The sequence below is a fragment of the Phasianus colchicus genome, chromosome 10 (genome assembly GCF_987193195.1).
Source record: "Phasianus colchicus chromosome 10, bPhaCol1.hap1.1, whole genome shotgun sequence".
In the NCBI taxonomy this organism is placed as follows: domain Eukaryota; kingdom Metazoa; phylum Chordata; class Aves; order Galliformes; family Phasianidae; genus Phasianus; species Phasianus colchicus.
In genome coordinates, this window is record NC_143445.1 from 2,739,121 (window position 1) to 2,883,299 (window position 144,179).

At 42.1% G+C, this 144,179-nt stretch overlaps 2 long non-coding RNA genes across 2 annotated transcripts; one reads left to right on the top strand and one right to left on the bottom strand.

Annotated features, from left to right (window-relative positions):
• Positions 1 to 22,746: 22,746 nt before the first annotated feature.
• On the bottom strand, positions 22,747 to 101,389 carry LOC149916518 (uncharacterized). The gene is made up of 6 exons (XR_016469530.1): positions 101,301 to 101,389; positions 63,044 to 63,272; positions 60,891 to 61,790; positions 57,310 to 57,545; positions 45,185 to 45,280; positions 22,747 to 22,958 (listed from the first exon to the last, which is right to left on the bottom strand). It is a non-coding gene; the product is annotated as an uncharacterized LOC149916518 (long non-coding RNA).
• Positions 101,390 to 101,444: 55 nt separating this feature from the next.
• LOC149916519 (uncharacterized) lies at positions 101,445 to 103,748 on the top strand. Its single transcript, XR_016469529.1, has 2 exons — positions 101,445 to 101,548; positions 103,457 to 103,748. It is a non-coding gene; the product is annotated as an uncharacterized LOC149916519 (long non-coding RNA).
• The last annotated feature ends 40,431 nt before the right edge of the window (positions 103,749 to 144,179 follow it).

Here is a 144,179-nt window from a genome sequence, read left to right on the forward strand (position 1 = left end):
TGCTGCAGCAGTTTGGGGTGTTAGGGACTGGTGAGTTCCCCACCTGGTGCAGTCCTTTCTCTGCACCCACTCCCCCTCACATTTTGAGCAGCAGTATTACAGTTTTGCCATCAATGCCATGGAGACACAATCCCATTTATACAAAGCACTCTCATCAGATGAGCTTGTATTAGCAAAGCATCTCTCATAGGTATTTGCACTAAGTCAGCATTACTGTAACTAGTCTAGACATAGGGGAGGCCTAAATCATGAAAATAATGCTGATCTCCACAGGCATCCATTGGGATTTAGGCATCCATCAAGCTGCTCTTTATTACAAACACAAACACAGCTCAAATACCAGTTCAGAAGGAGAGTACTGAGCAGCAACAAGCACTTGGCTCCCCCTCCTCAGAATATTACTGAGTCGTCGTTTGGAATGCAGCAGCAAATATTAAATTGTAACCATCAATATATTGAACTGACGAACTATACAGGGGGCTCATATTTTCAAAGCACCCAGTACTCACTGAACTATGTTTCCTATAAAATCTGAGCAGTTTCGGAAAAAAAAAACAAAACATCCTCTTATTAGCACCACCTCAATAGAGAGCTTCCTCTATGTCAAAATGAATCCTTTCCAAATCCCTCAGAGGGCAGGCAGAGCAGCTATGAGGGTCAGTATGTTAATTGTGAGATCCTGGAACTAAAAAAAACACAGAGCAAGTTTACTGGAAATGACCTGTTATCTGGGGGAAGTGAAAGCAGATCTCTCCTTTCACTTCCAAAAAACAACCAGGCAGCCAACAAGCATATCAAACAAGCAAAGAAAAAAACAACCTAACAGGCAACACACAAGACGATGCAATTTTAATATACTTTAGTGCACTTACAGCACCAACTGCTTTTCCAAATCAGTTAATTATTCATGCCAATTAAATATTTTATTAAATCATTATCATTAAGCAAAGAAAATGGAGAAACTGTGACAAATGGTGTTTACAAAAATTACATCATCTGTGTTGACAGTGAAGAAAAACCATTCATTTGTCCCTATCAACAGTTCCTGAACATTTGCAGGCTAAAAAGTTTTGTCTTGATCTCTTAAGTCTGGATCAGAGAATTTCATGGTCATTTTAAAGGGTGTATTTTGACTCATCTTACATTTGATATTAAAAATATAGATACATAGAGGATTCCTGAGTCTTTACTCAGGGCCCAATTTCCTCTACTTGCGATGGACAAAAGTGATCCTCAGTAAGAAAAAGCATTCAGAACCAGCTGGTGCCAGCAAGAAAGCCTGAAAGCAATGGACACAACTGATCTCAGAGGTTAATTTACAGCAAAATTGCTATTCTCTGTTTCTAACAGTAACATTATTCAGACAGCAACATGAATGCGGACAGTGATTTTAGAAGCTGCCATTCCCCATTACTTGACAAAAATGCAAACAACTGCTATAATGAGAGGTTTATTGATTTACCTAAGACAAAAATGCATCTTTCTCTAACCTGCTTTGGCGGGGGGGTTGGACTCGATGATCTCTGGAGGTCCCTTCCAACACAATTCTGTGATTCTGTGATTCTGTGAATCCATGAAAGTGTAGCTTCAACCTTTCCAACCAAGAGAATAAACTCCTTGAGACTCACCATTAATGGCTGCTTTTAATTCATAACTACCAACTTTCATTCATTCCAACCCAATCTTGTCTAAGGTGACACCCCAGAGAGTGGCACTCATCCATAAGCCTGAGAACAGCTCTCTGGGCTGCTGGAGCTGGAGAATGACCTACCAGGTCACAGGGGCACAGACAGATGGAAAAGGAACTCAAAGCTCTACCAGCTTGAGGACCCTACCAGTCCTTTGTAAGCTTCCCACTTATTCTTCTTAAATCATTCCCCTCACGCTTATTTAATCAGTTTTCTGTACAGGAGGAACACATTCGTTCCACACCATTCCTTACAAATGAAGAATACACACTAGCGTATAATTAAGATCTAATCGCTTAAAGACATAAAGCAGGAATTAATTTCATTGCCATGTGCATTTTAACAGCAGCAAGAGGCTCTGATTAACACCTGGGATTCCCTGTACTCAAAAAGGGCCACAAAAGCTTATATTACCCAGAAAAGCAGAACCAGATGGGAAGCGCATCCAGATTAAGTGATTTCAAGGAATGCTGGCACTGAGCTAAGAGCTAAGGGTAGATCTTTGAAATCCCAAATGCATGTCTTTTCCACAATACCATTTACTGCCTATCAACAGAAACCTTTTTTGAGCCAGAACAATGACAAAAAAAAAAACCTAAACCAAAAAAACCAACCTCCAACTACAAACTATGTATCAGCCTATAGCTGAGGTTCTGGAGGACAAACATAAGCTGCGATGTTGGTTCTTAAAATAAAATATTGATTATTCTTAAGGATTAACATCCTTCCTCTTTTCAGTTTACTTAACGCTAGACCAAACTATTAAAATGATTATGAAAACAATTACGTGGTTATAGAAATGGCTAATTAAATAAACATTAAAGCAATACCCAGTGTTTCATTACACTCATACAATTTCTCTCTGGAGACTTTTCCAACCCAAGCTGCTGTTTTACCAGAACTTCCTCAAGTTTTGGAAAGTGTAATACGTGGATGGTGGATGGTTGGACTGGATGATCTTATAGGTCTTTTCCAACCTTAGTGATTCTGTGATTCTGTGATTCAGCATGAATTCATGCCTCTGCAATATCCTCTTTACAAATCTCCATCTCTTCTGAGTTTGGATTCAGCCAAACTTTACAGGTCACCGGAAGGCTCAGGCTACCTAAGCACGTCATCTGCTTTTGTGACAGAAGACTGCAAGTCAAGCCATGGACGTTCTTCTCCCTGAGCCCTCTCCTAATAAGGTGAGCTAAGCAGACAGCTGATGGATGTGCATGCCTGAGGGGTTCCCAGAGGCCGTATCACACAGAAACACCTCAGCACTGCATAGGCCCTTGGCTGCTTCATCTGCTAAACAATGTGGTTGATTAGCAAATTTGGTCTTGCGACCACTTCATCGGTACTTTTCATTTTTAGTATCTTGTTCATCCACTCCAGAGCACTCTCAATCTGGTTCTGCCACGCTCATTCCCATTTATTTTCCTCCCTATAACAGTTCCACTGATTTCAACGAGGCTGTTTGCAGAATAAAATTTTATTCAGCGAAAAGGTGGTCAAAATATATCCAAACAGTTACAGAATATTTGTATGCCAGTACATTTTCATACAATTTCTTCCTGGGGAACACAAGCTTTGGGAGTTATGCTCACTGTAGGCACACTGGCTACCATTTGTTATCAGTTCCTGCTGTTTGTTACTGGACACATCTACTCCCAGCTACACAAATAGAATGCTGTATTATACTAGGCTATTAGAGAATAGGACTAGACCTTTAAAACATTTCAAATTCAACTAAAGCTTCCACTGGAGTCTTTCCTAAAAGCCTCTTTTCCATTAAATACATTTCAACCATAGAAGCAAGGGGAGGCCACCCACAACAACAGCAAAAATACATTAATTTAAGGAAAATCTCAAGATTAATGTTCAGCTCTATTTTCTACTATTTTTCTTTTTTCTTCCTTTTTTTTTTCTTTTTTTTTTTTTTCCCCACACAGACTTGCTGCAGAGTCCTTAGCTCTCCTTGTGGCACTCCCCAATGTGCACATCACGTGCAGAGCACCCTTAGGTGAAATAAAAGGCTCTTCCTTTCCTCAGATCCCGATCCATGCCTGAGCACAATTTGCTTATTTCATCAACGTTCTGTGCACTGCATCACTTTCTTGATTCTATATGCAAAGGTACAAAGGGGAAAGAAGCAGGATACATCCAGTTTGAGATGAATTACACCTATGCACTACCTTAACTACTCCCCTCCCTTATGATACTCATTTTCAACCCTGACTGATAAGAGTACGTTGAACTATTGGTGTGGTTTGGTAGAAGAACTTGAATGATTTTCACACTGCGAGTCTATGGCCCTATAAAGTCTTCCTGAAGTTTTTACAGTGTTTATTTGAATATTTAAAATGCAGCAATGGAGCGCTGTTTTGGAACTTTCCTACTTGACTTAGTGCTTGCTGTTTTATTTTGGGTACTATATTGCTGGTAGTTTTAATTTGCATAAATTTGCTTCACTAAAGAAATAAAGATGTATTTCAGCTGCAACAACCTGGAGTAAGAACCATTTTTCTCTTCCTTTTACCTTGTTCCCACTTAAAAATAAATAAATCTTGAGTTACGTGAAAACACAAGCAAGTAAAAAGACAAGTCGCTGGTAAGAAACAAGCCCCAGAAGCTCTTCAGTTAAAGACAGCGCTTCCCTTTTGTATGGAAGGTTAACCTGATTATCATTTCTACATCGAGTGTAATCAGTGATTAGATATTCTCAGTGTTTCTTAGACTACAATCACCTATAACTAAGAAGCTAATGATCATCTACGCCACACAGGTCTCATCTTTTTCATCTTCCTATCTCTTTATTAGCCTCGAGAATAAGGCACATACCAAGCTTGTATCTTCCTGAAGCAGCAGGACATGTAAAAAACAGATTTACTGAGTTTAGTGTTTATGGCCTGGAGTGAAATGAGCCCTCCATTAATAACACAAATTAAATCCTTCATAAGTTTAAGCATTATGGGTTTTACACATTTTTTAAATGCGTCTACACACTTAGCTCTTTTACTGCATACATCTTAACCTATTATTTCTCATACCACGGAAAACAACCTCGCAGTGGCACTTACTCTGCAGTCCCAATACTGTAGATTCTAAACCTCCAGACAAAAAGAACCCCCCCAAGTCCACAGGCAGCCACCCACAAGCAGTTCTGATACCAACTGCATGCAGTGGCAAATGGGCAAGAAGGGGCTGAAGCGCTGTCCTTCTAGGATTGTTGTAAGCAAGAATAACATTGCATCATCCTGAATAATCACCAAATTGCCCCCTTGGCTTGGTCACATGAACAGGTTTGAGCTAAAGGAATCCACATCCATCTTCCTGAACTCCTCCCATGCTCCCAGCACAACAAAAAAACAGTTAGCTCTAAGAAATTATACTATCCCTATATTCTGGTTGGAGACCTGTAACCAGCGGTGTTCCCCAGGGGTCGGTGCTGGGACCGGTCCTGTTCAACATCTCCATCAGTGACCTTGATGAGGGGATAGTGGCCACCCTCAGCAAGTTTGCTGATGATACGGAGTTGGGAGGATTGGCTGACACGCCCGAAGGCTGTGCTGCCATTCAGCGAGAGCTGGACAGGCTGCAGAGCTGGGCAGTAAGAAACCAGATGAGGTTTAACAAAAGCAAGCTTAGAGTCTTGCATCTGGGGAGGAATAATTGCATGCACCGGTACAGGTTGGGGGATGAGCTGCTGGAGAGGAGCTCTGCGGAGAGGGACCTGGGTGTCCTGGTGGACGACAGGTTGGCCATGAGCCAGCAGTGTGCCCTTGTGGCCAAAAAGGCCAATGGCATTCTGGGGTGCATTAAAAAGAGCGTGGCCAGCAGGTCGAGGGAGGTGATCCTCCCCCTCTACTCTGCCCTGGTAAGGCCTCATCTGGAGTACTGTGTCCAGTTCTGGGCTCCCCGGTACAAAAAAGACAGGGATCTCTTGGAAAGAGTCCAGCGGAGGGCCACAAAGATGGTGAAGGGCCTGGAGCATCTCTCCTATGAGGAAAGGCTGGGTGAGCTGGGTCTGTTTAGCCTTGAGAAGAGAAGACTGAGAGGGGACCTGATCCAGGTCTATAAATATCTAAGGTGTGGGGGGCAAAGTGGCGAGGCCAGACTGTTTTCAGCAGTGTGCGGAGACAGGACAAGGGGGAAATGGCCAAAAACTGCAGCATAGGAAGTTCCGCACCAATTTACACAAGAACTTCTTCAGGTGAGGTGACGGAGCACTGGAACAGGCTGCCCAGGGAGGTGGTGGAGTCTCCTTCTCTGGAGATATTCAAGACCTGCCTGGACGCCTACCTGTGTGACCTGGTGTAGGGATCCTGCTTTGGCAGGGGGTTGGACTCGGTGATCTCTGGAGGTCCCTTCCAACCCCTACGATTCTGTGATTCTGTGATTCAGGTAAATAGCCAGCTTAAAGACGTAAATAATTTACCCTAATACTTTTATTGTAGAGATTTTTTTTTTTCGGGTCTGAGAACATTATTTCAAACAAAGGCTGGAAAGATCCATCCACCTGGATGAATTTGATCTGTAACCAAAATGCATATTTAAATACAAACAGTGCAAACTCTGGGCTTGAACTCTGGCCCTGTGGCTGGACAAGCTTACCCATATTTCACATCTCCTGGTCTCCCTTTCAAAGGCTGGTCTCATCATTTGAGAGAGTTTATTTTCCCAAATCAGAGCTCTATAGGGAGAACAGCAGAGGAGAAATATCGTCTTTGCTGTAACAGTTTGCTGTGGTTGGTTCTTTCCAACACTAAATGTGCACCACAGAAGGAAGCAGGAGGTAAAACTGTGGCAAACCTAAACCCGCAATGCAGTAATACTATCAATTGTGTGTTTAAAAATGCAAGCAGTTAACACTTCTTGCTTTAAGACAAACATCACCCATCTCAGACAAAGCAGGAGAAGCAAGGAGCTCCCATATTTCTCCAGCCATCTTTACCTTCTTTCAATGGCTACAGTCACAAAAACCCTGAGGAGGTTGGATCTGTAGAGAAGATAGAGCTCAGCTCTGCTGCATTGCTCTTTTGTACTTTGCAAATGATTCATGCATTTGCAAGATGTGTTTACAGAAATGCTTAACTGTAAGCAAGTATTAAAGTATTGTGAAAAAGAAAATGGTAAATTCAAACTGAGGCAGCAATCCGAGGATTAATCCTGAGGCTTGGATAGAAACCCCGCTATGAAATTCAGCAGCTTTAATTTTAACCCAATGCTTTCTAAAGCATGAGAAACATCACCAGAGGATACAAACAGTACTGTCCTAATAGGGCAGTATTATTTAATGAGCCATGGATGGGGTGAACAAAGAACGAGGCAATAGAAAAGCCACCCCTCCAAGTGAAGCCACAAATAGAAGCTGAAGGTAGTCCAGAATTTCTTGGAGACAAACCATAACCAAAAGGTGTTGTTCAAATACAGTGACTACTTCACAGGTTTAGTCACTGCTCCATGCATTAGGCCATTGGGTACATTAACACCTCCCTCCCTCCTTTTTCTCACAATCAGCAACACTACTCTAAACAAAACAAAAAAATAAGCTGACAGCTCTATAAATATATTAATTGCAACAGCTCCTCCTCACGTAATTCTTTGCCGACGTTATTGACACTGCTCATTGTCTTCTCCATCTATCTATCCAGCTGTCTATTTGTCTATCCAGCTGTCTATCTCCAGCTATCAAAAAAGTTGTTTAATTAAACTGGTTGCAGCATAAAAATGAATCTGAAGAGCAGAAGCTAAAAGACAGCAGCTCTGCTGCTGTAGGTATTTGAGATGCCGTGCGATTCCCTGGTTTTGGGCACAGGTGTTACTGCTCTGCAGAATCCACTGAGTAATTTATTATTTAGTATGAAGTTAGCTTAGGGCCTATATGTAAGGATATAATATTTGAGATTGTGATCTTCTTCATTTAATGCAAATTAAAATTAAATAAAAAGGTGGCTCAGCGCATTCTTAACGCTTACATGTAATGATAAAGCACCCACAGAATTAAGCAAAGAGATCTATAGGGAAAAGTCTGGACAAAATAAATAAATAACCAGAGTTCTTATAAGCTCAGTCACTCAACAGCTAATTATCATTAATGATTCCTACAGAAGTACCTAAAGGCAAAGGGAACCCATTGCCATTCTACAGCACTTCAAGAATGCATTCACACTTCAGAACTCACCTGAAGGCCATGCAGCAGAGGAGCACATTGGCAATTCACAAGGCTGGCAGGCAGCCCCAGGACAACCCAGAGCTACGGGGGGTGACACAGCAAGCAGGATACAGATTTGCACAGTGGAATCCTCCTCTTACCATCTTTCAGCACCTGAACATGAGTGGGAACTCCTTGTTCTGACACAGTATTAATGCCATTATTCATTTTCTCTCCATTGCTCCAAATTCTGCATCTGTCACACCCTCCTCATCTGTACTTCTCATGAAGCAAAAAGGCCTTGGTGCTTCCCTCCTACTGTACATAACCTGTTTCTCACTTGCTAGTGCCTTCTCCAGCCCTAATGTATCCTTGAGATTAATTGTGAGCTCTTCCACTCTCTTCACATAATACTCTCAAGGACAGGCACACTGGTTTCTCAGTAGTTCCTAACCTTTTATTATTCTTTTGCATGCTGTATAACCATTCCGTTTTTATTTTCCTAACTACCCAAAATGACTTCAGAATCTCTTTCCTATGCAAAGTTAGCTAATTTCAGGTTGGACGTTCTTCTCTGAGAGAGTGGTCAGGAGCTGCCCCAGGAGGTGGTGGAATCACCATCCCTGGAGATGTTCAAGAATGTTTAAGGTATTTAGGCATTCTACTGAGGGGCATGGTTTACTGGGAAATATTGCTGATAGGGAAATATTCCTGATATTAACTGCAGGACGAGGGGAAACGGTTTGAAGTTGAGGGAGGGGAGATTTAGGTTGGAAATTCTTTACAGAGAGAGTGGTGAGGTGCTGGAACAGCTGCCCAGAGAGGCTGTGGATGCCCCGTCCATCCCTGGAGGTGTTCAAGGCCAGGTTGGATGGGGCCCTGGGCAGCCTGGTCTGGTATTAAATGTGGAGGTTGGTGGCCCTGCGTGTGGCAGGGGGGTTGGAGATTCATGATCCTTGAGGTCCCTTCCAACCCTGGCCATTCTGTGATTCTGTGATTCTGTTATAGGTGAACGGTTGGAATGGAGGTCTTTTCCAACCCTGGCGATTCTATGATTCTATGCCTGCTTTTCCCTTTGATATGCATTTATTTGTGTATATCAACACCAAGTTTCATCTGGCATCACGCTGTTCATTCACGGCATTTTCTGCAACTCTTTACGGAGTATCGGTGTCTGGAAAAACTCAAACTGTCTCCCCCAAAACTCAGCACTTTTTCCATGTCATTTATGAGTGCTGCAAGTCCGAGTTACACTACCAGTAGGGAAATCAAGTCACTGATGCCTAGAACTGTCCAGTTTTTAACCCATTTATTTACAGTGGATATCTTGATGACATTCACCTTTACTAGACTTTCATATCACCTGCCTTAATTGAAAAAAATAGCCCTTGCTTCACAAGCACGCTTTATTCATATCGCCACTTTTTGGCAGCACGTACACTTGTGAACAATTATTGTCATGGGTGAAGCACAGGAAGAGCAGTATTTCATCAAAAATCTCAAACAAGCACCTTGAGAACTCACTAAGAATTGCAACCTTCTTTCTTGAACCAGACTAGTTTCACAAAAACAGGGTCAAATATCCCACTAGTTTTATGTTTTTGTTGCTCTTTGTTTTTCATATTCTAATAAAAGATACATTAAAAAAATAAGTTTTGTTATGTCCATACATTAACTATATTACACATTTTATATGTCCACTCATTGTGGCCCAGACAAGACCAAAGGTTGGACACCCATAGGACAGAGCTTCAAACTTCCCTGAAATAAGGTTAAACTTAGAAAACGGAGCATATAATGAAGGCTGGATTTTGTGATGCTCTTGGTTCTGCAGCACAGCCTTTCTGTGAGATATTAAATTGGTGTTGAATTGACTGAGGTGTGTGACACAGTCCCAGCTTTTACACTACCATGCTTAGATTGCTTTGCATACCAGCACTGCATCTGCTGTGATTTACATAGCTCCAGCCCTGTCAGAACAAATGCACCCAAATCACATCCTCATTACAAAAGAACATTTTCCTCAATTCTCAGTCTCTCATCATAATAAGATACAGCCCGGATTAAGTCGCCAGACAGACTGGGCAACAAATGGCACAAGTCTTCCCTCATTAGTTATCAATTGCCCTAACATTTCACAAGGAAAATTTGTCACTGCCGGTGTCAGCATTTGTCACAGAAACAATTTAGCCTTCCCTTCTAAAAAAGCCAGTGTACAGCTTGTCTGGTTATCATTTACCTATAGAATTACAGTGTACTGTGCCATAACCTTCAGGAACTGTATAGGTTAATACCTGGCACTACAGAGCCAGCAGTGTACTTCAATCAATTCTTACTGCCTAAAGAAACAGATGTATACTTTCTTAATTAAGACAGGCATGGTTTAAATGGCCTGCAGAACTCTATTTTAAACAAGCACGTAAACAAACAAAAACCCCACGATCACAAAGCAAGGAAAACAAGAACCCAGAAGGCTCCAGCCATTCACTGAGTAACCGCCCAACAGCAAGCCCTAAAAATTGGATCTGAGCACAATTAATTGTGTTCAGGGTACAAGTATCACAGAATCACAGAATTGCCAGGGTTGGAAGGGACCTCAAGGATCATGAATCTCCAACCCCCCTGCCACATGCAGGGCCACCAACCTCCACATTTAATACCAGACCGGGCTGCCCAGGGCCCCATCCAACCTGGCCTTGAACACCTCCAGGGACGGGGCATCCACAGCCTCTCTGGGCAGCTGTTCCAGTACCTCACCACTCTCTCTGTAAAGAATTTCCCCCTGATGTCCAACCTAAATCTCCCCTCCCTCAACTTCAAACCATTTCCCCTTGTCCTACAGTTATCTATCCTTTCAAAGAGTTGATTCCCCTCCTGTTTGTAGGCTCCCTTTAGGTACTGAAGGCTGCAATGAGCTCACCCCGCAGCCTTCTTTTCTCCAGGCTGAACAAGCCCAGCTCCCTCAGCCTGTCCTCATAGGGGACGTGCTCCAGTCCCCCGATCATCTTCGTGGCCCTCCTCTGGACCCTCTCCAACAGCTCCCTGTCTTTCTTGTACTGGGGGCTCCAGACCTGGACGCAGTACTGCAGATGGGGCCTCACAAGAGCAGAGCAGAGGGGAACAATCACCTCCCTGTCCCTGCTAGGAGGACAAGTAGGAGGAACGACAGTAGTACGAAGAAATCAGCACACAGCTCAGATCAATCATTACTTCATTTACAGAGCTTGGTGCTCTCCGCATACCATGAGCCGAGTAGCAAGCGACTTCATTAAGCTCAAATGGACCTTTAGTAAAGCCACTATCTACAGAGCAGCTGCAGCCTGGTGGTCCTGGCACGTACACGTGTGTTGATTTTCAGATAAACCTCTTCAACTTCTGTTTGTCCTCACGCTTATTACATCCAGAAAGGAGAAAGTGCTGGATTCTCCAGGACATCTATTCCAATTTCTGTTGTGAACATCACGACGGACACCTTTTATTTTCCCCATCAACTCTTCACATTGTTCTGTCCTTGTGGAAAGCATATTCAATACCCCCACGCCTTCAGTAATTAAAAGACCCTATGTGAGCTTTAATGTATTTCTTATTCTATTTGTGGCCAATTGTTCTTAATCAGCATATGCCATTCACGGGATCAGAACAAGGGTGATTTGTAAATCACATTTTTCTTCCTGTTGAATCAAAGTTCAATTTGGCGATTCTCGTGAAGCCTTTAAACCACAACAGCCCTTAGCTTCTGCTTTTCACTCCCTGCATAAGGCTGAATGCTACCAGATTCATTAAAAACAAGCTGATGATTGCCCCCTGCTCCTGGTTCTTTGACACTCTGTACACACAGTAAGTTAACTTTAACATGACATTCCTCCTATTGTTCAAACAGCTCTATCTGCTGGGAATGTGCTAATTAGGCTCTGCAGGTCCAATTCACACCATAAACAGATGTCACAACAGCAAAATGAATTTACCAATTTGTTTTCAGTTCCTATTGTTCTCATCCTTCATCAACTTCCAACTTGCATTTTCATTTCAAACAAAACAGGTTTTCCAGCAGGAACAGCTATGCCTTACAGGGAGGAAAAATAGATCACCATCAAAAACTAACACAACCTACCCAAATCCAGGATCTCCAAAAAGTGGAGTTGCTCCTGCACTGAGCATTCACTTTTATGTCATTTCAAACCCTGTCTGAAACATTCCCATCTCCACTTCATCCATAATTACCAGTGTTTCAGCAGCTCAAAAGCATGAAGGTCACCTTCCTCCCATTTCCCAGTGGGAAAAACATCATTAAGGTTTACTGAAACACTCCAACTTCTGCAATACAGGAAGCACAGATTCCAGCTTAGAATTCACTGCCACATTCTCTGCCATCACTTTATTGATAACGAATGTTCGGGAAATACAGATGTAATGGCATTCAGTCAGGCATCCCCAAGGCTAACCACCACAAATAATACTCTTTTAAACATCAACTGCATTAATGGCTGCATGGGACGGTAATTTGATGAACTACCAAAAATAACTTCACTATCATTTCTTCAGTGCTCCAGAAATATAAACATTAAGTGCCTGAGCAAACTTAGCTACAAGATGAGCCAGCTGGGATGGGATGTCCAGCAGGTGGGATGTCCAGACAGCAGGGAGGGCCTGCGGAGGACGTGATTTTGGGGCAGGCCATGGGTGGTGTTTGTGCCATGTTTCTCCTCCAGCCGCATCCCAGAACCATGAAGGAAGAGCCCACCTTGCAGAGGTGACATCCTGAGGTTAGCCCAGGCTTTCCCACCACATCACCGGCTGAGGAGGCACCCACTCAATCTCTGACATTCATGCTGATCAAACACAGTAAGTTTCAGCCCAAGGAGGCTGCCTAGCCCCTTACAGAGCGAAAAAGGAGGTGCTCCCAACCTGAGAAGCCCATCTTGCACGCACCCCACTCTAAAAGCACCTCTGTCCTTCCTAAACCCTCACCTATTTAACAAGGAGCAGGCAGTGCTGGCAGCAGCAACGCTGCTCTTTGGTGAAGGCAGCCAGAAGTGGGCAGTGGGAGCAGCTCCTGTAAGCACCTGAGAAGATGAGCACCTCAGACTGCAGCGCCAAGGCTCATAGAAGTCCATGTGAAAAGGGCTTATGTTTGCACACACTGCAGAGAGCAGAGCTGGAGTGCAAAGGCTGAAAGGCAGCACCACAGGTCGTGACTGTGGGCGTCTACTGTAGTTCTCCTACAAATTCAGTAATGAATTCTGCTGGGGACCTAAGCTAAAACCTCAGAAAATGAGTTTTTGCAGTATCCTGCAAAAGCAATAAAAAGACAACTAGCATAATTCAGAAAAATATCTTGCAAGCAAATTAAGCACTCTAGCCTTCCTCCACTGTGCCTTTTATTGCTGTCTTAAATTAAAGAAATGGTGTCATACTTCAGAGTAGCACCTTTTCTGGTACTGCTTATCATTAACAAGCATATGCACAGCTTACTAAGGATTCCTCTGTTCTAGCCCACAGATCAAAATATTCCCTGAAAAACAAAACGTGTTGATGTGTTTTCCATCTTTATAATGTCAGAAAGAGTTTGTGTATTTCCCGCTTTCTATATTGCAGGCTCATCTCAACTGTTTCCTCAGGGACAAAAGTGAAAAGAAACAAAACACCCTTATTTCCTTAAAGCAATGTATGGGTTTGTACACGGATTAAAAGTATTCCACACTCCTACATGGGAACATGAAAAAAATATCGCCACCCATCTTTATAAAGGAATTCATATCAGCATGACGAATACTTGAATTTATACAGTTTACAAGCATAATCTTATTTCTGCATTTGCAGCTCTAGTTTTCCAAAGTGTTGAGACAGGGGAAGCCTGGCAGATAAACACAACAGCAGTGCTCACTTCCAGCACTTCAAATTTAACTGCAGTTTTGTAAGCACTTCAATAGACACTACTTTGTTGCACATATAAGTGGGTGAATTTCCACCATACACACTGAGGAAAGTAATGTCAGGACAGAAGCATGAACATCTGACTTTTTGAAACCCGTGTACATTTGTTAACAAAGCTGATTCCCAGCACTGCGGATAAATACGCTGACAGGGGGAGCAAGATGTGAGCAACACGTTTGAACTGGTAGAGAAAATAGGTGAGTCTGTGTTAAGTTCCTTCTGTCTGGAAAACTGAGACCTCCGCGAGCGTTCTGCTGAGCGCACTGTAGATCTGTCTACCTCTAAACAAAAAGCAAATAAATCCAGACCTTTCTCACAACCATGCTCGTAATTGTCTGCATTTAAATCTTCCTCCTCTATTGACTTCAAGTGTATACAAGTGTAATATATATAAAATGTAATAGATGCAAGTTTGTTGCCATAAACAGAAGTGCTTATGGGATTTAAGGTGAAATTTTAGAGTTCTTCGTAAGCACCAGGTTTAAAACTTCACCCCGTGGGGAAAAAAATCCATACTTTTATCACTGGCAGTGCCTTGTAGCCTTGCTGATATCCATCTCCTCCAGCTGAGACCTGATGCTTCCATGCCTTTCTTGTTTCTCGCTGAATTTGAGTGGAAGAAATTGAAATACAGTCCTCTGCTAGAAAATCTAACTGGGCTGCCAGCTCACTTCACAGACTAGAAATGCCTGCTAATAGGGCTGTTTGTTCGTTTGTTTTTGTGTTGGTTGTTGGTTTTGTTTTGTTTTGTTTTTTTTCCAGGTCATTCTATCCCAGAAGAATTTGCCCTATTTAGGCAGAAAAATAACGTATTAAGAATCAGAACTGAACTGTGATGTGACAGCATTTACTTCTCCATATGTTACAAATCTATGAGCGTTAAAAGCACAGCCACTAAATAATGATGGGATGGCAAAGAGAGGCCCCAGGACTGGCAGTTGCTACCCACTGCTACCTGCCTGTAGGACAGCTGCTGCTTAACCTTTTGGCTTTTTGTTCTCATCAACTTGGAAATTCCTAGCATTAAACAGCTCACTCTATCCTTTGTGAGTGTACAAAGGCTTGAGAGGAAGGCAATGGAATCTTTGCTGTGACCAAGTAGTGGTAGAACAGTGCTACTGAGAACAGAACCTGTCTGGAGCCATTGGAGTATTTAGTACTGTAAAATTAATGCTTTAATACAATGCAAATAATCCAATCAAGAAGTAAACCAAATTACAGAAGTTACATAATCAAACAACGGTTAGTGAAATGTGACTGGTTGAAATCCAATTTTATTTACTAAACACTGAGGATTTTAACATGAATAAGCTTCAATTACAATGAATTCGTACATTCAAGCTAAATTTGGAAAGACTCATAATGCATTTAATTGTCTAGCTGTCAGCTCATGGAAAATGAAGACAGTAATGTATGCCAATCATTCCTTTTAAATGAAGATTTAGTCAAGTGAGACAAAGCCCACTGATGTGACAAGCAAGCCATCTTCTCTCTTGGCTGATCCAAAACACTTGAGTTTACAATTGCTGTCTAACTTTAGGCTTAACTGCTTTGGTTGTCTCTCCTTTCCGGACACTTCAGAATAATAAATTCAAATGAGTTATCAACAACTTGCACTGCAAAAATTATCCTCACTTAAAAAAAACCAACAAGTATTGGAAAGGTGAACAGTGGCTTTCTGATTGGTGTCAGTCTATTTCAAGGGCCATCAGACTCTGGTTTCCCAGGCACAGCCTTGATCCGACAGCAGAACTATCATTCAGTTTGCTTAAATTGAGAAATGTGAACGGGTATCACAGAGCAGCGTATTGCCAGCAAATCAACAACTCTGGTAGCACCGCTGTACCACAGGTAACAAACTTTAACTCCCTTAAATGCAATGGTCTACCATATGCCACTCTGTGATTAATTGTCTCACATGCTTACAAATGTCACAACTCAACAGCTTGATGAGTATAGCCACTTTTGCAACTAATCTCTCCACTGCAAAGAAAAAGTCATGTAGTGTATGTACATGGATGGACATGCCAACCATATCAGTAAAGCTTCAAGTACTACATCTGCACATTCAGCTGAACACATTTCTAAGGGCTCTTACCATATGCTGCACGTGTATTTTCAAGTAGATAAGCCCAGACTGACAATGAAGGTCCTCAGAAAAATCACCAGCTAAATATTTCCCACCAAGGATTCAGTTCTAGAGCACAGATCTGCCTTGCCTGCTGCAGGGAACTCAGAACCAGCAGAATCATAGAATCATTGAATGGCCTGGGCTGAAAAGGACTGCAGTGATCATCTAGTTTCTGCAGTGTTCAGGTCGCCAACCACCAGACCAGGCTGCCCAGAGCCACATCCAGCCTGGGATCCCCCAGCAAGACCTCAGGAGGGCAGACCCCAGTGACTGATGAGCCCATAATATCACAAGTGAAAAATCAGGTTTGACCAAGAGCTGGCTCCGTGTCACTTCATTCTGATTCCCAAAGAAGGCACATTATCCTGTAATCACGCTGCATTTCTACTTTGTATAAGTTTTCATTTGAGGAGGTGTTAGGAACATAAATGTACATTATCAAGGCAACTCTGTGAAACACATACCTTAAGAGAGCATCACAGCAACACTGAACAAACTACAGCAGAAGTCTTGCTCAGAATCCTGCTCATGAACCTACTGCAAGCTGAGAAGCCTCAAATCCATCATTTACTGGATGTTCAATCAAGCAAGAGATGTAGGAAATGAACAGAAATCTTCCACTGGTAATACCATGCATTTCTTGCGAAGGATTAAATTCATCCCAGTAGCTCCCTAGTTCAACTGCTGAAGGGAAGACTTATTGCATTTTGAATCAGAGCCATTTATCTAGTATCCTATATCACCGAGAGAAGACAAGTTGAAAAAAGCAGTGAATATATCACAAAAATTTTGCTCATTGGAATTGTGGTTTTAGAAAAGGAAGCAGGGCAGCATACCTTCTACAAAAGTAAAATTTGAATTGCTGGCCATGCTGAGCTATAATGTACTACAGGCATGGAGCTGTATAAAGACAAGGCAGAAGCTGTGCATCTGTCACAAACAAGCATCTTACCATCTACTTCAGCTCCTTGTTACCACTGGGATAATGCAGTACTTTCTCCTATGAGTCTGTGTATGCATACGATACACTCATATTCATAACAATAAACTGGAAGAGAAAATTCTTCCCACGTTTATATAGCTTTGAACAGAAAATATACTGTCTGGTATGGGTCATGCTTGTGTACACACTCAGGCCTGAGCATGTACACTCATGGATAAGCATCCCAGAGAAACGAGATGATCAGTACAAGGGAGTGAAATAACACTTTATGAATGAAAAAAACAATCTGCAAAAACATGTCTTTGTGCTCTTAGCACCGTGATGGTTCCTTGGAGAGAACAAGTCAGGAGTTAAAATTTTACGCACTGTTTGCACTACATGCACAGCTAAAGCAACGGTTGCTTTGGTTCTGTATCCCATCTGTGTGTGTTACCAGGTCTCTGTAGAGCCTTTCAGAAATTAAGAATCACCTTTTACACTGAGCTTAAGGCTAGGCTTTCAAGCATAGGAAGTAGAGTTCAAGTTAAACCTGATGAAATTTCCTTGTCAAATGTGAGTCACTGAAAGTGAATGTGAGATGCCTCTCCCTTTCTCTCATCTTCCAATCACGCCTAAACAAACGTTGACAAAAGCTTCTCTCAATTTCTTTCAATTTGCAAGGAGATTGGAGAAATTCCTTTAGAAAGGAAGATGAACATGTACAACTCTGACTAAAGGCAAGGTGGGAAAACATCGATGAAGCCTATAAACAACAACAAAAAAAATTAGGCTGGCCCAAAGATATAACTGGAAGGGAGAAATGAAGATGGATAGCAAGCAAAGATTCTTGACACATCTGCTGTGTTCTTAGGGAAAGTACCACGACCTCTGTGCCTCACAACAGAATCCAGAATCAATAAAATGTGAGAGAACCATCTTATGTTGGCAAGGAAACAAAGTATGTGGTTTATCCCCTCAACTCCCAATGTCTATTTTTCTGAAGCACTGCACCAATACACGGAACTGATATTGTGCATGTTCACTTGAGGCTGCTGATGCACTGCTCAGTGCCTTCAGCACAAATTCTAACTTCCCCATGCTCATGAGCCAGCCAGAGAAATGTGACTGCTCCATCCATGTCAAAACTGGGAAACACAGAAACGGTCTGCTGCATAAAGGAGAGCATTGCACCATCACCTCTTGGTCACAGCTCAATTCACGACTGTAAGCTCATGACTTGAGAACTTTTTGCTAGAGATGACATGAAACAATATCTTGTTTTAAAGTGCAAGCTCCCCTTCCACCCACCCAACAGAACACAGTAATGGGCACGGTGCAGTAGGCATCCAGTGCTGGTACCAACGTAGGTAAAAGTTACCTAACAGCAGTACACACTGCACAGCTAGCAATGTGGGCCCTCTATACATCAAGTACAAACCTATACTAAGCCTTCACAGCCAACAGGCCCATTATCACTGTTAATTGTGCTAATAGATTTAATATACTGCTAGCAAGTCTAATTATTATAGAACTGGCCTCATGTTGATGCACTGACATATTTTAGCAGCTTTTCTTGTGTTTCTCAGCCTTATTGCCTGAGTCTGCATGATAACAATATCTCAGTAAAATACAGTAGTTAATACGAGGTGAAATTAACCCTGCTTTTTAATCAGAAGTATTATAGCAGCTCCTTGGACGAGAAACTGTAAGTTAAGTTTTCTCCATCAAAGTCTTATCTAAGGAACCATACATTGGCATGGAAGGTATGTCATTAAAGTAACCAAAAAAAAGAAGGCCCAGACTGAAATTCAGTCTTCAGCTAAATTCTTTGCTTACAAGATCATTAGCTACGTTTTTAATCTGTTGGTTCACACAGCTAATTCTGAACTTGCTGCCAAACATATCCTCTTTGTTGGCTCAGGATGAAGCAATAGCAACATTGGAAAGAATTTTATTTTAATATCTTGACAGAAAATTTAGAAACAATTCAATGCTGCCAGAGCGTCTCAACTCTGATTCTCCTTTAATAGTTAAAGGAACAGATTTGGTTTGAGAACTGAACTGAGCTGCATTAAGGCACCAAATTTAATAACTCAGAGCAATTAAATAATTTTCCTAATTTGTGTTTAATAAAATCTCAATTCTTTCTGATGAGCCTAATTTAAATGCTAACATTTGATTTACTGAAAAAAATATATAAATCTAGAAATATTGTAAAAAGTGAAACAGATATGTCAACCCAAAGGTCACCACTAATTAGTCTATTGAAAAAGCAATTTAACACCATTTACTGCCACCATGGCAAATATGACAGGTTTACAAATTAACACATTGAATGTTTAATATTAACATCCATGTTCTGTCAAGTCCTCCTGTGACAAATCGAAACATAGCTGAGATTGCTGTAGTTAATAAATAATCTTGGTTAATAAAAATGCTTTCTCCTGAAATTATGGCAGTGTGAACAGTATCTTAATTACAGCTGTTTCAGAGCCTCATCTATCAATCAGTGATGGTCAGCACTTCCACAGGCTCACGAACAGAAGAGCAATGACCCAGCAGTCATCCAACCATTGGATGGCCTTTATCTGACGTGTTGAGCCTAGACCCAATCTCAGACCTGGAAAGACAGTCAGCAAAGCTCAGGAATGCTCAGTTCACTTCACAAAATGTATAACGACCACAGCAATAAAGCACTATCAAATTTTGAAGTGTGACTTGCGAACTCAGGTGGGGGATAACATACTGCAAATGTTGGGAGGAACACAGCAGTCTTCCAAAATGTTTGGTAAGGAGCTGAAAGAAACCGGATACTGGAAGGCATAACTGTAATGTGAAGCTTTTGAACACTTACCTGTACACAGGATAAATGGTACCAACAGTCACTTCCTCCAACCACCATCAAACCCAAGTATATCAGTGGCGGTGTGCAATAATTTCTCAGTTTGAACTACTACTAGGAACACTTCACAACATATGAAGGAGTTAAGGGGTAGAAGGAGGCACCCGTGCAGTTACTCTGAAAATCCAAATTTATTCACATTGTTTTCTGCTCATACAAATTCTCTGGGAATCCACTGAAACTTTAAGGTTCACAGCGCATAGCACTGCAGTTACATGCAAATAAAGTGGTCTTTTTCAGTGTGGGATATAATAATTAATCAATGCCCTTTCTCTTGTGTTGCTGTGGCAAGCATTGTCTTAAGTCACATTTCCCAGTATTGTGATGCAATAGTCAGCAGAGACTTCAGGTACCATGCCCTAAAAGTTGGCAAATGGGAAGTAAGATCCCTCTGCCCCATTTCCCAGCTCTAATATAGGTTACTGGGTGTTGATCAGTGCCAGCAACTGTACTCTACTGGTAGTTCAAAAACTGCTGCTTTTCCAGTGCTAATCTTAAGAACTCCTCCATGGGATCAAGTACAGTTTCTAATAATAAAGATGATTAAAAGGGAGTCTTCTGCAGGAGCACAGAATGCAGCGACTGTCAACCTTGTAAGTTCTGAAAATCAGAATAGAATTGCCATGCAAACCAATACACAGCAAAAGCTCCTAAGCGTGAGGGCAATGCAGAAGGCAAAACCACTTCATTATCTGCTTGTCAAAACCAGAAACCAAGACAAAGAGACTGGAGAATTGAAGACAGAGTCATAGGGACACTGACCTCAGCAGGAGCCTGAATAGCAGGGAAGCATCAAGACTGCAGAGGACTAAGGATGGACATGCAAACTGCTTTACTTTTATTATCACCCAAGGAGGAAAAGTAAAATGAAGGCAGCTGAAAAATTGCAGTGTGCTCCAGCAGGGTAGTGAAGGTCAAACTCAGCAGGAGACAATGCATTCTAATGAATACTTCCTCAACTCCTGGAAGATTACATTCAGCACATCTTTAAATCCCCCCAATATATTCCACTGATCCTAAAAAGAATCTATTACACATGCAAACTGTAGAAATATATTATTTTGTTCTGGCAGAGCTTGTCAAGTACAAGTTTCTAAAGTAAGTCTTGTGACAGGTATCTAAAGGTATCTATAATCATGAAAAAAAACCATACATAACAGGAACCACCAATGCAAAGAAACAGAACTAGCGGTATTTCTGATGAGAATTTTTTTTAAATCTTCGAATTTGTTATGTCCACAGGCTGAAAATCTTCTGCTAATTATCAGATTTTCGCATTAAAAAGCTGACAAAGCTAGTAGAATGGAATAGATCCCTATGCCAGTAGAATAGAAAGCTCAGTGAACCTAAAATGGATGAAGCTTTGCACACTTTCTTTCCATACACAGCTTTAGACCAGTACAACATTCCCAGTGCATATCAAAGGACAAAACAAGGAACCTCAAGCTCAACTGCAATCATATCTACATTATATCTATTTCCCAGACACACTTTTAGTACACACACGCTGCACACTGATATAACAGAATATCAACAACAGCCAGCTATCTGAAATGGTTCTGAAGACGGCCAGGCTGAAGGAAGATGTGGCAAATAGGATGAAACCAAGGCACACCTTTAAGTGACAAATTGCTTCAAAGCCACCCACACTTCAGTACCTGAGTCATGTCTGCGGCCACGGTTGGTCAACTGCTTACATTACTTGCCTAACATCAGCTCTCAGTATCCTGCACTGCCTGACCCTGAGCAGCACCAGAGTTGCATTTGCATAGAATGAACAGTTAAGAGCTTAAAATAGTGCCATGGAACAAACATGGAATAAATCACGGGGGGCAGACACAAACAAAAACACCAATAACATAGAGATGTGAAAAAAAACAACCCAATACACTATTGATATTTATATTGCTATTGCCTTCTGCCCCATTTCACATGTTGTAGAATGATATGGTGGAGAGTGGGGTAGAGGGAGCAAGGAATGGGGTAGGTAAGGTTAAACCAGTAGCAACCAAGCTTAGTTTTCAACAAGACAGAACATCCTGGAAGGTTCCTTGGAGCTCCAGATATGGTTCTTGCAAAGTGCATCCTAATGTAAACCTTAATGTAATTGGATTTGTATCTACATCAGTTTGCATACTACCTCATGCTGCAAACTTAGTGGCACTGGAACCAACACATTTCTGAAGGACAGCATACACAAGTGAGGCTCACTACACAGCAGCGTTGTCCAATTTTGAAGAGTTTCCAAGTAATACATTAAGACTCAACCTTTTTCAGGATTTCCACTGTACAGACTTAGAACTCTACCATAGGGTCACAGTTTGTGAAGTTAAGCTGCTATGCCTATTAACATTCCAGGAGTTCCTTTTTCATGATTCTAGAACAGAGAGTGTAATCTTGTGCAGGGAAAGCCTCTTGTTATTGCAGCTGCTAGCTTTCCCCCATTTGAAATGCTGAGACATATTTTACTGTAGATATCACAGTTACAATATAGTGTTACAGCAGAGAATTTAAAGAACTTGTGAAACAAACATTTCTACTTCTTCAATGAAAGAGCAATAATTTCTGTGTTATGCGTCTGCCAATAAAATTGATGCCTTCCAAGGATGTGTCTGCAGAAGAGAAGACAGGAAAAATTAATGGAAGAGAACACACTGCAGGCACGGCAGCTGATAACTTCCTTTCACTAGAGAGAAAACAAACAAAAACAAATGCAAGTTCTATGCACAGCGTTCCTAGATGTTAATCTAGCCGTAAGATTTGCCTTAGGTACCCAAGTAACAGATAGACAGACAGAAGGAAAATGAGAGATAACAGTGTGGAGACATTCTCTTGTTTTTCCTTCTCTTTGCCCTGAATCTAGAGTGACTTACATGGAGGATAACTCGCTTCAATTCTCACTGGCAGACACCCGTATGCAAAGCATGATCTGCCATTTCAGCAAACTTTCGGCTATTTTAACATTTTCTTAAGTTAACATTTTCAACATCTTGAGTTAAAATTTTCATCATTCACTACAGACTGCCTTGAGGGTGGGACTACACTCAGAAGTGCTAAGAAACGAACCATTCTTCTCATATCAAATTGTTTTAATCTTCTGTTTTGTTTTTCTTAGTTTTTCTTCTTCAACACAGCACAGGTCTTCAGCTGATAGTTCTTGGTTTAAAAGCAGGCAGCCATGTCAGATAATTAGCAGAAGGTCTACCTGAGGGGTTTCCTGGGTAATTTGCAGCTTGACTGACCTATAAAAAAATTATTGGGTTATAATTCTGTGGCACCTAAAAGTAATGGGTGTTTGCTCAGTTCAGCACTATTTAATTACTTTTCCTTCAGTTCAAAGTAAAAAGGAAATCATTTATTCTTCAAAACATTTCAGGAGCTAATTTAAAATAATTGACTTCAAAAGAAAATATGAAGAAGAAAAATGTGAAATTTCCTGACATGTTAAAATGCAATAGCAGCAAAAAAAAAAATAAATAAATAAAAAAAAACAAAACAAACAACCAAACAACAAAAAAAAAACCACAACCCTTTTGTTTTATAGAAATAGAAATTTTCACCCTTATGTAGAGTACAAGCCCAGCCCTGTAGCAGCACTCACCATGGTTCAGGAAGCATCAATAATGGCATCAAATCTTTAAGGATTGGCAACTTGGTACCTAACATGGTAATTTGGGACCAAGTCATTCTCATTGGATTCTATTCTACGATTGTGAATGATCATAAAGGCAGATTCAAACTGGATTCTGATTCTGGAATTCAGAGTCTTCTTCTGATCACGTCTTCTACTAATGTGAGTTTACAGAAGAGTTTCTTAGTGGACAAGAAGCATAACTACAAATCCAGTGATACCAGGACTCCTGTGTATCCACACGAAGCTGTCTGTGCTCCCATCTTATTCTCCATGGTTCTGAAATGATTGAATGATCAAAATGTGTTGTCCACATGTGACTTCTTTTAAAAGCTGAAAGTGTTTGATTTGGAAGAAAGGTGGAACAGAACAAGAAAAAAAGTCAAGATGCTTAAGAGATTAATGTCTGTAAATGAGTAAATTTGCACAACGTAAACTTAGAGTTCTTAAGCTATGTAGTACTTTACTTCACAGCAAAGAAGTATTTTAGATGAAGTCCTTTAAGCCAATGTAAGGAGGTAAAGTAAAGGCAACCAATAGCCGAAATTCAGTAAATAAATAGATGCCTACCAGAGATCAGATCTGGCCTTTGCCAGCTATATTAAATTTGCAAATCTAACTCTAAATTTGAAATAGCTTACATACCCCAAGTTAACATCTTTGTGGTACGTGCTAGAGAAACAGGAACACTTTGTTATTCCAGCTGAACGACTGAGCTGAGATACACACCTCTGTCCAGACTCCATCTCCTAACACTTCGCTTTGCCCATGTGGTCAACTTCTCATGTTCTACAATTGAATGACCCAGTTTACCCCAAAAATATTGTCTCAAAGTGAATCTGTGAGTGAAACCAATCTGTGCAGAGATAATTTGCACGTTCCTTCACTGGAGGAGAAATGACATCGCAGCGCAACTTCTGGATTTCCCACCGCAGCACTGAAGTCAGAGTTTGTCAACAGGGTATAGAAAGATGCTTACTGAATACATTCAAAGAGAAAGTGAAGGGAAATGAATAGCTCACAGACACTCCTCAGGCAGAAAGAAGGTTAATTTGCAGACTGAAGGTATTCCTCAGCCTTGTGATCCAGTGTACTTAAATTAGTACAGATTTGTGAAAACAGGAATGCAAAACTTGAGAAGGCTGCAACCAGCAGCCCCATCTATTCTGGTAAAGGCTGAAGCCACCAGCGTACGTGGGAAACAAAACTGTACAAACACCAGATAGATTCCAGTGTTGAAAAGCATACTACATCTATATGGTTATTTCTGGATTCATCTCAAGACAAGCTGGAGGAACGTCCTCAGCCTTTGTGATGGCAGATCATTCCTATTTTGGAACACCTTCAGCAAGCTTCTTCCTTCTGACTCTTGCACCAAAGAAAAAGGGACTGTCATGAAGTGGTTAATAAAAGGAGCCCAGCCAGCCCGCAGCCCTGACCTCCTAGTGCTCCCTAAGCCATCAAGGCAGCCACAAGTGGGAAGTTCAGCTGGGACTGTGTAACACTTGAAACCTGTCAAGGAAAAAGCTCAGAGGCTAATTGATCTTCTTTTCTTCAGCAAACATTGCTGGCCATCAGAAAGGCAGTATGTAAATGGTTGCATACAGCATTAGTTCCTTAAATGCTCCAGTGCATTTTGAAGTACTGTCAAGTTTCTGGGTGTAGAACTATGGGTACATTTAGCCCGCTATCTGAAAAATCAAGAATTTCATTCATTGCCACTGATTCAATGACCCTACACACACATAATCAATGGCTAAACTGATAAATGAGGAGACTTCTTAAAAATCTATTTCTTGAGTGCTGGAACTAAATGTTTTATTCTTGACAGCTGTAATTTATAATTTAGTGACAAGAACATTTGTTCCAACTGTTCAGGCCTATTTTACATAGCAGAGAGGGAGCCCACAGCACTTCTTAAAAGCAGCCACCTCGTTTGGACTGGGAACTGCTTGATTTATTTAGCATATTGGGTTATTAGCTAACTCAAAACAATCAGAAGACACTGGTATTGTTCATAATTACAACACTCATTGTGGGAGTGAGAAGGCTGCTTTCTTTAAAGCTTCTGGAGCTGTAAAATGCCAGAAAAAGTAAAACAAACCAGTAGCTTTTAATACAAGGGCATAATTTTTTTCATGTGGTTAAGAGATTCCCTCCAGCTCACTGGGATGACTCTTGCCATTTGTGCTCCATGCCCGTGTTTTATCATTCAGTTCACACATTATTAGATCTGAATCTGATCCTCCTAGGTGTAATAATCAACATTTCTACAGTCTCTTATTTTCATCCCTAAGTACAACTAGCAAAATCGGAGCAAATTTTTCCTTGGAAAGCTTCATCCAAAAGCTGGATGGAGAAGGGTAATTTCTTATTTCCACTGAATGCTGTTTCTGAACACTCAAGAAATATTGTTTAGGATTATTTTATCCAAAATTTCCTACAATTCTTTTAGTTTTCCCAGCAGAAAACAGTCATTTGGACACAGTGCCAAAAATTTACCTTGTAATATAATATCAACTACGTGATCTATTAAATCTCATACATAATAACTATAAATTTACATTTCCACTAAAATAATCTAGTTTATGACCAACTAAAATGTTCTTTCAAACATTTGAAGGTATACGAACACTGTCCTTCTCACCCTTGCTCCTTCTCCTTTATCTTGGAAAACTAACGTTGAACTTCTCCAGAATAAAAACGATTGGAAAAGAATAATTAGCACTGATCTCTCTCTTAACGCCTGCATTTTTAAATCTGTTTCCTGCTAGCAAATTCAGTTACCTAACAGAATTGGCACATACCAAAATGGAACACACCTTCCTCCTTTACCTTCGGAAATCGCTGGTAAGAAATTATTTTGCTTAGGTAAGAAATATACCATGCAGAGACACAAATAAGCATTTTCAAGGCTACTAAAGATTTCTTTCTTCATTTTAAAGATCTATGTGGCACAAATTGGTTTTAAAAAAATATTCACACCGCATTGAAAAGAAGCCCATTTTTAATCATCGTGAGCTCAGAAAAAGCATGCAATTATTCCCAGTAGACCGTTTATTATATTTTTAACATTCCTTGCAGCTTCATCTGAAATAGATGGCATAGTAACAGGAGAACTGGAATAAATAGACCTAAGCTTGGATCTCATCTCCAGTGGATCAAGAGGAGGAACAACTTCTCTTGGTAGGGGTCTGGACTCCTCATCTACGCTTTAAGGTTCATAGGAGAAAATGGCACCAAAACTCAGCATTCTGATAAAATACCAATTTTCTTTTTACCTGAGGAATTCTTGAGTGTTTAGTATTAGTAGCAGTAGTATTAACCTTAAAGCACAAAGTTTAACATTTCTCAGTTTCTCTTTGTGAGTGTTTAGCCAGTACTTATTACCTCTGTGTATGTTAACGACACCTTCATGCTTAAGCAACTGATACGGGTCCAACGGGTTTCTGCAGCATTGGCAGCACACACAACTGGTTGCTGTTACACACAACTGTAACGTATGAGTACATTTCTTAGGTGTAACTGTGTAAGGTGCATTAAGACCAGACTTGTCAACTAACCAAAGGCATTTTTCAGCAAAGGGAACACCAGCAAGCTACTGAAGGATATGAGGATGAAAGTCCAGTTGCACACCTCTGTATCCTAAAGCCACCTACCTATATACCTATACCTGCATATGTGACACCAGGTACTCAGAAATGCAAAACCTTACAAGTTCTTTTTTTGAGATAAATAAAACTCAGCAATTCCTCAAATCATTTTCCATTGAATCGTTCTTTATGAGGAACACCATTCCCTTCAGATAAATACCATTTTCTGCCCCATTTTCATGCTCTCATTGCTCACTTAACCCATTTGGTCTGTACCTGCACCAGGCTCTCAGCTTTCATGTTTGGAAGTAACATGAAAAGACTCTTCAACGAAAAATTTCAAGACTTTTGGAGATGCTTCCTCTCCTCTATAATCATACACAAAGGGCCAGTATGTTCTTTGTCATTTCATCCTTTGTTGCTTGGAATGCAAAAAAAACAGCTTTTTGATAAAGGCTGGCAGTGACCCAGCTGTAGCTGTAGTTGTTTTAATGTTGTAAAAACATATGGGACTCTCACGCTTTTATCTTCTGGCTTCTGTAGTCTTTTCAAATTGCACACAACTTCCCGATTTCCAAAATCCTGCTGAAACCAAAACACAGCTCGCTGCAAACCCAAACCCAACACTCCCATCTCATTGCTCAGGGCTACGATTTCCTGCTCCTGTATCGCTCCCCAGCAGGATTGCACCCACTGGGTGCAGCTGCTCCACGGGGCTGCGGGATGCACTCAGACCTTTCCCCTCCTCTGTGTGCAGGGAGTGGCTCCGAAGGAACAACAGCAAAGATTTACCGTGAGGATCTCAACAGAAGCAGCTCGGGCAGGATAAGCAGCCGTTAATTCTCTTCTGCTTGGTTTCTGACCCCAAAATAGCAGCACAGATACATTGATGGGAGGCTGGCCCCGCTGCTAAAAGCTGCAGCAGTCGTGCAGGGGATGCAAAGGCTCACACAGGCTGGCACACTGCCCCCAACAGCAGCCAGACCCAGCAAGCTGGGGACAAATGTGAGACTGGGGCACACAAACAGCCACCCTTACTCTGCCCAGCCTCCTGCCAGCTAAATTTAACGGCCCTAGCTCTTGCTCTGAACTATGGATCCATTTTCACCTGCTCTCTCCACAGCGCAAAGCTTTATAGCCCTCTGTCACCAATTACCTCAGTGCCTCCCCCCCTCCTGCTGAAAAGCCATAGCCTTATTATTCCTTTATTATATGGCACTGATTTCAAGCTTTTAATCAGCCTTGCTGTCTCCTATGCACTTCATTTAATTTTAGTATGAGAGGAGCAGGGTGGGGAGAGGAGGAGCTGGAAGTTCAAGAGTATCCAGGAGGCAGGAATTCTACCTTAAAACTAGTGTCTGGAGAATGCAACTCCACTACAGATTTGCTCCCCACATTTACCCTAATAATTCTAATGTCTGACAAATCTGTCAGACCCTTCCTGAACACTCAGATGGCATTTCTATCATTCATCCAACATCTCACCCGAGGACCAGCTCATTAGCCCACCCATCACCATTCACTCTTCACCCAATTCATCTACACCGCATTTCGTTTGTATTTTACTGCCCACTCGCTCGGTTTCATTATGTTCTTATAAAATTCTTCAGTCATCATTAATAATTCAAAGTTATTCAGTACAGTAATGAATGACATCAAGAATTCAGACTCTTAACACATCATTTATGCATGTGCTGACCTCCGGAGGCCTCACAGCAGATACATCTGATAACTCATCAGTAACGCTCCAACATTTTGGGGGCCTGACATTTCCTTCCACAAGCCAGGCTAAGTCCTGCCCCTGCAAGAAGTTCATCCCTGTATCCGCCAATTTTGTTTTCAATTGGTTGACTACCAATTTTTCTGACAAATTCTTTTTCAAGAAGGGTTTGAGTGCGTCAGCTACCAAGTAGCAGCAGATGTAGATAACTCATTTGTAATTTCTGACCATCTACTAGCTCTAGAGATTTTTCTGGCAGGCTCCCCGACGCTGATGTTTTTTAATAGGTATCTTTTACTAGTTTTCATGCCTTCTTACAAGACGTCCTCTGTTTTTTCAGTCCATCTTATTATATTTATACATTTAACCTGCCAGATTCTATAATCCCTTTATATTTCCTCATTTGTATAAAGCTTGAGGCTCTTAGAGGACTTTTTTTTTTGCTTGCAGCAGCAATCATCACACTGCTATTAAGCGATGATGCTTTTCTGCCCCTTCTGAAGTGCTTCGCAGCAAGTGGGAAACATTTATTCTCTGCCTCCAGTACAGGAACCATGCCATCTGTAACTTTCAGCTTCCTTTTAACAAGCTGGCATGAGCTACTTCTCTATTTCCGCGTACCTCTTGAAGCTAAGCATGGCTGTGGTAGATTTATTTGGCCTCCTACAAGGATTCTGGAACCACTTACATTATTTCTGCTGCCCCAGAGTACTGCTTGGACTAACAGAGTGAACCAGGTTTGTACGCTGTTCAGCACTAAGTCAAAGGAAGGCTTCTTGCTCTGAGAAATCCTACATGTGTCACTGTGACAGGGCTAAAGCGAGGAGAGTTTTCACATAGCAACAGAGCAGCTCCAAATGCTGACACCGCAGGCAGCAGCTCCCTTAATGCACACAGCACAAACATCACTTCCCAACTCCTACAATCCAAGCAGTTCTCAGCTCTGCACACGTGTCCCACCCATCACCAACCAGCAGGAATGATTATATCAAGGTTGGAAAGTGCGAGCCAGGTTCTTCACCAAGACATGAAGAATCACATAAAACAGTTTAACGTGGCTTCTGTATGACCTTAGTTTTACTGAACTTAACGATTCGTGCCACGCTGAGATAGAAGTTAAGTGCAAAAGTAGATCTGTTGAACTCTCCAGGCATTGCTACCTTATTTCTGGGTGTGCCTCCATCTTCCTTCACAGCCTGCAGCCTTGCTGCATCACACAGCACAAGTGTTTGCAAGTCCGTACAAATAAAAGCCTGATTCCGTACTGACTTTCAAATGCCATTTCTATTTCTGTCTCTGCTATGTGACCTTGAGCAAGTCATCAGATCTCAGTGATTCATACGAACATCTCTGAAAAAGGGTACTGCAAAACTTTAATAACTGCAGATGATTATTATACACATAAATCCTCATCATCATTTTCATCTCTATTTTCATCACTTGCTATTTCACTTTCATTCCAGATATGAAACGGAAAGCTCAGTGGAAATATACAAAATAGACACAATTTCTATGGAAAAATACACTGACCACAGCTGCTGTACCTCCAAGTTCTCCTGCACATGGGTGCCTTCCATGCTGCTGCAAATAGACCACATCCACTACAGTGATGAGAGTGACGTGCATCTGTTGAGGCTGCAGATCATTATGCTCAGTGCAGCATTAGGTCATGCAAAATAAGGAAGACTGAAAAAATCTCTTTGTTACGAGCTCAAAACTCAATAGGCAATAATGGGAAGGGCAAGAACAGGCATGGAGGAAATAACAGTGATCTGGCCAATTCTGCTTCCTAGCTCCAGTAAGCTTCAGAGCACACAGCTTGTGAGACAGGCTGGCACCTTACCTTCTACTAAATTAACCTGCACCTTACAGTCTCTTAATTTGAGCTATAATACCCTACATTCCTTAGAAATAATAACCTGCAGTACAATCACTTCAGCTTCTTACTTTCCAGGTGACCATGGGAAGCACTGAAGCTCTTCTCCAGAGAGGTTTCTGTCTTCCAGGCAGTCAAGAAAATATTATGCTTCTAATTAGTGAAGCCGGTGCTAAGCTGTCAACACCAGGGTTTGCTGTAAACAAATGTAAATTCTGACATGCTTAGCCAAAGACATTGCCTAGCACTGAGGGAATTGGATTTTCTAGATAGCTCAGAGGCCACCACATTGTAAGGAAGAGCTGATGCTGAACCATCAGCTGTTGTTACAATGGGAACAGATCGCTTTGTAGCCTTACACTTAATGCCTTCCACATATCAGTAACGAAAAGCAGCACACTGAAAGCTGTTATGTTCCTGCTGAGCACCAGTGGCAGAGGGAGGGAAGGACAAGCAGGATGCTTTGCCCACCCAAACTCCTGTGCAGGAATTCTTGTGGTAATGTCCTATGTCCAACACACATTGCTCCAAAACCTGTCTGTTAGTACTGTGCACTAGCTCTAAACAGGCAGACTGACTCGGGTTCTGTTTTGAAGCTTCCCTGGCTGAACATGAAGGAGTTTTGGCCAACCCATTCACTGCTGCAATATTGCCCTTCTCCATTTGCTGGGAATGAGCAAGTCCAAACCAAAGTTTGCACTCCTGAGCCCTCGTGCTGTTTGGAAGGCAGTTCTCCCAGCACTCACTTCAATGATCTGTCCTGACTCTACATCCATGGCAGGAGATTAGAAGCAAGCATAAAATAACCTTTGGCAGAATATTTTGTGTGGTCACTAGGATTCTTTAAACACATTACAGGAAATGAGGAAAACATACCTCTTCTAGCATACTCAAACATTTATGGAGATTAAATATTTATGCACATACAGCCCCAGATCCTGCACTGTTTCCCAGACATGCTCAGAACATGTGCAAGTTCAGCAACATGTTTTTGTCAAGGTCTATGGTTTTATTCTGAATTTACCCATTCAGAATCAAGACGCCTTCTCCAGTATTTGTAATAAAGCTGACGAAATGCTTCGTATCCTGAAATATTGTAAGAAACAGTTTCTAGCTGAGATTAACGTCAACATCACCCGAGAGCCACCAGATGGTGCTGTTAATAGTATGTACCATCGTTCTGAACTGATCACAGAATGAAGTGAGATAAAACTACAGTTCTTACAATGCCGTTCCATTAACTCTGCGTTTATTAAAAACACCCAGAGCGCTTCTTTTTCATGGTGTGCTGTGCCTCTCTTGCTGTAAAGGAGAAAAAAAGTTGGTGTAGAGAGTAACACAGTCTGTGAAAGCAGAAACCTTTCCAGTTAAAGTTTCCAGGAGTTAGATCCTGTATCAGCGAGCTTTTAGGCATCTAGCCAGGGAAATGAAAGCACGATCTTGAGAGACGTTCCTACGCTCCTGATACATTATCTGAGTGTAGCAGAGGAGCTCCAGCCCAGCCCATGGGACTGCAGAGCAGCGCTGCCAGGCCAGGCGTACGGCTGCTCCATGTCTGCAGCCAGCAGCACAGCAACAAACGTGCTTCCAACTAATGGACTCCTTCAGGACAGCAGTCCCAGGCACCTTCATTCCAGCCAAACCCTAACGTTTATTTCGGGTTGTGTTTTTGTCGTTTCAGAAAAGAAAGCTGTGCGTTAACGTACAGCAGGTCCCAAAGGCTGGAATTCACTGGGCTGTCACCTGGCTATCTCAGTCTGGCTTCATTTCTACCTTTTTGCCCCTTGACTAACAAAATAACAGCTGTGAGTATTTCACAAAAAGCAACTGGTTCATCCCCCTGCTGTGTCTGCTTTATCAGATGACCACAAGCTGTGTGTGTGGACAGAAACAGCCCAGTGTTAGCAGCCCCTGTGCCAAGGAAACCTGAAGTGCACGAATACAACATAAACACAGGGCTGGGAAAGTGCCTTTGTTAGCATGCTAAGTTTGAAAACTATGGAGGAGATGTGATTACCTCAACTTTCAAACAGATTACATGAGATACAGAGCTATGCAGTAGTTTAGCCATAGAGCTATGCATTTATTGTGGTTATGAGAACCAGAGAGGCCAAGTTGGCTATTACCCCACGAATCTTTGACAGTTTACTCTACACCCTCTCTAACTGTGACAGTAAGCCTGAAAAAAGCTCACGACTGTATGTTCCAAAGCATGTATTTGGACTGAAATGTATGTTGCTCACCAACTGCAATGTGTTAGTGATTGCATGAGATGTTACGTGCTTCAATGAATCGCAGCCCTGGCTATTAACAGTTTTATAATGGTTCTGTGAATTAGCATTAAATTACAGTGAATGTTACAGAAGAGGTTCTAATATTTACATTGGTGCCTAATGAGTTCCCCATAATTAATGTAATTACACCGAACCACAGAAATTAATATTCAACCAATTATTTTAAAGAGCTATCCAGGCTACACTGAGACTGTTGGGAAGACGCCTTCCCAACAACAACAAAGAGGATTCCACACAAGCACAGGTCCCAGCTGTGCCACCAGTTATGCAGGGACGAATTTCACTGCAGGACTGAGGTCTGGATCCCCACCGAAGTTTCAGAGTAAATTAATTTACCAGTTCCTAAGCCTTCACACCACCATCCCTTTATGTTTCCTCTAGAAATACTCCAACACAAAGCAGAAAAGAAATTCCAAGCTCTACCTCAGGCACAACTTCCAACGTTCAAGAAACACAACTGAGATAAAACAGTAAGGCTGACCCAGCACAGGTACTTAAAGTGCTCTCAGTGATACCCAAGGATCCCATCAGTGGTGGAATACTCTAATTATAGTTCCAGACAGTTTGCTACGTAAGGCAGAAGGATTAATATAACACTTTTTGCCTGCGGGAATCTGCAACACCTCGATGTTCTCATTCCTGAAAGGCAGAGCTTAGGCAGAGTTTACAGAGATGTGCAAACCCTTAGAAAATCAGCTGTCTTTAAAATCCCCCTGGTGGCCCTTCAGCCATCGTTACTTTGAGTAGCCATAATCAAATATGAGCCTAAAGCCCTTTTCTCACAATATTTTGTATTTGGAGATGGCTGACCTAATTTTTTGTTTGTTTAGAAGCTGTTTTATCTTCAATCAGAAGACAGACCACTTTCTGTTCTTGCCTGCTATGTCCCATTTAAATAAATATGCACTGCATTGCTGTTTCATTTCGCTATAGCAAAGTGTAGACGAGGAATTCAGAGATACTGTTCTTCAGGGTAACTGATAGCTTTGGGGGCAAAAGGTTAGATATGCAAGTCTTACGTATTAAAGGATAATTAATCTTGCGTCCTCTGGAATGGCACTGTAAGAACTGTAGCTTTATCTCACTTCATTCTGTGATCTGTGTCTTCAGCCATTAGATCCAGTGCTGCTCCCACCAGAGAGCGACTTCACGTTTCAGTAACACTGGAGGCTACCAGCAGGAAGCATCTGTCTTCCTCCACATCCACGTTCCCCTCCCCAAATCGACTGTGAATTCCAGAGTAAACAACAAGCAAACAAACACTTGCCAGCCAGCTCACCCAGTATCACATTATGCTTTCAGCCTGCCTGACAGTGAAAGAGGTAGACGTGAAGGCTTCAAGCCAACATTCAAGGAGAAGGTCACAGATGGGAAGGTATTCATTTATACTTCTAATGAAGCACTTCTCCTGTTGTGCCAAAGCTAACTGCTACCTTTCTGAAAGGTACCTGCCTATTAAAACGTGGCTACAGTTGACTGTTCCTCCCTTTTCACATGGCTCCAGCACAGCTCTGCAGCACTGCTCAAAAGCACAAACACAAAAACCCAGAGAAAGGAGCACAGCAATTAATGATTTTCATCAAAGGAAAAGGGCCCTTTGCTACCCACCTCCTTTATACCTGCTATCAAGGATTCCCTGCTTGTGGCAGAGAGCCCATCAGGAGCTGGGCAAGTCCGAGAAAGAAGTGGCAAAAATCCCAATAGGTAGCTGTCTCTTTCCATTACCACTTCCCCTCTCAACTCCCCCAAAGCATCCAACCTCTCCTGGTTCTGACTCCTCTTACTCCTGGGATGGCTGAGAATAGCACAGCAAGTACCCAGGGCTGGAAGCAATTGGGAAAAGGAGGGAAAAAGCTGCTAGAACAAGCAGGGAGCATGGCTATTTTCAGCTCCCCGTAGCAAACAAATAATTTGCACCTTTCATTTCCTGTCAATTATCAAAACCTAAATTAACCACGCTAAGCTGCTCAAGGATGTCTTTCAAAAACATTTCTGCCAGTTTTACCATTGATATTCTTTCTGAAGCAACTTTTTTAGTTGCTTGCTGCAGCTACAAACGTTACATTATTCAGCTGCTATTGGTATCCAAGACACTGAGTCCTGCTGCACTGTTTGCCCTAATGATTTCCCATGACAGCAAATGCTCCACACTGTTTATCTGTCACCTGAATGCTTTTCAAGCTTGTTTCTTTTCTTCAGCACGAGCAAGTATTCTCTTCCTCTTATGCTGTAAGACAAGGTGAATGGGCACACTGCACTGTTATGTGCCCACTGATATGGGTTCTTACTCAGGTTGTACTGAAGTAAGCCAGTAAGGTAAACTGTGAATCCAGGAGATACTTGTAAAAACAGCCAATTTAAGGGCCATCATTGCTGCAATCCTGGGCCTTCTATATAACAAATATGGAATTGCCAGCATTACAAACAGTAGTTAGGCTAATAGAGAGACAATAGTTTCTCCAAAAGGTTAAGATTTACCATTCTTAAAGTCATCCCACAGTTTAATTTGGACACAGGCACAGTCTGGAGGTAAGACTGGGCAGAAAACCCATCCTCTTGGGCCTCTGATTAAAGTCAGAAGTGGGGGGAAAATTAAAAGCAGGGATCTCAGTTGTAAAACCCACAGATTTAGCAGTTTTAGCAAGAAACACTGCAGTGGGTATTAGATGCATTAGGGAATACAGATGGACACAAGCACAGGTATCCATCACACGGTATGACATCACAGAAGTACACAACCTCACACCCCAAAGCACTGCAACAAAAGAAAGAAAATTATCCCAACTGCCTGCACCACTCCCCACGAGCTGCCCTCACCAGCCTGGTTGTCATTCTAACATCACGTTCTACAGAGCACAGATAGCTCAGGAACAACAGCCTTGGTCAAAAATGACCACTGAGACACAAAACTCACTCTGCACTTATTACCACTGGCAGAGAGCAAAGTCGCTGTGCTCATCCTACCCAGGATCCATGTTCCTTCAGCATAAACATACAGTCCTGCAGCTGCTGGAGATGATGGGAACAGATTTAATGTCTTCCAGTTGCCATCTTACCCACCATTGGAAAACAAAAGACAAATTCTCCCATTGTAAATTCTTGCTGTGTAAGCAAGGTTAAATGCATGCTGCAGATTGAGTTCCTAAAGGCATAAGTAGGATCTCCTCTTCCTATCCAGACTGTAACTTCCAGAGAAACTTGCAGGGAGCTAATTAGCTCTAAGACCTTTGCCACTCTGCCACGTTTGATTGATATCATCCAACAGTTCAAAATTACTAGGGAGATGGACAGACACACACAGCAGAGAAACATACATCTGTTTCCATAGCAAAGAGCTTTAAAAATAGAAAGAACATGACACTGATGTTTCTTTTCAGATATTGCCACAGGGACTCTTCAAGGCACTGTATCCTGAAGCTCTAATCTCTAGTGAAATCTGTCTATTCGAAAAGCTGTAGTAGGAGCCTTCATAATTCCTATGCTGCAGAAATTAATTGGACCAGACTCCTCTGCATATTCAGGACAGTTGAGATGGGAGAAATCTCCCATTGGATGCTCAAAGATTTAACATAGCTTAATTTCCAGCTACAATACCATATATGAATGGTCCACACGTGTATTGTTACAGTATAGCTTATCTGTCAAACTGATGTATGAGACTAGCTGTAATTTGCTTCTTACTTACTTGATATCCTGTTGTAAAGTAATGCCTTCCTATTCAGCTTTACCTCTGATTTGCAATACTTTATTAAAAATTGGACAATAAAATACTGCTTAGAGAAACTCTGTTCATGAGGAGAAGCATTAATGTTGGGTTGCCAAGAGACTTCTGTACAGGTATGTGCTAATTTAAGACATCAATATATGTATGAGAACAGCAGGCTGAACCGGCAGCTGTTCCTTCGGCAAATATGCAGCAGCCACTCCAAGGCACCACACAAAACACTGCATCAGTTATCTGCCCTCAGGGGTAACACTAACAGCTTCATGAGTCTGGAACCCTCTGCATATTCAGAACAAGCACTGACACTCCAATCACAGCATCAAATAGACAGCCAAACTCTGCAGAGGAGCTGCTGTATGTCCATAAAGTGATTCTGTCCGATGGTAAGCAGCAGTAAGGCGTGCCCCAAAATGTGCAAGCAACTAATTTCTGCCCAGCCTTGAAAGCCTGCACAACTTGGACTTGATGATCCTCGTAGGTCGCTTCCAACTCAGCGTATTTTTTCATTCTATGAAATAATTGGTCCAAACACACAGCAGTGAAGACCAGCTTGCCCTCTGTCCCACACTTCCCAGAAGTAATAGTGATGGCTGTGCTGCAGTCCGTGGAATGATCTGGATAAGCCTGAAAAATTGGGCTATTTTTGACTTCCTCTGATAAAGGCAGTCGTTTTTATTTGTAAATACAAGCCTGTGTTTTTGGCTCGTGCCTGTTTCATAAAGGTATGAATTCTAGTGCTCCTTTATTTGGATGTAGGAGTTCAGAAAAAAAAAAGCTGGAACACTTCAGCTGAAGGTCCAAGCAGAACGGCCAAGCAGCAGTACCTCAGAAGACCCATTTCAGAGCAGTTACAGCAACAAACTGCCATGTTACAGGACCGACAAGCTTAGGGTGAGCAATAAGTAGAAATACTTCTAGAAAAGGTCAACCTCCGTTTAAGTTTTAATCTTCTAACTTGAGGCATTTTGATAATGGGAGGAAGACAAGCTGGCTAATGCTACGGCAGAAGCAATATAAAGTTTCACTGAAGTAAGCTTTGGTCTGCTTCAAATAAAACAGCAATTTGGCTGGCTGCCAGATGATGAAACCAAACATATTGAGTACCAAAACAGAAAGCAATAATAAATCATTTTAGTTTAATCAGCATAGATGGTAGGAGATAAGTGGCAGTCAATATAGGGTAGATGCTAGCAGCCGCCAAGTAGAAGGCTCCTAATTGTGCTAGATGGATGCTGTTCTATAGACGTGGATGAGAAGAAGGCCAAGAAGGCCTAAGTTATCAGCATCTTTCACATAGGGCAGTGCTTGTTGATAGAACCCAACAGGATGGTCTCCACAAGCTGTCCTACTATTGATAGGAATGAGTCTCTCCTGCAGGTGTCTTTGCAAAGGTGCCTTCAGCTGGATCAGATAAGGTTCCTCAAAGAATTCTGGTACACCTTTGTGACCATGGCCTGTTTCTACTGATTACCTTAAATTACGTACAAAACACGTCTCAAATATCTTAACCAACTGCTCTACGTGACCACTCCTACTAACCAGTTTTGCATGAATATTTAAGGTTGCCTGCATAGAGTTCGATGAGCAACTTTGTCTACAGCAGATGCCATCAGGAAGAACCCCCCAGAAGCTCCTGGATTCCCTGCCCAGGGAGTTCACCAGCATATCCAGCATACAAGCTGTGCACAGCACAAGCCAGCCAGGAGTTTCTGGCATTCTCCCAAAGCCTTGCCAGCAAAGCTCCTGTTCACTGCCTTGGATCAGAGAATCACTGAGGCTGGAAAAGACCTGTAGGATCATCAGGTTCACCTGTCAACCCACCACCATCATATGCCCACTAAATCACATACCTCAGTGCCACATTCATGTGTTTCTTAGCACCCCAAGGCAGCAACTTTGTCACTTCCCTGGGCAGCCTGCTGCCATGTGTCTGGCTGAAGCTCCACCACCCACCTTGTCTGCAGGCAGGCACATCCTCTGTGCAGAGATCAGCTTCAGAGTTCCTTGACCAACAAGGAATGGCTCAGTAAGTGTGCTGGCTGTCCACGTGGTCACCATTCTGTTAATCAGTTACATCACAACTGCAACTATAGGGTAAATTTGAGTTTTATCTGGATACAACAATCATAGTCTACATACAGTACTCCACATGTTTTCACCACAGATTCCACTACATTTTTTGTAACAGTCACTGGGCAATCATTCTGACACAAGTCACATATCATTCCTGAGGCACTCATGCTGACCTTGCAAGCCATCCTCCTGATCCTACTGTATGTGAGTCTGGAAATGGGAGCACAAGGGAGAAAGCAAGTAAGAGGTTTTGATTTCTGCAGCCATTAGGCTTAGCAGCTGGAGCACTGTTGGGCATCCAACTCCCTCTCCTCATCCTGACTTGAGCTGCCCAAACACCTTTGCAAATCCCTTTCTCACTGCCAAAACCACGTAAGAACCAGAAAGCTAAACTTTTCTGACAAAGATGGTTGTTCTCAATCTCCTAAGGGAGTAATTGAGCCTCTCCTTTTATGAAGAGAGAAGTCAGCTGAAAGAAACAATAGAAGAACTAATGCCATTTGCTAAGATGGATTGCTATTATTTGAGCTGTCCATCCACACATATTTGTCCGGAGCATATTTTTAGTACTAGGAGCAATGTAGTTACAGATCACAGAACAGTCAAACTGCCAGAAAACATGGACTGACTTACCTTCATCAAAATAAATCACAGCAGGTTTTGGTACTCCCATAACTCAGAAGCCAAGGGTGACCTTGAGGCAGAAGTTGATTAAAGCTGTCACACAAAGCCCAGTGTTATACTTTATAGCCAGTGATGCCAAGCTACCAACTGAACCATGCCTGCCTGTGTCTGCATGGTAGCACAGAGCTGAGATGCTGCTCCTAACTAACAAATGATACAGGTAAGTTCAGCAGCAGCCTGATCTGTTCCCTAAATGACAACCTCTTCATGTTAGGCTGTTAAGCAAATACTGCTTCGAGTGCCTCACACAAAAATAGAAATGAATACAAAACAATGGACGAGGTAAAAAAAGAAAAAAGAAAAATAAGTCAAACAGCAAAACCACACTTGAGTCCAATTTGCTTTCCCCTCCCACTGATTTACATGACTATGTACGCCCAAGCTATTAGGTGCAAAAGACTATCAAAAACCAGATCCTCATCTGGGGCAGACATCAGCATAAGAACTCAGCCTCCAGCAGATCACTTCTGCATGCATCAGCCAAGCACCTGCACCTTGCAGGGTCCAAAGCAAAGAGTTTCACTGCCCTTGGGAGCCCCTGCCCACTCACCTGGAACACTGCTGCTGAGAGGGACAGCAGCCACCCTGGCTTCACCATGGGAAATGCTGATAAATCATTCATATAAAAGAAAAAAATAGAATCACAGAATGGCTTGGGTTGGAAGGGACTTTAAAGATCACCTCTACTCTCAAACTTCTTCCCAAGGGTAGGGACACCCCCTCCAGCTCAGGGCCCCATGCAGCCTGATCTGAGCACCTCCAGGGATGGGGCACCCACACTTCTCTGGGCAGCAGAGCCAGGGCCTCACTGCCATCTGAGCAAAGAATTTCTTCCTAACATCTAATCTAAATCTCTCCTCTTTTAGTTTAAAGCCATTCTCCCTCGTCATATCACAATCCAACAGTGTAAAAAGTTGGAAGAATCTCCATAGCGTGTTGTGACAGTACTACAGTTAACAGGGGTACATCAGCTCTGGGGACCCCATTCAGCCACTGAAAACTCACAAGATAGAAAAGCATGAGAAAACCCTGTGTTTCAGTGCCATCAGCACAACAGAGCTTAAGAGCCCCAGAGCTCCAATCCAGAGCCATGGCAACAGGAACGGGAGCAGCATGCAGCCAGGCTGTGCCAATCTGCCCACTGCCCAGCCTCTGCCACAGGGTCCGTCCCCTCAAGGCCATCCATGCATCAGGACTCAGGAGCTGGAAGCCCAGGTCTTTGTTACCTAGGAGGATGCAGAGATTTTCAGGAGAAACATGCCTGTATTTTTCCAGAAGTAAGATATATTTATGTAGAGGACTTGGATAACTTTTATCTTTCAAAGCATCATATCCTTATTTAAGCCTGCTTACTTCTTCATCAGAGTTTTCCCTGTGAACACCAAGTTCCACTAATGCTGATTCCTGGACTTTAAACCATACAGAAAGTTTGTGAGGTTGGCCTTCCCAAAGGCAAGTACTTTTGCTGAAGTTTTGATCTAAAATAGCTCAGTCACTTTTATGAAAGCTGAGGTTTGACAGAAGAAGGAACTTTATCTTCATCACAGAGAAAGCAGTTTTTTGAACAATCCGGGACAAGAATTTAAAAAATGTATCAGAAGATCCTCACTGTATCAGGATATCCTCAGTGAAGGGACATGCTGAAAAAAGAACAAGAACTCTGTGATAGACAGAAATAGGACTTAAAAATGATATTCAACTTTTTGTACAGTTTTGTTCCTAGTGGTTTAGTGTCTATGAGAGCATCTTCTTTCTCATTTCAGTGAGATCTCCTATGCCAAATGAGGAAGACTCAAAGAGACAAAGATATCAGATCCATCCCACCCAACTAAGACACTCAGTTCCAACTATAATAGGCTGAGAAGGAAGGCAAGTGGCCATCCAAATTTTCAGTGATCATTCTCTTCCTCACCACAAAGGCAAGCCTGATTTTTATGCTCTTTGCCTTGTAATGGGAGAGACCAAATTCAGAGCTCAGGCATTCTGCAGTCTGCTTAGTAAATTTCTCAAAACTCATAGTGGGGAGGGGGGGTGGAGACAGAAAAAAGCCATATGAAAAGAAATGCCGGATAGAGGCAAGAGTATATGCAGAGTCTGATGATCAGAGATTACCTACAGAAAATACAGCTGCTGCAGCCAATTCTGACTTTCCACCGTGATAAAACCTGACATTTGCAGTGTTTGAGTAGGATGCCAGCGACTGCCACCAGCAAACAGCTTTCTCTCACTTTATCGGTCACAGTAATTTTCCTGGGTTTGGCTCAGTAGAATTGAAGAAAGAAGATAAGGGCTTCTTTACCTTCCCACTTGCTCACAGACAACTACCTGAACTGCTAGAAGAGAAACTGCAGGAGGTAGAGGATGTGTATTTAACTCCAGGGATATTTTCTAAATTGCTCACAGCAAACAGCTCAGCTGGCTCTGCTCGTAAACTCTGACATGCAGTCAGCACAGCACCATTGCAGAGACGTGAAAGGTATTCAGAACGACCTTGCTGCTGTTTCTGGAGTCAAACAAGGACTAAGTATGAACTTACTCCAGTACACACTCATCAATTTACCTATATTATGTCTAGTGAAAACGGTCGTATCTTCCTCCTATTACTGTCCCTGCTTAACATCCATAGCGCTAATGATGTCAGTTGGCTACTCCCCTGTGCTGTGCAGAGTTCATCATTGCAGTGTGCAGGCTGTTTATACATTAAAACACTACAAAGCACTCAGATAAGAGCATCAGCAACTGCCTCCTAATTGGAGAAAAGTCCTTTCCTTAACGAGCTTTTCTCTGCTGTCAGCAAGCTTCTCCTCAGGAAATGATGTTGTAGTATTGTAGCAAAACTCAACACATGAGCTTATTCAGTAGTTGACTCATAATTATAATTGATTTTAAAACATATCTTAGTCCATCCACCTTCTCTCAAGCAACCAGATATTCACATGTGCAAGTGGGGCAGCCAGCATACAGACATGTTTACCCACGAGGTCTCAAGACAACACAGGAGGACCAGATACACCAGGCTTTGCTGTGCCTCCTGCATCCTTCAAAGCCTGCTGAGGATATGTAGGCTTGGGATGTGCCTTTCACTCCCTTTAGAAGCTCAGAGCAATTGGGATCTTTTCTTCTCTCGCACCCATCTCCTCACCTTTACGCATCTGTAGGACTTATACAATGTCCTTTACCTCCTTATTTGGGTATCAAGGAGTCTGTCTTCTGCTTTCACCCCTGTGTGGACTGCTACTTGTGTAGGCTGCCCCTCTGTATGTGTACCCATATAGATAGATATTTCTCCAGGTACATACACACACACAAAAATGACCTATTGGATTTTCTGTCTTCCCACCACTAAGAAAGTTTTCATTCAGCGCTGTACTTCTGTGCAAATATTTTCCAAGTTTGACTGATGGCAAAGTGTAAATACTTAAAGTGTTCTGTAGCACAGCAGAATGGAGGCAGTCACCTTTCAGATGCACAGTGCAGTGCGTTACAGCCTTGCTGTTGAAACAGCCTGACAAAATGCATTCAAAATAAAGTTTGATGTGAAGACTCAACCTACTTTTTCTTGACTAAAGCCATCAGTTCTCATTCTGTTCTTACTGGCCGACATAATAATGCTCTTCCTTCTCCAGAGCATCCCTACCCATACTTGATCTTCCGTGAACACAAGTCATTTTATTTTCCTTCATTGATTGAAAACAATGCATTGTTTCCTCTCGTATTTTGCAGACCTATTCAGATTTTGGAAAGCAAACTCAAATACACTGTATTTTAAGTGCTCCTAAAGAAGAAGGGACCAGTACCTGCATTCCTGGAGAAAAGGCATGTGGATTTGCCAGCTGCAGGATGAGACTGCCAAGATAATTTTCCTTTTAGTAAGCACCTACAGAAATCGCCACATATCCTCTCCTTCTCCCTACCCTTATGGGAGCACAGTCACATCCAACACAAATTTTTAAAAGATCATTCTTTCAGGAAATGCCACAGAACCCAAAAGATGAATCTGCCAGCTTATTTCTCTGTCACTCAGACATATTGCCAATAGCTATCTTTGACTTCCTCTGACTCAACCGCTAGCCCAAGACAAGGAGACCATATCCACATCCTAACAAGCTCTCAGTCCCTACAACCCACACTATCTTATGATGTCATTGCTCTGAATCAGCTGTCATCAGCTACAAAAATCCATCTCCCCTTCTTTCCAATACGTTCAAAAGAGAAAATGATCTCAAACATTTCGGAAAAGATCAAATCCAGATTCTTGGGGCTGATTTACCCAGCTGCCAAATACTCCGTCCTGGAATGTGAACATGGGACAGAGTAACTCAATAACATCAAGGGTTATGAAAAAAAATCAAACTGGAAGTCTAAAATTGGACTTTTTTTTTTTTGCTGTAACTCAGCACTCACTGTAAAAATAATGAAACTTCCATCCAAAGGGGTATTAGAAAAAAGTTTGTCGTTACAAAGCAGTCACATGTTAAAGCTTCGAGTATTACAGAGCCCATAGGAAACCAACAGTCTTACCTTCAAAGCAGCAGCCCAAGGTAGGTTTGGGAAAGAGAAGATTGGAAAAAGAGTCAGAAAGTTGTGAATAGTTGCCTCTCAATTATTAATTGTGCACACACCTGACATAGTATTAGATTACAGAAGCTTCTGTTATCACATTTCATTCCATATCTCAATCTCTGCTTCATTTGCCTTTCTGTTTCATTTCATTCAAACTAGGGCAATATCTCTGGGAAAATGTGTTGGTATTCTGTGATACATAATTACTGTCCCAGGACAGCTCCCCCCATTTTCTGCAGGCAGGGGGACGTGCATAAGATATCACAAGGCAAGGTATCACAAGGCAAGTGAAAGAGTTGCAGTGCACAAACTAGCATATAATACCCGTGGCTACGTTCTAACCTGCTTTTATGGTGAGCTAAGCCTACCCAATGAAAAATTAACCCAATGAGAAAGTGAACTGCAGTCAAAAATATCTGCATTCAGCGCTGGATTATGGAAATCACTTAGAGCGTTTTGTATATTAATACTCTGTCCCAGGCACAAGGATGTACAGTACGTGACAATTAGCCTACAGACATGCTTTGTTAATGTCAAGAAGCAGTTGGAAAACACAAGGATCTCAGCATAAGAGAAAGGTACTGACATAGGCTGCATCCTTTTCATCTACGTGTGTCCAATATCTTATTTGCACATGAAAGGACCTTATTTTATTCTTGAATCCTTGGTTTCTTTATTATTTTGGTAATTTCAGCAGCTAAATGTCTGCCTTTTTCACCCAGTCCCATGCACTACTGATCAAAAACTGAAACACACGCATTTGGAGGTGTTTCACTGTGACCCAAAGCAAACACTACAGAGACTTCAGCCCTCAGTCCTCCATCCCAGCAGTGGCAACCAAGGCTCACTTACACTGCTGTTTATGTCTCCAACATACACCAGCCTCAGGTGCTTGGTGAGGAAATAGTCCTTTAACAGACAGCTACATCAGGGTTTGCACTTCATAATAAAGTTCATCCTATGCTTTGGAAATACAAAGATTTTAGCCTCCTCCAATACTTTTTAATGTTAAGATGATGAATCAACCTCTTCTTCTCATCAGCATTTAAAAGATGTTGTGAATCAGCAAAATACCTCAAGGGAAAACCAACCATGGTCACAAAGGCTTCTAATCCATTAAATTAATATTTGAGCCACTTCACCCAACTCTTTGCATCAGGCTGACTGCACTGATGGTGCCTTCAAATAGTCACTGCTGTATTTCAGATTAATTTAACTCCCTGTTGGGGTTTGTCCTTGTGTCCTTGATTTCCCCAGCAGAGTTAGGCTCAAGATCCTGAGTAGCTGGAAGGAATGCTAGCCAGAATTACCCGTGCCAAGGAGCAGATGGCTTGGAGCATGTTGAACTGACACTGTTTGTCAAGGCCATTGGATGCCAGCGGTCTCCAGCCTCATTGTTCTAAGAGCTGGCAAAAAAAAAAAAAACAAAAAAAAAAAATTGTAAAAATAACAGAATTGCAAAGGATGACAATTAAAAGTGAATTATTTCCTGTACAGGGTAATTTACATACACAAGAAGTTCCAAAAAAAAAGGGACATTAAGCAAAGAATGCAGCTGGGAGGTAAGTAGGCTGTTTTCTACTGATGAAGATGGTGGCTGCATGGAGAGAGGAGAGGAGAGGAGAGGAGAGGAGAGGAGAGGAGAGGAGAGGAGAGGAGAGGAGAGGAGAGGAGAGGAGAGGAGAGGAGAGGAGAGGAGAGGAGAGGAGAGGAGAGGAGAGGAGAGGAGAGGAGAGGAGAGGAGAGGAGAGGAGAGGAGAGGAGAGGAGAGGAGAGGAGAGGAGAGGAGAGGAGAGGAGAGGAGCACATTCAGAACTCAACAGTTTCTTTTCTTTTCTTGGATGCTTTATGCTTCTGTGAGCCACAGATAGTAACGTGACAATAAATGCAACAGGGTTTTATCAAGAAGAAACAGCTCCTCCTAAAGAATAAGGACAAACCTGCAGAAGGTGAGCATCAAAAGAGCTTCTGAAGAAAGCTGTTTGGGATGTGCTGAAAAAGGGAGACAGCATGAGCCAGAAAGATGCAGAGGCTCAGCAGGACTCTGGTAGTGCCACAGCAGTTGTGCTGGCCCTGACACCGGTGGGTGCTGAGGAGCAAAACCAGGGCAGGCCCTTCACTGAAACCACAGCACCGCCTGGCCCTGCTGCTTTCAGACAGCTTGGTCTTGGGGCAGAGCAGCTCACAGACGGCATCAGAAGCACAGTGCGCTTTCCAGCCCCCCAGATCCTGCTGCCAGTCAAGAAGAAACGGGCCACCTGCTCTCCTCGTGCAGCAAGGCAGTGCTTGGAAGCAATGCACTGATGGCTTGTTCCCGAGGAGACTGGAGCTTAGGATGGCCCTAACAGCAAAGCCACAACCGTTGGGGTTTAAACTTGGCCTCCAGCACCAGAGGCTGGTGACAGTGTCCATTAGCAGCCCTGGGCAAAACATGAAGCAGGAACCCAGTCTGAGAGCCCAGCCAGGAGCAGAAGGAACCAAAGCCAGCTCCAGCATAGGTCAGCACCCACCCAGAAGCAAGGCAGAAAGACAGGGCTGCAAAGCAGCTCACCTCCACCACAGCTGGGCAGGGGTGAGGCCTCAGGGCAGCCAGGACCTGTTAGTGGCACCAGGCTATGATACCGGCTGGTTTGTTTACCAGTAGGGATGCACCCAAGCACTGATACTTGTGAGATCCAGACTCAGTAATATTCACTTATGGAGAAAACTTCAGCAAAACGTGTAACATGGATTATACAAGTCACTATTTCTTCAATAATGAGACCTCTGCTTTAACAAGCTTAGGCATTTTTCCCAGCCCTCTGTTTAAGGAAACAAAGATTTGTCTAAAGCAGGACTATCCTCCACCACAGCACAGTGGTGGGGAAGCATGGATATAAATGACAGCTGGGTCAGGCACAACCCTGCCTCCCTGATGGCACAGTGCTCTTCAGAAGTCACTGCATCCTCTCACTCTGTAAAGGCAAAAGGTACCTTATGCTTTTTCACAGTCTGGAAGTCCTTTGCTTTTGTCTATCTAAGAGATTTCCTTAAATTCAGCCTGTTGGCTGGCCATTATTCCAGCACAGGGTTCCTTGCTGTGACTGAAAAACAAAATCTGGATTGCAGACTGCTCTGCTGAATTCATGAGAATCATCTGTCACAAATCAGCTAGAGCTAATCTAACAGAGACACTTCAGCAGCTAGAACACTCTATGCCAAAGGAACACCAACAGTTAACACAAGTTGTCACCTTCATTATGTGAACAACCTTCAGGATCTGTCAGCCTACAAGAGAAAGCTTCCCTCTTTCCTTAAGGTGGAAAAAGTGTGCAGCTGGCGTGCATCTCTAAGAGGGAGAACATACTTGTGCACAGCATACTTGTACTCAGTCTAACACAACGTATTGCAGTAGGATTGCTACCTGGGCAAAGAATTCACTTGTTTGTAGGCTAACTGCTCTTCCTAAAGTTACCCAGTGCATATAAAAGGCTTGTTAATGTATTAAGCAGAGACAAAGCAGAGTCAGAGGTATTTGGTACAGAGGAATTTAATTTCTCACCAGTTAAGTACGCAATCAGTCTCATCTTACAGACTGTTATTAGCTGGCATTATCAATAAATCTCATTCAGTTTCTCCCCCTTAATTGCACCACATTAACAAAATTCTAACAGATTCTAACAGAACAAAAATAGCAGATTATTTTGAAAACAAAATTAGCAGCTTGAGGCACCATGGCATATTGCTGAGAGAAAGCAGGTGGTCACAGGTAGCAGTGAGCCTCAGTAGGTAATGACTATCTGTACACTCTGCTATAGGGCTTGGTTGCACTTTGATGTAATGCTGTGTCTAAAAACTGGCACAACTCATTTGTTTTCAGAGCAATTAAAAATCAACAGTAGATCGGAAAACACCTTTCTCACGAAAAACCACAGCAAGACAATAATTTACAGACCTACAGTATGAACAGAAGGATTTCGTCCTTTGTCTGAAACCTCATCACTTTTTGTCTCATTCCATTTAGATCTGTTTTTTTTTTCCTTAACAAATAGAGGTGTAAAACCTGAAGTATCACTACTCAGTTACAGCTAACAAACTGCGTATTTCTTAGACAAGTGCTGCAAAGGTGTTATCATCTATTATCAAAGGTGTTATTATCTGACTTTCAAGGTAACAGATTGTCCTGTGAGCCATGCTTGCGCAGTTGCCAATTTTTCCCAAGCCACGAGAGTACAGGGAGTGATTCATTAATTGGTATCATGGATAAGATGAAGTTAAGCCTCATCTGAAGGCACAAAGAGATAACCACGCTCCACAGAGAGAATTTCCAAAAATTAAAACATCATGTCTATAAAGCTTCCTGATCACCAGTGAAGTTCTTCACCTAGAAAATAATTACACTTTAAAAATTATCCGCGTGATTTGTCAAATACCCTGTGAAACATTTTCTGTGCTTCTTAAACATTTTCCTAGAATCCAGGAAAACAAGAGCTTCTGTCTCCCACAGATCTTACCAGCTTTGTGCAGCACAACAATTTTTTGTAGCGTACCACATCCATAGTTCCTAGAAAAGCATTAAAAGCAACCTCGATCCTAGCAGGTTTGTCGTTTACCTGCTCTCAGCAGACTGTTCCTTCTAGGCTGCCCTTGTGCAACACAAGGGAAAGGCCCTTCTTGTGCTCTTGGAAAGCTTCAGTAACATCCCAAAAATGAACCCAGCATTCAGCTCCCACAAGCCAGGCAGCTCCAGGGCATGCTGTTTCACCAGACTCCCCCATAGATCTTTCCTTATGCGTGCTATGTACTGGCCTTAAACAACTCATTTGTTCTTTTAGGGAACACAGTGCATGTTCAACCATTGCTCTCAAGAGCAGTTGTGACTTCTTGCCTTCCTCCCAATGTGGCTGCCTCTCTTCTCACACTTCTACTCTGCATTTTTGTCTTTCTCACTAATAGGAAAAATAAGGAGAAGCTGGCATTTTACCTTTCTGTTCTGTATTACTGCTGAGGAGAGGTGTAGGTGAAATACAAGCGTGCTCTCCAGAAAAAAATTGCCAAGCTCTCCCTAGGCCAATAGAAATAGTTATGGCAAAAACGCAATGAATTCCTTTCAGAGATATTTAAACAAAGGCACAACTATTACTCTAAAGGCAACTCTAAGCCTAAATTGGCAGTAAAATCTCTCTAGAGAGATCTAGTCTTCAGTATGAGCGGTAAGCATCTTCCTCTTGTGCATCTCTACCTCTCTACACAAGCACTCTGCTCCCCTCTCCACTTCCCGCCGAGGATTCAATCACCTTACAGGTCAGGTAGGCCTCACCTCTCCCGAGCATCCTCCCATCCTGTTCACTTCACTGCACATCCCCCCTCCTGGTGCCCTGGAGGCAGAAAACCTCTTGGAGTAAGAGGGAGGAAATCCCTATCTCTGAAAAGCATATCCAGTGCTCACTGCAGAGCTGGCACAGTCCAGACTCAGCAATATCTGCATTTATTCCAATTCTATGGCTATAGATCAAATAGGTGCTTAGTACTGTTTTGCCATCTCAGAAACTGGAGATCCCCATAGAAACAACTTGAAAAGCTATCTAATTCTGCTAAAAACACCATTAATGCTTATATTTCATCTAAATTTTATCTGTTCCTAGAGAATTTTCTTCCAGCCAGCTTCAAAGCACTAACCCTGACTGTACCCTAAGTTCTTAAACACTGCTAACAGAAACTGCTTCTTCCCTCAGCACAGACCAAGTCACCCAAACAGTTGGATTTCAACAAGCACTGGAAACTTCAGGTCCTCAAAAGTACTCACAATTCAGGTCCTCAAAGATTCATAGCTTCTCCAGTGCATGGTGTTCAAAGCCACCAACCTCCATCAAGAACTTTGCAGAACTGCCAAAATACACTTGTTTCAATGAAGAAAATTCAGTAGGGCAGATTTCATTTTTTCCATTGTTCCAATGTCTTCAGCACTGTATCTTTAGTAAAGCTGAGTCTGGAGACCCTAATTCAGCAGAATGTTTCATCATTCATTTAAAATCTACTTACGCTTCACTAAATTAGAGCTTCTGGGGTTAGTGATTTCTGCACCACTGTGGGGAAAGGTGCACAAAACTGTTATTTTTCAGACTTAGGCAAGTATTTGAACATATTTAAATGAGAATCCAGCCTTGCAGAGAAAGATTTCTATTAAAAGCATTATTACTAGCCTGAAAAAAAAAATGGACAACCATTGCAACAGTCCTTTTCTGGTATTTGTGCTGTGAAGAAGTACTTGTCCCTTCATCCAGTTCATGCACATCAGTAAGAGATGGGAATCCAGATATTCCAGGAAAAGGCTGGTGGACAAGGCAGCCCAGGCTGAGCAGTGACACAGTGCCTGCACTGCATTTGCCTGAATTGTGATAAGCTTGTGTCAATGCATCTGCCAAAGCCAGGACGCTGCTAACAGCTTCATGGGGATGAAAGGCAGCTGTCAGCCCACAGCCACAGGGCTGCAACACTGCAAATGGTGAATGAAGACAATTTATTGATTAATCCTTGTCATCCCAGAGCTTTGTCCAAACCTGGTACATCATAAGAACTACACTAACAGAAGGAGGTAACCTCCTCTTCTCCCCTGCTTTGATCTGGGTCATTATAAATGAAATGAAATGAATACCCCGAGGAAGCCTGTGAATTATTATTATTATTTTTTTTTTTTCCCCACTTGGAAGCAATTTTCAATTTCACCATTCAAAATGTGCACGAATCAATCCAACACATTTAAATGAGCCCAACAGGAGAGTCAGTTGCAATAAGATAATTTTCTCAGGAATGAAATCTGCCTCTGTCCCTTCAATGGCCCAGTCACCCATGTACACTTACTTATCCATGTATGAGGTTGCTATAAATAACAGAATATCATCTATCAGAAAACCTATAATACATTAAAATAGGTTGTGTATCTCTGACCTACAACTGTATCTCATTTCCAGAGAGCCATTATTTTCCCTTCCAAAGCAGGTAATACTGAAAATCAACAAATTCTTGGTGTTTTGAAAATCTACAGTTGGCATTGAGCACTTGTGAAGATGCTTTAGATTAGAAGTGACTTTGATTTGCTTTAAGAGGAGGACACTCCCAGCATGATTCCAAGACAGGAGGGGAGAATTGAAATCTTTGGAAATAAGTCTCCTATTTGGGCTACTGGTATTGACTCCATCCATTTGTTATACAAATTCAAGATTACCTGTAACAGAATCAAATGCATCTCAGAACAGATTCCTTCCCTTTATCCCTCAAAGCCTCACGTTGCCCCCAAAGCATACATCATCAAGCTGCAAGGAGTGAAGCACCCCTTCCCTTGGCAGCAAGGCCAACCACCTGCAATTTCAGCATCAGCCAGCTCCACATCTCCTGTATAAAGACACAGAGCTGTGAGCAATCAAAGACTAGTGGGAGTAGATTTATCTCAGAAGACAAGGGAGAATCACAATTCAATGGAAGAATGTTCAAGCATTGACTGAAAAAAATCAACGAGTGGGGCAAAAATAACTGTAAACCACAGAAAATGATGCACCTGCAATTAATTTTTAGTCTGCTAAAAATAAGGCTAAGGCAGTACATTTCATTTTATATCCTGCAGTAAATGCTGCTATGATTTACTGTAATTTCCAACAAAAGTAAGCTGTCACGCATCTTAAAGACATGTGCAAGCATCTGAGCATGAGCTGATATTAAGATTTAATCATCCACTAGCTATGGAAGGGTATTAGTTACCTGCTGGATTGCCTTTAATCAGTCCCAACAAAATAAAAAGGAAACATTTTTTTAATTTCAAGAGAATTTAGATGTGCCATTAAACCGATTCCCTCATGCCTCAGATTTTGTGACCACTGTTGCATTTGATGTGCCATAAGTCCACCCCAATTTTCATTCCTGTCAGTAGGAGACTTTGCTTCAAGGATCCTGGATCAAACTGGAACAGAAATAGGCTTAGATTTTGTTTTCTTGTGAAAGCTCAGCACAGGGTCACCCCATTCTGCATGATGCTGTGCACTTTCCCATCACTAACTGCATGCATTCCTTTTATCCTTTGCTCAATTCAATAGCAATGCTGAAGAAGTTGGATGCTTTTCAAAAGAAATGTTTTCTTTTGTCAACTTAAGACTTACTGATCTTTAATAAAAGAAAAAAAATGAAATGAGGTAAAAGGAAAAACAGCTTTAAACGTTTTCAAGTAGCGTCTTCAAAGTTTGTTTGTTAAAAACATTGTGGAAAAAAAGAGATTTCTCTATGTCCAATATAGCTTACAAGAAGACATGAAAGAACACTATTCCTCAGCCCCTGAGAGAGGATTTGAACAAAAACTGTTCAGACATAGGTAGATCATCCCCCTTTATTTGTTCTGATGGTTCACGTTCTGAACTACAGACAGAAAAACAACTTCATGTCCCCCAAAAAGCAGAAATCTGACATTCTTTTGTGCTCCACAAACAAACCTCAGCAATCAGAACTAAATAAAACAGTGAGCGAGGGGTCACTCCACTATAGGTTTTCGGGGGGTGGTTGTTTCCTTTTTTTAATCATTCACAAATCTTTCACAAAATCTTTGTCACCACCCAGCAGATCGCATGCGAACCAGGCAGCAGAAGAGCTCTGGAGATGCTGGCTGTGATCCTGCTTTGCAGCTGGCCACACACTGACCTGGGCAAGCTCCTTTGTCCCCTCCCTCTGCATATCTCCCCTAGCAGAAAGGAGCACTCATTTCCTTTGGAAAGTACTAATTGCAGGTGTGTATATTAGAAAAAAATGTGTCACTCATCATTGCTTTGCATGACAAATGACATTTGTCCCCAAAACTCTATGAAAACCAAACCTACCTGCACACATGATACATTCCATTGAAGTCACGCTCACAAAATCACGTTTTACCCACAAAAATCAATCACATGTTCTTTGCATGGAATTCTAGCAAAAGGAATTTGTAAAGTGATAGAGCATCACATGGACAGGTCCTTCATGCAAAACCCCTACATATGCCTATAAATGTTTAATCCAAATGAAAACCTTTCAGACATTACCTATCCTTGTCATATTATGTGCATTGTATTTTTGTTACACAAGCCACACTTTGCTAATTTCCTTTCTTTTCTATCCAGAGAGGTGATGGGTGCCCATCTCCGGAGATGCCCAAGCGCAGGCAGGATGGGGCTCTGAGCTGATGGAGCTGTAGGTGTTCCTGTGCACTGCAAGGAAATTGGATTAGATGGCCTATAAGGGTCCCTTCCAACTCAAACAATTCTATGATTCTATGATTCTTAAAACCAAGAATTATTGATAAACGTTCACCTGGGTTTCTATCCATGTATAGCAACCTCCAGGACAGGAAAAGGTGTTTCTTCCACTTAATGCCAAGAGAAACATCCTATACTGCTGATATTTTATATATTGTGTGTATGCACACTTGGATTATTACAGAAGTGTATGACATATGTAAAACTCCATCTCCATTACTCTTCTCCTTATGTTACTCCAACCTGTATATAAGGAAGGATCACAGTAATACCAGAGTCTGAACTATAAAATCACTTCTTAATCTGCAGTAACATATAGCTTAACTGCTACGTCTTTATATAGCCTTTAGGCAGCAGTACATCTACTGTATTTGTATTTTAGTTCATATGCCACTTTCAAGGCTTCAATATTTCAGCGAAATTACAAATTAATGAGATAGGTCGTCTCTGTTACACAGATAGCAGCAATCTGTAAAAGGGTATTAGGAAAAGAAGTAATTTATTGGCTCAGGAAGGTTCCAAGTGAGCAGTCGCATTAGCATGACAGCAGGAGGTCAAGAGGCTCGTTAGCAAGCAGTTACAAGATAGGCAACTCAGTATTTTATGGTAGCAGGATGTAGGTGCAGTGTACACCTCAGGAAACTCCACTACCAGGGCCTTCACTTGTAGCAACTTCGACTGCCTTCGTGCCCATTCAAACCCATCAGGGACCCACAGCTGGGGGCCCATCGCTGTGTGCTGCTGCAATAGGAAATGGCTTATATCCTCACCACAAACGAGCTGCTGCATCTCGCTAATGCCTGAGTTCATGTTTTCAGTTTGAAAAACAAAAGCAGAGTAAACTAGGTTTGAAATCTGGGGTTGGGATAAGGGGAGAATGGAAAGGGGAAAACAGTTTGGGAGACACGCTGGAGGAATGGTAGCAGCAAGGCATGATTCCAGTGCTTCTTGGCCATTTTACACCCACTCAGGATGGCTGTAGGTCATTTTAAAAGATCTCAGGCTCAATCTTCTTAATGCCATTCATTCACACAAGGGCAAAATGACTCCAATGCCCTTGCAGAAGCACCCAGCCATGCCAGCAGGCTGGCATGCATTGCTACCACTGCCTTCCGGCTTGGCTGGCATCCCTCTCCTCTCCTACCCTCTTTTTCTGGTCAGACACACCACAGCCTTAAACAAGAGATTAAAGCAGAGACATACAAGTGTTTTTGTCTAAATCAAATATGTAGAATGCAGTAATTGCCTCTGAATGTGCCTCATGACTGATATCGGCAAACACTTTAATTATTAATTGAATTTCTTCAAACTAACTGTATCAAAGACTAACACATCAACTCTTATCAAAACTGTAGCACTCCAAGATGTCAATATTATTTCTAATTAAACACATGGGTACCTATATGAAAGGGAAAGAACAAGATCTCAGTTATTTTCATAGATCTCAGATGTTGCTTAAATTTTGCAGGAAGCCGTTACTCTTAAGCACTGAGTTATTTCTCATTAAGAGCTGATTTGTTTATTTTAACAGAAACATCAGATGTTGCTTTCTGTTAGAAGTGTTCCAGCCTAATTTTGATCTCACCTAAAAATGGCAACACCAACCTAGCATAAATATCAAAGCAAGAGCAGAATCATGATCAGACCTGGTACAAAACCAAACAAAGCAAAGGTTTTGCTCAGCTGATTCCCGTATTATTCAGACTTTTTATCACTCTCAACTTTTGACTTGAATTTCCCTTCCCCCCAGTCTCAATTTTTTTCCACATAACACATTACATTGTGGAGCTAATTGCCACAGGATGTTTGGAGGCCAAGCGCACATATGGGCCAACAATGAGATTAGCAAACAGATTAACAGAAAGCAGACTCATCAGAGAACACTGACACTGAGACTTGAATGCCATCTCTAAGTCAAGGTCCTGAAAGTGAAGGTCTTTAAGAAGGTCTGCAATTCCTGGTAGCTCCTTATGCAGACAAGCTCCAACTGCTTCCTCCTGCAGAAAGCCAGCACTAGACTAAATACTGTGGCCCAAACAGCTGTCCCATTCTCTCCATCTCTATGAAGACTCACACTGTTGCTTCCTTTCATGGATGTGAAGGGAAGCAGACTCAGAAAACCGAAGGGACAGATGTTCAGCAACTGCAATTTAAAGATGCTATGTAAACTACCCAGTTGGAAAACATTAACTAGAGGAAACTACGCTAAAAGGGAGCTGCAAGTTCAGCTCTTGATTGAAATCCCTGCAGAAAACAATTAAATCAATCTAAAGGAGGCATTCACACCTTGGTGCAACACAGCATCCACGTCCAGGGCTGCTACCTAATCTGAGCAAAACCTTCAAGCGCTCACACCATTTTGCAATTTGCATGCAGACCTTCTATAACCAGAGGTTCCTCACCACAGTGAGAATCTCTTTAAAATCTTACTCTACTGCTTCCAAAATCCTTGATGTTTTGGGAAGAGGAGTCAGTTGTTGTCCATTTGTCTGACGGGCAGAGGCAGCTGAGAGTGGTAGCAGTGGTGTCTGCTCCAAACCCCACGGCAGCCAACGCTCTGCTCCTGGGAATAGAAAGTTTCTGGACAACACACAGCAAATTCTAAAAACCTGACTTACCCATAGTGATGGTGCGAGTCTAAAATAACTGCTTCATCTGCTCCTGAAAATCTCTCATTAGCAGCACTGCAGGACCAAAGGTGTTCGGTAAAAGCATAAAGCTCTCTCTTTTACCAGGACAGATGCTGACCAAAAGCTTCAGTTCATCAACCAGAACAACAGCTGCCTTAAAATCCAAGTCAGAAACCAGCCTCTGAACGAAGACTGTTCAATGCACTGGTTAAGCTTTACGCATACTTGACAAATTCCTCTTTTTTCTAATTAGATTTTAAAAGAGAAACATTAATTCAAATTTATAAAAATAACCTATAAAAGTATAATGTTAATTAACCAAACCAATGAGGGTAAGGGCAACATATTCTCATTCTGCAGTCTGATCCATTACATTTGCCCTCTACCCTCACCCCAACCACATCTCTTCTAGGCCCACTCATGGACTTAAGAGTTTGAAGAGCCATTTTACTGGTGGTTTTTAGAGTTATTCCAGCAAATCCACAAATCAATAATTACTCTCAAAGCCGATGGAACTCTGCCTAATTATTCTGATGTTTTTCTATGTGTTATCCTACATGTTAGGATGAATTATTTTAATATTAATAAAAAGGAAATAGGTACACTCCATTTGCCATCGTTTTATAAACACGTGACCACCTGTGAACTTCAAAAGAAAACAATTATGATATTTGGTGTTATATATTTCCTTATCTTGACTCTTAATTAACAAAGCACATTAAGTTTTTAAGCAGATTAACGTAACACTAGCAAGTAATACATTCTTCTTCTTAAAAAACAGACTGGGTGACCTTCCTATGCCCACAGCTTTGAATCTAGGCAGCTGGACAATTGTGTCAACCTGAGTCACTGCCCCCAGAGTGATGTTAGCAAGCATTATAAAGGAACTTCCCACAGCCTCTGAACTACAGTCACCATGCAAACCTGGAAAATACCATCCCAGAAATGTAAGGAGGTGGCCACTATCATGTGATGGACCCTTCATTTTTGTTTTTGAGCATTGCATCACAAGAAGTAAGTTCCTACATTCAGCTTTCCCATGCAATTAAACCATGAAGAGCTTCTTGCTGTCATCTCTACAGGTACAGAGCTCAATCAAGCTAGAATTTACTGCAGCATCAAGAGTGAATGACAGTAAATTTGCTTCTTAACCTCATTTAAAAGAATATGTTGCAAAATAGCCCAACCAAAATACCTGTAATATGCATGCACATTGACTATATACATGCATACACAGTCACACAACACACCAACACATGCACAACACCAGGTAAGCTGACTGACAAAGAATCACTGACTTCTAAGCCTAGATTTTAACATTTAGCCAAAAGTAAGACAGAGATAAAGCACTCGGTTCAAGTTTAACTACAATCCCTTTAGTTATAAGCTAGCAAGGGGAGGACTCAAATGCTCAGACACTTAATAACAATTTCTGGCCATAGCTGACATTGTCAGGAACCTGTTCCCTACCTCCACCCTTCACATCACTTCTCCCATCCTCTCATACAAGGTAGGTAAACCACCACCTCTCCCTTATTTTTGCCATGAGGTTACCTGACTTTCATTCACCTTCCTTTGCACAGTCTTCTGCTTCCTCCACATCTTAATGCGATGAAGATCTTCCCAGGACAGAGATGAAGAGCCCTTTCCTAAGGGGCTGTGCCTTTTGACTGTCCTGAATTACACTGCTAGGCTGAAAATACTTGACCTCTTGCAAAGTTCAGAGTGTTTTGGCTTCAGCTGGGACAGAATTGATTTTCTTCACAGTGTCTGGTATGAGGCTGTTTCAACTATAGGAAAAAAAAACAATCTTGATAACATATTGCTCTCTTCCTTTTCCACACTATTAAATAAGGTTTCGTCCTAACCTATAGGTTCTACTCTTTTTCTGATTCTTTCCCCCATCCAGCTGGGAGGGATCAGAGAGAAAAGAGCTGCGTAGTGTTCAACTGCTGCTGGGTTAGACCACACCAAAGAGGCAAACTTGCATTGCAGAATGGGATCTGAATATCCCCTTCCTGCACACTCAGTCCATCTGGAAGAGCTCAGTTGGCCCTCTACCCTCACCCTCAAATCAAGGCAGACCCAGCAGCACTGGCCAGGGCTTCCCACCAAAACAAAACTGAAGGTGAGCTGCAGGAGAGTTTAGGTTTGCATCCACAAAGCTGGCTCACACATTTCTTTTAAAAGCCAGTGGAGTGTGCATGTGAAACCTGAGAGGCCCTCTGGCAGCCTGCATTGCACTGTGCCTTAAACGCTCGTCCTCCCTTAAAGGCTGCCCAAATGACTCCAGTGCACAAATCACTTTCTCACTCAACTGCTGTCATCTGGAAGGATAATAAAAGGCAGCACACGGGAGGAATGCCACATGGCTAAGCTCCCTTTCTCCCTCCTTTTTGATTCATCATTGCATCTGAAAGGAGTAAGTTGAATCCCAAACTGAAGCTGCACATAGCAAAATGTTTTAGCAGACCAAGAAGAGCCCCCGAAACGCATTAATATTTTGTACATGTAGTTGTTCTTAGAGATGCCAGGAAGATCAGAATTTACCGTCCTGAAAGACAATCACGTGTGTGCTGCCCCTGCCCTGGATGCCAAGCAGACCTTGGCTGCTTTCACACTCAACTCACTGGTAAGCAGAGCTGCAGCTATCTCTGCTTATGTACATTGTATAGGATTGGGGGTTATCACATTTTCATGGAAATTCAGCTCAGTGCTCAATTTGCCCTTATTTAAATGCTAATTTCAGAGAAGTGGTTTAACAAAGCAATTACGGTTAAAAAAAAAAAAAAAAAAAAAAAAGGCTCGAATCTTCCACTGACTGAGCTGGGAAAAACTCAGGATGTGGTAGAATGGTTAACCATGTAAATGCAGTAAAAGTGATCTATTTCATACTTAATGCATTCTGTTGATAAAGGATTCAGTTGCAAAGGTGACGGTTCAGCCTCTTCTTCTAAAGATACCAAAGAAACAACAATAATAATAATAATAAAAAACCTCCTGCAAGCTCTAATAATTATACTCAGCACCCTCTCTTGGTTTCCGCACTTGACACTTGCATTTGTTTTCTTTCTTAATGTATGTTTATCCGTTTTATTTAGAAATTCTGACTGTTATGTATAATCAGATACTTCAGAAAACATTTTGCTGTAATTGTAGTTAGTGAAGAGTCACAACTGAAAATATTTTAATGGTAATTCCACCTTCACCAGAGCTTCACCTGAAGCCAACAGCGCCGAGTTTAAGATGCCTATTTGAATCAAAGCTTTCCAAAGCTTCAGAGGGTAAAAACAGAACATGAACATCCAACCTTCAGCAATACATTTCTCAGAGCAATGGCAGTCAGAAAAGCTTGGTGATACCAGGGAGTCTTGTGATGATGCTCATTTCTTGGGCAAGCTGCAGTGCTGTTACTACAGGCAACATCTTCCCATTCTTGAGAATTGGCAATGTGACCAACAGTCTGAGAGACATTGCTCAGTGCTCAATCTTCTGATCTGTGGAATTTTACTGAATACACAAAGGACTGAACGTCACTGTTGATTTATGACTTTTGAATACCAACTTTTTATTTCCTACAGCTAAGTGTAAAGTTCTCTTCTTCCATCTCTGTTACCTCTGTCAACTGCAGACAATGCAGGAGAGGGAAGCAATATAGCAAGGTCATGAAAGACTTCTGGTCTCAGATTTAAGTTGCTCACCTTTTTGATTAACTTTTCATCTGATAGGTGTCCACTAATAACAACAACAACAGGATAAATTATAATGCCTAACTTTCATGAAATAATTATTGCAGGAGCAAATTAACTGATGGCAGTTTCCAAATCTCAGCTTAACCTTTCTTCTGTTTGCCACTCCTCAGTGCATCACTAGACATCTGCACTATGTGATGTTCACAAAGCGTGGTGTTACACAATTAAGAATTGCTGCAGCTCAAAGAAATGTAATTCTTGCAAAGCCAGAGGAACAACTCCTGTTTAAGTTAAAGCAGCTGTGTTTAACAACACATCTACGACGAAAACAGTGGGATGTGAGGGCACCCATCCCTTTTTTCATAAGCCATCAAAAGAAAACAATCTCCACTGGAAATTCTGAGCCATATAACTAGGCATTGATGCATTCTGCATGGATTCCCTAACTTCCGTGCTTATTGCTCAAGTAGCACAGTCTAGGGTGAATGAGTTAGATCTCCATCATCCAGCCAATGCAAATAGCACAGCATTCAGCTATGCTGAGTATTTCTACTTGTCTAAATGGGTGGGAAGTGATGCTGGGCCTCCCTCTTGTTAAAATACATAAGCTACTAGGAGGGCAGCGTACACATAGGACAGCAATGCACTGGCATTCCTAGAATATAGGGGGGGAAAATGCAGCTCCAAGATCATTAACAGCTTCTGTATGGCTCAGGGTTGTAGAAAACAGATCAGATTAACTGAGTCTATGAAATGCACTTGGTAGCTCTGATTACTGGACACCTCTGAAAAAGATTTGACCCAACTCCAGCTGAGTTTCTACAAAAGAAAAGGCTTTTCTTCCTGTAACAGCATAATGACATAACACAATGATACAGTGTGGGAAAGGAAGAGTGTTTGAGAGAGATGACAGCAATTGAACGTGAACACAGTAACACACCCTCCTCCACCACTTTGACCTATATCATCTCAATTTATTTTGTATCTGTCAGCTGTATTTTCATCTGTCTGGATGAGCTTCCCAAGCAAAATGGAGTAAAAAGGACATAGCATGTCTGCAAATTAGCAAGAGGTTCTATCTGTGAAGCTATGAAAGAATTTCCTTTGGTGCAAGATAAACATTAATTGCTTCCATTCTCCTTGCAATCTTCTCTTGCAGTCTCCCATGCAAACATGTGTAAAGAATGAACAGGAAAGACAACAGGAAGAGAGAATAGGGATTGAGGATGAGTTATGGTCAAAATAGGGTTTTTATAAACTGAACATTTTACTTTTGAGAAAAGGGTCAGGGAGTTTGCTCACCTTCATTCTCCAGAAGATGAAAAGCTTAGCTCTGCTCACAAGCAAAATAGCCTCTTGCTCAGTGCTCAGCACAGTGTGGGGTGAAAGTACAAGTATTCCCAAAACCAGCACTAGGAAAATGGCTCATCAACATTTACTCACATGGAAACATTCATTTTGACAATCAACAGTGTTCTCTAGAGAGTTCCATGAATTCTTCCTTCTGTGCAAAGTTTCCCCAGGAATGAACCACGCCAGACAAATCCACACTGACCAGAGATGGACCAAAATCTTCATTCTCTCAAGCCTAGCACAGTCACCATTCTACCACAGAAAGTACCCAATGTTCCTACAAATGCAATTGAGATTTGTTGCATTTGTTAAGCTGATTATCCACAGGTGTGTCTACAGTGTCACCTGCTTTCTGTAGAAACGATCAGGTGGAAGAGAGGTTTTGCCTAAACGTGCTGGTAGAGATGGTGTGGAGTGCTGAAGGTGTAGGGGATTCCACAGGTGCAAAGGGAGATGCTGAATAGGCATTACAGCATCCCACAGGGATGAGTGACCAAAGTAATTGGTAAAGAGAAGGTTCTAAGGATCAGAATATGGTATCAAGCCAGTCAGGTGTCTGGTCAACTTGCCTGGTCAACTGCTCAGAGGCCTAATACATCACTCCTGCACATCGGGTGAGAGAATGTCTTGAAGTGACCGTGGTGGGTTCAGGGTTGTTCAGAACTGAACTTTTGTCTCCATGCCATGAATTATATAGTCAACAGGAAAGGCCAAGAGTATCCTGGGCTGCATCAAAAGAGAGGTGGCCAGCAGGGTAGGGCAGATTGTCCCCATCTGCTCTGCCTTTGTGGGGCTTCATCTAGATACCGTGTCCGGGCCTGGGACCTCCAGCACAAGAAGGATGTGGAGCTGTTGGAGAGGGCCCAAAGGAGGCCATGAAGATGCTCAGAGGGATGGAGCACCCCTCTGTGGAAACAGACTGTGGGAGATGGGCTTGTTCAGCCTGGAGAAGAGATGGATCGAGGGAGACCTCACTGTGGCCTTCTGGACCTAAAGAGAAGTTATAAAAAGGAGGGAAATCAACTTTTTACACGGTTGTAGTTGTAGGACAGGGGGGGAATGATTTTAAACTTAAAGAAGGGAAATTAAGGTTATATGTTAGATATAAATTCTTTACTCAGAGGGTGGTGAGGCACTAGGCTCAGAGAAGCTGCAGATGCCCCATTCCTGAGGGCATTCAAGGCTGGGTGGGATGGGGCCCTTGGCAGCCTGATCTAGTGGTTGGGAACCCTGCCTGTGGCAGATGGGAAGGAACCAGATGATCTTTAGAGTCCCTTCTAATCAAAGCCATTCTATGATTATATGATTCTATGGTTTCAAGAGTAATGTCTGAACAAAAATAGTAGGGAGAGGAAAGCTGAGTTAATACATAAGCCTACCAAATCCTATAAAAGAAGTCTGATTGAAATCCACGTGGCTTTCAATGAATTGGAACATTCAAGTGAGCTTGGTCTGAAATATAAGAAACGCATATGCCTCTTTCTAAATTTTCCACAAGGGAAATAATATCTAATTTTGATTTCACAGAATTTTATATCTAATATGAAAAATTGGTTTGAACTTTTCAATACAGTCAGTTTGAATTTGGGTTCTCATTTACTACCATTCAGAGTCCAAAAATAATTGTTTACATGAATGAGATATAGGAAGTTTTGTGAAGAACTAAAGCTTGTGAGCAGCTTTACAAAAGCACAGTGTGTCACTGCAATTGTTTCTGTATTCTGCTGTCACAAGCCCTGCTGGACAAAGGTGGGCATGAAGTGCACAATTCTGTCAGATAAACAGCCCAAGTTCTACAGTTCCAGAAATACACTGACAAATCCAGAATGAGCAGGCACACTCAAATTAAACAGGCTTCAATGCTTTAGAATTTAAATGAGAATAAATTATTTCTGGGGTGAGTCCTGCTGGCAGGGATCTGGGTAGGGAGAGAGGTGGTAGATTAGAAAACTGAAATTCCCATTGCTTCAATATTCAGTGCTATTGGAATCAATGATTTCCCACAAAAAGATTCCACACAACACATGCAACAAATTTAAACTACAAATCCGTACTGGTTTCATTTAAAATAAATATCTTGGGGTAGTAAAGCACTTGACAGAATTTGTTTCATTAAGGTTTCCCTAAACTTTACAGAGGAGGCACAGTAATTTTATTTCCAAATGAGCTGAAAGAGCTTTTGATCTGGTAGAGGCACTTAATTACAATCAGAAGGCAAGAAACTAAAATATATGTAAGTGTACCTGGCAATTCATATCGTTTCTGGGCAACTACCCTACTTCAGGGTCAGCTCGAGTTGCACCCACAAAAGCTAACTTCCTCCGAAGGGCTATTTGTCATGGGCACTTGATTTTTAATCACCTCCTCAGGTCCAGGGCTGCTCTGCTCCTGTGATGGCTGGGAAGATTTGCAGCCCTCCTGCTGAAGTCCCTTCCTAGCTTGCTCCGTTCCACTTGGTGCACTGAACATTTCCTGAAAAGCAATGATATTTAACAGCGATTCAGGTGGTGGTGGAGAGTTCTGTTAAGCGTAAATCAAACAAATGAACAACTCTTGCTCTCTTGTTTGATGTGATGTTACTGAACCCTGGGACATCTCACAGAAACGCTCAGGGTTGTCCTCTGCAGATGTGAACTAGAGGCACCAAAACTGCTGTACTGCACACTGCATATCATACAGACACAATTCTGCTCCCCTCCCACATGTGGTCAAGGCAATTACACCCTCCCTATTCCAGTCTCAGATTAATTCCCCATCCCACCACACCTCCATAGAGACCTCAGCAACTGCACACTTGAAGAGTAACTGAGCAGCCGTTGGACAGGGATTCTGAACATGATTTAGGACATAGCAGAGAAGAAATTCACAGCAGGGATTGGGTTGCTGGAAGCTGAACACTTAACACTGCAACAAGTACCTGTATGGAGTTCCTAAAAGCACACTCATAATTTGACAGAGCCAAAGCGATCGTATGCCACAAGTAAGAGTGCATTTTTAGGGCAAAAGGAACCAGACTTTTTGTTAACACTTTTAAAAGCTCGTATTTTGACATGTTTTGTAACAGCTAGAGAGCAATCTGAGCCACACGATCCCTTGCACCTGGTCCAACAGTGCAGCAAGGCCCAGTCTCACGAGCAGCAGAAAGCTTGGGAAGGGAGCAGCAGCACTTATGAGAGCATTCAGGACAGCCTGGGCCTCGCTGCACAAACACAGCACGGGGCTAAACCTGCATCACCTCAATGTAACACTGTTCTGCTTCCCTTTTCCAGCTTTAGCAATGTGCTGTACGTTTTAATTGCAGTATTTGTGCTTCAAGCCCACACACAGCACCTAAATCTCAGTTCTGCAGTATTTGCCTGACTGCCTCTCAGCAGAGTTCAGGGAAAAAAAAAAGAAGAAAAAAAAAAAAAAGGAAAGGAAAAAAAAAATGGAACTATCAACCAGCTGGCTGCTTGTTCCAGAAACGAGAAAACATCTATCAAGTCTTGGCACAAACAGTTCTTATTTCTGTTTTATCTATTTATTCTCCTAAAAGCATCGCTGAAACAATTCACAAGACTCGTAATCCACAAGAAAAACAATCTAAACCCACATCTGCAGGAAAGTACTAATTTATAGAAAACAGTAATTTACCTGAAACACAGTTAGGAAAACACTTCTGCAAATTAATGTCATAAAACTGTGCCCCAAAAGAACTGACGAACACATTATTCAGTTGTCTGTGCTTTCCAGGCACAGGAGCACAGGTACTGAAGGAGAACACAGGCACAAGGCAGCAGGAGGCCTTCCCAGAGAGCTATTCCTCAGCAGCAAACCCCAAATCCGTGAGCAGATGTGCTTCCTAAGTGCCCCATCACCAAAAACTTCCATCCTAAGAGTGAGCAGAAACAAACCTCCAGCTCAAGCCTGCAGAAACTCTGAAAACCCAGTGCCCCACCTGGATGCCTGCTTCCCTTTTTCCATTATTCAGACACTGCACTTCTGGTACTCAGTGGGGCTTGCCTGTGCCAGCTCAGCACCACTTGGTGCCCTGTGCAGCACACAGACACATCTCCCCTAGACACTGGCTTGCTTCTTCATTTGTCTCCATTCAGATCTCTTTTAACCAAGTACTCCACTTTCCTCCCATGTACACGCAGAACTTTTTGCATGTTATGCTTCCTATGAGAACTTCCTTTGTACTCATAGGGTCCCATCTGGAGTACTGCTCCCAAGCCTGGGACCAGCAGCATAAGGATGCAAAGCTATTGGAGCAGGTCCAGAGGAGGCCAAGAGGGTGCTCAGAGGGCTGGAGTGCCTCTGCTATGGAGACAGGCTGAGGAAGCTGGGCTTGTTCAGCCTGCAGAAGAGCTGGATCCAAGGAGACTGCATTGCAGCCTAATGAGAGAGTATGAACAGAAGGGAAATTGACTTTTTACATGCGCTGATAGTGATAGGAAAAGGGGGGATGGTTTTAAACTAAAAGAGGGGAGATTTAGGTTAGATGTTGGATGGAAATTCTTTACTTAGAGAGCACTGTAGCCTTGGCACTGCTGCCCAGGGCAGTGTGGTTGCCCCATCCCTGGAGGTGCCCAAGGCCAGGCAGGATGGCACCCTTGGCAACCTGAGCCAGTGTGTGATTTAGCATGTGGCAACCCCACCTGTGGCAGCAGGTAGGAACTAGATGATCTCTGAGATCCTTTCCAACCCAAGCCATTCTGTGATTCTATGATTCTTCCCTTCCATTTTGCAAAAATATATTGGAGATGAGACACTTGAGCCCCCCAGCCTCTCACCCAAAGCCTGGAGAGCCCATTGCCAGTAAGAACAGGAAACAGAAGACCTCACAGATGGTCAGAGGCATTATAATGTGCTCTCCCTCTCTGCACTGTACTCATGGGCTGCTACAAACACCCACATCTTCAACAGAACACAAGTGAATATGCCACTGGAGGAGCCAGCCTGAGATGGAGCCCCACAACAAGTGAATCATAGAATCATACAATGGCCTGAGTTGAAAAGGACCACAATGATCATTTAGTTTCAAACCCCCTGCTATGTGCAGGGTCACCAACCACTAGACCAGGCTGCCCAGAGCCACATCCAGCCTGGCCTTGAAGTGGTCAGCTCAGCTGCTCTACAGATTAACCCTGTTGTTCCACGCCTTTGGCAACAAATGTGCTGAGGGCACAGGGCAGGCATGTTCTTCAACATCACCCCCCTTGTTCCAGCCTCACAGCTGTTGAAAGCCCACAGGTCTTACCCCCTTTGCCAGCCTGACATTGCCCAGAGGACAAGCAGTCATGGGGTGACGTTTTAGTGGAACAGCTTTTGCAGATACATGTGGTCTGGAATGATGAGCAAAATGTGTGGAACAAAAAAGGAATCAGATTTGACAAAACTCAGGTACACCATCAGGTGCACAGGCAACAGATCTAAAATTTCATGTTCTCTTCAGCTTATTCATGAAATACTACACTGCATGCCTGCCTTCTCTTGCCCATTGCTTTTCGCCTTGTGTCCATCTTGATGTAGCATTAGCAAGGATGCCAGCTAAGTATTGTTTCAAATAGAGCAAACAGTTCATAGAAGCATTCATGGTCAACAGAACTTATTACCATTTGATAGCCTGACACAGCAAACAGCAATGTAGATCCAAAGTTATTTTGGGTCAAAGACTCCATGTAACACTCATTGGTACTGGGGCAGTGCAGAGCATCCCTTCAGCCTGATACTGCAAACAGGGCTGCAAGAAGGCACAGAGTGCAGAGGTCCTGCAAAGAGCACACACTGCAGTAAGCACAGCAAGTGCTAACTAGCTTAATGATTTCTTTCTCTTTTCTAATTAACAGATCGTAACTTGCTTTACCCGCTTCAGCTGGAAGCTGCAGATAGCTTTAAGGTTTTGGCTGTGAAATACTTTTTAAAGCACCAAAATAATACAAACATGAAAACAATCTTTAAATAATCTTCTAATGCTGAATTAAAATCTCCGTATAGTAACAGGAAGTTAGATTACATAAACAAAAACAGAGCAATTAGGCATTTAAACAATGAGTGGGTAAAGACAGAAGCAGACAGGATATTGAGTAGCATCCAGGCTTAAGTATGAGAACTCTTTCCCCCATCTCTTTATAAAGACCACTCAGGCTGTTTCATGTCACTTTCCATCTATTCATACACAAAATAATGCACACACAGAAGAAACAGTTGTGGATATGAAACCTGAGGTGGATTATTCCCTTGCAGGCTGCCACCTATATTTTTCTTACCAATTGATGCCAGCATCAATTTTAGACCTTTGTCTCTAGAAATCCCCCTAACTACCAATGCTTTGCTTCACTACATTTCCATTCTTCAAGAATTCAAATTTCTTCTTAAAACATTCCTGGACATCATGTTCTTTCCTAAATCCAGACCAGCATGGCAGATAGTCTTTCATCACTGTAAGGGAGGCAATTCTTGGTTCCTTCTCTATTCTTCTGATTGCTGCCATTACCCATTCACTGTGCAGCAATAATGCTCCCAATATTTCCCTGTCCCAAATGTACATTGCTGACACCTTTGCTCATTATGTGCAACAAGCACTCACTGAGCCATACACCATCATTATGAACTTAGCTTTCCCCGTCGTGGGCAACGGGACTTTGCTCACCTCTGTCATTCATTAAGCAGAAGCACATTAAAAATGACAATAAGAATAAGCAGTAGGACATGCCCTATTGTTTTCAGCCATCTCTCATAATGCTCTCTTCTTCATTTTTTTGTGATCATCTCTTCCTCAATTATATTCAATATAATTATAGTCACCCTCCTACTGTCAAACCCTTAAGCCAACAATTTCTATGGAGAAAATGACAACTCCTATAGGAAAAGGAAGACATCTGGCTTCCTAAGCTGCAGGCAGGCATTGTTTGGAAGTCTGGTATAGTGCACAATGTGCAACCAGAACCAATGGACTGAGGTCACTGTGTCAGCGAGCCCCTCTGAAGACAGAAGTTCATTTTTACTCAGCACTCTATTTCTCCTAAAAGCTTCTTTTCACACCTTTGATCCCAGGGGGCTCCTGTTTCCTCCTGCCCCATCCCTCTTTCTGGCACATTCAATCTCTGCTGTTGTCCATCACTAGCAATCCTTTTGGGAAAGAGTTCCTACACCCAAAATCTCAAATTAATCTCAAGAGGCTGTAACTCAGCAAATGAATTGGAGCAGTCAGGCTCCTTGCTCCAGCCCCGCTCAGACCTGGATTGGTGCTCACTGACGTTGCACTCAAAGCAGGCTTCATCAGGATTTGGCTGCAGGACCCTACATACCTTCTTCAGTGTTCCAGTCCCAGATAAAACCTCAATGCAGTCCCTCCAAATGCTTCCACCAGGGAAGAAATCCACACCAGAGGCACTGCAGAGGTCACTGCATTCCCATCTCCTTCTGCTCTCCTCTGAAGGGTCCTTCCTAGCAAGCAACTTCTGCACCCCTCCCCAGTGACCCTCAGTCCCCACAAAAACGACACCCAGAAATATCTAATGCAGCCATCCCCATTTGGAAAGTTGACAGTTGTAGACAAGTTTCCAGCAAGACATTTCTCTACAAAACTGCAGCCCATGTCTTTGCATGCTCCGCTCACGCAAGTGCCATAAGATAATCATCACCCACCACAAACTGCTCAAATTAGTCATAAGGCAGCTACATTATAATGGCTAATTGGCCTGATAAGCTATTCTCAGTTGAGACCATTATCTGAATAATCTTTGCTTGTTCTTGGCTGTTTGTGATTTTGCACTGCACCAGCACATCAATTCCCCAAAATACTTTTTTGTTCTTGCTGATTTTGTATTCCAAAAGCATCCAGAGCAGTTCACATTAATAGAATCTGCAGATTTTCTGATTTCCTCAACTTTTCAGGAGCTGGCTCACGTTCAGTATAGTTTAGCTGCACTGACCTTGTTTAGCTCAAAACAGGCCCCAGCTCCTAGCTTGTACTTCACGCTAAAATAACTGAATTCTGCTAGCAAAGGAAAATTGTTCTTTTTTATCTCAGATCTGAGATGTATCCTGTGCTCAGCAACATGCCTGAAAATAAATAGCAATGGAAGGAATATAAGGCTTTACTGCAACATCCACTTTTCTTTTTTATCTCCAGTCGCTATTTCAGGCATGTCGATCTATGGAAACATCAGGGTGTGTCCAGAGCCATCACTCAGGCTTAGAACTGTGAATGATGAGAATAAGAAGCTCAAACACCTGGCTGCAGAGACTGAGTGAGATATCCTTGGGTCAGATGGGGAGTGTAGCCAGCAGTGACACGGTGCCCTGTTGCTGCCCTGAATCACGCCAGGCACTGTTGTGTGGCTACAGGAGATGGCAGCCAGTTTCTTCCTCCCACCACTAAATTCACCCCTGTTCCAGCACACAAATGCTTCTCTCGAGCAAAGCAACAGGATATGGCATCACTGTCTGTGGTACAGTTGAGTGCAATATAGATTTCTCTTCCATTGCTGCACGTACTTAAGAGAAGCTTCAAGGGATGCTCTTGATTTCTCACACAGCTTTTGTGAAAGAGTGTCAGGTTGAGGTTTCCTGAAGAATTAATGGCACTTCACAGCTTGCAGGAGTGCATTTCTGCACTGAAGTGACAATGGAGAAGTTCTTCACGCAGCACAAGGATAGAGAGCTACAGTGAGCTCTGAGCCCAGCTCTGCTGTAAGCAGCATGACCACAGCCCTGCTTGTAGCTACTGCTGCTGTGACTCATGACCTGAGTGCCTGCTAGGAGCACGGATCCACCTGAGCACACAAACACAGACACCTGGGGCTTGATTTTACAAAACGTTCTGTAGCCAGAACTTCTCTTAAAGGCAAGTAAAGGAGCTCAGTGCTTCAGAAGGAAAGCTGGAGGCTCAGCCTGACGTGTAAATGAGCAAGCATTCACAACGAGGTCACTCATCCCTCAGCACCTACCAGTCTCCTTCCAAAGCCACACAACCAGAAGCCCTTTTCCTCATCCAGCTCAGGGTCTGGACACTGCAATTCCTTGACCTGCAGGGGAAATGCCTGACCACCTGGGAGGACCATCTACAACTATCACAGTTTTGCATCTCTCCCATTTTCAGGTAGAATAAATTCTGTCTTGCTGCCACTTACACAGGCAATCTCCTTTATAACCTCCATCACCTCCTTTTCCTTGATGCCTACAGAAGATTTCAGGGTGAGGCCCTCACTGCTGTGTGAATTAAATTCCTAACAGCAAAGTCCTGGCACCTGTGGGGTTCTGACTCTAATGCAGGGCAAACAAACACTTCTCTTCTGGGCTGATACAGACCCCACCAATGCATTCAATAGCCTAGAAAAAAAGAGCAGTATAAAGCCAGGAAACTGTTATTCCTAACAAAAAGGACTAACTTTTCTATGGAGATATTTCCAAAGATGTCAGGCAGCGCTTCCAGGGGAGAAGGCACTGATCAGTGGAAATGAGCAAAAAATAGGAAAAGAAAAAATATGCACTGAAAAGACAGAAAAGGAAAAGGCATGCACACAGAGCATGGATCAGCAACGTGGCCACAGGAAAAGCCAAAGATGACAGCTTTTAAGTGAGCTTTCTTGTGTCCTGCAGCCTTCAGGGACGCGGGTCTTTGTAAATTCCGTATAAACACATAGGACTGCATCAAAGTCACCCTTAACTTACCAATTTCTCATTTTAAGTGGAACAAATGACAGAAGACATCCCTCCCCAGACCTTTTTATTAGCTTCTGGGGTCAAGGAGGCCATAAGAATGATTACAGCCTCTGCAAGGAGATGATACCTTGAGCTAAAAACATCATTTGAATAAGATTGAAGTGGCAATGCTGTTCTGGTAGCAGCTAGATGTATAACAGGACCTGATTCCCCTCCCCCCCCCCCCCATTAGACATAGGGGGTTTCCTCCTCTTTCACTGTTAGCAGATTGATGTGTATTCTGGCCCAGCATTTATAATGCAGATATTCCTCATTGATTTGTTCAGGATTTAAATTGTAAAGGACAGCCACTTTCTATAATCTCATTTATAATACCTAACAGAGCAAGTACCATGATACTAACAGCAGGATGATTGCAAGATTTTGTTACAATAACGTTTGCCTTTTATCACCAAGCATTGCCTGGAGGCACGCTGCTCCAGTTTTTCTGGGGAGAGGATAAAAAGGCACAAAGGGAAACGGGGGTCAGAGAGAAGTGATCTGCACTACACTGCTGAGTAGATCGGTGGCAAGCCTAGGATGGAGCGGGCTGAATGAAGGGACGGATACAAATAACAACCAATTACCAAATAACTCTCAATCTCCACTATTTAGCCCTGTTCATTGCCTCTGGGCACAGGATCAGGGCAGCTCATTGTCCGTGTCCCCTGTATGGTGAGAAGATCCCCTACCTGCTCCAGAGGTTCACCCCAGACCACAGGGACAACACCTCTGTCCCCAGCCCTGCCCTATTTCTGTTGCCTCCATCACTGTCCAACAGTTACTCCATGGGAAGCACCTGAAATAACAAGACCTCAGCTTCAGTTAAGTGAGTAACACAACTGATATGCTTCATTAGAAACATTAAGTCCCACTGAGCCGGGAGTCATCATATTCTGAAGTAGCACATCAATGCTGAAGATAACTTCAGTTAAAAAAGAGCCATATAAGAGAAATGCTCATTGTGGGCTGAGCTATACTCTTACATTCACGCTGCCTTCAGGTGGAGAATCAATCCTGCTTGCAACAAAATCCTCTGCACTCAATTCGGTTGGCATGTCTGCAGAAGAGGACGCAAAACTGGGATCAGAATCTGTCTCCTACTTTTTCTTAAGAGAACAAATACTGAAAAATTGAGAGCCAAAAGCCTTTCTTTAGAATTTTATACAGCTTAGATACTTATGAAATCAAGAGAATGTGAGTAGAACTGCAAGAAGTTTTCCTTTTACCAAAACCTTCCTCACTCACACAAACCCCTCTCCCCAGAAAGCACTCTTTTTCCCCAAACTGAAGGGAGAAGCTGTGCTGTGCTCAGCTGATGCCAAGCACTTCTGAAGGGTGGGGAGGGCAGTGAGAGAGCAGGGACAACTCGTTTCACAGAACCAGGATGTGAATGAATATTGCTGCATAAAAGACAGAATGGTGTGCATGCACCTGAGAATATTAAAAAAAAAAAAAAAACCAACACAGAGAACTGCAGACATGGGATTAAATGAAAGCAGTCCTAGGGAAAACCATACCTTATTAACACCGGTTTGACTCAAAGCTTACCAACTGTGCCAGTAAAATCATATTTCTGGCTGTGTTCTCTGCTCGGAGTGAGACTCTGGTGCTCCTGGTGCTTCCTGACTTCCCTCACCTCGTTGCCCAAGGTAATGAATTCCTCAGTGATAAAAGTATTAAGGCCCTTCACTCACTCTCACCCAAGGGAAGCGTTTCGTTCTGTAAAAACCATGCACAGTGAAAAAAGAAAAGGCTGATTCATCTGCAATGCAGCTAACCCTTAATTGCTTACTTGCACTGTCAAGCACTTTGTGCTTACAGTGCCAACTTGCCGTTTGCTATTTTGGCTAATTACACCACTTTCAAAGACAAAACTGCTCTTACAAAGCACTGAATGATGGGTAGGAGGCATTGTATCAGTCTCCCACATACTTTGTATTACACATCATTAGCCTCCACATTCAGAGATGTCTAAGGAAATTATATCTGCCCAAGGCAAGGCTGGGTCTGGCCCCAGACCACAACCAGCTTTCAGTGGAGATGAATCTTGCCATCTTTGCTTTCTGCCTGGTGTTGTACACATCCAAGTGAAAATTAGCCAGGAACAAGATCAACTGGCAGGACTGAAAAGTGCATGTATTCAAATTGTCCAATGTTATTAACCATATGGATAAAGCCATTCAAAGTCAGGATCAAATGCCCCACTAGCAGAAAGGCCGTTCACAGATGACCAGGGAGAATCTCCCTCGTGACTCAAGAATTGTATGGCTTCAAAGTGTCTTGTTGGAGATGTTTAAACAATGGAGTCCCCTGAGATTTTCTGTTCTGTTCAATCCGTGTGTGTCAGCATGGTAGCCAAAGAAAAACTCAACGCACGAAGGATTTAGATACAATTTTCCTTGATATCTACAAGAGAAAAGGGAAAATGTATGAAGGTGAGAATGGCTTGCCCTTGGTTTTACAGCTTATGAGCAGTCAGCATAGGTGTTGATACTCAAAACTGGGCTTCATATAAAGCACGGGGTATAATTAAACCACCAAAAAGCTGAAGAGCACCCAGGGTTTAATTACCACCATATCAGATTTTTAAATGCTGATGAGAGCAAGTGTCAAACAAAGCACTGCATGCAGTAACAGCACACTTTGGGGACTGTCTGTTGATGAGGTTGATGAGCGCCCAGCCAACTGGATACAAGAGAATATTACTGAGGTTTAATATATTAAAAACAAACAGAAAAACACAGCACACTAACATACATGGATCCCAAACAACTTAATACAAAGAATAAAGTCTGTGGAGTTCTGTGAAAATGCAATACAAGAGCACACAGTGTAAGAATCTGAGAACAAGTATCACTTGGACTAAGCATAACCCAAATCCTTTTGTTTCAAGGACAAGATCGGCCAGACAGCTTTTAACAAACACTCCCCCAATCTCATCAGCAGTTGCATTCAGCTACACCTAGATCATCTGACCAGATTCCATCCAGCCCAGCTTGTTCTGGACAACTCAGGAACTGTTTTTGCTTGCAATGGGTCAGCAAAGCCAACAAAGCTCACAGCTGCTCCCAAGAGCAGGGTGTTCAGTGCTTGAAGCCTTTTCCCCTCCTGTGAAGATGATTTAGTTTTGCCCTGAGAAGTGCTGATATAAGTACTTGTGGATGAAATGCTCTTCTTTAGCACCTGTGTACAGTTTTCTGTCAGAATGTACTATTCCCTCACAGAGCAGGGTAAGAATTATTTTGTTGCTAGAGCTGTACTCCTTACCTCTTGGGCTACAAGCATTCCAACAAAGTTGTCTTCGGTAGCCACAACAGCAAATTCAGTTCCTAACAGGGCAATGCTCTCCTTCCTCATAAGACCAAGGTCCAGCAATTGGTTCTGTCACAGTGTTCAGGGAATCCTTTCCCTCCTGCTAGGAAACTACCTGTTTGTTTTCATTTCCCCTGAGCCTTGGGAAGAGATGACGACTTAAACTTCAAACTTCTGATTAATGTTATTTTCTCCAATGGGGGAAAAAAAATAGGAAAAAAACAACAAATCAACAATAAAGGACAGGCTTTATCAATTATTTACAAACTATTCACACATTAAAAATTCAAGGAGATGCAATACATTTCTTGCCCCCATGGAATAACCCATTATGAAAGCAGCAGAGCTGTAAATCAAATCTCTACCTGCTCCATGAAGTGATTTAATTAGGGGGTATTTTTTTGAGTCACTTAAAATTATGGCCAAGTTTTACTAATATGTGATCTGAGCTGCCATAGGTTAATAGTAACAGGAGGTTATCAAAGGCTGAATTGTATATTCTCAGCATCTGTTCACACGAGGTTTTATGCTTGCATCTCTTATACCCAGAGAGAGATGTGTGCGTGCTCCGTTTACATAATGCAGCATCTGTATAGGACTGGGACCAAATCTAGGTCAGAGAGGAGCAGCTCACTCAAATGACTGTCAGTTCCATTACATCACTTACCTCTCCCCAGGGAACGGCAGAAGCATCCAATATTAAACCTGCAAGTATTGACCAAGGCCGTGATTGCTTACCTGTCAATGGCAGACATATGATGGAACAGCTGCGAGCACCAGAAGTTCCCAGACCAGAACCTTGTTTAGGGGGGCTCAGGATCTTTCTGAGATTGAATTGTGAGTAAGAGAGGTCGTAAGGCAGACAGAGAAAGGAACACCAACAAATCATCAGACAAGAGGATATTAGTGCAGGAGTTCTGGAAGAACCGAAGGATGAAATGGCTCAGCCCCAGCTATGATATTCTGCCTCCTGAATCACCCTGGTGCTGGAAGCAGTGATGTGATATCCAGAGAACCCAGGGAACTGTAGACCAATAAGCCCAACGACTCCCCATGGCAAATAAATAGAAACTACAGTAAAGAAATTGACTTGTGATAAATGAACAAATGGAACATTTGGGGAAAAAAAATAAAGATAGCTTCATAAAGAGCAATCAAGCTCCAAATGTACTGAAATTCCCTGAATGAGTCTGTAAGACAGGGGGAATCAGGTTCCTCCAGGATGCTGTTAAGGAAACTAAGAAGTCATCACAGAGTACACAGAAGTAAATACTGATCAAAATACAGAAAGAAAAAAAAAGTACAGTAGGAAATGGTCATTTGTTGTTGTTATTGTTTTAGGATGGAGACCGCTTAAAAATGCAAAGGATTCATGCTGATAGCCGGGTCCTTCTGAGTTTTCACAGATGTTCTGGACGTTAACTGTTCTAGCTCATAGGGCTTGCTGTGAACAACTGCAGACAGAGATTGAGAAGCAGACTGATTGGCTACAAAATTCAGTGCAACGCATGCAAAATTGACTGCATGCAGGTTGCAGCCTCCATGCTGGTTGGAATCCGTAGAAGATTACTTCAGCCCTGGTATAAGCTGCCTGTGAGAAGTCAGGCTGGTAGAAAAACCCAGAGCTAGAGCTACCACCTTCCCCTGAATGCCATCTTTCACAAGGAAGTGTTCTGCTCGAAAAGCTCCTCAGATTCCCAGTTGCTGCTGGATCCATACACTGGACAACAGCAGTCTTCAGCACAGTATATGGTTCCTTCCTGCCCCTTAATTAGCTTAGGAAACTAAGAACTGAATCAGAGAACTGAGCTGGCTAGCTCAAGGCCATGCTCATGCAAGTCATGGCGGACCTAAAGAAATCCATTTTCACAGCATATATTCTTCTTCTACCACCCCCATGAGCAAAGAGTTACATTGTTAGAGTTAGCGTAGTATGGTTAGGTTGTGGTGGGGCTTGATGATCTTTAAAGTCTTTTCCAACGTGAGCAATTCTATGATTCGAGGATCGACTGATTCTAACTCATCTCATCTCTCCAGAAGAGAGCCAACTAGTGTCCATGCTACTTCTCCAGGCCACCAAGGGGCAATTCTCTGCTCTGCTCCACAGCTGCCACTCTCACAGTCACATTCTGCATCCCTGACCAGAATGTGAGCTTGAAATATTCGTCCCCACTTGTTGTCTCAATTGCAAACACGTGGTGAGCGCCTACTTTTGGTTTTAATTAGTTTCTCTCACTTTTTGGAGTGTTTTCAACTTGAAATGCTCTGCATCTCATTACCTCTGAGGGTGGTCTGCATGAAGTTCTGTGCTACATTAGATCTAAGTCCTGCAAAGGACTAGGACAGATCACTCAGGAACGTTCTCAGAAGCAGAAATTTGCTGAGCAGAGCGCACCAGATACATGTTTGATGTTGCCTTCTCCTGGAAAGCTGACGTTTTTTCCCTAACAGCTCTGTAATTGTTGTAATTAAAGCAATAGAATGCAAGATTTCAGGAATGAAGCTATGTTTAAGTGCTTACATTAAATTGTATCAGCTTTACCACACTAGGGATTGACCGCGCGCTCATGCAATTACAGGCTCCATTGCAGGGCTCACATAATGAGGCACAGCAGAGAATATCTTTAACCTTGTCCTTTCCCAGTTTCTGTTCCTTCTGCTTTGCTGGGTCAGATTCCTATCACACCTTTAAAAAGAAAAAGCTCAAGAGCAGCTTTTTGTTGTTGTTTATTTGGATGCAAGATAGGTGTAAGAGGGAGGCCTCTGGAACGTGGTATGAACTGAATGAGCATTAGTTTCTACACATTGAGTTCTAACACCACTAGACTTCTGAAAGGGAAACCTGTGCATCAGTGCTGTGATGTGATTAGGAGGAGCAGTTTGCTAAGGTAAATTATCCCAAATGGACTGCTTTGGGATGTCAGGCACCAGAATTTGTGCTGGCTACCTAGATGGGGTATTAAGGTACCCCTCAAGTCTTCTTCCTCCCCCTGCATGGAGCACAAGCCCTTTCAAGATTGAGACTGAACTGTCTACAAGGCTTGCTACAAGCACATGATATTGCCCAGAATGCTCTCTGCACATCCAGCCCATCTGCAGTGCAGTTTGCTGCTGAGAGAGGGACAGAACATATGGCACTGACCTCACATGTGGACTCCAATATAGTAAGGTCATTTCTTATCAGTTTTTTGTTTTTCCTCTACTTTTGCTCTTTTCATTCTTGGAACACCACCATTTCTGCTCAGTTCTTCTTACATTACTTTTAAATCTTTGTTACAAACAAGCTTTCTGTGCCTCTGAGCTGCCAGATCTCTGTTTGCTGCCACATGAGAACACTTGAGAATCATGCCAGAGAGAAATAAACCTCTGGGGCATTTCAACATAAATATATTTTGGCAATCCTTACATGCAACAAAGAGGTACTAAAAAAGCTTATATTACCCTGATAGGCACAGTACGGATGCTGGGCACTTGGGTAGAGCCACTGAGTTATTAGCTGAGCTGATAGTTTCAAAATAAGTGTATGCTACATTAAAAATAAATAAAAAATTAACTAAATAAATAACAAGGAAAAAAAAAGCCCACAAACTGCTATAGCTCATGTAATAGGTCTGGAGAGGCTGGGAAAAAGGAAAACCTAAAAGAGTATTTGGAAATAGCACCCCGGACTTAAGTGAAATATTTACCTTGGGTTTTGAAGCCTTGTTGTTTTTTTTTTTACTCCTTCCTGTGGAAAATTACTTAGAGTTAATATATCAGATAAAATAAATACTTAACTGAGTTCAGCTCCCAGCTCAGCTCAGTCCTTTTAGAATCCACAGTCCCTGTGGTAAATTAGAGGCAATGGAACAGGATAGAGAAGGAAACAGACCTTCTATACCCAGAGAGCATATTCAAGCTAATTATATTTAAACCACAGTGGCAACCAGGGCTGCTGTAATTAAAATAAGGTTGATTTTGCAAATTAAAAAACCTGCTCTTTATTTTCATTGCAGGAAGCCATCTACTCTGAACATTAATAACAACTTTCAGTGCCCGGCCTGGCTGAGAACCAGTGCACACCCAACCTCTGCATGCACAGAGCTCTTGGCACACAGTGAGACAGAAGAAAGATGGGACATAACATAAGGATCAGGGTCTCTAAACCAAGTATGTATCAGATTCCAAGAGTTTATTAAATGTTGCAGCATCAGATAGGTCATTACCCCCAGAAATCATTGCCTGGACAGTGCTGTTGTGTTCAGAAAATGCCAGAGAAAAGATGAAAGTCTGTTAAAAGTGGGAGTAATCAGAGAAGACAACAACTTCTCATTTTAAATACAAGTGAGGCATCCAGATCCGGTGTTGCTCAAACACATGCATCCACCTAAGCTGAGAATAAAAAGGTCTGACTGCATCACTTCAGCTGTCCGGCTACCCAGGACAAATGTCAAATGCAAAATGAATAATAATAATAAACAGTTTGCAAAGTTAAGTTCAGGCTGATTTTGAAGCATTAAAAATGAGCACCCTATAAGATGTTATGGCCTCATTTAAGACCAAGTTGGGGATGTTTTACAGCATCACTAACCAGCTACATCTCAGTTTGAAGGAGCGAGAGGTACTCTCCCAAGAGGTACAACACTTCAGTGCCAAGCTGCTCTTCTGCCTTCTTTCAGCTTTCAATGCGAGGTCCAACAGCCCTCCTCACTGTGTCAGCTTTACAAACACGTCACAAAATCAACTGTGAGTGCCGGAGAGGACTTTCAAGGACAACTTCATGCACAGATTCCCTTGGAAACACCAGCTCCAAAGTCCCTCTCGCTTGCATTCCAGCCAGCAACCAGCACACTGCCCCACCGGGTCCTGCCCAGGCTGGAGCTGTGCACCCTGCATGGGATCAGGGTGCCTCTGTGTACCTGCCCCAGCCTGATGAATGCCACTGCTCCTCATTTCCATACGATCAGTATCTTGCTCTATAAACGACTTTTCAACACAGGAAAAATAGCTTCTCCCGACAGCGTGCAGCGCTGCAGATAACCAACATGAAAAATGTCAAGCAATGCAGGCGCTGAATAACAAAATAATCAGTTTTTCCACTCAGATGCTTTCTAATATTGCTAACGCTTCTTTTTTTTTTCTTTTTTTTTTTGTGAGATGTGGTGTTCATGATAAATAAAGACTTAATGTTCGCTGGGTCCTTTGTCACTGGCAGCTGTTGAATTGCCAAATGAAAATATTTGGGGTTTTGGTGCTCTGTATAAAGACTGTATATTTGTCAACAATTTTATGGCTCAGAGCAGTGCTCCATGAATATCGTCAGCAATGGCTCCTCTCTCAAAGGCCTACTATATAAAAATAAAATAAAATAAAATAAAAAAGCAAGCCTGATGATTCCCTTTTTCTCTTTATTACAGCTGCACTACTGGTGCTGCTGCCATTAAGGGCCTGTCAGCATTTTTATTAGAAACCGCTACTCCAGGGGTTTATAACTCAGTAGTAAAAATTCACTCCAGAATGAACCTTGTCATGCAAGGGAGCACTTATTTAAGTCCAAATGTCAGAAAATTGTATTTATGCATTTTCAAAGTTATTTTACAGCACTTTTGACTGCTCAGGTAAATACAACTACATTGCTGTCTGATACCTTGAGTTCCAGCACTGCAAAAGGAATTTGGTGAATGTGGTTTTTCAGACATCGTTTCCTAAAGCTTGTGACCACCATCCATGTGAGACTACAAGCCCAGGATCTGCATTATGCCCATTCTAAAGGCATGCCTTAAGACTGACAGCATATTGTCAGCAGTGCTTAAACCCTTTCTCACCTCCAGTTTCTTCTCAATGTTAGAACAAATCCTTCCTATGTTTTGGGTTATAATGAAGATGACCATTCAACACAGCTTCGCATTGCTGGGGGTTTCATAGGGAATTAAGCATTGAGGTCTATTTCAGTGTATGTCTCAGTAGATGCCAAACTTTTTAGCTCCTCCATAATCGCTAGCCCAAGCTACTCAAATAAATATCATCACTGTGAAAGAAACCAGGAGTCGATCTTCCATGACCTTAAATAACTGTGTTTTCTTAACAAACTGCAACAAATAAACAGCTATAATTATATGAGTGCCGAGTCAAAATAAACTAAATGTGCAAATTTTGACAGCAATAAAATCCCACTTTCAGAAACAGGTTGTATGTGTCCAGCTTCACCACGCCTGGGGCACAGATGGAGAGGAGTTTGAGGGACATGGTTTAAGTGGGTATGGTGGGGATGGGTTGATGGTTGGACTTGATGACTTTGGAGGTCTTTTCCAACCTCAGTGACGCTATGATCTTATAATTCAAGTGAGCATGGTGAAGACAGTTTGGTGGTTGGACTTGATGACCTTGGAGGACTTTTCCAATTCTAATGATGCTATGATCCTATGATCCTAAGTGACTGTGTCACCTAGGGACCCCCATGGAATGAAAATGTCTATAGCTGGGTGACCAGCCTCTGATCCATCACAGACATGCATCTACCAGGCTGAATACATACCATTCTGTCAGTGACACATTCCACAGCTCTGTCCTCCTCCATGTGTACTCGGAGCTGAATGAGCTCAGGGTAACAGTGAATGGGGGTAAGAGAGCAGGAAATACAGCCAGAAAAAAAAATACAAAGCCAGGGATTTGTGAGCATGGAGATACAGGAGCAAAGGACATTAAGGATGGATGGGGAGACTCTTACTGTACTCTTACTTTTGATGCGTGGCTCAATTACAGAGTGCTGCTCTCTCTGTGTTGCATAGGACAAGCTGTGGGCAGAAAGCTGAAACATTATCACTGAGCAGAATGGTCAAATGAGAAAGAGAATGACAGGGCAACACTGAAATATTCACGCATGTCCTGAACAAGAATGAAGACAGAGAGGCACGTAACAGTCTTGACAAAAAGCTTAAAAGTTCCATAGCTCTACTGAGAAATGTCAGTGCTCAAACTGCAAGCTACATCACCCAACTTTCACTCTGAAGACAGCAGGCTGCAGTTGAAAAAGTTTTCAGATAGTTCTCATTTTGTATAATAACATCCACTGGTTGAGCTTACATCACACGCTGAGCTCTATATTATCCCCATCACACTTCATGCAAGTGAATCATTCCAGCTGAACCCCTGAACGACTGGCAACCACAGAACAACTACTTTTAATACAAAATGCCATGGTCATTTTTTTGGTGAGAATGGGAGGGAGGCAGGGGAATATCTTCTCCTTAAAGGATGCATGATGTCAAAATGTGGCTGATGAAATTCACTTGTACGAATCTTGTAGAAAAGCTTTTCCCTTTTTTCAAGAGTGTCACCCAATACACTTATGCCACCTGTTACAATTAATTCTCTGTATTGCTCACTGGACTAAAATCTGATCATTTTCTATGGAAGGGAACTTGCAAATGATCATCTTTTTAGAGCAATTCCTGATTTGTGTTTGACCAAGACTACTTCTTATGCGGCTGTAATCTACAGTAACTGTTGTCTGACAAGAGCCTTTTAACTGAAATTGCTCCTATTACAGCTGTAATAAAATCAGCGTAGAAGATGAAGAGGCTAGCTTTATGGGTTCATCCTTCAACTGCTCCTTTAGGTGAGATTTCTATCATTTATCGTACTTTGTAATACATTAATATATTCAAAAGGATCAGAGGTTTTCACGCCAGCTACTACAGAATCAGGCACAACTCTCTGAATTCAGAAAAGGAGGCTGAAGAAGCAGCTTTGAACAAAAAGGTTCAGGAACATAACACCCAAAACATACGAGATGGGCAGGCAGGAAGCGGTATTTACAGGAGGGAACATTGCTAAAGGAAACATTCATTTTTAAAATCAGATCTAGCAAATAATTCAGGATAAGCAAGCATTTCAGCCACTTTCAGTTACATTCTTAGTTCTTTAGCACAGGCTAAAACATGAGCTCGATGGCTGATACCATGGAGCACTGCCATCTGAGAACAGAGAGGGATCCTGTCATCCAAACTGGTGACATACGGGAGAAAACTCCAGACCAACACCAAGATGTCAGGAGTTGCATTTCTGGATGAATTGTGCATTTGTACTTTACTAAATATCAGTTAAATTATTGACATTTACTTTGCTGGTAAATTGATTAAGTCTCAAAGCATTGATTATAATTACTATGATAACTACATTATTGCCTACCAAACCTTTAAAACATTTTAATTTTTTTTATCACAGAGATCCTAAGCATATGCTTACAACATAGCTTTAAGTGTATGCCCAGAACTCACTGGCACTGCTTTAGTTGCTGGGTTTGACATGACTGACTTGAGCACATATTTAAATACATTACTGAACAGAGAATTTTACACATCTTATTTATATTGAAAAGATTTTGGAAACGAGCCTGGTGGACAATAGTTATGAGATTTTGAAACTTTTACATACTGATGTGGCATTTACAGAAATAGGATTCAGACTGCTACAACCCTAAATCCCTTCTGATTTCCACTGAAAATTTGATTTGTACTGAACACACTTGGCCAACTCACCCTTTTTACCAGGACATCCATAATGAAGAGCATGGCAAATGAAAACATTCTAGAGGTCTTCCATCTTCCTACAGTTCTCCAAAGCTGTCTGTGGGTGATATACTAACAAATCCTATGAAGAAGCTCATTCCTGTAATGTCTTTGAAACAACTGATTTGCAGCAAGTGCTACAGGTTAAGAACAAGACTCAGAATCATTGAAACCCAGTGTTCTTACAGAAACAACTACGTTTTCTGAAAATTATCCATATTAAGTTGTTTAAACCTTTTTAATAGGCAAAGCGTCAGATATCGATCTCCATAAATATTTGAGGATCTGCCTTTTGATCCATAAAGTAGCTCTGTGTCCATACAATATTGAGATGTAATAGCTGCCACTGTCCCATAAGTAGAACAAATGCTTCTCAGCCACCCACTGAATTAGAATCTTTCCCGCAGTGAATGTCCCCACCATAAAAATTCAACTCCTCTTTGCAAACAGCAGTGCTGCTCATTTGCTGTTTTGGATTCCTTAAAGCATTGCAATGAAAAGGAGGAAAATTAAAACCCACTCAAGTTCTCATGGTCACGGATCTCACAGGGCACTGCTGCTTCTTGGTAACTCTTCCACAGAGACCTACCTGCCAGCAGCAACAGCTGCTGCAGCACACTGACCTGCTGACACTGTTACTGGCTGTACCTGACCAGGTCATTTCATTCAGATGCTCTGTCTGTGCTTTAGGCATTAATTCATTGGAGTTTTGTGGCTCTGTCTCAACAAAGGAATGGTTATCTGCTTTTTTTGTTCTTGCATTAAGTCAGTGATAGGAAAAAATTAGCTAAGGAACTCCACAGGGTGAGTAGTTAAGTGTCAGTGGCGTTGCCAATGTTCTTCTGGATTTATATCCCTGCAGCCCTTCCCTGATCTGGATGAGTGTTTTGGAAGAATGCAGAGTATATGTTAGGCTGCCAACAGTGAATGATTCCAACGGACCCACAAAACATTTTTGAGCTGAGCAGAGAGAAATCCCCCGGCACTCACCAGTCCTAATTCAGACAAAGCGCCCCTTCACGTCACTGGGAAGACGGCCAGAGGAAAGGCTGAACACTGAAATCCACTCCTAGGGTGGTTAATGTCCCAGAGGAGCTTGTCTACCGCTATTCATTATTTCCCTGGGCTCTGGATGAGATCCTGAATGCAGTGAAACTGCTGCAGTTCCGCTCATCGTGGAATAGCTCTTTTTTCAGCAAGCCAAAAAGGAAAAGCAAGAACAGGCAATGAGCCTAAAAGTGCCCAGCCAACGTTCACTTGGCTACAACAGCCCAAGCTCCTTCCACAGTCCCAAGCATGATGAAACAAGCCTGTGTGTGCTCGCCTTTAGTGCCTATAAGCAACTGGAAAGCTCCACTGTCTGCTCTGATTACCTATTGCTCAGTTTTACGAATACTTAATTCATAGCTACCTAAAATATATATATTTTTATTAATATTAGCAAGTAGGTCATTAAACAGTTTTATTTTTCGATACGTTTGATACACAGAAGGGGCTTAGAAGATTCTCACCTATAAAAATTTCTGATGCTTCCACTACTGTATCTGTCAAAAATGTTTTCCAAGTAGAGAAAATAATTATAATTGTTACCGTTTATACTAAAATGGCTAAGTTGGTGATATTTTTGGGAGGGTGCAAACTATCACTGATCTATCTCTGATCACTCAAAATATGTGAAAAGTGGGAACAACCAGAATGGTTGATAACTCCATCTATAAAGGACAGCCATAGAGTGCCTGTAGGTGCAGTGCTGCAGACAGTAGTAGCCCAAGGAGAAAAGTTCTTCAGTGAAATGGAAATTGTCAATTCTGAAAAAGCCCACCTAAGCTGAAATGCCACCTTTTTTTTCCCCCGTGATTTCACAGTTTCCATTATTTGGTAAATCATTCACTAATTACCTACACTAAATGTACTTTGTCTGTACAGGGTTTGGTTCAAAGTGGATGAAGACAGTTTTCAGCGAAATTGGGATTACTTTCTCTGATCAGATTTTCTTTCAGGTCAGTGATTTATTCTGCACTGGTTGAATACCCTATAAAACAAAAATTGTACCAAAAAGTAGTCCGGATATCTAAATGCCATCTTTTTGTATGAGAAGATCAGATAATGACACTCTCGCTGGTCTCTTTCACTTCAATCCTTCCTCCTCCACCAGATATGTTACCAGATAAAGAAAGATAAGAGAGCAAGCAATATCCTGTAGAAAGCTGCATGCAGGAAGCCCATCATTCTCGTATAAAGTTAGTTCTCATACTTAATAATTGCTTGCTTTTACCTCTCTTCCCCCAGAGATCAGAACTTCCACACTTACAGCACCATACGAACTCCTTCCTACAGAACAACAGATTTTTAAAAACGAGCACCAATATATAGGATGCTTATTCAGAATATATGCCATAAACATTTTCATCAAGCCCTACATTCAGCAGTAGGCTCATCTTCCTGAGGTTAGGTCAACAGTCATTTGGTTTATTTTCCTTCGTATACAGTGGTGTCATTTACTAACAATGTGCGTATCAGTCAAGCCCTCCTCTGCTAGGATGCAGGTGAATCCAAAGACTTCAGCTTGGGATTTGGAGGGGAGGTACACTCTCTTTGCAGTATACACTTCTCAACTATTTTTTCCTAACTGTTCCCTCTTTTTAGAATATGCTAGACAGCTCCATGAAATTGCATTGCTCCCATAGTTTGTGGTAACAAGCAGATGGAACATTAGCGGACTAAAAGCTCAAAATTTAAAACTATGAAAAAGAGAGACATCTGTTCTTATTTTTTGCTCTTACAAACCATGAGGAGAATGGGAGGAATTCAGAGGATGTGAACCAGAATCATATGGTATCCATCAAAATACGTATGGTTTCTCTCTTATCTTTTTCTCTACAGTACATAAATAAATTAAATTGATCCCAGTATAGCTGCATATAAATAACTTTTGGACGACATTATTAGGTCAGTTACTCTGACCTGTCATAGACTAAAAGAAAAATGCATTTTTCTTATGTCTCTTGGCTCTCCAGTAATAATACTGGCTTGTATCCAGTCTTTTTCAGCTACAATTCTATCAGTAGGAGAGATGTTGAGTGATATGTACAACATGCATCACTCCTCTCACAATAGGATCTTACCTTGCGATTTCAACACTATTTGGTCATGGACAAGTATCCCATTTTTTCCCCCCTTTCAAAGTGTTAGTGTGCCTGTCTAATCTCAAACTAAAGGAAGGACCTGAATATAAGGCAAGTTTAAAGAAATCTAGCAGTTACGTGGCTCCTATCCAACTGAACTACTATTATAATTCTTAATGACCACTACAGTAAGACACAGTGAGCAAGTTGCCATTATACTTACTGTCCCTCACAGGGAGGTGGCCTGAGCTCTGCTATAGAGCTACTCTGCATTGAATTTCATTTGCAAATTTGATTGGACTCATTTTCCTCTCCCATCCTTTAGCTCACTCCATTCTGTGAAAAGCTAAAATCCAGGGAATAACAAAACATTATATAATATTGACACTTCCTTTCCCTTCCCACCTTCGACAAAATTTGCAATGAGTTGAATATAAACTCAAATCCTTTCTTCAAATGTAACTAAATGGAGTAAGTTTTGTGAGACCAGGATACAAAGGTACAAAGGATATCCATACATTGCTGAGACATCCTATAAAGGTTGGTAACAACCTGAAATTCACTGCTTGTTTTGCTCTGTGATCCCTGTCTTTGTCCACCCACTACAATTGTTTCCTTTACCAACAGAAATATGAATTATTTTTGAGTTACCTACTGAGAAAAATCAAATTACTCCATTTATGACATTGCAGCATGATTTGTGCTGAAAAGCCGACTACAGTAAACAAGTTTCTGACAATACTTCTATTAAATATTCTCAGTAAAACAAAAAATATCTGAGAAGGGAGTCCAGGAGTGTCAAGGAAGAAGTGCTAAGCTAAGTGAAACAGTATGTACTTAGGAATGTCAGGAAAAATAGAGTCTATAACCTAACTTTGTTAAGCTACTAGGTTCTGCTTCTCCATGTCCAAGGCATCCCAAGGTGCTTTTGCAGTAACTGTGCTCATCATCACAACGGCACAAGTTCATCAAGACATTCCACTGTGAGGAACTTACAAGGTTTTTGAAAAGTGTATTCAGCTGTTTATCTTTCTTGTTTATGTTCCTCACAAACTGTATCACCACTTATCAGAATATTTTTCTAGTACATATGACATTAATTTTCAGCGTGGGCCTCCAAGGAATCTTTAACCGTGGATCAACCTGGAGGATTAAAGAGAAGAAAAAAAAAAAAAAAAAAGTAGTAATCTTTCAATTTTCTCCTCCCGCACCAAACTCCAAAAATGACTGATTATGAATAAAATTAATTTGCTTCAGAATATTCTTTTGGGAACACCAGTTGTAAACTGGCAGTTCCAGCTTGGATCAGAGCTGTGTTTTTGTTTCTCAGTCTGCTAAATCTTAAAGCAGAATCCAACAGATGAGTTGGTATAATCAATCTTCCCTGGAACTGCTGTGGGGACAAGGTTTACAGAGTTTTCTTTACAGAAACCTGCACTCCTGGCAGTGCAAGACCTTTGAAATTAAAACTACACCTGAGAGGCTTCGATAAATTCCTTTCCACTAAGCAGCTTAGAGACTGCTCTAAAATTCCCTAGACAAAAGAGGAGTCAATAAGCAAAATTTTTATTCATAGAATATCTCACTTGAACAAGCGGCCTCATCCTCTAACTAATAGTCTCATAGTCTTAGTTATCACTGAGGGAGCCTTTTAAACTTTAAGAGTTAGAATTCAAATAGTGAAGTTGTATACCCTCTTATCCTTCAAATATTTAGCATTTCAAGACTCTAACACTCTTATAAATTAATTGCTTTAAATCTTTCATTAGCAGAAAAATATATACCTTTGAAATTTACACTCATTGCTAAAATTAAGTATAGGTTTCAGGGTGAGAGAAGGAGTTTGCAAGAGTTTTATGTTTTTAATTACCCCAAATGGAAAATCAGAAAACTCCAAGGGACTGCTTTTTTTGTAAGTGAACATTTTGATGCCCAAATATGAGACTTTTTTGGGCCCTGATGTCCAAAAAAGGATGACAAAGGATGCTGTTGTCAATACTCCGACAGTGTCTCCCTACAACACAACTACAGTAGAGAATCTAATACCTCATCCTTCAGAGCCCTCCATATACATAAGAAGAAGTTATTACATAAGACAGTGCAGAAATTGAAAAGACTTAAAATATTGTGCATATTCATACCGAACCACATTTCCCTTTATCTCAGCTAATCATCAGTAAAAACAAAGGCCAGTACATCGTCCCGGGCAGGATTACACCAATTATTGCCTTATTAGCGTTTAGAAAGAAAGGATGAGGCCAAAATCAAAGAAGGTAAGTAACAAAAGAGGAGCGTATCATAGAGACCAAGCAGAGCTGCAGTGCGAGGCCTACTTGCCACTTGAGCTCCTTTTTAGGCCCAGTCCCACCAATTTCACTGACTGAGGAAGTAGTTAATGGATCCCACTGAGCTATAATCAGCTCTGATGAATCGCATTAAGTTGAATGAATTTCTCCTAGGAAGGACTGTGATAAACATATTTCGTAGAGCCATAGAATATCCCAAGTTGGAAGGAACTCACAAGGACCAACCCTTGGCTCCACACAGCACCACTCAAAACCTATGTCAGAGTGCCTCCAGATTTTCTTACCTGCTCAAACTAAAAAGCTCCCAGATTGTTAGATAAGCGGTCTTTTAGTTATGCTTTCTGTAAAAAAGAGATTTAAAGTGGTACACGCAAAACTTGAGGTTCCATAAATACATCTCTGTATGTAAGGCAATAACAGACCCTGCTCCTTTTTGAATTCGTGTAATTTAATCTTAGGTCATTGCCACAAGGCAGACTACTTTCTGAAGAATCTCTTATATGAGTTCCTGTATGAGTTATTGACACTCACTTTACGGGTTAAGAAAGTATAGGAGGTCCTTCAAAGATGCAGCATTAAAATCTCTCCTAATCTCCTCACAGCAAGTGTAGCCAGAATAGTGACTTCCCTAACCTCAACCCCCTCCTTAACAAAAATGCCACAAGACAAAAATTCAAAACATGCTTAAGGACAGCTTCTAAAAAAAAAAAAAAAAGCCAACAACAACAACAAAAAGCTAACACGTACTTCAGGGCAGCTTCTAAAAACATACAAGAAAGCTTTAGGCCCTCATAAGTGCATTTAACCACCCTCAGTACAAGACAGCAATCAAATCCTCTGTCATCATATAACATAATTAAAACACGACAGCCAATGTTTATTTTGTCAGCACAGAAGATGCAGACAATTCTCTACAAACTGGCATGCAGAGACATAAATTAATGTCACAAATTAAAAGCAAAAATCAAAACAAGAATATTTTGAGAATTTGAGTGACTGCTCTGAAGAAACCCTCCCCCTCCAGCCTTGTTAAGTGCACCCAAGAAAGAAATGCATTTGTTGTTTTTTCTTTAATTAAAAGAGAAAAACAAAGGCATCTAACAGCAGCCAGGAAGACCTCTACTAGCAAAACCAATAGGAGAAATGAGCTACGCAGACCACTGATTTCCACTGAAGGTACAACAACCACAGAGGTGCCATTTTCCTTCTTGTACTCATGAACACAAGAAAGGGCTCACGTGAAAACTGGATATTAACCAGAAACTAGCTATTACCCAGCCAAATAGAAGTTACTATGAAGTGATGCATGTAGCACATAACTGCACCTGCAGATGCTCATATTTGACATCAAGGGACCTTAAGTAGAAAGCTACAAAGAAGCTGGCTTTACAAAGCCACTCTAAGAGGTCTAGTAATGGATACCTTTGTTCAAACAAATCTTCCTGAGATCTTGGAAATATACTTACGTGCAATTAATTTGCAGGATAAAAACAGAGACAGTCACAGAGATTCAATTAAACAGCTTCCAACCTAGTGTTAACAATGAGATCATTCTAGGGTTCTCAAGAATGCCCTAGTGTTACTGAACCTCAGAGAGAAGAGATGCAGAATTTTCAGCTCTACAGTTGTGTGACTATCAATGTTCTGGAGAAAAACAAGAGAGCAGATTTTTGCTAGGCAAGTCACTGGTTTAAATCTTCTGATAAAAACCACATTTTGCTTGTACAATGTGTCTTAGTTCAGGTGTTTGTGTCAAGAAAAAATGTCTCATTTTCAGACAATACGTAAGCTTACCAAAGAGCTATTTGAAAAACAGATCTTAACTTGTAAAGTAGAGTGGGGGAGAGAAATACATCTGTGAATGAAAGCAAGAAAAGTATGGAATTCCATTATGACACTTCCACAGTCATTCAAACTACAGCTGCACCAATTAATATTTATGATCCAGCTATCTTTCCTCTTTAAAACAGTATATTTCATAACTCCAGAAGACAATATGCAGATACCATATGTTCCTGTGAACATCTGCAGCCCATAGCCATCTATGTCAGAAGCACAGAATGTCAGTATGAGATTGCCCAGGAGTTCCCATCTGATCTGCTGCCTCGGGGACTGGAAGAGCAATAACAATAAAGGGAACCGTGAGCATTGTTTAATGTTTTCCAATGGATCGTGCACATTAGAAACAGTAATTAATGATTTGGTTTATAATGCTTTGGGGAATTACTGTCCAACAAAATAATGTAAGTAATTTAAATTTGCAATAAAGTTTAAGTGTGCAGGCATTTCATGGCAGTGTACAGCACTGATTTGCCAGAGGAAAGAAACACTGTTATTACAGCCACAGCCAGATAATCCACAGAAAAAGCCATATCAATCCCTTAAGTGATTTGATTATACTTTCTTACCAGGCAACAGTCCTCAAAGGCATATTCAAAACCAAACTCACCTCACTAAAAGACCACAGGAGTAAAAATGCAGCACAGAATTACAAAGAATTGGTTTTTTGCTCTTTTAAGATGTAACTGCAGTCCTCTCCTCCAAAATGTGTCTCTCAGTACTTACAATTATTTACCATCATCACTATTCTATTTTAAAAGTGCCTATATTTAAAAGTGACTTAACCCACGGCACTATAAGACATTAAAAATCAAATCCATGAAATAACTTATATAAAAAATAGCTGTGTTTGCCCAAAATTCCCACGGCCATTTCCTTTAAAGGCGAGTCTTTCAGAGCCTCAAGTACAAATTTAAAATTAATACCTCTCTGTCCGCAGCCCTAAAACTCTTAATCTTTCCCTCCTGGCAGTGCTCAGACAGATAATGTTGTATGGCATGCCCTGCAAGTCAATACATCCAGGCTTCCTCATAGCCACAGAATAAATGAATTCTAGAGGAACAGGCCTCAGACAGACTCTCTACCAAGGCAGAACTAATTCAAGTTTCTTCAGGTCAATGCCAAATAATAAGCTCAAGAAAGGGTATATGGAAGCGTATATATAAAGGGAGTAGCAGCCCTTACTCAGGCCTGCTCTTTGACTTAACAGGTCAAATACATCCTGCTGGATTGCACTGACACCGATCAGAAACCCATGGAGACATCAGATCATGACAGAGTTTTGTTCTTTAGTAGTGGCTTCCCAAGCAGCAGCATCCTGAATGTTCAGGTTTTGGAGACACTGCTCCCAGGTACGGGTAACGCCTGTGTTCAGAAGAACAGATGCTGTTCTTTCAAAGCAGGAGAAAGAATTTGCTCTTTAAGACATTACCTTTTGGGGACTGCTCATCTATGTCACACAAAAAAAATTCATCTGTATGTAAGTCGAGCATAACTACTAGTATGTACAACAGGCATTTATGGACAGGAGATCAAGAATCATTTAACCTTTAATGGCACAACGACGTTTGCTCATTAAAGAAATGTCTTGAACTAGTGTGAGGCAGCACCAAGACAGGGGCACCCTTATCACAGCTGTGTGCCAAAGGGTCCTGGGTGGCCAAGTTCTTGTTTTAGCATACACTGAGTGAGAGGGGGATATAATGCTCCTTGATTCTGGAGAAGGAAGCACTCATCGCTCCACCAAACACTCCTTGGAGATCCCCACTCTAGTGTAGAGTGCTTATTGGGTTATCCTGCACAATGAGCATCTTCTTCCTGAACCTGCATTAGCAAGGCAGAGTACAGTCGCTTGCCATGAATGCAACGGATTGACAGTCTTAAGTTTTCTGCCTCACAGTGCCTCACTCTGCTTAGAAAACTGATACTGTGGGAGAGGCATTCCTGGAGACTTCTCACAAACCACTGCAGAGGATCTTTTTCCTTTCTTGTGCTGATGAAGAATTATGAACATCCATCAAAAAATTAAATAGTATGGGAGCTAATCAGGCATTACGATCATCCAGGTAGTAGCAATTCTTGTTTGTTTCACAAAAACCTATGCTTCATGAAGTACGTACGTTTTTGTGCTTTATGCCTGCCGCTCATACGCGCATGAATTATTGATGTACTATAAAATGAGTATATTTTTGGGGGGGGACAGAAATGAACTACCTGAGGCATTTTCATATAAATGACTGCAATTTAACTTTCAAAAACATTTCATTTTTCAACACGCTGCTCACTTCAAATTGAAGTCTGCATCAGATCTGGCCAAGCATGTCACAAGAAACCTCACACTTATAAAACATTAACCCTTGATGATCCAGCATAGAGTGAATATAAAAGAAGCAGTCATGCACACCAGGCAAATAACACTCACCCTCCTGAACTTTTAACAAGTTTTTGCATGAATATTTTCAGAAAGGTGAAGCCGATTCCTGTAATGCTTGAACAGTCTGTTTAGCACATGTGTACATCACTGCTCTTTCTTAGCACTGCTCTGAACTCAGCACTAGCAAAACTCTCCACACAGTGTCCATACGCATTGCCCATGTTGGCTACATGAAAGCAAGGATGGCTTAGCAGGAATGATGTGTGCAATTCTAATTGTTCTGCTGCAGCTTATCTTGAATTGGAGGAAAGGAGTAGAATATCCTTACACTTCTCAGAGACTCCCTTACGTGATGCATTCTTCCACTCCTTGTTATCTCCATCCAGGTTTAGCAACACCCTGTTTCTTAGAGGAAAATGAAGATAATCTAATGTTTCCTCAAGATTTTTTTTTTTCCCAAAAAAGTCATCAACACTGTTAAACATAGTTCTATGTACTATGAAGCTGTTGGATACTAGGTAAATTAATTCCTTCAGCTGAAGGCTGGAGTGGGTATCTAGTGACAAAAATATCACAAACTGCTCTCAAGATAGAAAACATAGTAGAAAAGAACCCTCTCTAAATACCTATGAGTTTGTCTACCCAGAAGTACTGAAAATGGATGAAACAAACCAATTCAAAGTCTGGACCTTGCAAGTGAATGCTCTAATTCGGAACTGAGGTGAATAGAAACTAAAGTAGAATTTGGTCTACAGCAGTAGAAACCAGACTATCCAATCTTGAAGATTCTTGCTTCTTATTCTAAATAAATCCAGAGTGCTAAGTGTAAACCAGCATCTGTGGAAGAGGTCAATCCAATTCAACTAATTCACTTACAGTTGATTCTAACAAGAGGCTCCTCTCATCAACAGCAAGTTGTTAGGAGGAATCATCACAGAATGTGGAGCTGGACATATCTGTTGAGCATTTGGAACTGGGAATCTCACTTTCTTACGCACCTATGACAAGTCACAGACTATTTATTTGGGACACAATTCACTTTAACATGGTTTGCACGGTGTGCAATATAAGATACATTTGAAGCAACGGATTCAATCATCTATCAAGCACATTTCTCCCTCTGTGAGTCAGACACTCCAATCCTCCCAATAACCCATTCAAATAATAGCTACTCCTTTGACAGCCAGCTGATACTTTCCTATCTATCTACAGATGTAAGGAGCCCAAATTACCTGAACTTAAAACCAAGACAATAAAAGCATGGCCTTACACAGCTGCTGCTTCTTTTTGCTCTTAGCCCCTGTAGAACTTCTCTTATCTACACAAGCCACACAAGCCAGTCAGCCCTTCAAAGCTGTCCCAAGATATATAGGTGCCCAACTTAAGGGGGAATTCAGCATCTAAGACACAGCTTAGAAATTATTCCATAGCCCAACAGTAAAAGAGGAGGGGCTATGCCTTCCAGGACACTTCATTCTCAGTTGCCATGCTGTCAGACTGGTATAAGCTCCATTTAGGGTCTACCAGTGTTTTCTACTTAGAAAAGATAATAAATATAAGGGCTTCGCTGAAAACTCCATAAAATGCAGGAGAAAGTTCTACCACACTGAGAATCCCAAAGCTCTCTCCTCTTGCATGTGACACCTGACAGCAATTTGAGCTTCAATCAATTTTTACTTTGCACTCTTAATTCCATCCAAGTCTAGAAGTTGCCAGCCCAGGGCAATGCCACCTGCTATAAATATGTACAGAAGTATGCATTAATTGACAAGCTAATGCATTAGCCCGAAATGAAAAAGATTCTTTGGACTCTCCTAAGTTGCTTTTGTTTTTGAAGTTGCTTTAAGGTTTTAAAGAAAACAGCTTCTCAAACAATTTTAGATGGAGGTGCAGCAGTGTTGCAAACATCTTCACCATGTCCTACATGCTCCTCTGCTTGATTGCCACAGCAGGCTTCCTTTCTTAGCACTCTGCTGTGCCTGGACTGGTGTCAGATGGAAGCATCCTTTCTATCCTTTCAAAGTTTTGATATACCCCTCCGATACAGGAAGCAAGAAAAACTACAAAGTACTTTCTTCAGGTAAGTTCCTGAGAATACTCCAGAATGAGTATTCAACAGTTTCCACAACTCATCTGGTGGGAAAAAAAGAAAAAGAAAACTTGCAAAGTCTGGTTGTCAGAAAATTCACTGAAAGTAATTTAGTGGTTAAAAAAAAAATAGTCATATATAATGTACACTTCAAAAAATGATTCAGTAATAATGATGACATAAAAATTTTATAGGCGGCTTTAGCTGTCAGAAGAGTTCCTACGTTATAAAATCAATGTTCAGTGGATTTTCAGCAGATAAATTAATACTGCTTCTATTTATGCAGGAAAAGCTTTGCTCAGTGTTTGTTTTTTTTTTTTTATTTTAAATAGTCCAGTTTATAGCTCTCACTGTATTTCTTTTCTGCCCTTTAGCCTCCAAGACAGAAGGCTTATGTACGTATAAATCAGATTTTCCACAACCAAAACCTAGTAATGTTTTAAAAAGGAAAGCATCCATCCTATGTAACTTTCTAAAGCCTTAAAGCTTCTGTTTGCTAAGGATGTGTACTTGTCAGGCTTTGAATTTAGAAGATTAAAAAAAGTTTAAAAAGAAAACACAAAACAACTGTGATTGTATTATTAGAAATAAGCAAAACTATCAAATCTTCACTCTACCGATTTTTACACATTAAATCAAAGGATCATAAAACATGATCTGCTTCTGACAGCGTTCGTAGGAAAATACAGCACGTAGGTTGCTCCAAAAGTAATGCCTCCTATGCCTCGTATTTGTTTCCATGCAAACTACAACAGACACAAAGAGCACAATAACACTGTTCATTAGAGTAAATTGTCAGCTACAAAACACTATTTTGCCACACAGTCACCACCTTTAGCTATGCATTTTTGCCAGCAATGAACAAGAGCCATGCTTGTAAAAATCTACACCATCAGAGTTGACCCACTGTTTCATGGCTGCTATGATGGCATTGTTGCTAGGAAAATATTGCCCATGCACTCCGTCCTTCATTAGCCTGAATAGACGTAATTCAGAAGGCACCAAATCTGCACTGTACAGTGAGCGTGGTGGGACAGCCCAGCCAGGATTGGCAATGTGCTCCGTGATCTTCAAACTTCAACTGATAACTGGCATGTTGCAATGGATTGTCTTCTTCCCCGGCCTGTAGGAAAGTCTGAGCCTTCAGCTTAGTCAGCAATGCGGTGTAGCAGTCAGGGTTGATGGTTCCAGGATATCCAGGAGGATCACCCCTTTCTCATCCCCAAAAGACAATTCTGTCCCACCTCTTTTCTCCATCCGCACTTCCACCATCAGCAACCATTTGTCAGACTGCCCCTCTGCTGCCATCTGTCACACGGCAACAATATGTAATGGGATACTGGTGGGAAGGCTCAACCTCTGCTGCCATCCCACCAACATCCACATCCGACAGTGAGCCAACACAATAAATAGGAGGCATTAGTCTTGAAGTACCCCTCGCACAATCAATTCCTTGTGAAAAAAAAAATAAACCTCAGCAAATTAGTCAGGAATATGCCAGTAAGCATCCAGTTTGTACGGAGGTTAAATATTACTAGGGAAAATTCAGAGCTGAAGAAATACTTTGTTTGCACACTTTCTTTTCTGCACACATTGAAAAAACCTTTTTCTTACACTATTTGACCTTCAGTCAAAGCAGGGATCATTTCATGTGTGCGCAGTGGTCAGTACAATTACACTTGATTTAGTCAAGATCATGCCCACAAGTGCTGTGCACACTGTCATATATGGAATATGGAAAAACATTAAAGAGGACAATTCACCACTGAAACTTATCTGTTCAGGAAAAAGGAAAAGAGAACGAAGCTGCTTTCATGATTTCCCTATCCAGGAGCAGTTTGGGACACATCAGCAGCCCCCCCACCAAAGACAGTGGTCTTTTCAATTTAATTCACTGCAGCTCAGTCCAGCAGAGCACAGAACCAAGGCTGTCTGTACTTCTGGCACAGGGCTGGTGATCACTCATGTAATCCTCAAAGGGGGGTGAACCTGCAGATTTCCATTTGACGAGGAAACTGTTCTGAGGAGTAATTGTTCAGTGATAGGTGTGGGAATACTCAGATTTCTGCAGGTGAGAAAAGAGACATCAAGCATTGTTAAAGGGAAATAACCTTGTATCTCACCAGTAAGCCAAGAAGGTTGGCATATTTCTGAGGGAGGCTTGCCTAAGAAACATGGAACATCATTTGCTGAGGGGAGGCAAATTCAGCCAAATGGGGTGTGCTGAAAGCAACCACAACTCCCAGGGCCACAGAGGGGCTGAAAGCCCATTTACTTTCTGCTTTGTGTGTTAAGCTGAATGGTCCTTTTTGAATGCTTCAATACTTTCAAAATCTGCTGTCTTATCAACAAAGCTTTCGCCTCTCATCTGTCAGATATTAACTCCTCAGGGGAATCTGCACTTTTGACTGCAAATCGGCTCTTCAATTCTGTTAAGGAGCCATGGGGATCCACACTGCTTTTCTACTTTTAGCAATGCCAAAAACAAGAGCTCTTGCTGCTCGCAGCGTGGATTTTGAGAGGGGTTCACAATGGGACAGCGATGCACTTTATTCAGTCAAAGCAGGTAACGAGGCCTCCTTACTGTAGGAAAATACAAACCCCCACACAAAGACCACTCCTCTGAGCACACAGACCAGGCCAGGGATGAGCAATCTGTGCATCAGATAGCAGGGGGCACTCAGCCAGCTTCTGCTGCCAGATGGGGCATGAAGTACCAGGCTGGAGTTTTCCTTTGGGTGACGTTAACAGTGTGCATGGTGTGCTTGATCATAGCCACTAAGCTGAGCTTGATTTCATGAAGCTAATTCTCAGTTTAATTGAATGCAGCAGTAATGATCAATAAGGGAAGTTTTTATCTTAACCACTGGATCATTAATTCATAAGGACTCCAGTCTTCTAGCAGTATAGGCTAATTAGCCTGCCTGTAGGTAATGTATGCTAGAAAAATGGATATTGAACAAAGCTCTTCCTCCATACCTTAAAATAAAAGGCTGGATGGCTTCATTCATACTGCTGCACCAACACACTTCCACATCTTTTTGAAGTCTATGTGACTACAGAAGTTCCTACACAAAACTTAATCCAGAAATCTCTAAGTTTGATTCAAAATGCAAAGTCTGATAGGGCTTAGAAACTGCAAAATCAGAGAGTCATTCTAGGAGAGGGTAAATGCAGTTAGAGATACTGCTATGAAATCAAAAAGCATAATGGTTGCAAAGGTCTCGGTTCAACTGATTCACCTTAAAAAATAAATTCTTCCAAGTGTAACTTTATGCCAACTTTAAATTCAGTCAAGCAGAACGTGGTTTAATGTAAACTTTGTCAGAAGAAGCAGTATTGTCTGCCATGAAAAATTCTACTGAAATACTACAGTATGTACATACCTACTCCAGAAAAAGTCAGTGCTATGGAGTGCAGTGGTATCACACAAGTATAGCAATAATAGAACTGTAATTTCGGTAAAGCAAAATAATAGTGCTGATTACTACCTTGCCTGCTTGTGGATTACTAGGCAAAATGCATGGAGAAATCTAAGGACAGGATAAAACTAAAGCAACATCTAAACAAGCTTCCAACCGGATCTTCCAAGCTACACCAGTGCAACACTGATGCAGCACAGAGGTCTGTGCAGCACACAGAGCCCAGACAAGAAGTAAATCCCAGTGAGACCACCTGGCATCCTGCACCAGTGGCAATTGGCCCTATGGTGCACCACTCACTCGCATCTGTTAGGCATGTTTTTTCTCTCAAGGGCTCTTTACTTCCATTGTCCAAGTGTTGTTCAGACTAAGTTTTCCAAATGCATTTAAGAAATGCTGATTAGAAGAATATTCTAAACTATAAGACTGAAGACAACTGGAAACAAAGTCACAAGCTTTCAGCAAGCACTGGATTTATCTCATCCTTGTCAACAATAACATTTCCTATCCCTTTTTTCTCATTTATCAATTTTCATTCATAGCTGCGTATTGTAAATGGAAAGATTTGCAATTGAGAAGATGAAATAAAATAACATCTTTTAAATATGCAATATCCCAGTTTATGGCTTCTTTTTCTTCTGGCATGTTGTCAACATAAAATAAAAAGACTCAGGAAATTTAAATGCAAAAAAAAACTCACACCCACTTTATCAGTGAAGAATTTCCATGGCAATATTGCTTTGAAGCTAAATGATTTTATTTATAGAGGAAGCAGTTTTCATAGCTCATTTGCATTTTCTCCAGATTACCATAACCATACATGATCAGTTGTTAAGATCTACAGATATTATCTGTGCAGTACCAGCGATTCAGTAAAACATTTTAAATATGGAATGATAAATAAATCAAGTGCTTGTGCAACCTGCCATATTCCCAGCGCACTGCAAGGGAATGAAGTCATCACCAAATAGAGTACAGCTCTGTAAAATAGCACAAAAAGAACTCATGTGGTCACTCCGTATAAAAACAGAAATGTTGAGAGTGGTACAAATAGTGAATACATGGGAAGATACGGGTGTGGAAGCACCAGAACTGCACAAGGAATGCAAGAGTGGCAAGTGTTGACAGAAGGTCACGATCCACCACATCTACAGTCAATTTCTCAGGAACTCCCATACAAAAAAAGTAAAAGACAGCAAAGTGCAGAATTAAGAGATGATGGTGGGAAGACACAGAACAAGGGAAGAGTCAAAAAGGCACTCAGATAACTAAATCCTAATGATAGAAAGAAATGAAACGATAGAAAAATAGACCACTATCATCCTGAAGTGTGCATTGGGCACATTCAAAACTAGTACGTACACACTCAGTCAGGCTGGAAGCACACAGAATGTATCACCATGACCTTGCAGACAGCATACCTTGTTCTACCTTGTCTACAGGATCCATGTGGGCAAACAAGAGTGGTGCCTGGATGCTGGACAGCCACCTCAGCCTTGTGCTACTTGGCACTTGTGAGAGTGTGACTAAATAAGCATATACTCTAAATTAAATTCACCTTCTTCCCATGGAGGTTAGCCACTGTACACTGTTTGCTACATGTTCCACTGGCGTAGCAAGGGCAGTTTGTTCAAACCCTTGCAATGATCACTCTCATCCACACACACAAAATGGCCAGGGTTGGAAGGGACCTCAAGGATCATGAATCTCCAACCCTCTGCCACATGCAGGGCCACCAACCTCCACATTTAATACCAGCCCAGGCTGCCGAGGGCCCCATCCAACCTGGCCTTGAACACCTCCAGGGATGGACGGGGCATCTACAGCCTCTCTGGGCAGCTGTTCCAGCACCTCACCACTCTCTCTGTAAAGAATTTCCCCCTGACATCCAACCTAAATCTCCCCTCCCTCAACTTCAAACCATTTCTCCTCGTCCTGCAGTTATCAACCCTTTCAAAGAGTTGATTCCCCTCCCGTTTGTAGGTTCCCTTTAGGTACTGAAAGGCTGCAATGAGGTCACCCCACAGCCTTCTTTTCTCCAGGCTGAATAAGCCCAGCTCCCTCAGCCTGTCTTCGTAGGGGAGGTGCTCCAGCTCCCTGATAATCTTTGTGGTTCTCCTCTGGACCCTCTCCAACAGCTCTCTCTCTTACCCCCTTCATGCAATGAAAGTGAGTAAAAAAGGAGGAACAGTCCAAAAGTTGCATCGATAACAAAAGCAATAAAGATGCAAAAATCTAAGAAGAAATATGTTTGCTGTGTGCATTTCTTGGCAGAACCACTGTCAGTGGTTCTAATAGAGGCTGAGAACACAGCATTTTATTTGCAGAAACCTGTAATTTAGCTCAGATATTTTAGAGCATTGCCTGCAGCTTTGAAGGGAAGTTTGTTGCTAGTAGTCTTAATAAATATTCAAGCACGGTTAATCTCTCATCAAGGCAGCACTATAACAAATAGGTTTGTTTTTTTTTTTTTTTCAAAAATGCTACACCCAAATACTGGAGAATGCTCATGGGCAGAACACTGCTCAAAGGGCTGAGTTCTCACTGCAGACTGGGCCACACGAGACATGCTGCTAAGGACAGAGCAATCATGCTGTGATTCTGTACAACACTGCAGCTAGCTCCAAGCCAACCAGATGCCTCAGGAAGCAACCTGGTCCCAGCCAGAGATGCTCCTGAAAGCAGAACAGCTGCTGGCTCAGCAAGCAGCACAGACTCCTTCTTCGAGCAATCAGGCAAGGAAAAATATCATAAGATAGCTTTGTTTGGACCAGTATATTTTTCCATGTTCTCTTAACAGTGGGATCCAAGGTGGAGTTTTTATTTTATCTCTCAAAAGGAAATAGAAGCAACTGTTCTACCATCAGTTGCAGGATTGCCCACTGACAGTGACAAGATCCCCCCATGCCTTCTCCTTGGCAGGAGGAGAACTCCCAGCTCTCTTCTCATAGGAGAGATGCTCCAGTCCCCCCAGCAGCTTGGCTGCCATTCCTGCACTCTCTCAACTTGTCCAGGTCTCTCTTGGACTGGGGAACCCAACTTGGACACTCACCAGGGGTGAGCAGAGGGGAACAGAATGATGAACTCAAGCTGCTGGTGACATTTCTCCTACTGCAGTCCAGGGAAGAGCCAGGGGGAACTGAGACAGAAAAGCTGCAGAGTGTCTCAGATTTTCCTACCACCATTGCTTTCATTTTCCTTTGCTGTCAGGCGAGGATGGGCTGCTGCTCAGAAGCAGTGCCTGATGTGGTGGTGTGCATAGTCTCAGAACCTGCCAGCTCCTTTCCAGCCCAACTCAGCCACTCAGCATCCTCAGTGCCCTGCAGTGATTGGAACCAACTGCATCAGTCATGCTCCCACTACATCAAGACAGGCTGAAGACTTGCTGCCAGGGGGGCTGCACTTTGCACACTGGGGGGAAAGATGCTCCAGGAGCATTGTGGAAGTGCTCTTTCCCTACACTGCCTGGAGACAGTGGGTCAAGGTGCCCCCTGGGGAGCATGACACGAGGCTCAGGATGGCACCAATAGGCCAATGTGAGCAGACAGAGGGGGCCTGTCTCCTCCTTGGGGCCGCACCTGCACCTCCTGGCTCACGTGCATAGCTCCCCTGGCATAGAGGGGCTGGGATGGCTCACTGGAGGCTGCCTCTTGCAGAGCAACCAGCAGACCCCAGTCCTCAGCACTTCTTGTGTGATGTTGCCAGTGGGAGGCACCTCGAGTGCCACTGGCAGGACCTCTGACATTTGTAGGTCTACAAGTTAGATCGCTAATGCCTCAGAATCCACTCACAGCATCTTGGTGTCTTACATGCTGCTGGCCAATTCTTAGTGTCTTGTGATCCCAGAGGAGGGCTTTGAGAACTCAAGAGTCACCAGCAGGAATGGTGACACGGGCTGGAATCTGGTTGCGAGGTGATGGGGTGACAATGACTCTCTGATGACATCAGAAAGCACACAGCCTTCTGGCTGCGAGTATTCAACCAGCTCCCCATCCACTGAATAGATCCCCCTTCAAATCAGTATATTTCTAATTCAAAGGTAAGAATGTGATGTGGGACTTTAACAAAGGCCTTGCACAAGCTCAGGTATATGATCTATTGCCCTTCCTTTTGTCCACTGATGCCATCCTGCCATTGTAGAAGGCTGCCAGCCCCTGGTGAAGCTGTTCAGGCTGTTTCAGATCACCTCCTTGTCTCACACGTGCCTTAACATAACTTCCAGAAGGATCTTAGTGAGATCTTCCAGGCACTGACATGAGGCTCAGCAGCCTGCAATTTCCGAGATCTTCCTTTCTCCATTTCTTAAAAACAGGAGTGATATCTCCTTTTTCCAGTCCCTGGGGGCTTCACCTGACAGTCTGCTCTGAGTGATCAGGCAGGCAGACTCCAATAACGTGGATTTCTTATCACTTGCTGCAAGCACCCAGAGAACATGCACTGGAGTCATCCATGTGCAAGGTTACCATTTTGCCCCAGTTAGTCACTTGCCCAGATGGCTGATAACTCTTTAAACAAGGCAGAAAACCAAGAAGAACTCTTGGGCAACTTATGATTCAAACAGAAGATCAACCTCTTGCCTACCTCTGTGCAGAATACTACTTACAACAGCTCTCTGTGAAGTGCTTCCTCTTTTAGAAAGACTCTAAACCTCTTCAAGCTTTTGTTAATGCAGTTTAAAAGCACCATTGCCATTTATTTGCCCCAAAGAACAGGCAAGAAGAGAGTGGCAATACTAATGTTCCTGTGGCTAACACAGCGAAAGCAGCCCAATGGTGGGCTGGCCACTTCTCAATTAATCCTCGTCAAGTTAAAAGACACAAACTCCATTTCCTGTCCCCCCAGCACCTTTGCTTTCAGTCCGTGGCTGTTTCACCCTTAAACTGTTGATAGAGGAAAGGCTGCTGCCATTGACTTACTAAGATCAGTGACTCTCTTGCTGATACTACACACATCAAAAAATGAAACCTGGACAGTGACTCTCGATGGGCACAATGGACACAACCTTTCTTCCAGCCAGCATAAGGGACTGCTCAGGGCACTGACAGCTACTCTGTTTATTGCATTTAAAGAAGCGTCCAAGAATCCAAGTGCTGTCCTCAGCCACTGGCTCCTTCATCTACATAACAGTTAAATGAAAACCATCAACTGCAAAACACAATCTTAAAATAATTTAATACACACCACAGAGTAATCCAAAATCTCATGAAAACAACACGTACTCTTTAGCTCCAGTAACCATATTACTGGAAATAGATTTTGCACAATCCTCCTTCAAACAGCCGTTTAAACCCCAGGCTTAAAGAAGATTATGCTGTTTGCTGATTTAAGCTGAAAGGGAAGCTTGTTCCAGTCATCTGGGGGCTCCAGAGGCAAAAGCTCATCTGTCAAATTCCCTCTTTATCCTAGTACAATGTACAGCATCTAAATTGTGATGATAATCTTGAAGCAAAATGGCTTTCCTTTCAAAGATAATGTTTGAGGCAGTTTCCGAGGCTTTTCTGGCTTTTCTAAGGATTGTTTCAACTTTGGTCTAACGGTGATGTGATGTTGCCTGATCTGCTTGATCTATGAAAGGTGATTTACTGCAGTATCTGTAGAGATAATCCTTCTGGAGACTGTTTTGTACCCAAAACACAGAGGCCAATCAGCTTTCTACAGGTGTAAGCTGCAAACAAGGGTAAATCTGGAGGCTGAGCTGATGCTGCAGACATAAACGTGGCACTTCCCTCCAGTTCTGCTGCCCACTCTCAGCACCTCCCTGTCACACCTACAGCTCACCTGCATGGAAGAGTGAGGCCAAGGCCTGGCTGCACCCTGTGTCAGACCCTGGTACTTGCACAGCCACTGTGCTGCAGCAGAGCTGAGGAAACGGCCACGTCCCCACAGCTACCTGTGAGACCCAGGGCCAGCCCAGCTGCAGCCCATCTTGCTTGTTATACCTCTGCAGGTGCAGGCACAGGCCATAGAGTTGCTGGTTTTCTGCCTCACTGCCCACGTTCTGCCTCACACCCTACGCAAATCTTCACCAACTCGTGCGAGAGATAGCTCTGCTCTGTGGAACAAAGGAGAGATCTCATGTAGGTTTTCATGCTGCTGCAATGTCATGGAAAGGAGATGTGGTACATCCCAACCAAATCTCCTAGGCTGAAGGAAACTGCGGACAGAGTGAAGCAGGATCTGCAGCCCTGATGTGCCTCGCGCTTTGCAGTTTCTGCTATAATACATTGTGAAAATGAAAATGCTGAGGAGTGGTGGTGTGGCACATCTAAGCAAGTCCTTTCTCCAAGCAGAGTCTGGCCCACAACATCACATGCAGATGTTGGTAGGATGGCAGCAGAGCTTGAACCTTCCCACCAATATCCATCCTATCACGTGTTGTTGCTGTGTGACAGATGGCAGCAGAGGGGCAGTCTGTGCCTATGGAGCAAAGCTGTGTAACTGAATTCCTTGCACTCAGAAAAAATGGCACCAAATGACATTCATCTGAATGTTGATGGAGACCAAGCAGGGGATGTAGCAGTGAGGGGTGGGGGATGCGTTTCAGCAATGGTGACAGCAGTCACCTCTGCTGGTGCAGGTGTTTAAGGAACACAGCATGCAGACTCTTGTTCATCAGTTGCAAAAATGCATAGCCAGTGGTGGTAACTGCATTGAAAAACAGTGTTTTATAGCTGAAAGTTTGCTTTGTCAAACAGTGTTACTGCATTCTTTGTATCTGTTGCAATTTCCGTGGAAATAAATAGGAAGTATTACTTTCAGAATGATTTATGCACTACGTACATCTCAGACCCTGACCTAGCAATTGAGGTCTGCAGTGACGCACAGTATTTTTCCTCCTGTTATTGCCGTTAGGATATTTCCAATTCCAGACTCTAATCTTTATTTTTTACAATTATTAACATTTGATAAAAAGGCAGCGAGAACATGTAATACACCACATGAGAATTTAAAAGGCAGCACACTGGAAAAATGTTAATGGTTAAATGCATCATTATGCCCAGCAATATTACACAATTAACAAATCTAATCATTTAACACCAACACTTCAAACTTCTATTAAATGTGTAATTTCACATATGAAATAATTATTCATTTATCAATAGATGACTCTACTTCAGTAGAGAAGGAAAAAAAATACAATTAGATGCAGCAGGGCAGAACGAATTTCTGGGAGTAATATGGGATGTAGCAATGCGCACAACTCTTCCATAAGGCCTCACAGTCAAACTCATAATTCTCATAGGACATAACGCCTCTAAATATCCTGGATCATTAGCAAAATTACATAGCTAATGAAGGGCAAATTAATGGAGCTCTGGAACATTTTATAAGCCTGTAAGAACAGCTACTTGTTATACATCGCTAAGAAATAATTGCAACAGAGTCAATTGCATTAACTAATTAAGTTTTAACAATACAAACTGGGCAAACTACTCCCCATAGAGAATCTCCTCTTGCTGTGTTGATGAAATGTCCCCAGGCTCTGCGAGTGATTAGAAGAGGGCTTTAAGGAAGATGAGAGCTCTGGTTTGCAACCCAGGGCAACTCTAGGCAAACCGTTCCCAGTACACCAGGAGAGAAAGGGAGAAACCAAAGCTGTCTGCTTTAGGGCAAACTGTATCTGCAACCTGTCAAACAACGCCATAAATATTGAATCAGACCTAAAGAAATCAATAATTAACCTACAGAGAACTATCGGAAGAAATTTTGAGAGAATAACCCAGAGAGGCTGCGGGGTCTCCTCTGCTTTCTCCCAACTGCAGGAGGGCTGGGCACCCTGCTCTGGGTGGCACTGCTGGGACAGGATGGGACCACACTGACCCAGAGGTCACTTCTAACCTCAACCGTGAATCCATGAAATAACTGGAGATGCTAACAGTGGTCTGACAGATTCCACATCAAGCCCACAGTGATGAGACTGCTCACCATCAGGCCTGCAGTGCTGCAGCTGACTGGAACGCAGCCCACGCTTCATTGGAACACGTGTTCAATGCAAAGTAGTGCTTAACCATACTTAGAACAAATATGGCTAGAGTCAGCAAAAAGGTAGCTTGACAGAAAGATGATTTTTTGAAACACTAAAGGGTCTGACAGTTCTCTGCTCCATAACTGGTCCCAAAATTAGTGATTTCAGCGCCACCTCAGAGCACAGCATACAAGTAGTTGTAAGGGAAAAGACAGAAAAGACAGAACTTCCATGCTGAATATCTCAGCAAAGTCTTTCATGAAGTAGGTACCTGTGTTATTCGTGACCCAGACCTTGCACTTGATTTTGTTGAACATCATGAGCAAGTCTTTATCTGACATACTCCGCCGTGAGTACAGTTGCATCTGTAAAAGCACAGCAAGCTCCTCATAGCCCTCCTACATTCTTTTGAACCAGAAATGGAAATCAAGGTCTTGAAAGAAAGCCCACAAATCCTCACCACTAAGATCCATCCAACACGTGCTTAAGTTAGAGCTGTATGGCAATAACAAATGTAGCTGCCAAACTCAAACACTTGGCAGTATTTAGCTTCTCGTTATTCCATCACTCAAGCTCCCTACTAACCTAGAGACCCCACTAACACAAACAGAGCAAAGAATGACTTCTGGCCATTGTTTTTACGTAAGGCACCTACAACTTTGTTTTTCCAAGTATCCTGTATTAAATCTAGTGATTCTCAGAGATCTACATCATCAAAAACTACAGATAAGTAGCAGGGAATTCATTGTTTCCACCTCCAGAAAAGCAAAACAAGAGAACACTAGCCAGTGTTACCAACAACACAACCTGGGAAACAAATATGACTCTTAGGGACACTTAGTGATTTGCACCTGAAAGAAACACAGACAGCCAGCACAAACCAGCAAAGCTACCACTGAAGCCAATTCAAGTTTCTCCTAGCTTCGAGACGTAGAAAGTGAAGGAAAATAGGAAAAAACGTAGTAATTTATATCTCTTAACATAGTGAGAGGCTGGAACTAACTGCTGCTTTGCACGGTCTTCTCAGGTACCAGAGCTGATACTTAGGGACTCTGGGAAAACCATATTTCAGTGTCAGCCTGGCTCCTGAGCCATAGCACTGGTGAAACTGCAGCAGGCTGGCATGCATTCAATGAAGCTGAAACTGCAGAAACTTTAAGATTTTCTATAAAATCAAGAGCTTTTCACAGGACAAGTATGAAATGTGACATGTATGTCCAATAGAGCACTGTCAGACTAGGCTGGATCTAAAGGCCTCTGAAGAAAAGAAATTTCAACTGGAAGATGAGAGGTCTTTCTTTTTCTCCATAAATATCGACTGACTCACATGATAGCCATTAAAATCATAGGATGTGGTTTTATAGCCCTCTAAGAAAATTAACAGCACAACAGTGAATATATTTTGAAATACGTATCAACAGCTGATCTCCAGAGCTCCCAGCTTCAACAGCTCCCTGAGGCAATGAGTTCCACAGCCTGATTCAATACCATGTTGTCTTTACTAATTTCATTAAAGCTCCTTACTGAGTTCATATCAAATCTGCCCCTTTTCTGCTCCCTCTGAACCCCGTGCAGGTTTTAAACGTTACAAATTGCCTAATTCCACCTTAACCACCTAATGAACTGTAAAGGACTCCTATATAAAACACTCCTTTGCAACTAAGGAAGGACTCTGTAGGACCATAAAATAGGAACCATGGAAAATGATTCATTTTTCAGCTTCCAGGAACGTTGCTGGTTTCACTGAAGCCCACAGAGGAGTCATACAAGCCGCTTTGCTAAATTCCTGACTAACTGCAGTGGAATATATCATGCTGAGCAGAGGTGAGCTCTCACATCACTGGGTGGCTTTGCCCAACACGCTGTTGCTTCCAATTGCAAACTTGATATAGTTTCTGCCAGTCCATTTTTTTTTTTCCCACACATTGCACCGTACTTTATCAGTACATCATAATTCAGTTTGGATTCATATCATTTCTAATAGAATTGAGCAGTGCAAGACCTGTCTCCCACGTACCCATAAGGTCAAAGCCTGATGAATGTGTTTTATGCTCTCTCCATAGCACACTTTAGATCTGGAATTTCCTCATCCATTTCTCCTGTTCCCATTACCTGCTGGCTGCTTCTATTTTTGCACATGCATTATAAAAACCTAACAGATGTGTATAAAACTTGTGAGCTATTCCCAAAGTTTGCAGTGCTACCCATGGATATATCATACATTGACAACTGAAAGGATGGCTTTGAGTGTGTAAGCATCGCCCTGGGTTCAGGTAGGCTCAGTCCTCACACACTGTTCAGATCCTGGAGCAAGCAGATTTTAAGGGACCAATCTGGTGCTGGTAAGTAACTGGAGTACCTCAAAAGGCTCTTTTTCAATTGTTGTTTACTCCCTTTGATGTTACATTACAATAATTTTCAATGCAAAGATTATCTCCTATCATGCATGCCATGGTAGATAGAGTTAACCCACCCAGCATGGCTTGGGGTACTGGCCTTGAAGAACTGGGAGCTCAGCACCTGCCCTCCCTGCATGAGCAACTGAAAGCAGCAGCTGCTCCAGAGAGCAATCAGATTTTGACCAGACAACGGTTGCTCCATCTCCACACGTCACATTTCTCCATACAAAGTCAGATTTTCAGGGAGGCTTAATTACAAATTGGAATTTGCTATCTATTAAAACAGAGAATGCACAGCTCAGTTAGCTGAGCTGTTTTGTTGAACACACATGATAGCAATTTTTTTTTTCCTTGAAAATATATAAGGAGAAGATCACTATCAAAGCTGAAATCATTCCAAAGATGAATGCCACTTTTAATGCATCAAGCATTATTCTATGAGCAGTTCCTGTGAAATCAATTGGGCTGCTAGTAAGATATGGTATTACTCCACATAGCAGGGAAAGTAAAATTGAATTCTTTTTAACTGGCTATGTATTTTTGAAGCGTGTTTTATGGTGTTATACAGATGTATTGAACTGTTTCCCCAATTAGTAAAGATTCAATAGGAGATTTTCTTTTCCAGCCACAGGAGATTATAGAACCATGTCCAATACATCTGAGTGTAAATGTAAGTACTAATCCCATCGATTAAAAAAACCTCTAGTTATGATTGTGCAATATACACACTGATGTCTTAGCAGCATTCCCTTTTCCAGACTGCAGCAGTTACTGTAAAAGCAATTAGCAGACAACATCTCTGAACAAACACTGCAGTAAAAATCTAAGCAAGCATATGCTGGAGTGGCGTTGGTAGAAGGAGCTCTGGATGCCACTGCAGCACCTGGGCTCCACGCACACTGAGTTCTCTGCTTTCAGAACAGCTTCTCTGCCCTCTGGGCTCCTCCACCCCTATGTGCCCTAAAAGGTTAATGGCTTTCGTGTTCTTCTCTGTTCTGTCCCCGAGGTATTGGTGGAGCAGGCTCCTGAGCCAATACAACATGACAGGATTGCCAGAAGAGGTGAGAATACAGCTGGCAAGTACAACCCTTCTTAGTGCAGGGTTGCATTCCCTTTGCAGAGGGAACCCCAGGAGCACAGGAGTGCCTAAGGCACGTAAGAAACCACTACATTTCTAAATCTCTGCATCGCCCTCATAAAGCAGCTGCCCCCACAGAAGTAAGCCCATGCGATCCTTAGGAAAGTTTCAGTCCAACAAGATGAAAATTCTCCCATATGTTGTTTTTTAAAAGAGTTTTCAAGCCCCTAGCACTCATATAACCTGATCTTCACAGCCCTTTTCACTCCACTCAGCCCTCACAGCAGCCTCCTCTAAGGAAGAGTTGGAAGAATCCTGATTTAAATAAAATGCCACAAATAGCCAAAAGAAAAGAAAAAAAAAATCCCTAAGGAGGTGAAGCGACTCAGATCACTGAGAGATTTACTAAAAGACTGAAAATAAAACTGGGACCTCCAGCTTATGTGTGGGTTGAACAACCACCTGTCAGAAGCTGTTCTGTCCTGAGCATGGTGGCCATGTGAAGGTGTATTTACACACCCAGGCTGGCCAGTCTCCCAGTCCTAACCATCCCTCCATGGGAAGTGTATCTTCTAGCCAGGAGAGCTAGAAGCTTTCAGAGAAAACAAGCACAAATATACCTAGTTTTAAGGCCTGAAATCATACAACAAGCCTAAATCTACACCTGCAAGGCAACCTAGCTCCAGTTTCCCTGGTTCAAAAACAAGGCGAGCTCAGTAGGACCTGCACATGCACATCTGCACTGCATTCATCTCATGGTCCAAAACCTGCACGCTCAAAACCCAGCAAAGCAAATGGGCTTCTTGAAAAAAAAAAGCATCCGTTATGGAAATACAGAGAATCTGCTTGTGTCAGTAAGCTTTAAGAGAGACTTCTTTCCAAATCTGCCACAGAACGCAAATCTGACACTGGGTAGAGATCCTTGTTCTCTGTAACGCCTCCTATTTTTAAAATCTTCAAAGTTTCAAGTCTGGATGTTATGTAAAGTAGGTCTGCATGGTTCATTCTTTCTTCTGTCCCCAGCTCAGCTCACTCGTTGCAGGAGCGTTATCCCTACTGGTAGTACTCTTACATGAGGTAAGTAGACATAATGTGAGCTTATGATGTGCATCATGTTCTGAATGGCCTGCAAAGTGTTCTGCTGATGTAAGATCTCTCCAGAATAGCACTAGGCGTTTTAATGCTGGTTCATGCAATCTGAGTACAGCTTCAGAAGAAACACGTGAGACGAAAGGAAGCAAGTCTAAAAACCATCTCTGTAGAGAGCATGCCTGTCAAGGGTTCCAGCACATTCATTTTTTGACATGAATAAACTGGATAACCCATCTTTTGCTCCTGTCAAGACTGCACAAAGCTCTGGGAAAGAGAGCGATGTCTGCTTCCGCCACATATTTCTGTCACATAGATACTGAAGGAATCACCTGGGGTACTGCAGCAGCTTAATAGCCCAGCTGAGAGAAAAAGTAACTGAGGGATGTGCAGCAGCATCTCTGGGCTGCCCTGTCACCATGACAGATGTGCGGGGTCTCTCTCTGCGACCTGCATTTGGGTGACCACAGTCACATACAGCTCACACAGCCCGTGTGAGGAGGATCTGACTCCTCTCTTTCAGCAGTGAGAGAGATAGGAGTTTAGCAGGGCTGGACCGTGCCCCCATGGTACCCAGACACTGACATAGAGTGGGCTCTTCGAGAAACAAGATCCTCTACACAGGCTCTGCCTAATGGATTTGAGGGTCACTTCTGCACCACCTGAACCGTCCAGTCACCAGGTGGGGACAAAGACTCTCATTCAGCAAAATGGCTGGCTTTAGGCTCTCCTGATGAGAAGCACACTGAGCAACCAAATGCCCCAAATCACAACCAGCAGCAGGCCTGTCACCCAGTGCTGACAAGGGATCCCAGGGGAGATGGAAAATGCTTGCTTGAGCAGCTCAGTCGTGTCCTTATCACACCATACCAGTTTCTGTCCTTGATTTATAAACAGGAAAAACTCCTTCAAAGCACGCAGGCCTGCGCTGCCCTGTCAAGGACAAGCAGTGTGCCCAGCATTTGCTGCTCTGCAGGTAACTCACACCCTGTCACCCAAGCTCCTGAGTCTTTTGTAACCCTCAGCTCTGGCTGAAGCAGCACTGTTGGATGCATTTCTGAATGCAGGAACAGCACGGAGAAGAGGAATTATACAGCAAACATGGCAGCAGGATGCAAATGTGTAGTTATTCTGATGAATGCCAGATGGATTTCCAAGGTAGTTAGACATAGCTGTCCTGTCATCTAGAAAATCAGCATCCAACAGTAAAGCAGATCTCAGCATCTTCAGGCAGGCTCTGTCATTGCTTCAGGTGAGCTGGTTCTGACACAGGTCCAAACAAGCTCCATACACACAGATACCCAGTGCAGAGCCGTGGCCAGGCAGCATTAGATATGTTGTCATGGCCTGGCACTCCCAAGCTGCAGGTAAAGCAAACCCAGCTCCCTGCAGCCTGTGCCAGTGCTCCTGCAGTGCTGAGATCAAGCTGTCACCTGCTGCTGTGCACCAAGTCACTGAGATACGGTTCATTCTCTCCCAGAGTGAAGTTATTCAAGATCCTCCAGTTCTTGCAAATGACTACAACATCGGTATTTTAAAAGATTTTCCTGTAAAACCAGAAGCAAAACAAAGATGGGAGACCTCAGCCAGCTCTCAGTTTTGCTGATGACCCACTGTCATCACTTCTTAGTGATCAGGCCTCTTAAGAGGGTCAAGTTAATCATTAGAGCATCCTGACACACTTCTGAAGGATGTGTCAATAACTGTGACGTTCACATCACTAGCATGAAAGTATATGCCTACTTAACATCTATCTAGTGCATGAGTTGCACCCCATGATCCTTGTGGGTCCCTTTCAGCTCACGATATTCTATGAGTCCACCTGTATTACCATGCTTTTAGTTTACTGATGGCCAGTTTGTAGCAATTGTCATGGCAAAGGAGAAAAAAAAGGGAAAGGAAAAATACAGAGAAGAATTAAAAGCTACAAGAACTTGGGAAAGGGAATCCCATTTGACATTATGGTTAGCTGAAACCATTTCAATTTGAAAGGTTTCAAGTCTGCTTCTTATCCTTTTAACTTCCTACGTTTTCTAAATCCTATTGTTAAATCAGTAACACACACTGTGAGGCTGCTGTTTACAACTGCATACAATTTATTTTGCTAACACATTAAATGAAGTATCTGAAATAAGCTACTAAATTAGTTTCAATAGAATAGTTGTTATATTTTCATTAAATTTCAGCATATTCCATAGCAGAAAATCTGCTTGGCACATTGACTATTATCTTTAATATAATTTGCAAAAGAAATGGAGGTGTGACTTGATTAAGCACATTCAAATAGCTAAGATGTTTCTGCACTTAAATTCATTAAAGAAAATAGCTGTTAGATATTAATTAGCATATCTACTAAATACCATTTTTTCTCGGCAAGCATCCTTTATCTTAATGCATTTGCTTTTGGCATTGAAACACGAACTCAGTAGAATGGTATAAACCATAACCACAGCTTAGAAGAGCCACAGTGTTGTTCCTGCAGCTGTAAGCTTGCAATGTCCAGCATGAACAGAAATCTGACAAAGAAAACAACCATGTGCTGCTCCTAACAGAACGAGGAGTGCAAAAGGGGTGTTGGGTGAGAGCAAGTGGAACCACCATGACAGAGCTGAGCCAAATGGCTTGTTAAAGGCTGCCCCTACAGGACACTGCAGGGGCATCTCTGGGATCAGGTTTTCTAGAGGCCAGTTGCCATTCAGGCATCAAATTTGTCATTTTTGAAAGCATCACAGCAGCAGTATGAAAGGAGAAACTATTCATGTGAAGTTACAAGAGACCCTTGGGAAAACACAGGGTGTCAGGTCAGAACCAGTTCTCAGGTAGAAAGTCAACCCCATCCCCACACAGTAGGGTTGCTGCTCCCACACCTTTCTCTCTTCAGTTCTGTTGTCCTCATCTCCCACACCCGGGTCACTATTTGGCAGCTCTGGTTGAAGGAGCTGGAGGTGCTTCAGGTTCCACCACTGACTAGATGAATATTTTGATCTGCACTGATCACTGAACAAAGAACTGATAAAGCTGACAGCCGTACCATATACAGCATTGTAAGCAAAATCCATACATCAAAACTCTCAGGCTGAGAAAATGTCTATTAAAAGCATGACACACAGATCTCCTATGGTTGTAGAAGACCATTCACTGAATGAAGTTAAACCAGGGTTTGACCAGGCCAGGAGGCGTGACTGTAACACGTAACTCAGTGATGTGGCAGCAATTTGAAGCTCACAGTATTGCATCAGCTGCTGAACGGCTGATGTGTTAGAATAACAACATGCAACTGGCAGGCACAGTGCCTGCTACACCAAGTGTTAGGTACTCACCCCAGCTTTTCCAAAGGACTGATGCTTTTGATACATCTTTTCCTCAGGGCTACAGGCCAATAGTTTCCAATCTAATTTATGTGTTTCACAAGCACTGCCTTCTATCTGTAATCTTCCTTCTCCACCTCACCCATATCCCCTCATTACTTCTAAACTACCACCTTTTCTTCTCCTGCTGGGAGAAACAGGGCAAAACCAGCCTGGCCATAACACACTTATGTCTGCCTTCTGCTCATCCAGAACTACAGCCAAATCTCCTTGTGCTGCACTGATCCTCTGTATGGCTTGTCTGCAATGAGAAAAGAGAACAGTCCACAGAAGAGGGGAATGAAGGAATGTAGGGCAAAAACCTCCAGTGTCTTTCCCAGCGTACAACAGTTTGCAATAGGGATCCAAAATTTAGAGTACAAAATTTCCAAGAATATCAGCACATGAAGGAACCCAGCCCAGGACCAACTCCCTTCTTGGCAACACTGCAATAGCACAACCATATCAAACCTGACACCTAGTGACCCATGTGAATAATAAAAGCAAGTTCCCACTTCCAAGTCAAATCTAATCCAAAGTGTGGTTATAAAACTATCACCTTCATAGTAATTAATATGGAAAGACAACTAGTAAGGGATGGAACAAACACCTTTGACATCAGGGGGAAAGTAAGTCCTTTGACTGGAATTAACCATCCAGGGGAATAACGTGCACGATTTGCCAAAGCATCAGGTCAAGCTGCCGTTTTCACAGATAATTTCACAGCAAGAAAGTCACACTGATTAAACACCCCCACCGTTTTCTGGATGAAAATATTCACATGTGCTCAATACCAACTGTGCTGCTTAATTGTCAGGGAGCATCACTTTCTACAGCTAAACGGTAACCACTACCAGGCATCTACAGCAGCCAACAACCTGGCACCATTGTAAGCTGCTCACTGATGGTGGAAATGGGGCCAGGTTGCCCACACCATCTGCTGCAGAGAGGAGGAAGGCACACAGGACCATTGGAAGGAAGGAATCAATCAAGTAATCAATTCAGACTGGGAAACAAGAGGCAAGAGAAGTCTTCACTCCAAATCCAAGATATTTCAGTTCCACAGAACAAAGCCTGATTTTCCTTAACAAAATATTACTTTAGAGTACTTGTGTTTTGTTTTCTTGTGCTAGTGATTGCCAAACTAAGAAGCCAATTTTGATTAGAGCCAATTGAAAAAATCAGAAGTATTTTTGTTTTCATATTAGATTAAAACCAAGTTCTTTCCACAGTTAGCAAGAAGCCCAAAAAACCAAATAGTCTGCGGTCCTTGACTCAGAGCCAGACTCAAGCCTAGCTTTTCACTATCGTGGAGAAGGCCTTAGAGGTCAGCAGCCATCATCCCACCCACCTTCTTATCCTCTGCTCTTGCCCTGAGAAACATTCCTATGGAGGTCAGTCCAGTGCTAACACTGCTTCCACTAATGCCAGAGGCAAAGATGTCTTCCATGGCAACAGTGGAGAAGTCAAACAGCAGCCGTCAAATGCTCTTCTCTGTTTCCTAAGGTGGCTTTAACACCTACATTCTTCTACCTCTAAAAGCAAAACCTGTCAGAGGCCTGTTTGAGCACAGGTGGATTTATCATGAGCATCTTCCATAGATCCATCCTGGGAAGATGCTGACGTGCTGGAGCTGTGCTTGCAGATAAGCTGAAGAGGACCATTTCCAAAAGCAGCATCTGGTCATGGCCTTGCAGTCTCTCCCAAGACCTTCTAGATAAGACAGAAGAGCAGGAATTTTCATTTGGAACTGAAGAATCTTGGCTAGTGGCTTCTTTCAAGTCTGTGTCCATTAAATATATACATAGTACATATAATGCAACTTCCATGCCAGCTCTCAGCATAGAATTAATGCTTTGATAGAATAATAAACCTCTCAAAATATGAGCTGATAATGGACAGTCACGTTAGATGTTTAAATTGCAGCAGCAAGAGCATCCTTGCAATATCAACCCTGAAACTGCCAAAATGTTTTCACTGTTCATTAACTGGAGCCTTTTTTGCATTGCTAATCCTAATGAACTACCGTTCTAATTACCATTCCAAGCACTGTCTATAGCACATCTCTGGATTTCTTTTCCACCCAAACATACAACCTCATTCAACTGGCAGCCTGTTAATGTATCAGAAGCACCAAACTGGCTGCTTCTAACACAACTGTAATAAATCCACAGCACAGGCACCTTTAGGGAGAAGTTCAGTTCAGTCTTCAAGGACTCTCATTTAAGTGGAAAAACAGAAGGTCTTTTATTGAAGAGACTGTATAGCAGGAGTTTAAGTTCCAAATCCAAAATCCATTGAAGTTAATGGGAGTCTTTCTATCGATTTCTGTATACATTGAACTGCTTTAACTCCCTCCCTTCCTCCTCTGCTCCTCCCAGGGCATGAATAAGTGAATCCACTGACAGTGCAGAGATACTGAAATCTCTCACAGGGAGCAGGAACAATGTCTGCGTAGGAAAGGCAATGCACTTTCATCTCCTGAATTACCAATGCCATTTCCACCGCTCTAACTCCACCATGCTGGAGTTCAAAGAGTTCAAAGCATCCAGTAATCTTTCTCGGTCTACAAGCCAGGTTCTTCCTTTGCTAAATGTACCATCAGATTTTGCACAGAATATACCATAGGCTCTGAAAAGACAATTTATTCCTCCACCTGTACTCTGTTTGCAAGCAAGGAACCAGAGCCTCTTCTTCACTCTGCGCTCATTTTCTATGGAGAAAAAGCATTCAGAAAGCGTATTCTATAACATCAGGTGTCAGTTAGGGATGGAAATAGCTTATTCATAAGAGGAGAAAGAAAACGGAGACTTTTGCTTCACATTCTATTGAGTAAATCAAAATGATTTGGCAATAGCTTAAAGGTAGGCAGCTCACTCGCACAACTTGTGACAGAAGTCTAATGAAGGAAGAGCCTGCTGTGGAACCTGGTTTATTTTCAACAACTCTTTCATTTCCAAATACGACAGCCCTAGAACAGAAGAGAGTAACAAAGGCTTCTTCAAGGAATTTCAACCTCGAACTGATGTTTTGCTCTATAACTGTTGTTCCCTTCAACCTCAAGGCAGGGAATATATTTTACTTTCCTTCCCATGAGAGGCTGCAGCTCCAGAGACCACCCCATGTGAAGCAGCTGCATGCATTGCTCACAGACTATTTTACCAATTGTTCTACGGCAAAAACACTCTACAATAAAACTGCTCCAAAGAGATGCGTGAGATCTGAGTTCTCATATTAAGGGAAAGTAAATACAGAGCTGTAACATTGCAGCTTCTCCCCTTTCATGAGCATTTCTACACAGACAAAGGCTCTGAACTCCTTTGAGAGCAGTGTTCTGTTTCGAGATAGTTTGGATTCCCTCTCCCCCACACTGTTTGCTAATTCACCAAAGCTGTATTTCAGTAATACTGCAACATGTAATTTACTGTCTAATGACTCTGAAAGTTGCAAGGAACACTCCGTGCAGGCACAGAGAATCACCATGCATTCCTGTGAGAGGCTGGTTCTGGAATCCAAGAGCAGCAGGCTCCAGGGTAACAGGGGTGAAGGTCAAGAATATGCTTTTCTTGAAGAATAAACAAGCTCCAAAAGAAGATATTTTTAGGTAAAGAAAGAAATGGCTAGCCTGCAAAATAGTTACCATCAATAAATTGGTGAGAAGATGGACTCACAGACCAAAAATTCCAATTCTAAGAACTGTTGCAGAAAAGCAGCTCATTTCAGCAGGAGCAGCACTAAGTACTTCCTCCACACTGATCACCTCCAGCTCTTAGAAATCTCATTAGTGCCAAGGTTTAATAATGATCTCTTGCAATAAGATGATTGCACTTTTGAGTCAGAGAAAGAATTCTCCTCTGTAAGTCAGTATGACAACCACAGAAGACACATAGGATCATAAAACCTCACCTAAATTCTCATGCACTCCAATAATTTTGGATTAGATATTTTAGTAGCTTATCATTCAGAAATTTCCTAACTCAGTCCACCTATTACTGTGCTCCTCCAGTGGCGTGGTATGAAGAAACAGCAGAAGATTTGTTATCTGGAACATCCTCTGTTACAGCCAAGATCTGAAAGACTGGAGATGACCCAGTTGCTTATCCTGTTGAAGCATCTGGTCCTCTGGAATTAAGTCTTAAGTCCTTTGGCACAGTCTTCCTAGCCTAAAATCTAGCAGATTTTCTACCATTTTCCCCAAGGAAACAGAAGAGGTGGTTCTGAACTACTCACAGAAGGCAGACACTTGAGACCAGGCTGTCTAAAATTTGCATGAACTAATTTTCAGCCAGCCTCAAAACCACACGCAGAGAGATCTGTGTTCTCTTCCCCTGAGATCTTTCAGCTTAAACAGACAAGGAAGAGTGAAGTTTGAGTTTGATTTGGACAAGGCCAGACTGACAAAGAAAATAAAACTTGGAAAAATTTGTGCTTTTGAAACTCTTCATTGGGATTCATTGGAACTTCCTGCCTCAAGAAGTAGATCAGTAGAATTCAGTCCTAAACCAGCTTCCACTCATTAGCAAGTCTAGGAGATCATTACGTAAATCTCATCAAGTATCCATAAAGGCACTAACACAGAGCTGACAGAGTAGTGCTGCTATTACATACACATCATATGCCTGCATAAAAACATAAAACAGTGCCATCATTGCCTTCTGGAGTTAGACCAAGGTGTAAATAAGGACAAAACAAGTTCTTAGCAATGCTGTGCTCATTAATTGATATATATTCACAGATGCTGAAGAAACAGGCCGACATTGGCTGTAATTCATTATAAGACTTCAGAGACTTTAGTTGTCAGCCAAAGGATTAGACCATATTCTCTAGATACACCCAGTAGGAGCACTGGCTATTGAGACACAATTATCTCCAACTTCTTTTTTTTTTCTTTTTTTCTTTTTTTTTTACCAGTTTCTAAAATGAGATTTAGAACTAAAAACATGATGGCTCCAGAATACAAAGTCAGTGGATATTTCATCTGCACTGCCAAGGTGGACAAAGCCTGGCTGCACTGCAGCACAAAACACGTTCAGTGAAGCAGAAGGTTTCATCTCAGCTGATCATAGGCTTGAATAGGGCCAGTAATAATAGAGTTGTTTGACAAGCACAGGGTAGGCCAGGCAGCAACCACCTTGACCTTCACCAAGTAGTATTCAATAGTCAATTATCTGTCCTTTTCTGCTCATCAGATGTAGTTATTTGGGGAGGAAGTAGGACAAGCACTCAGGAGATGTGTCTGGGAGAAGCTTGGCCATCAGACTCAGGGAAATCACTGACAGAAGGGGGAGAAAAAGGAGTTCAAACTGAAAACAGAGGCGACATGCTAAAAACACCAAAGCAAACCAAAATCATAGCTCTCAAACCATCTTCAGCTCCAAGGGAAGGGATACGCCTGAAGGACAGACGTGAGGAAGGAGATTGCCTGACATGCAGGGAAGTTCAGGAGGAAAAGAATTGAAACCAATATATAAAAAATGTCAGACCGATCCCTGGATACTCCTGTGAAAAAACATCAGACCATTCATCACGCTTTTTTCCTTTCTCTTCTACACATCAGCTACAAGTCATACTCTGAAGGAAGCCATTTTCTTCAGACTGTTTCAGGGTATAAATTGCATAGCTTAGAGTAGAAAGAACACTGAGATAACTAATTAACCTGTGCTTGGAAGGTGCCTGAACCTGGCGTTGACTTTGGTTCATTCTGACTACCAGTGTCCTCCACAGAGGATTCTCCTGAAATCTTTTGGGAGGATTCATAGATCAAAATCTTAGTAACTTATTTCAGGTTAACTGTGAGCACCTGAAGGCATTGCTGGCTCTGGCTGCTTCACAGGCACCTGCTGCTGGAGCCAGTTGTGCTTTGGGCTTCCCCAGGACCTATGTGCAGTGCACTGAAACAAGCACTGAAGGAGGCATGTGTCGTTCCTTATGGCTGTTCTCTCACACCTTGCATTGCAAAGAACTGCTCAGATTACCCTGCTGCACCCACGAAGGAGATGGAGACATCGATTCTCATCTCTTGTCCCTATCTTAATACCTTGAAATACACAAGATACACAATCTGCGTTCTGCTTTTCTGTTAAAACCTCAAAAATGTGTAAACTGCATTTGATACAAGCACTACAAGGGATGCTGCTAACAGCACAGTCTGACGTTCAGGCACAAAGCCTGATGCTGCAGGAGCCACTCCAACCAGACCAGGAACAACGCTGCTTTTTCCAATAGTTCAGTGCTTGCCTTAAGTTTACAACAGTGTTTTCTCCAAGTAATTTCCTGTCAATAAGCCTGACATAAAACACTGCCAAGTAATTAATACAGCATAGTTTAATGGTGTAACCAGTACATGTGGGACATGTCTACCTTTTGTCCTTGGATCAGCTGCTCAGAAGTGGGGAGCAATCCAGTATGTGTAGCCCCTCACACTTCCAATATAAACATTGCTCTCACTGCTGCTAATCTTCTCTCTTTGGCTCTTATAACATAATCATGAAAAGGCTACGCTTGGCTTCCTCAGTTAAATATTTCAATTCCCAGTCATATTGGAAATACAGCCATTTTCCATGGCATTGCAGTGCGAGCAAAAATTGACAATTACAATAATGTTCTGTTTGTCATACAAACATAACCCCTAAGACGAGCAGTTGAGAAAGGAATACTTTGGCTTCTATGCAGAAATGGAAAGTATATCATTAGACAATTTCTGGCTATTGACAGAAACTATTTGTAATAATCTTGCTAAAAATACTGAAATGCACACTCCCAAAATAAAGGAGAAATCCCACCAGCTCTTGGCGTAGGTGATTCATCCACATTGTTCAGACAATCAATAAGATCACAGTTGGAGATGAACTTAAATTTATGAATTTAAGAATGCTTTTCCCCTTGCCATCTTATTTGGTTAAATGTTTTATGATTGGGCTATTTAACAGAGGGAAAGAAATAAAAGTTGTTTAGATAAAATTAGGACAAGGTGCACAAAATGTGACTGGCTAAAAGCAAGATATATATGGATACCATGGGATGTCCATCTGAAAACTCAGCATGAGATCACACAAATCTCTGTAGCAGAAAATATTTGCCTTCTACTGAACGGGGAGCAGAACTCTCTCAATTCTGCCATAGGATGGGGCTTCTAAAGGTGTTGAAAAATCAGAAAGGAGATGGATATAACAGATCAAGGCAGGTGTCACAGGCAGCCAACATACCAACAATTAACCAACAGTTAACACGTCTGTGTTTTTCACCTCTCTTTCAATGCTATAAATTACTGTCTATGACCTCTCACTGGAGGAGAAAGATAATTCATACCTTTACTTCAAATCCTCTAATTCCCTAATGAATAAGTTATTCTTACTCATTCTCTCAGAACTCAGAGAGGCTTTTGTGGCTCCGGGATGGGAAACTTGAACTGTGACTTACACTTCCCCTGGATCTTCATTCTTTCTGATTCAGAGTACTTTTCCCTCTTCTCTATCCACACCTATTTTTCAGTTTGGGCAGAAGTAAGCAGATTCATCTGTGCAACTAGCAGAGGACTAGGTTATAGGCATAGGACTGTGATTATATGAAGAGTTCTTGGTCCTACATATCCTCACTTGGTCCTACATATCCATTCTCACTAGCTTTAATGGAATGGCAATGCGAGCCTACAATCAGCACAGACACTGAAGCCTTTCCACCTTGTTCTGAATTTGATAAAAAAACACAAAACCTGCTGGAACCCAAATAAGAGCTGCAAAAGGTGGAGCCCTCTACTTTCTTTCAACATTAAAGACAATACAGTATTTCACTGCATCAGAAACTCTGCATATGTCTGCTGCTTACTCTAGTACATAGGCAATGCAAGTAACTGCTCTTCAGCACTCAGACAACTCACTGAAAGCTTTACGCCTCTGAAGAATGAAGAATAGAAATATATATCTCAAGGCAGTGCAGACAAGAGTAAGGGGAGTTGTCAGATTCCCATCACAGCCGCCGCGAGTGAATTTAATGATAGAGAACAGAAGAGAAATCACAAATCATATCGAGTTGCTCCTCATGTTTACAGCCCTGGGCATCAAGATACAACTTAAATCAATAGTGCTCCCATTAACAAGTTGTTTGACTTTGGAGGACTTCAGAAAACACCACATTCCAGTGTGCAATGATAAAGAAGAAGCATTGGGTTTAGAAAGTCATGTTGCGTGCCAGAAGCAGCACACACTGACCTAAACCTTTAAGACAGGAGCACATATCTGAAAACAAATTAGTGTCACTCCAATTTACAGTGAAGTTATGAAGACTCCTATCAGTACCTACCAGAGAAGCAAGAACCTTCTTCAGGGTCAAGGCAAACCACATACCTGCTCGTGCACTATTTGCTCTCAAGCACTGCAAATGGAAAACACCAAAGGTGGACCAAGGAAAAAAGCTTAGATGGAAAAAAAAACCACACAATGCAAACAACTTCCATCTATAGGTCAGGTAAGAGCAGATTATCTGGAAGAGAACACAATTGCATCCTGCACAGGGACTCTTGAAAAAGAATGTGGAATGGACTCATATCTTGTCAGCGTTCCAAGTCACAGATTTTCATGGCCCTGGCTAACTGTGATGGAGGAACGTGCTTGCAGCCATTGCAGTCATCTGTCACAATCACAGTAGAATCAGGGTCCTATGTAAAGCTGCTAACTGACACAGCATGTAGGTTTCAGATATAACTTCAAATACTGTTAAATAAAGCATACCCCGCCATTCTGTTTTGCCTTCTTATCTGACTTCCAAACACACCTCTCAAAAAGAAAGCTTTGGACACTACAGTACGCTGTAATACTCAGGGCAGGAGGTGGCAGAAAGTCCCAAATGATGAAGAGGGAGCAACACGACCAAACAGACAGGGTGTACATAGATCTCAGGATTTGATTTACTCCAGGTTGCACAAACAGGACACGTGTTTTCAAAGTATTAAAAATCTTCATCCCACCAGCTTAGACAAGACAAAATTATGTCTTTATGTCTTTAGGGCCTAGTCTCATGCTCTTCTGCCACAGTTCTCAATGGCAGTACACCTTCACTATTCAATACCAGGAGGGGAATCCCACCCAAGGAATACAATCAGATGGCAGTAAGTGCAACGGTTTGATCTTGCTTGAGATTAAATAACCTTGGACACAGTTATAGAGATCTGACAAAGACAAAATAACTCCTAACCTAGCAGACGTATTTTTCAGTTACTGACAGGCTGCCCAAATCTCGATGAAATGACATACTGACAAAACAGCAAATTTCAACAGAAGCTCTCATCGAGCTAAAATCATCCAGAAATCTCCTAAAGCATAACTTCTGAACTCAAGCCTTGTGCCCCATCAGACAGCCAGAATGAGCATACTGATAAGCACTTATTTGCCTTGCTTTCTGAGGAAGCAAGTCCAGCTGGAGGGGATAACATCAGAGCAGACTCCTCCAAAACACAAGGATCAACAAATTGCCAGCTGAGGATTGGTCTCAACTGCATGATGGTGCTCTGCAGTGAGCGCAGAGCCCTGGCTGTTGTCTGTAACCATGAACATCTCAATCTCTAGCAGCAGACACAGCCTCACACTCATAGCTCCTCACAGCTGAGATGAAAAGCTTTCATCCTTTGTTCCATCTTTCTTGCATTTATGACCACAGATTCCACCATTCAATCATGATGCACAGTGATTTCTTTTGAAAAGTATTATGGAGAAAGGCATCTACTGATGCACATCTGAATCAAACACGGGGAAAGCAGAGCATTTCAAGCTTAATTTCCATTTCCAAACTGGTTACAAATCATACAACAACCTCCTTTTCACAGCAGCTAAAAGTTGCCCTACATCAGTCTGAGCTCCACAAAGTTATTGCAAAGAAGTTAATTTGGCAGCTATAGCAAGAACTTGCCAGAACTCTGACACTGTACAAGTCTTTGCCTCCTCCCCCGGCCAGGGCTCTGACTGTCTCTATTCACAAGCTCAGATCTCCCCCTCTCTGCCTGCCCTGGGTGAATGTCCCATTAAACACGCCTGGAGATCAAAACCCATTTTAGTTTAACAACTTGAAACCAGGTTTTAGATCTCAAGACCTGGCAAACTAACAGAGTGCTACTCAATAAGCAGGAAAGCATGACCTTAGAGCACAGCTATGTGTAGCCAGGGAACAGAAATCCTGAGATCCTGAGCAAAATTAGGGTCTCTTTAATATTCCAAGAATGGACGAGACCAGGCACTTCACTAGATCCACTTTTAAAAATGCAAAACCCCAAAGTAGGTTGCATCTGTGAAATAATGTGAAATCTTAGAAAATGATACCGGGAAGAAAAGTCTGTGCTTAATGAATTACTGATAATAAGTAGTTACCCAGAACAGAATTCTTGTCCCTTTGACATATGTCCCAAGATAAGAAAATTACCACTTTCATCATCATTGGAAAAATAGACTTCATTATGCAGCGTATAGAATGGGGCAGATTACTTTAATGGGAAACATATGCCTGGATGCAAAGTCATCATATAGATACTTTGTTTTGGAAACTCTTGTTATAGTTACCCTGAAAATTAGAATCAAGTCCCAGCCATGGCAAACTGTAACATTTCTCATTTATGCTAGCTTTTTTTTTTTTTCCTGTTTTCTGAGCGTGTTTTCAAAATCTGACATTTAGGTACACATATGTCTTGCTTCGAGCAAACTCCAGATCCTTCCAAAGTCAAATTGTACTTAAAAATATATATAAAAAACCACTTCCATTTACCACAGAGCACTCATGCTCAAATGCAGCATCTGTTTCTTCAGCAGAGGCCCAGCTCTGGAGCTGAGCTGGCCAGCTGGGTTAAATCAAGTCACAGGAGTCAGATTCCCCCTAGTTCTCAGAGTGCAAGTTAAATGACCCTGCACACACAACATTACGAGTGTGTATAAATCAAAAGGACCAATTACTCATTGCAACTTGGGAATTTCAAATGCTGGAAGCATCTGATTCCCAGATTTGCCACGAGACAGCATCTTCAGACCACAGTGGGAAGGAAGCTACAAGGCACTGCATGTCCCAGAAGGAAGTTCAAATGGCCAGGGTTTGCCAGGACCCAAATGTTGAGTTGCAGCCTTGGAGATAAATTCGGATGTGCTTCACTACCCTGTGAGTTTCAGTGTTGAAGTGCAACACAGTGCTGGCAGCCAAGAGTTTGGTGCCGTCTTCCCTGCTCCACGAGCATGGGCACTAATGGCTTCTTGTTTCAAAGAAGACAAAGTAGGGCTCTTCCACCCCCTTCTCTCGTGCTCCCCAGGTGGAGCTGACAGCCATTTGCTTGTTTGGAACCAGTCCTGGTTCTCAGAGCAGCACCGGGGCTGTGTCACCTCCACCAGCCTTCAGTGTGGTTGTACTCAGTTCTTGCAGGACCTCATTCACCTCCTCTGGGTGAGCTTTACAGCCATGGTCTGTGCAGAAGACACAGTAAATCAGTTACAGTTGTACTTCTGACAAGAGAACGTTTGGTTTTCAGTCTCACTCAACAAAACAAACTGACCACTAAGTGAATTGGTGACTTTGTACAGGTCACATCCTTTCAAACCCTCTGACAGTCATAAGCAGTAATTAGTTTGATCTGTGTAGTACCTGCTCTGCAGTAAATCCCAGGAGCTTCCCCAGCCTGCTGCCTTCCTCCTGCCCCACATCAGCAACTGCAGCTTTGTGGGATTGATTCCTTGCAACTCTTCCTTCAGAAGAAGGGAGAGAACAAACAAGCTCACATCTGCTCAGCAGAGCTCCATGTTTGTTTTTCTGGGATTTCCCACTCAAAAAATGAACTAGAAATCCCCAAAAACAACACAGCACTCTTCTCATGGGCTGTTTCATCACATTATTTCACAGACACAATGTTTGAGTTATTTTGGAGGTTTCGTGCACCTGTGTAGGTGGCCAAAGGATTTATCCTAAAATCACACATAATGTCATACACAGATCCAATCAGCCTGCATCCTGCTTTCTGCTCTGGATGTGGTGCTGCTTTGTACCTACTGGATTCTTTGGCCTTGGACTTCTGTCAAATAGATCAAATCTTTTGCAACTAAGTCAAACATCCATAAAATATTTGTGTTGCCTTCTAAATGGTCAGCATTGTCTTAGCCTGCATAGTTGGCACAGATGCAGAAATTAGACTTTGTTGTGTACTGGTCTTCTAAAATACTCAATTCCAGAACTATTTTGATGGGGAGAGCACTTCCCCTGTTCAGCAGGTAAGAAGCAATAGCATCAACTTTCTAAACAATGTTCAAAATGGAAATGCGACAGACAACACGTTTCTGCTTCCTATGGCTCTATCTCTAGACTTTGAAGTGGTGATTACTTTCACAAAATCTCATTTTGTAGGCTTGCCAGCAGATCTCCACATAGATTGCAAATTAACTAGCACAGAAAGCTGCTACTAGGCTCCTCATTAGCACACATTTATTTCTAGTACATCTCTCCAGCTTCCTACATTGTTACACGAGCTCCAAACTAAATTCAAGCATCACTATTAAGTTCCCACTTTTAACTTGAGACCGTATAAAATTTTAGTCTAGTTTATTCCAGCAATCTGTTTGTGCCTTCTGTTCCAACTCAAGGACACGTGTTGTGGTTTAACCCAGCAGGTGGCTCAGCACCACACATGGTTCACTCACACCCCCCTTCCCAGTGGGACTGGGGAGAAACTGGGGAAAAAGAAGTAGAACCTGAGGGTTGAGATGATAGAACTATTTACTAAGATGGAGGAAAGGAAAAGGGTAATAGTTATGAATAGATAGATATATATGATGTATATAGCAAATGATGCACAAGTAATTGCTCACCACCCCCCAACTGATGGCTAGCTAGTCCCTGAGCCATGGAAAGAGAGCAAGATGAATTCCCATCCATGATGTCACATGCTATGGAATATCCCTTTGGCCAGGCTAAGTCAGCTGCCATCACTCTGTTCCCTCCCAGCTGCTTGGGCCCTTCACTCAGAACAGCCGTGGCTCTGTACAACACTGCTTAGCAGCAGCTGTAAACATTGGTGTGTTACCAATGTTGTTTCTCTCCTAGAACCAAAACAGCATCATAACAGCACACTGAGGAAAACAATTCCATCCCAGCTGAAACAAAGACAGTATGTTTGGTTTTTGTCTAGTGTTTGGGTTTCATTTTATCTGAGAGATGGAGAAACAGCTTTAGCTCTCCTCTGATTTTCAGTGTCAAATACAGGAAAACCATTCTTCTTCAGGGTTAGCTGCCCCAAAACAACAGATATATATTAGAGGAAGAAGAGGGAAGATAAATAAAGGCAGTGCAAGCACCTTATTCTATGTAGGACAACATGAATCTGTCTCTCCTATGTTCTGAGAAAGGAGCATTCAAGATTTTGGCTCTCTTGTGAGTGTCTGGAAACAAAATCCAAACTGCTGTGTTTGGGTGAAGTGATGAAAACGCAGTTCCCAGCTTATGCAGAGGAATTTAAAGTTTAAAGTTTAAATCACAGGGCAGGACTTGGAGGCTGCTGCTGGGCTGAACAAAGGCTTTGCTTTTCAACATCTCCTTTTTGCTGCTTCCCACACTGGTGATAGCAGATGGAGAGCAAGGCAGGCATTAGAATGCTCCCTAAGTCAGGACTTTATGCTTTGATGCCGTGTCTCAATTAATCAAAGTTTTGCCATAAAATGCAAGCAGCAATGCTCAAAGCCAAGTCAAGTCACCAAATACGAGCTGATTAATTTTCCTTTAATTTGTATGATAATTAAAATTCCAACTTTTAATTCTGTTAATTGTCTTCCCACAAGGAGGTTGATTGGGCTTTGCTAATACATGCTGTGAAAATGCACTTCCCACAGGTCTGTCTTTGTTTCCTTTAAAATGTAATACTTTTACATAATTATCTCTTAACTTCTATAGATAAATGTAAGCTTATCTCTGGCCCATTCTGACACAAGTCCCTGTGTAACTTAAGCTGTGCCCATAAATCAAAAGCTGAAAGTCATTAGGTGTTTCATCAGAACATCATGCTGGTGAATGGCTCTCTGTGCCTTCTAATGAGCAATTAAGATGGCAAAAGGCAAAGGGGAAGAAACATCTAAGGTCACAGAAGTACATACACCCCCTCCCCCAAAAGCATAACCTCTCTGAAACGATCTGGAAAAAAGCAAAATGGACAATGCAGCCTCTCACCTGCTTTCCACAATCACCCCAAAAATGCATAAAATAGTGGAGGAGAGCTCAGCAAAGCTGGCACCTGCACACAATCTGCTGGAAAAAAAGTTTAACTTCTAAAGCTGCCATCAGTCCGTACAGCTTATGCTTCTCTGGCTGGCTAGAAATTAAACTTATGTTTTATTTAATTTATCTGAATGGAAAATTATCCATCACTCCCTTGTTGTACAATAGATGTCTGCAGGCAGGAAACACCTTCCCTGTTGACTACCATGAACATGACTCAATTTGGCCATTGCAGATAAGTAAAACAAATAAATTCATAGTCCATCTGTGATGAATGTTTTGCTTTGGACACATTCAAAAGACAAACCCACAGCAAACTGAAACATTCAAACAATAAACCATCAACACACTCCAGAAATCTCAGCACGATGCCCTCAGTAACTGCTCTGAAGAAATACTCCTAAGTGGAAAAAAGCATTATTTCTGAATATTGGAGTAACTTGATTCAAGACAGGCATTTGTACCCTTCCCTGACTATGACATTATAATCATTTTCGTTTTATTGAGCACTGACTCACAACCACATTGCCATTAGAGAAGCTGAATAATAGGAATAGTATTAGAGAGATACGCACTGTCCAGCAGCACACTGTTTGAGAACTGGGGCAGTTAGGGCACTGACTATCTGCAGAAAACAGTTTGTCCAAGAGCACCCTTTTTTTCTCCAAGTATCTTAGAGAACTGAAAGATTTGAATCAATTCTTTATGGAAATCTTTTCTATAAATGAGAACGGCCATAGAGCTGGTAAATCTGCCGTCATTTGCAACCTACACTTTTGCCTCAGTATCAACTCCCAAAATCTTCTGGCCTTTCACGCACCCTGAATTTCTTTCCTTACAGCTTTTGCTATACAAACAGACAGCACATCATACCACGCATACAGCACTGAAGGACCAAGCATGAGGACTGGAAAATCTCATGACCTGAGGACATGAGATCTCATTCCTTCAGTTTCAAAGAGGGGAGGTTTTCGTTGGGTATAAGGAAAAAATCTTTCACAGTGAGGGTGGTGAGGCACTGGCACAGGTTGCCCAGAGATGTGGTGGATGCCCCATCCATGGAGACTTTCAAGGCCAGGCTGATCAGGCCCTGGGCAACCTGATCCAGCTGTGGTATCCCTGTGCAGTGCAGGGCAGCTGGACCACATGGCCTTTAAAGATCCTTTCCACCATTGACATCCCAGGGACCTGCACCACGTCCACATGGGCTGCCCCAGCAGTGGCCTCAGCACAGCCTTATAAATGGCTGCACCCCCACAAGAGTCAGAAAGTATATGCAGTATCTTCTCAAACTGCTGAAAAACCTGAGAGCGCACACAGGGAATCTGTATTGCAACCTCTTTAGAATGCAGCAGCTTATGAACAGCCATTAATATTCAGCACGTATCTTGTTTTGTTAAATTAGTATACATAATCTAAAGAATTATTCAAACCTCTTTTAAAAGAATGCTTAAAAATAGTTTGAGAGAAGCACTCAGGAACTTTTCGAACCCGCGTGCCAGAAGGCTGGGCTGCTCCTTCCCCATGCCTGGTTATGGCTCAGCTTTACCTGTTGCTCCCAGCCTGCTACTGGATCAGAACAAGAAAGGCTGAATAGGTGCATACAGAGCAGTCATCATGTCCTGGATGTGCTGTATGTTGGGTGCAGGTATCTCAGCCAAAGGGCCTCTACTAAAGCTGCTGGGTTCCCCAGTCACGACTGGTGCTTGAACACTGAGAAACTCAAAAGGGAACACTGCTGGCTCAGCACTGCCCACTTCCACCTGCCCAGTAAAGCCCATCAGTTGCAATTAAGGTTTTGAACAGACCCAGAAGTCAGTGCGGACCAGAGAACAGGCATGGAGCTGGAAACACAACAGCAAAGTCCTTCCATCCCCACCAGAGCAGGAGGTGGCACTCAGCCCCTCACACTACAATTCCGTACTGCGTAGGGAAACCAAACACCTTCCCAGCCTCATCTCCTTATCCAAGACTTCCCTCATCCAGAGACATTCCTTCAACAATGCAGAAGTTATTAAGTCCTGTTTTCTGTAGAAAATTGGAGTTTCTATACGCTAATTTGTCCTTCATTTCACACGCCATGTGGGTCAACAATACAAAGGCAATGCAGAAGCTCAATCGGGCAAGGAGGCTTCTGCATTTATTACCCTTTGACTCAACCCAATATAAGAATATGCTAAGTGTGTTGCACTAATCATATAGCCCAAACCTTAGCAGATAAGACAAGAAAATCAATTGTAATTTCTTTGGCTGTTTTCTCGTATATTCTCAACCTGTTAGCAGCCATCTCTTTTCAGAGAGCAGTCAATGAATATTTAATGTCGGAGTGCGCGGCCAATTTTATCTGCCAGCTAATAAAAAAGCTGCTTGGTCATGGGTGTAAGAGAATTTTAGCCCATGTGGCTGGCTGTAATAAGAAGGATGACAATTTTAAATTGGGAGATTAATGGATAATTTGGAATCACTGTCATTCTGACACAGGCAGTGACCTTTTCAAATTGACAGATAGCTCCATTTCACCCCAAGCAGCTACTACAAGAGATTGTTTCAAACGTTCACACCTAAATGCCAGGCAGAGGGATGTGTGGGGCAGCCCGTAAGTAAGCCTGTGGATGAAGGCAGTAATTCAGTGGGCAGTCATGCAGTAGCTCTGCACTCAGCCTCTGGCTACTGCAGCATTGGTAAGGTAAAGGACTGGTGCCAGAAAGAACCTTCAGTGCTCTCTCCTCCAGCAAGGAAATGCTGCAGCTGGAGCACAAACACCATGGGCATGTCCTAAACCATGTCATGAAACAGCTGTGATACCGGGAGGCATTTCTCCTATAGTAACAATCAGAAGTATAAATCGCTTCTGAGAAATAAAACAAAATCCCTAATTTTCTGCTAGGGACAAGACTTGCCTAAGACTCCCGAAATAACAGAGCTTAACAACAAGTTATTGCTAAACACAGAAAAAGTGCTTTACACAAGGGTGTGAGAGGGAGCCTGTTGTATCCTCTTTCCGAGCCACACAGCTGCTTTTGTAGCACTGAGGTCTGGTTGTGTGCCAGCACCCACACTGAGAGGTCTCACAACAGCCCCGAGGCAGCAGGGTGTCATCATCTTCTGCAGCTCATTTCAGCTTGTGCACTCAGATCAGGGCAGCAGTGCTACCCTGTGCAGTGCAGGATGAGTTGCAGCGCAACAGCGCAGACCATAATACTTAGTGCAGTAACAGGGCCAAACGGAGGTGCTGCAGGGAGCAGCACATTGATTCCATGGGAAAGCCAAGTTGGGCAATTCTAAGGGAGTTCTGCTCGCTGCTGCTAAGCACCAAAGTGATGCACTGTACCCGAAGCAGTGAATGAGCTAAGTGACCATCAGAAGGTAGGGCAGCCATAAAAGGCCCTGCTGGTCCAGATATGGCCAAACACCAGCAAACTGCAATCAATCTGAGCAGCGTGCTTGAGAAACAAAACCACTCATTCACCAGCACAACTACGGAATGAAACGCCTTTGCACAAGCAGCATTTTCCCCAAAAATCTTCATATAAAACTACATCATGCACTTGGAGTATGCACAGCAGCTTCCTACCTACCTATACCATTCCATCTGGCTATTATCAAACAGGGATCAAGGTTAATATCTCCTAAATTTAGTTGAAGAATAAAAACTGCCCGTGCATCACTTCAAGTGATGCACAGACAGCTCTGCAATTAAACATACCATGTCTACACTGCTGCATTTAACAAGGTCATTACTATCCATGATTTGCAAGCAGACTGGAAAACGTTGGTTGGTTACCAAATTCTAGAAGTCTTGCAGGTTTTCAGAATTATCTGAGCGTTTTCAAAATTTCAGTATGAAATTTTGGCAGGAAATTCTTCACAGACATAAAGGAGAGCATGGGGTAAATCCATTACACCACGGTGATAAATGAGTTACAAGTTCAGTACGCTCCAACTCCTGTAGAGAAGTGAGGGATGAGTTGGTGCACTAATTATTAATATAAGAAATGGGAATGCTGATTTTTTTTGATCAAGTGACAAACTGATGAGTTCAGCAGAGCACTGATGAATAATGTTACCCTGGAACTGCACTGTCCCAAACCATAAAGTAGAACAAACCACATAGAAGCACCATGGAAAACACTCAAAGCCAATGCAGTTGACGTTGCTATCATCAAAATTAATCCAAAATCAGCATTCTTAGTTTTGTTGACACATCACCTCTGCACAAGTGAGGACACAAGGAACACAAGGCATCTCCATCAGGTGCAAAATGAGCCAGTGTTCGCCACTTAGATATCTGGAGCAACATGTTTTTGAGTTAATGTAACATAGGTGACTCTGAAATTTGGAATAGTTGAAAGGAATTGTTTTTTTAATTATTATTTTTACCACGCAACTAAAGAAGAGAATTATTTCAGCGTTTATGCTGGAAAAAATAAGAGATGTATTCAGGACACTGCAGTGTTGTACCAATAGAGGCACTTATTCAAAGTCATGCAACTAGAAAATAGGCCAGCACAGCCAAGCAGCTAATTAGCAATAGGATAGCTTTAAGATAATTGGTTGTTAGTTGGTTAAAAATGAAAATTTTAATTTCATTTTATTGAGACTGGAAACTCTGTCTTGCTGTTTCTGCAGCTTAAGGCTTTCTGAAATCTGAATTGAACACCTGAAATAATCCAGAACAGCACACACTCCGATATCTTGCACAAGAGCTCTATGGAATGGGATAACTTATGGCTGTATGATGGTTTCATGTAGAAGTCACAAAACTAAATCCTACTCACAGTGTTTAATAAAGCCCCAAGTTTTCATATTTTTTAGCATTGCTATTAAATAGCGATTTGGTCTCGGGTGCTTGAAGATGATCATATAGCATACTGAACATCTGTTCCACACAATTTCTTCCCTCCTGTTTCGCTGGAAGCTCACAGATCACTTGAGTTTAGGGCTGGATAAACTCACTTCTTTTAAACTTAGATAATTTCTTCCACATTTTTTTCCATCATGCTTCACAATCAGGAGCAATTACACGGTTTGTACAACCACCGCCTGGAATTTTACATCGGGCCTCCAAAATTAAAGGAAGCTTGAGTGTTTTGGCTTTGGTCTGATCCTGTCTGTGAAATGGAGAAAATGGAGAAATAATCAAATCAGACAGTGCCAAGTTTAACAACACAAAATGAAGCATTCATATGAAGACGCCGTTATGTGAACTCATGTAGCAACTGGTGAATTCTATGCGATGTCTCCTCAGGTGAGCAGCAAGTGAGGCCGTAGACAAGTTGGAAGGCGAGTGTCCATCACTTACTTTGACCCTCCATCACTTACTTTGACCCTCCATCACTTACTTTGACCCGCTCCTGCAGGCACAATGCATCTGTGTTGGCAACCTGAGAAGTGACATATTCAAACTTGACTGGCGTTGCAATTTTATTTTCGAGCCAACTGAGCGCTAACAACTCTTCTCCAGCAATCCAAAGCCCAAAGAAGTGTTCTTTTCCCTTCTGCTAACTGATGTAAAGAAAATGGTACGTAATGCATCTCACGCTGATGAGCAAAAAGAAAGTTTCATACCCTGGGCACAACACTTTCGTATGTCCATACAATTCCTCAGATAGGAGAAAGTGGTTTTAATGACAGATTATAACAATGGAGTCTGAAAATTAATTCCATTGAAAAAGCACCTAGGAGATTTTTTTTTAACGTGTATTAAAGTGTGGAGGCTTTCTAAAACTATTGTAAGCAAAAGGAGAAATTCATTTTCAGCTGTGTGGCAGTCTTTGAATACCATAATATTTGCTACAGATCTAGCTTTCCATAGCACATTACTAACATTACGTCTCAGCCATGAATTTGGATCATTATCAGTTATTCCAAGGATGCCAACTCAGGATCTACTAATGTTAATTAAAGTTCAGTTGTAGCATAGCAAAACAATTTACTTTGGGGGTAATGGAGCAACTTTCTAAATCTAGGAGCACATTAAAAGGGTTTCTCCTAAGGGATTAAAATATTGATACTATTTCATTCACATGAAAGAATGAAAAGGAACACAAATATTAAAAATGGCTTAAAAGATTTTTTTTTTTTAATCCCTTGACATTTAATTGGTATTTTTATTACCACACAGAATTTAAGTCACTGTCTGGACACTTTTGACAGCATATTCAATTACATGTTGATAAAGGACAACATTTCTAAATTAGAAATGGGAAATAAAGGAAGATTTTTCAGCATTTGTGCATGGTATCTACAGATAACATTCCCAAAGTAGCTCTTTTTTTTTCTATGTGGCAAAATTACTATCTATTTAAGGATTAAATATAAAACTCAATTTAATGACACATCAGGAAAGCTTAACTGTTTAAGACGCTATAATATTTGGCCTGAACTTTAGCCCATTGGATGAAGCGAGCAAGGACAAACTTCTGGAAAGCAAATGAAAAATCACACTTGCATTCTAAAGGTGAATTAGGCAGTAATAAGCCTCCATAAAACCTTCACAAGGTTTCACTGGCCAATTTCCAGAGAAAAGCAATGGCAATATTCCAGGTAGAGTGGCATGGTAAAACAGAGGAGGGCAAGATTTTACCCTGCTTACCCTTCACCCTTAATGGTAAGTATCAGCAAGGATAAGGCATCTCCTTCCTGCTGCAAATCTTGCAGGATTCATGCCTGTGAGTTGCTCCCTGACAGCATCTTCCTTCTCCTGAAGCAGCTTTCCAGCTGCTCCCAGACCAAGGCAGGCCCACAGCCATGCTCTGGGGCACTCTGTACTGGGGACAGCCCAATGCAACCCCTCTGCAATCACTGCAGCCTCTCCTTCCTTCATCAGCACAGGCTTTGCTAACAACTGCTTGGTAATTAAAGCCATTCGTAGGTAATAAGAAATGCAATAAGCAATTAACAGCCTTCCTATTATACTTATCATTTAATTAGCATTTTATGAGGACTGTTTGTAGAGAATAAGAAACATCTTTCCAGCCTTCTCAAAACAGACTATGGGAATTCAGAACCAGAAGTGAATTCCCAAGCATTTTCAATTGCTCGTGCCCTGGCTGGGCAGCACTGTGATCTACTGGCTTGAGCAAACAGAGCCAGACGCACTCTGGATCCTAATTTCAGATGGCACTGTGTAGGATTTGGCACATCACTTGACCTCTCCTCAGCTTGAAAGATCCCTGAAAAGCCAACACCCCGGTGTAAAGCAGATGCTTCGTGACAACAGGTTCTCAGGCTCAGTTTTTAGGCTGTTGAAGCAAAGATTGCACTGATAGGAAAACTGGCTCTTGAAGATATAGTGCCAAGGTACAAGACTTCATATCCTGCCACAGTAATTTTCAACAATCACCCTACACAGACAGATTTATTACTCTCAATTACATGAATGACTCCACCATTTTGGTACAGTACACATTACATGGATAAAATAATCTAATTTCAAAATTTGTGATCAAAACTACGTCCATGCCATCATACGATAGGATTTGTATTGAAGTCAGCAGGCCATACTCTCAAAAATCAGTTATTTTGGCCATACTGTATTTTTCTCATGACATACATTTCTGTAATCCCAGGAGAGTTCTCTCTTTATGGATGAGTATTTTAAATAGATTCTCCTAAACCCATCCCAGAGGTACACATCTTCTCGACTGTTAGACAGGATAGGTCCAGCAAAGAGGAAAGAAAGCTGTTAAGTACTATAGTAAAGGAAATAAATTGGTAACACTGTAAGTCCCGAACATAAAAGCTTTTATGCTATACGGAAAACGAATTGACAGAGAAATAACAGCCTACTAGGAATCCAAGATAAAGTTAGTAAAGGTCAAACTAAATTGGGTCCAATTGCTGGCTAATGCTGTGCCTATGTGTGGGAATTCCTTCCTTAATGTTTCTTGCTAAAGGGCTTCCCAGTTCTCATACAGACAAAGAAGATGTGCATTGGTGACCTGCACTGGAATAGAGATTGCAGCAAAATCCCTCTCCCTAAACAGACTGGAAAAGGGGTAGGTATATGTTCAATTTAGCTAGACTGTGCATCTATCTAATCCATAATAGTAACCAAGTACCAGAATCTTGGATATACAGATTTTAAAAAACAAATCTCGTAAGACAAGACAAAGAGTCATCAAATCAAAGATATCAAATTGAACCCATAAGAGCTCAGCATAGCCTCATGGTTTGGCCTTCCCATGGAAGCACAGGGGAAGAAACTTTCCAAACACGTTACAGAGCAGCAGAGCCACGCCAAAAGCCTGGCCTCTCTCTCACCAGCCTGGCACTGAACAAGAGATCCGCATGTCAGAGCCCAGAGACCTTCAATGACCCATAGAGAGAAGCCAGCAAGCCCTGCAGTTTGCACCAAATTTATTAATCAGAGGTTATTTAGAACAAGAGGTAATGGCCTTAAGCTGTGCTAGAGGAGGTTCAAGCTGGACGTGAGGAAAACTTTCTTTCTCAGAAAGAGTGGTGATGCATTGGCACAGATAGCCCAGGGGTGGTGGGCCACTGTCCCTGGAGGTGTTCCTGAACTGAGGAAATGTGGCACTGGGGACGTGGCAGTGGCATGGTGGGGATGGGTTGAGGTTGGACTGGATGATCTTGGAGGTCTTTTCCAACCTTAATGATTCAGTGATACTATTACTTGGTGAACCATGTAGCTTTTCACAGCACAGATTATTCAGCTTTAACACAGCCATTGCAATATTACCTGTAGAATTGAGATGGCCATGCTTAATCAAAAATATACATAAGCTTTAAGAATACACTCACCTTGTAATCTAATTCAAGTAGATTCAGCAATATCCAATACAATTTAAAAAAAAAAAGATATTACATCAGATTCCAGATATTACAACCAGATTCCTCCTTAGCTCTAGTTATCAGCTGAAGAGGAAGAAGAATTGAGGCAAGACTTTTTATAAGTATATCGTCTAGAGAATTGTCCCCTCTGACTTAGGAGATGTCTGCACTTATTCCACTCTTCATGTGAACAGAAGTCCAAAAATAGTCTCAAATATACCCCATGGATCTGAGACTTTTATCCCAGGAGCCTCATGCCACGCTAACAAAATCACTGGGAAATTTGCTACTAACTTCAAACAAACATAAGATGAAGCCCCAAATTATCTTGTAAGATACGTACACTTTCATACTTATACAGTAACTTGCTGAAGATCTGAAATTGCTTTACAACCTTTAATAAATTAAGTCCTACATTACTCCAGTGAACTTGGACATTTCCCATCTGAGTAATAGGGAAGGGAGAAGATTTTAAAAATATTTTTCAAAATCAGTCTTCTGAATTCAGCACGTGACTGTGCATGAGAGCTTTGCAAGAACTTATGCTTCATTCTACAAGACCATTGGCACGTGCAAAATGAATGCACCAGGGGAGGTTCAAGTTGAACATCAGGAAACATTTCCTCTCAGGAGCGGTGAGGCAATGGAACAGGCTGCCCAGGGAGGTGGTAGAGCCTCCATCCCTGAAGCTGTTCAAGAAATGTGTAGATGTTGAATTGAGGGCCATGGTTTAGTGGGCAATGTAGGTGGCAGCGGGACAGTCAGACTGAATGATCCTGGAGATCTTTCTCAACCTTAAGGATTCTATGACTGCAAGCAAGTGGCTTCTAAAATGTCAGGCACAAAGTTTCCAGAACTGTGGCCACTAAAACCATGCGTGCCAATGAACAAAATTGATAGCCTCATTTGGAAATTCAACTGTTATGACTTTACCAAAGCATACAAAAAGCAGTGGGGCAGATGTCAGACACAGCAGTTACTATGCACTCAGAGTATCTTTCTCCTACAATAGAATTTCTGTTACTTTACATTTGTATTGCAGATAGCAAACTCAGGATAGCCCATTTCACTTCTTTTCCTCTCCCCTAAGGCAGCCTCTCCATCCTTTAACCAACATTTGTGGCGCTGCAATGTTTTGGGATCATTCTGCACATTTTTGTGCCAATAATATACACAATTCTCATGAAATAACTTCTGACACACTCCTTTATAAACCCAAAATAAAACATGGTCTTAAATCCTAGTTACTACCCAACTGTACTGTCTTACATCATGCCTGTCATTAACTATTACCCCCAGTGATCTGATGGAGGACAGAGAGGACCCTGGAAAATTACAGACTGAAGATAAGGAGCAGGGTGAGTTATATGGTGATCAATTCCTTAGAGGAAGATAAAAGCTTTTCACCTAATCTCTGTAGGATTTGCTTCCTTAATCAGTTGGACTAGACTGTACAAGAAGGCAGAAATCACAGCTAAAACACAAGAAAGAGACCCACCACAAGACTAGGGAATTGTCAAGGAGAGATTTACGACCAAGGCTCCGAATCTGAAGACAGATGTTAGAAACCACAACCAGTGCTACATCCCAAAATTTAAATTTGCAGGTATTTAGCCATGCACTGCTCATTTCTGATTTCCTGATTCATAGCTTAGCATACAGCTTCCTTCTTTTTAGAAGAAAATTTTAGGAAAAATAAAAGTTATGCCATATTAGCAATGCCTACAGTGCCAACATTCAATCTGGTATTTAAATTTTTGTCCAACACTTAGCTGTGTTTAGTAAGCATGAGTAAAATCCCTTTCAAACACCTTCAGGAGCACAGCTGTATCTGTTAGGTACGGACCGTGGGCTGGTGTAGATCTCCTGCTTCAATAAGGTCAAACCTAAAATGCTGCCCTCAGGACACAGCCTTGTGGATTGCACCCAGCTGGTGCTGGTGTGGTGAGATAAGAGCACTACAGAAAAGGAACTGGTGACCATCACCTGAGTTATCAACACTGAGTATATACCCAAAATGCTGCCTCCATAGAACAGCAGATTCATTTGTTTTTTTCTAGTAAGCAGCATAAGGTTTAGCAGATGTTAAGTGGGTGGCCAGGTCACAGTGTGAAGCAAGGGTTTCAAGAAGCAAACAAGATGCTGCTGCTGAAAAATAATTATCACCTGAAATCTGCAAAAGCTCATCAAAAAATTTGTTTCATGCAAGACTAACAGCAAGCCCTACCTTTTGCTTTACTTTTAGAATTTGCACCTAACAAGATAACAAACATCCTGCCTTGGAAATGTGACACAGACTTTCCTTTCACTCCTCCCTGTTGGCTTTGAAAACCCACCCACCCTGGCAGCCCTTCATTGCCATCTCTCAGCTAAAACAAGACCAGAACAGGAATTCTAACCTCAAATAACCAGAGATCATTCACCATCCCAACATTCAGAAGGCACAGGCAGCAACATGGGCACCAATAATCTGTTTGTAGGGTGAGCAACACAAGGCGCACGCTCCCAGACAAGGAACTGTTATTTACTGCAGCAGCAATCTGCAGCTTGTCCAAAAGAAACATTTAAGAAAATCTTAAAGCTGGGTTCTCAGGGGGAAATAAATTCTTCCACCTCAGGAAGAATTATGCTAATCATCACATAAATTATGATTTCAAATAACAAATGAAACATGAATGGCATTAGTAGGAAATATAGACTGCACATATTTGAGGTCTTCCATTTGCTATATGTTGAAAACAACCAAAAAAAGAGTAATTTTAGATTCTGTACAGAAGAGCACATACTCTAGTGACCAGATTTTGAAAAACCATTGCCTAATCATCCAAAGGAAACACAACCAGATTTGGATAAATGGAAAAAGCTCCATGTTGCAACTGATCGTTAAATTAAGCCGTGGGAATCAAAATAACATCTGAATACATTTAAATATAGTTAAAGTGCAGAGAGTTGATTTATTTCAGCTCAAGAAATCAACAGGTCCACCGCAACTATGAGACACAACATTCTGCCAGAAATAAATGTGCATAATTGAGCAGCTCTGCGTTCTGATGACATGCCTTCCTGTCCCATCTTGTGCAACTTCAGGAACAAAGCTCTGAACACGTCCATTTCACTGGAAATACTGAACAAGAGAAGCCTGTTTCAAAAAAATGAGGAGTGAAACAGCTCAATATGCCCCAGCACAAGAAAAATAGGGGCAGTTACGACTCAGCAGAAATAGCAACCGGCCACACATTAACTCAAGAGACTCCGGTTGTTTTGCTGAAGGATGGAGGTGAGGAATGTTGCATTATGAGAAAATATGCCTTCCTTCTCAGGCAGGAGCACCACCACAGCTCAGAGAGGAAGCTTTTGGTATCCTTGTGCTCACCAGTGCTTCTCAGACTGCTGTTTTTTGGAGGCAATACGTAACAATAAGAAGCCTCAGCCTAACTAAAATTCGTGTGAATGTGATTTAGTTGAACACAATTCTGCTGGTGGTACTTGCAAGCAAAGGGAAGCTTCTATTCTTCATAACAAGCATTTTGTTCAAAAGATCCCTATCAGGCTCTGCACTATTTCAGTTTATCTGTCAGGGAAAACTGAAGCCCTGTGTCTGGGGAGACATCTCCCTGGGTAAGCCCCTAGGAATGAATACTTACAGAGAGTCCTAGAGTACAGGGCAGCTCCTCAGCTCTGTAATTGATTTTCCGTACTTATCTGCACCTATGAAAAGCTTTAAGATGGCAGCAAATGTGGCAGTGCTGAGTGCACTCCCAGCACTCACAACAGATGATGCTCCCTGTGAGACTCAGCACAGTAGGTTGGACACTGCCTCCAGTTCTCCCCCAGAGACTCATCAGCAAAGCTCACAGAGCATTGCCAGCTGCATTCTTCAACCTCTGCACATCTAGCACTGCACAAACATACAGACACCGTCTATTCTGGATGTAAAATTACCTTCACATCATAAAATTGCCTCTTACAGGTAGACAAAGGCAAACTGTGACATGTTCCCATCGCTTGCCTATCAGTCAATAGCAAGCAGCCAATACTGCACGTTCTCATTAGGCTGTAGAAATGTGTCAGTGGTAAATGGATCTTCAGTAGCAAATTTGGGTGTGAATTTCAAGCCTGCTAAATAACGTGGATTTGTGGGATATATCCCTACAATAGCTCTTGCACTGATTTTTTCCAGCACAGCAAATACACAGGCTGCTCCAAAAGTAATGCCTCCTACTTATGACACTGGCCCACAACATTGGGATGGCAGCAGAAGTTGAGCCTTCCCACCAATATCCCAATTACATTTTGGTGCCATGAGACAGATGGCAGCAGAGGGGCAATCTGACAGAATGGTGCCTGACATGGAAATGTGTATGGAGCAAAGGTGTATCACTGAAATCCTCCATGAGGAAAAAACTGCTCCCAGTGACATTCATCAACACCTGCTGAACATCGATGGAGACCAAACAGAGGATGGGAACACAGTGAGGGGTGGGCAGTGCATTTTCAGCAGTGGTGACAGCAGTCACCTCCACTCCTACAGATGTTTAGGAGCACAGCATGCAGGCTTTTGTTCATCACCGGCAAAAATACATAGACAATGGTGGTAACTACACTGAAAAATAGTGTTTTGTAGATGAGAATTTTCTCTATCAGAAAGTGTTGCGCTCTTTGTAGGTGTTGTAGTTTCCATTGAAATAAACAGGAGGCATTATTTTCAGAGCAACCCATGTACTTTTAGTCTTGCTGTAGAGCTTTATTGGATTATTTTTTCCATTGTCTTGTCAATATCATCATAGGACTCAGCAGAAGAGTAAACATAGCCTACCAAACTTAGTTCCCAAGTGGAGATTAGATGTCCTTAGAACCTTTTGTTTTCACAACTGGAAATATACCAACTTTCAGTTGTGCCCAGTGAAATGCTGCATAAACATACAGAAGACTGATGGAGATCCAGTGCTAATAAAGTCCAAAAGAGCAAATAAATGATCTCTGTCTTTGAATGGGAAAAAAAAAAATCAGTGGGACTGATCATCAAACTTGGTTGATCTCAGATATCCCATATTCCTGTTATTCTCTTACCAAATAAATATACTTTAGCTAATTTAACTGCACATGAAAGTTATAAGTTCACATCACTTTTTTCTGAACAAGACAAAATTGAATATTAGACTCAGAAGAATGCTTTTGTCCCCTCTCATTTCCTATTTTGCAAGTATCATATCTGCCAAAACTAACTTTCCTCTAATTTTTATTGCCTTGAGACATCTTAAGGTTTCTCATTACTTCAAATAAATGGTACAAGAATCAACTGAACTTAAAACTCATACAAAATATTAATACTGCAGAATTAACAAACAGTTGAACAGAGGAACTGACTCTGATTAAGAGCAATAAAAACTAATGTAATATAATTTAAGACTTTGCGCTGCTATTTGTACAATACAGTAACAAAGTTTTCACATCCTCCTGAGCTGAGTTACCTTCAGGGTATGTGATTTCACATTTTTCCACACCCAGCTGGCAAGAAGCTTTCCCTCATTTGCAAACTGAAAGCTGGGACTGATGCACGTCAACTAGCTTTCTGCCATATGGTTGAGTTTCACGAGTCCTGTCTTCTTGTTCACTGAGTCAGAGTGTGGAGTTTGCTATCTTTAGCACTTCTGCCTGATGAGAAGCTTGATTTCTGGTGAGTTGCAGCAGAAGGATCACCAAAGCTCCAGGTCTGTCAGACAGGAGCTCTGCAGCACGTGCATCTCTGATGGGTCTTAAATTTGTGCAGCTCAAACACAGCCCAGGCTGCAAGTGTGCATGTTGCTCTGACCCAGGGCTTCACACGTGCGCTTGGAATGTGTTCTTGTCCTCTCCTTGGCAACAATAAATCAACTAATGAAAAAAGACAGTGCCTTATAAAGTTATTTGATACTTTTGCAGAACTACCCGAGAGCCAGCAAATTTTGACCCAGCCATCTGACTTTTTCCAGGCATATCACATTCTAAAATAAGATATCCAGCACCTCTATCAAAATGTATATCACTTGCTGGCAATAGCACACAGCACCTCAGCCATCTCTGAGTACTCTGAAGAACCAAGGGCCATCCAAATGCTAACACAAGTTCTCGGGTGGCCAGTGGCAGAGTGACAAGGAGCAGATTTAAATCAGGTTGCCAACAGGAAAGCAGAGTGCTTTGTACGTCTTAAAACAGAATCAAATGCTGCATTTGCTCCCTGTTTGCATAGGAACGTGTACAAATACAAAACAAATGAATTGCCAGGTAGAAAAGGAAATGGTACAGAGATCAGAGAGATCAATAGCTCACTCTCCCTCCTCATGCAGGAGATGAGGGCCGTCAAACAAAGCTTCCCAGGCCAGGAGCTGAGGAAACTAAGTGATGGGGATACAACTTAAAATACCAAAACAAGGTGAATATTCAAACACGCAGTTGATCCGTGGAACTCCTTGCAAATAGACATTGTGGATGCAAAAATTTTGCATGGGTTCAACAGAGAAACAGAACTCTGGGTTGGATGGATCCTTGGTCAGAACCAGTAGGGCAATCTAACAAAACCAGTCCAAATCACCTCAAACTGCGTTCACTTTCAGGCTTTCATCCAGTTGTTCCAGTGGAAAAGTATGTTGCTTAGGCTCAGACCACCAGGACAAGGAATCTGAAAAAAGCACTCCGTTCTACCAAAGATTGGTGTTTGTGGGGATGATTTTCTTTGAGCACTGCAGGGTCTTTCCTCAAAGAGTTTATACTATCCCCTTATTTGATAGAACAAAATATTCACAACCTGAAATTGTCTACTGTAACTCACGATCCAGTGATGTTATGTACTTTTACAACATCTGACAGTTCCCATAGCATTGAATTTCTCAGTTTCCCCATCACATTTCATTAGCTAGATCTGCAATACAGGAACATAGCCCAGAACATCGTCCTTTCTATGCCTCTAAGAGGTGTGGGTTCTTCCTATTTTGTAGCACTATTCTTTCAAACAAGTGAAAACCACAAAGAACTGCCAAGTTGCCCTCTCACATTAAAAATCCATTGCCAGTAGATCCAGCTCTTTTAACGCTACTGGTTTCAGTTTTCCTCCTCCTTCCTGCTGTTGAAAATACATTTTGGATTATTTTTCCTGCAAAGATGTTAACTGTACAAGAACAGACTTAAGTACTGGACACATTTCTAAATTCTTTGGTAGGAGAAAAGCCTGTTTGGAATGAGAACAAGAGATTGCTTGCACTTCTCTTCAGATTACGATTTGCATCTTCAGGCTCATTTTACAGCTCACTTCACCACGATGTACTGCAATTGCAAAAAACATCCATGCAATTGTCACACTCTGTAAGCTAAAATTCCAGCTGCATACACTAAAACCTGGATGTCAGGACATATTTAGAAGAATAGCTACTATTGGGATTGATGGAGTTGCACACTTAAATACTGCAATGAAACTGGGGTCAAATTTTATACATGAATTAAGGCAATGCAAAAGCCAGAACCACTCAAGAGGAAAGTTTTCCATGGTCTTGGCTCCACTGCCACAGCTCTGTGACCCTTGGAAGCTGTCAATGCTTGAGAATGTCAGGATAAAACTCAGTACAAAGCAACGTGCACGAAATTCAGTGACCTGTGACACCAAGGGGACCAGACTAGACAATCTGATTATGTCTTCTGTGAACCTCCTAAGAGAGATGGATTAGATACTCTAATGAAAAAGATGTGGCAGGGCCCCCCACTGCTCCTTGAACACAGATCTTACCATTACTGCTTCCCAGCTG